Source organism: Triturus cristatus, chromosome 4_2, assembly GCF_964204655.1.
Source record: "Triturus cristatus chromosome 4_2, aTriCri1.1, whole genome shotgun sequence".
NCBI lineage: Eukaryota > Metazoa > Chordata > Amphibia > Caudata > Salamandridae > Triturus > Triturus cristatus.
Window position 1 is genome coordinate 505,584,551 of NC_140586.1, and position 144,179 is coordinate 505,728,729.

The following is a 144,179-nucleotide window of genomic DNA, read 5'->3' on the forward strand; positions in this document are numbered from 1 at the left end:
CAGGGAGGACCTGGCTTGGCAGTTCGGGCTGGACTGTTCCCATGAGGCACAGGGTCAAGACTGATTTGCATATGGCTGGGTTCAAACTGGAACGGCATGGTGAGCAAAAAAACAATGGATTTAGGCCCAGATCTCTGTACTGGGGTGAATGTATTAGGGGTGGGCGGAATTTGCGGAATTAACCTTCGCAAATTATCGCGAGAATGTTTAAAATTATCGCAAACAAGCAGGAATATCGCGAAGATGCGGAAGTTTTTTTCCGGCATGTTCGCGAGATTTTCTGCATGGTTGCGGGTCGCCAACTTACCCATGTGGTTGCTTGCGGGCGCGGCCATCTTGTTTTGAGTTGTTCTCGCGGTGCATGATCGCGAGAAGAAAGACGTGATCGCGCGACGCATGACGTCACTGCGGGCGCGAACTGTCGCGAGACAGCGCAAATGGCTAAAAACAACACAACATCTCATGGAGAACGCGACCGGATCAAGAAAACTTGTCGGCGAACGCAGGGATTCAGGTAAGGCGATCGCGCGCGCGCGAGAATGTATGATTTTACAGCGCGAGCAAGAAACAAATTATCGCCAAGCTGCGGAAACCGGAATTTTTGACATTTTCGCGCTCTCCGCGGAACGCAAAAATGTCAAATTATCGCAATTTCCGCGAACGGAACGACATTTTTGCCCAGGCCTAGAATGTATGACATTGTTCTGCATTCTGTCCATCAATTGTTGTTTTTGCATTTGTCACCCCGAGTGGGAAGGGTATGCCCAGACGTGGGTCCCTTGCTCTCCATGCCACTGGTAATCAAGCAAGCCTGGCTGAAGACGGCTGAAATGCCAGAAACCGGTCCTAGGATGCTTGTTTCCAGTCCAGGGAGGACCTGGCTTGGCAGTTCGGGCTGGACTGTTCCCATGAGGCACAGGGTCAAGACTGATTTGCATATGGCTGGGTTCAAACTGGAACGGCATGGTGAGCAAAAAAACGATGGATTTAGGCCCAGATCTCTGTACTGGGGTGAATGTATGACATTGTTCTGCATTCTGTCCATCAATTGTTGTTTTTGCATTTGTCACCCCGAGTGGGAAGGGTATGCCCAGACGTGGGTCCCTTCCTCTCCATGCCACTGGTAATCAAGCAAGCCTGGCTGAAGACGGCTGAAATGCCAGAAACCGGTCCTAGGATGCTTGTTTCCAGTCCAGGGAGGACCTGGCTTGGCAGTTCGGGCTGGACTGTTCCCATGAGGCACAGGGTCAAGACTGATTTGCATATGGCTGGGTTCAAACTGGAATGGCATGGTGAGCAAAAAAACGATGGATTTAGGCCCAGATCTCTGTACTAGGGTGAACGTATGACATTGTTCTGCATTCTGTCCATCAATTGTTGTTTTTGCATTTGTCACCCCGAGTGGGAAGGGTATGCCCAGACGTGGGTCCCTTGCTCTCCATGCCACTGGTAATCAAGCAAGCCTGGCTGAAGACGGCTGAAATGCCAGAAACCGGTCCTAGGATGCTTGTTTCCAGTCCAGGGAGGACCTGGCTTGGCAGTTCGGGCTGGACTGTTCCCATGAGGCACAGGGTCAAGACTGATTTGCATATGGCTGGGTTCAAACTGGAACGGCATGGTGAGCAAAAAAATGATGGATTTAGGCCCAGATCTCTGTACTGGGGTGAATGTATGACTTTGTTCTGCATTCTGTCCATCAATTGTTGTTTTTGCATTTGTCACCCCGAGTGGGAAGGGTATGCCCAGACGTGGGTCCCTTGCTCTCCATGCGACTGGTAATCAAGCAAGCCTGGCTGAAGACGGCTGAAATGCCAGAAACCAGTCCTAGGATGCTTGTTTCCAGTCCAGGGAGGACCTGGCTTGGCAGTTCGGGCTGGACTGTTCCCATGAGGCACAGGGTCAAGACTGATTTGCATATGGCTGGGTTCAAACTGGAACGGCATGGTGAGCAAAAAAACGATGGATTTAGGCCCAGATCTCTGTACTGGGGTGAATGTATGACATTGTTCTGCATTCTGTCCATCAATTGTTGTTTTTGCATTTGTCACCCCAAGTGGGAAGGGTATGCCCAGATGTGGGTCTCTTGCTCTCCATGCCACTGGTAATCAAGCAAGCCTGGCTGAAGACGGCTGAAATGCCAGAAACCGGTCCTAGGATGCTTGTTTCCAGTCCAGGGAGGACCTGGCTTGGCAGTTCGGGTTGGACTGTTCCCATGAGGCACAGGGTCAAGACTGATTTGCATACGGCTGGGTTCAAACTGGAACGGCATGGTGAGCAAAAAAACGATGGATTTAGGCCCAGATCTCTGTACTGGGGTGAATGTATGACATTGTTCTGCATTCTGTCCATCAATTGTTGTTTTTGCATTTGTCACCCCGAGTGGGAAGGGTATGCCCAGACGTGGGTCCCTTGCTCTCCATGCCACTGGTAATCAAGCAAGCCTGGCTGAAGACGGCTGAAATGCCAGAAACCGGTCCTAGGATGCTTGTTTCCAGTCCAGGGAGGACCTGGCTTGACAGTTCGGGCTGGACTTTTCCCATGAGGCACAGGGTCAAGACTGATTTGCATATGGCTGGGTTCAAACTGGAACGGCATGGTGAGCAAAAAAACGATGGATTTAGGCCCAGATCTCTGTACTGGGGTGAATGTATGACATTGTTCTGCATTCTGTCCATCAATTGTTGTTTTTGCATTTGTCACCCCGAGTGGGAAGGGTATGCCCAGACGTGGGTCCCTTGCTCTCCATGCCACTGGTAATCAACCAAGCCTGGCTGAAGACGGCTGAAATGCCAGAAACCGCTCCTAGGATGCTTGTTTCCAGTCCAGGGAGAACCTGGCTTGGCAGTTCGGGCTGGACTGTTCCCATGAGGCATAGGGTCAAGACTGATTTGCATATGGCTGGGTTCAAACTGGAACGGTATGTTGAGCAAAAAAACGATGGATTTAGGCCCAGATCTCTGTACTGGGGTGAATGTATGACATTGTTCTGCATTCTGTCCATCAATTGTTGTTTTTGCATTTGTCACCCCGAGTGGGAAGGGTATGCCCAGACGTGGGTCCCTTGCTCTCCATGCCACTGGTAATCAAGCAAGCCTGGCTGAAGACGGCTGAAATGCCAGAAAACGGTCCTAGGATGCTTGTTTTCAGTCCAGGGAGGACCTGGCTTGGCAGTTCGGGCTGGACTGTTCCCATGAGGCACAGGGTCAAGACTGATTTGCATATGGCTGGGTTCAAACTGGAACGGCATGGTGAGCAAAAAAATGATGGATTTAGGCCCAGATCTCTTTACTGGGGTGAATGTATGACATTGTTCTGCATTCTGTCCATCAATTGTTGTTTTTGCATTTGTCACCCCGAGTGGGAAGGGTATGCCCAGACGTGGGTCCCTTGCTCTCCATGCCACTGGTAATCAAGCAAGCCTGGCTGAAGACGGCTGAAATGCCAGAAACCGGTCCTAGGATGCTTGTTTCCAGTCCAGGGAGGACCTGGCTTGGCAGTTTGGGCTGGACTGTTCCCATGAGGCACAGGGTCAAGACTGATTTGCATATGGCTGGGTTCAAACTGGAACGGCATGGTGAGCAAAAAAACGATGGATTTAGGCCCAGATCTCTGTACTGGGGTGAATGTATGACATTGTTCTGCATTCTGTCCATCAATTGTTGTTTTTGCATTTGTCACCCCGAGTGGGAAGGGTATGCCCAGATGTGGGTCCCTTGCTCTCCATGCCACTGGTAATCAAGCAAGCCTGGCTGAAGACGGCTGAAATGCCAGAAACCGGTCCTAGGATGCTTGTTTCCAGTCCAGGGAGGACCTGGCTTGGCAGTTCGTGCTGGACTGTTCCCATGAGGCACAGGGTCAAGACTGATTTGCATATGGCTGGGTTCAAACTGGAACGGCATGGTGAGCAAAAAAACGATGGATTTAGGCCCAGATCTCTGTACTGGGGTGAATGTATGACATTGTTCTGCATTCTGTCCATCAATTGTTGTTTTTGCATTTGTCACCCCAAGTGGGAAGGGTATGCCCAGACGTGGGTCCCTTGCTCTCCATGCCACTGGAAATCAAGCAAGCCTGGCTGAAGACGGCTGAAATGCCAGAAACCGGTCCTAGGATGCTTGTTTCCAGTCCAGGGAGGACCTGGCTTGGCAGTTCGGGCTGGACTGTTCCCATGAGGCACAGGGTCAAGACTGATTTGCATATGGCTGGGTTCAAACTGGAACGGCATAGTGAGCAAAAAAACGATGGATTTAGGCCCAGATCTCTGTACTGGGGTGAATGTATGACATTGTTCTGCATTCTGTCCATCAATTGTTGTTTTTGCATTTGTCACCCCGAGTGGGAAGGGTATGCCCAGACGTGGGTCCCTCGCTCTCCATGCCACTGGTAATCAAGTAAGCCTGGCTGAAGACGGCTGAAATGCCAGAAACTGGTCCTAGGATGCTTGTTTCCAGTCCAGGGAGGACCTGGCTTGGCAGTTCGGGCTGGACTGTTCCCATGAGGCACAGGGTCAAGACTGATTTGCATATGGCTGGGTTCAAACTGGAACGGCATGGTGAGCAAAAAAACGATGGATTTAGGCCCAGATCTCTGTACTGGGGTGAATGTATGACATTGTTCTGTATTCTGTCCATCGATTGTTGTTTTTGCATTTGTCACCCCGAGTGGGAAGGGTATGCCCAGACGTGGGTCCCTTGCTCTCCATGCCACTGGTAATCAAGCAAGCCTGGCTGAAGACGGCTGAAATGCCAGAAACCGGTCCTAGGATGCTTGTTTCCAGTCCAGGGCGGACCTGGCTTGGCAGTTCGGGCTGGACTGTTCCCATGAGGCACAGGGTCAAGGCTGATTTGCATATGGCTGGGTTCAAACTGGAACGGCATGGTGAGCAAAAAAACGATGGATTTAGGCCCAGATCTCTGTACTGGGGTGAATGTATGACATTGTTCTGCATTCTGTCCATCAATTGTTGTTTTTGCATTTGTCACCCCGAGTGGGAAGGGTATGCCCAGACGTGGGTCCCTTGCTCTCCATGCCACTGGTAATCAAGCAAGCCTGGCTGAAGACGGCTGAAATGCCAGAAACCGGTCCTAGGATGCTTGTTTCCAGTCCATGGAGGACCTGGCTTGGCAGTTCGGGCTGGACTGTTCCCATGAGGCACAGGGTCAAGACTGATTTGCATATGGCTGGGTTCAAACTGGAACGGCATGGTGAGCAAAAAAACGATGGATTTAGGCCCAGATCTCTGTACTGGGGTGAATGTATGACATTGTTCTGCATTCTGTCCATCAATTGTTGTTTTTGCATTTGTCACCCCGAGTGGGAAGGGTATGCCCAGACGTGGGTCCCTTGCTCTCCATGCCACTGGTAATCAAGCAAGCCTGGCTGAAGACGGCTGAAATGCCAGAAACCGGTCCTAGGATGCTTGTTTCCAGTCCAGGGAGGACCTGGCTTGGCAGTTCGGGCTGGACTGTTCCCATGAGGCACAGGGTCAAGACTGATTTGCATATGGCTGGGTTCAAACTGGAACGGCATGGTGAGCAAAAAAACGATGGATTTAGGCCCAGATCTCTGTACTGGGGTGAATGTATGACATTGTTCTGCATTCTGTCCATCAATTGTTGTTTTTGCATTTGCCACCCCGAGTGGGAAGGGTATGCCCAGACGTGGGTCCCTTCCTCTCCATGCCACTGGTAATCAAGCAAGCCTGGCTGAAGACGGCTGAAATGCCAGAAACCGGTCCTAGGATGCTTGTTTCCAGTCCAGGGAGGACCTGGCTTGGCAGTTCGGGCTGGACTGTTCCCATGAGGCACAGGGTCAAGACTGATTTGCATATGGCTGGGTTCAAACTGGAACGGCATGGTGAGCAAAAAAACGATGGATTTAGGCCCAGATCTCTGTACTAGGGTGAACGTATGACATTGTTCTGCATTCTGTCCATCAATTGTTGTTTTTGCATTTGTCACCCCGAGTGGGAAGGGTATGCCCAGACGTGGGTCCCTTGCTCTCCATGCCACTGGTAATCAAGCAAGCCTGGCTGAAGACGGCTGAAATGCCAGAAACCGGTCATAGGATGCTTGTTTCCAGTCCAGGGAGGACCTGGCTTGGCAGTTCGAGCTGGACTGTTCCCATGAGGCACAGGGTCAAGACTGATTTGCATATGGCTGGGTTCAAACTGGAACGGCATGGTGAGCAAAAAAACGATGGATTTAGGCCCAGATCTCTGTACTGGGGTGAATGTATGACATTGTTCTGCATTCTGTCCATCAATTGTTGTTTTTGCATTTGTCACCCCGAGTGGGAAGGGTATGCCCAGACGTGGGTCCCTTGCTCTCCATGCGACTGGTAATCAAGCAAGCCTGGCTGAAGACGGCTGAAATGCCAGAAACCGGTCCTAGGATGCTTGTTTCCAGTCCAGGGAGGACCTGGCTTGGCAGTTCGGGCTGGACTGTTCCCATGAGGCACAGGGTCAAGACTGATTTGCATATGGCTGGGTTCAAACTGGAACGGTATGTTGAGCAAAAAAACGATGGATTTAGGCCCAGATCTCTGTACTGGGGTGAATGTATGACATTGTTCTGCATTCTGTCCATCAATTGTTGTTTTTGCATTTGTCACCCCGAGTGGGAAGGGTATGCCCAGACGTGGGTCCCTTGCTCTCCATGCCACTGGTAATCAAGCAAGCCTGGCTGAAGACGGCTGAAATGCCAGAAAACGGTCCTAGGATGCTTGTTTTCAGTCCAGGGAGGACCTGGCTTGGCAGTTCGGGCTGGACTGTTCCCATGAGGCACAGGGTCAAGACTGATTTGCATATGGCTGGGTTCAAACTGGAACGGCATGGTGAGCAAAAAAACGATGGATTTAGGCCCAGATCTCTTTACTGGGGTGAATGTATGACATTGTTCTGCATTCTGTCCATCAATTGTTGTTTTTGCATTTGTCACCCCGAGTGGGAAGGGTATGCCCAGACGTGGGTCCCTTGCTCTCCATGCCACTGGTAATCAAGCAAGCCTGGCTGAAGACGGCTGAAATGCCAGAAACCGGTCCTAGGATGCTTGTTTCCAGTCCAGGGAGGACCTGGCTTGGCAGTTTGGGCTGGACTGTTCCCATGAGGCACAGGGTCAAGACTGATTTGCATATGGCTGGGTTCAAACTGGAACGGCATGGTGAGCAAAAAAACGATGGATTTAGGCCCAGATCTCTGTACTGGGGTGAATGTATGACATTGTTCTGCATTCTGTCCATCAATTGTTGTTTTTGCATTTGTCACCCCGAGTGGGAAGGGTATGCCCAGATGTGGGTCCCTTGCTCTCCATGCCACTGGTAATCAAGCAAGCCTGGCTGAAGACGGCTGAAATGCCAGAAACCGGTCCTAGGATGCTTGTTTCCAGTCCAGGGAGGACCTGGCTTGGCAGTTCGTGCTGGACTGTTCCCATGAGGCACAGGGTCAAGACTGATTTGCATATGGCTGGGTTCAAACTGGAACGGCATGGTGAGCAAAAAAACGATGGATTTAGGCCCAGATCTCTGTACTGGGGTGAATGTATGACATTGTTCTGCATTCTGTCCATCAATTGTTGTTTTTGCATTTGTCACCCCAAGTGGGAAGGGTATGCCCAGACGTGGGTCCCTTGCTCTCCATGCCACTGGAAATCAAGCAAGCCTGGCTGAAGACGGCTGAAATGCCAGAAACCGGTCCTAGGATGCTTGTTTCCAGTCCAGGGAGGACCTGGCTTGGCAGTTCGGGCTGGACTGTTCCCATGAGGCACAGGGTCAAGACTGATTTGCATATGGCTGGGTTCAAACTGGAACGGCATAGTGAGCAAAAAAACGATGGATTTAGGCCCAGATCTCTGTACTGGGGTGAATGTATGACATTGTTCTGCATTCTGTCCATCAATTGTTGTTTTTGCATTTGTCACCCCGAGTGGGAAGGGTATGCCCAGACGTGGGTCCCTCGCTCTCCATGCCACTGGTAATCAAGTAAGCCTGGCTGAAGACGGCTGAAATGCCAGAAACTGGTCCTAGGATGCTTGTTTCCAGTCCAGGGAGGACCTGGCTTGGCAGTTCGGGCTGGACTGTTCCCATGAGGCACAGGGTCAAGACTGATTTGCATATGGCTGGGTTCAAACTGGAACGGCATGGTGAGCAAAAAAACGATGGATTTAGGCCCAGATCTCTGTACTGGGGTGAATGTATGACATTGTTCTGTATTCTGTCCATCGATTGTTGTTTTTGCATTTGTCACCCCGAGTGGGAAGGGTATGCCCAGACGTGGGTCCCTTGCTCTCCATGCCACTGGTAATCAAGCAAGCCTGGCTGAAGACGGCTGAAATGCCAGAAACCGGTCCTAGGATGCTTGTTTCCAGTCCAGGGCGGACCTGGCTTGGCAGTTCGGGCTGGACTGTTCCCATGAGGCACAGGGTCAAGGCTGATTTGCATATGGCTGGGTTCAAACTGGAACGGCATGGTGAGCAAAAAAACGATGGATTTAGGCCCAGATCTCTGTACTGGGGTGAATGTATGACATTGTTCTGCATTCTGTCCATCAATTGTTGTTTTTGCATTTGTCACCCCGAGTGGGAAGGGTATGCCCAGACGTGGGTCCCTTGCTCTCCATGCCACTGGTAATCAAGCAAGCCTGGCTGAAGACGGCTGAAATGCCAGAAACCGGTCCTAGGATGCTTGTTTCCAGTCCATGGAGGACCTGGCTTGGCAGTTCGGGCTGGACTGTTCCCATGAGGCACAGGGTCAAGACTGATTTGCATATGGCTGGGTTCAAACTGGAACGGCATGGTGAGCAAAAAAACGATGGATTTAGGCCCAGATCTCTGTACTGGGGTGAATGTATGACATTGTTCTGCATTCTGTCCATCAATTGTTGTTTTTGCATTTGTCACCCCGAGTGGGAAGGGTATGCCCAGACGTGGGTCCCTTGCTCTCCATGCCACTGGTAATCAAGCAAGCCTGGCTGAAGACGGCTGAAATGCCAGAAACCGGTCCTAGGATGCTTGTTTCCAGTCCAGGGAGGACCTGGCTTGGCAGTTCGGGCTGGACTGTTCCCATGAGGCACAGGGTCAAGACTGATTTGCATATGGCTGGGTTCAAACTGGAACGGCATGGTGAGCAAAAAAACGATGGATTTAGGCCCAGATCTCTGTACTGGGGTGAATGTATGACATTGTTCTGCATTCTGTCCATCAATTGTTGTTTTTGCATTTGCCACCCCGAGTGGGAAGGGTATGCCCAGACGTGGGTCCCTTCCTCTCCATGCCACTGGTAATCAAGCAAGCCTGGCTGAAGACGGCTGAAATGCCAGAAACCGGTCCTAGGATGCTTGTTTCCAGTCCAGGGAGGACCTGGCTTGGCAGTTCGGGCTGGACTGTTCCCATGAGGCACAGGGTCAAGACTGATTTGCATATGGCTGGGTTCAAACTGGAACGGCATGGTGAGCAAAAAAACGATGGATTTAGGCCCAGATCTCTGTACTAGGGTGAACGTATGACATTGTTCTGCATTCTGTCCATCAATTGTTGTTTTTGCATTTGTCACCCCGAGTGGGAAGGGTATGCCCAGACGTGGGTCCCTTGCTCTCCATGCCACTGGTAATCAAGCAAGCCTGGCTGAAGACGGCTGAAATGCCAGAAACCGGTCATAGGATGCTTGTTTCCAGTCCAGGGAGGACCTGGCTTGGCAGTTCGAGCTGGACTGTTCCCATGAGGCACAGGGTCAAGACTGATTTGCATATGGCTGGGTTCAAACTGGAACGGCATGGTGAGCAAAAAAACGATGGATTTAGGCCCAGATCTCTGTACTGGGGTGAATGTATGACATTGTTCTGCATTCTGTCCATCAATTGTTGTTTTTGCATTTGTCACCCCGAGTGGGAAGGGTATGCCCAGATGTGGGTCCCTTGCTCTCCATGCGACTGGTAATCAAGCAAGCCTGGCTGAAGACGGCTGAAATGCCAGAACCGGTCCTAGGATGCTTGTTTCCAGTCCAGGGAGGACCTGGCTTGGCAGTTCGGGCTGGACTGTTCCCATGAGGCACAGGGTCAAGACTGATTTGCATATGGCTGGGTTCAAACTGGAACGGCATGGTGAGCAAAAAAACGATGGATTTAGGCCCAGATCTCTGTACTGGGGTGAATGTATGACATTGTTCTGCATTCTGTCCATCAATTGTTGTTTTTGCATTTGTCACCCCGAGTGGGAAGGGTATGCCCAGACGTGGGTCCCTTGCTCTCCATGCCACTGGTAATCAAGCAAGCCTGGCTGAAGACGGCTGAAATGCCAGAAACCGGTCCTAGGATGCTTGTTTCCAGTCCAGGGAGGACCTGGCTTGGCAGTTCGGGCTGGACTGTTCCCATGAGGCACAGGGTCAAGACTGATTTGCATATGGCTGGGTTCAAACTGGAACGGCATGGTGAGCAAAAAAACGATGGCTTTAGGCCCAGATCTCTGTACTGGGGTGAATGTATGACATTGTTCTGCATTCTGTCCATCAATTGTTGTTTTTGCATTTGTCACCCCGACTGGTATGCTACTGGTAATCAAGCAAGCCTGGCTGAAGACGGCTGAAATGCCAGAAACAGGTCCTAGGATGCTTGTTTCCAGTCCAGGGAGGACCTGGCTTGGCAGTTCGGGCTGGACTGTTCCCATGAGGCACAGGGTCAAGACTGATTTGCATATGGCTGGGTTCAAACTGGAACGGCATGGTGAGCAAAAAAACGATGGATTTAGGCCCAGATCTCTTTACTGGGGTGAATGTATGACATTGTTCTGCATTCTGTCCATCAATTGTTGTTTTTGCATTTGTCACCCCGAGTGGGAAGGGTATGCCCAGACGTGGGTCCCTTGCTCTCCATGCCACTGGTAATCAAGCAAGCCTGGCTGAAGACGGCTGAAATGCCAGAAACCGGTCCTAGGATGCTTGTTTCCAGTCCAGGGAGGACCTGGCTTGGCAGTTTGGGCTGGACTGTTCCCATGAGGCACAGGGTCAAGACTGATTTGCATATGGCTGGGTTCAAACTGGAATGGCATGGTGAGCAAAAAAACAATGGATTTAGGCCCAGATCTCTGTACTGGGGTGAATGTATGACATTGTTCTGCATTCTGTCCATCAATTGTTGTTTTTGCATTTGTCACCCCGAGTGGGAAGGGTAAGCCCAGACGTGGGTCGCTTGCTCTCCATGCCACTGGTAATCAAGCAAGCCTGGCTGAAGACGGCTGAAATGCCAGAAACCGGTCCTAGGATGCTTGTTTCCAGTCCAGGGAGGACCTGGCTTGGCAGTTCGGGCTGGACTGTTCCCATGAGGCACACGGTCAAGACTGATTTGCATATGGCTGGGTTCAAACTGGAACGGCATGGTGAGCAAAAAAACGATGGATTTAGGCCCAGATCTCTGTACTGGGGTGAATGTATGACATTGTTCTGCATTCTGTCCATCAATTGTTGTTTTTGCATTTGTCACCCCGAGTGGGAAGGGTATGCCCAGACGTGGGTCCCTTGCTCTCCATGCCACTGGTAATCAAGCAAGCCTGGCTGAAGACGGCTGAAATGCCAGAAACCGGTCCTAGGATGCTTGTTTCCAGTCCAGGGAGGACCTGGCTTGGCAGTTCGGGCTGGACTGTTCCCATGAGGCACAGGGTCAAGACTGATTTGCATATGGCTGGGTTCAAACTGGAACAGCATATTGAGCAAAAAACTATGGATTTAGGCCCAGATCTCTGTACTGGGGTGAATGTATGACATTGTTCTGCATTCTGTCCATCAATTGTTGTTTTTGCATTTGTCACCCCGAGTGGGAAGGGTATGCCCAGACGTGGGTCCCTTGCTCTCCATGCCACTGGTAATCAAGCAAGCCTGGCTGAAGACGGCTGAAATGCCAGAAACCGGTCCTAGGATGCTTGTTTCCAGTCCAGGGAGGACCTGGCTTGGCAGTTCGGGCTGGACTGTTCCCATGAGGCACAGGGTCAAGACTGATTTGCATATGGCTGGGTTCAAACTGGAACGGCATGGTGAGCAAAACAACGATGGATTTAGGCCCAGATCTCTGTACTGGGGTGAATGTATGACATTGTTCTGCATTCTGTCCATCGATTGTTGTTTTTGCATTTGTCACCCCGAGTGGGAAGGGTATGCCCAGACGTGGGTCCCTTGCTCTCCATTCCACTGGTAATCAAGCAAGCCTGGCTGAAGACGGCTGAAATGCCAGAAACCGGTCCTAGGATGCTTGTTTCCAGTCCAGGGAGGACCTGGCTTGGCAGTTCGGGCTGGACTGTTCCCATGAGGCACAGGGTCAAGGCTGATTTGCATATGGCTGGGTTCAAACTGGAACGGCATGGTGAGCAAAAAAACGATGGATTTAGGCCCAGATCTCTGTACTGGGGTGAATGTATGACATTGTTCTGCATTCTGTCCATCAATTGTTGTTTTTGCATTTGTCACCCCGAGTGGGAAGGGTATGCCCAGACGTGGGTCCCTTGCTCTCCATGCCACTGGTAATCAAGCAAGCCTGGCTGAAGACGGCTGAAATGCCAGAAACCGGTCCTAGGATGCTTGTTTCCAGTCCATGGAGGACCTGGCTTGGCAGTTCGGGCTGGACTGTTCCCATGAGGCACAGGGTCAAGACTGATTTGCATATGGCTGGGTTCAAACTGGAACGGCATGGTGAGCAAAAAAACGATGGATTTAGGCCCAGATCTCTGTACTGGGGTGAATGTATGACATTGTTCTGCATTCTGTCCATCAATTGTTGTTTTTGCATTTGTCACCCCGAGTGGGAAGGGTATGCCCAGACGTGGGTCCCTTGCTCTCCATGCCACTGGTAATCAAGCAAGCCTGGCTGAAGACGGCTGAAATGCCAGAAACCGGTCCTAGGATGCTTGTTTCCAGTCCAGGGAGGACCTGGCTTGGCAGTTCGAGCTGGACTGTTCCCATGAGGCACAGGGTCAAGACTGATTTGCATATGGCTGGGTTCAAACTGGAACGGCATGGTGAGCAAAACAACGATGGATTTAGGCCCAGATCTCTTTACTGGGGTGAATGTATGACATTGTTCTGCATTCTGTCCATCAATTGTTGTTTTTGCATTTGTCACCCCGAGTGGGAAGGGTATGCCCAGACGTGGGTCCCTTGCTCTCCATGCCACTGGTAATCAAGCAAGCCTGGCTGAAGACGGCTGAAATGCCAGAAACCGGTCCTAGGATGCTTGTTTCCAGTCCAGGGAGGACCTGGCTTGGCAGTTCGGGCTGGACTGTTCCCATGAGGCACAGGGTCAAGGCTGATTTGCATATGGCTGGGTTCAAACTGGAACGGCATGGTGAGCAAAAAAACGATGGATTTAGGCCCAGATCTCTGTACTGGGGTGAATGTATGACATTGTTCTGCATTCTGTCCATCAATTGTTGTTTTTGCATTTGTCACCCCGAGTGGGAAGGGTATGCCCAGACGTGGGTCCCTTGCTCTCCATGCCACTGGTAATCAAGCAAGCCTGGCTGAAGACGGCTGAAATGCCAGAAACCGGTCCTAGGATGCTTGTTTCCAGTCCACGGAGGACCTGGCTTGGCAGTTCGGGCTGGACTGTTCCCATGAGGCACAGGGTGAAGACTGATTTGCATATGGCTGGGTTCAAACTGGAACGGCATGGTGAGCAAAAAAACGATGGATTTAGGCCCAGATCTCTGTACTGGGGTGAATGTATGACATTGTTCTGCATTCTGTCCATCAATTGTTGTTTTTGCATTTGTCACCCCGAGTGGGAAGGGTATGCCCAGACGTGGGTCCCTTGCTCTCCATGCCACTGGTAATCAAGCAAGCCTGGCTGAAGACGGCTGAAATGCCAGAAACCGGTCCTAGGATGCTTGTTTCCAGTCCGGGGAGGACCTGGCTTGGCAGTTCGGGCTGGACTGTTCCCATGAGGCACAGGGTCAAGACTGATTTGCATATGGCTGGGTTCAAACTGGAACGGCATGGTGAGAAAAAAACCGATGGATTTAGGCCCAGATCTCTGTACTGGGGTGAATGTATGACATTGTTCTGCATTCTGTCCATCAATTGTTGTTTTTGCATTTGTCACCCCGAGTGGGAAGGGTATGCCCAGACGTGGGTCCCTTGCTCTCCATGCCACTGGTAATCAAGCAAGCCTGGCTGAAGACGGCTGAAATGCCAGAAACCGGTCCTAGGATGCTTGTTTCCAGTCCAGGGAGGACCTGGCTTGGCAGTTCGGGCTGGACTGTTCCCAGGAGGCACAGGGTCAAGACTGATTTGCATATGGCTGGGTTCAAACTGGAACGGCATGGTGAGCAAAAAAACGAAGGATTTAGGCCCAGATCTCTGTACTGGGGTGAATGTATGACATTGTTCTGCATTCTGTCCATCAATTGTTGTTTTTGCATTTGTCACCCCGAATGGGAAGGGTATGCCCAGATGTGGGTCCCTTGCTCTCCATGCCACTGGTAATCAAGCAAGCCTGGCTGAAGACGGCTGAAATGCCAGAAACCGGTCCTAGGATGCTTGTTTCCAGTCCAGGGAGGACCTGGCTTGGGAGTTCGGGCTGGACTGTTCCCATGAGGCACAGGGTCAAGACTGATTTGCATATGGCTGGGTTCAAACTGGAACGGCATGGTGAGCAAAAAAATGATGGACTTAGGCCCAGATCTCTGTACTGGGGTGAATGTATGACATTGTTCTGCATTCTGTCCATCAATTGTTGTTTTTGCATTTGTCACCCCGAGTGGGAAGGGTATGCCCAGACGTGGGTCCCTTGCTCTCCATGCCACTGGTAATCAAGCAAGCCTGGCTGAAGACGGCTGAAATGCCAGAAACCGGTCCTAGGATGCTTGTTTCCAGTCCAGGGAGGACCTGGCTTGGCAGTTCGGGCTGGACTGTTCCCATGAGGCACAGGGTCAAGACTGATTTGCATATGGCTGGGTTCAAACTGGAACGGCATGGTGAGCAAAAAAACGATGGATTTAGGCCCAGATCTCTGTACTGGGGTGAATGTATGACATTGTTCTGCATTCTGTCCATCAATTGTTGTTTTTGCATTTGTCACCCCGAGTGGGAAGGGTATGCCCAGACGTGGGTCCCTTGCTCTCCATGCCACTGGTAATCAAGCAAGCCTGGCTGAAGACGGCTGAAATGCCAGAAACCGGTCCTAGGATGCTTGTTTCCAGTCCAGGGAGGACCTGGCTTGGCAGTTCGGGCTGGACTGTTCCCATGAGGCACAGGGTCAAGACTGATTTGCATGTGGCTGGGTTCAAACTGGAACGGCATGGTGAGCAAAAAAACGATGGATTTAGGCCCAGATCTCTGTACTAGGGTGAACGTATGACATTGTTCTGCATTCTGTCCATCAATTGTTGTTTTTGCATTTGTCACCCCGAGTGGGAAGGGTATGCCCAGACGTGGGTCCCTTGCTCTCCATGCCACTGGAAATCAAGCAAGCCTGGCTGAAGACGGCTGAAATGCCAGAAACCGGTCCTAGGATGCTTGTTTCCAGTCCAGGGAGGACCTGGCTTGGCAGTTCGAGCTGGACTGTTCCCATGAGGCACAGGGTCAAGACTGATTTGCATATGGCTGGGTTCAAACTGGAACGGCATGGTGAGCAAAAAAACGATGGATTTAGGCCCAGATCTCTGTACTGGGGTGAATGTATGACATTGTTCTGCATTCTGTCAATCAATTGTTGTTTTTGCATTTGTCACCCAGAGTGGGAAGGGTATGCCCAGACGTGGGTCCCTTGCTCTCCATGCGACTGGTAATCAAGCAAGCCTGGCTGAAGACGGCTGAAATGCCAGAAACCGGTCCTAGGATGCTTGTTTCCAGTCCAGGGAGGACCTGGCTTGGCAGTTCGGGCTGGACTGTTCCCATGAGGCACAGGGTCAAGACTGATTTGCATATGGCTGGGTTCAAACTGGAACGGCATGGTGAGCAAAAAAACTATGGATTTAGGCCCAGATCTCTGTACTGGGGTGAATGTATGACATTGTTCTGCATTCTGTCCATCAATTGTTGTTTTTGCATTTGTCACCCCGAGTGGGAAGGGTATGCCCAGACGTGGGTCCCTTGCTCTCCATGCCACTGGTAATCAAGCAAGCCTGGCTGAAGACGGCTGAAATGCCAGAAACCGGTCCTAGGATGCTTGTTTCCAGTCCAGGGAGGACCTGGCTTGGCAGTTCGGGCTGGACTGTTCCCATGAGGCACAGGGTCAAGACTGATTTGCATATGGCTGGGTTCAAACTGGAACAGCATAGTGAGCAAAAAACTATGGATTTAGGCCCAGATCTCTGTACTGGGGTGAATGTATGACATTGTTCTGCATTCTGTCCATCAATTGTTGTTTTTGCATTTGTCACCCCGAGTGGGAAGGGTATGCCCAGACGTGGGTCCCTTGCTCTCCATGCCACTGGTAATCAAGCAAGCCTGGCTGAAGACGGCTGAAATGCCAGAAACCGGTCCTAGGATGCTTGTTTCAAGTCCAGGGAGGACCTGGCTTGGCAGTTCGGGCTGGACTGTTCCCATGAGGCACAGGGTCAAGACTGATTTGCATATGGCTGGGTTCAAACTGGAACGGCATGGTGAGCAAAACAACGATGGATTTAGGCCCAGATCTCTGTACTGGGGTGAATGTATGACATTGTTCTGCATTCTGTCCATCGATTGTTGTTTTTGCATTTGTCACCCCGAGTGGGAAGGGTATGCCCAGACGTGGGTCCCTTGCTCTCCATGCCACTGGTAATCAAGCAAGCCTGGCTGAAGACGGCTGAAATGCCAGAAACCGGTCCTAGGATGCTTGTTTCCAGTCCAGGGAGGACCTGGCTTGGCAGTTCGGGCTGGACTGTTCCCATGAGGCACAGGGTCAAGGCTGATTTGCATATGGCTGGGTTCAAACTGGAACGGCATGGTGAGCAAAAAAACGATGGATTTAGGCCCAGATCTCTGTACTGGGGTGAATGTATGACATTGTTCTGCATTCTGTCCATCAATTGTTGTTTTTGCATTTGTCACCCCGAGTGGGAAGGGTATGCCCAGACGTGGGTCCCTTGCTCTCCATGCCACTGGTAATCAAGCAAGCCTGGCTGAAGACGGCTGAAATGCCAGAAACCGGTCCTAGGATGCTTGTTTCCAGTCCACGGAGGACCTGGCTTGGCAGTTCGGGCTGGACTGTTCCCATGAGGCACAGGGTGAAGACTGATTTGCATATGGCTGGGTTCAAACTGGAACGGCATGGTGAGCAAAAAAACGATGGATTTAGGCCCAGATCTCTGTACTGGGGTGAATGTATGACATTGTTCTGCATTCTGTCCATCAATTGTTGTTTGTGCATTTGTCACCCCGAGTGGGAAGGGTATGCCCAGACGTGGGTCCCTTGCTCTCCATGCCACTGGTAATCAAGCAAGCCTGGCTGAAGACGGCTGAAATGCCAGAAACCGGTCCTAGGATGCTTGTTTCCAGTCCAGGGAGGACCTGGCTTGGCAGTTCGGGCTGGACTGTTCCCATGAGGCACAGGGTCAAGACTGATTTGCATATGGCTGGGTTCAAACTGGAACGGCATGGTGAGAAAAAAACCGATGGATTTAGGCCCAGATCTCTGTACTGGGGTGAATGTATGACATTGTTCTGCATTCTGTCCATCAATTGTTGTTTTTGCATTTGTCACCCCGAGTGGGAAGGGTATGCCCAGACGTGGGTCCCTTGCTCTCCATGCCACTGGTAATCAAGCAAGCCTGGCTGAAGACGGCTGAAATGCCAGAAACCGGTCCTAGGATGCTTGTTTCCAGTCCAGGGAGGACCTGGCTTGGCAGTTCGGGCTGGACTGTTCCCAGGAGGCACAGGGTCAAGACTGATTTGCATATGGCTGGGTTCAAACTGGAACGGCATGGTGAGCAAAAAAACGATGGATTTAGGCCCAGATCTCTGTACTGGGGTGAATGTATGACATTGTTCTGCATTCTGTCCATCAATTGTTGTTTTTGCATTTGTCACCCCGAATGGGAAGGGTATGCCCAGATGTGGGTCCCTTGCTCTCCATGCCACTGGTAATCAAGCAAGCCTGGCTGAAGACGGCTGAAATGCCAGAAACCGGTCCTAGGATGCTTGTTTCCAATCCATGGAGGACCAGGCTTGGGAGTTCGGGCTGGACTGTTCCCATGAGGCACAGGGTCAAGACTGATTTGCATATGGCTGGGTTCAAACTGGAACGGCATGGTGAGCAAAAAAATGATGGACTTAGGCCCAGATCTCTGTACTGGGGTGAATGTATGACATTGTTCTGCATTCTGTCCATCAATTGTTGTTTTTGCATTTGTCACCCCGAATGGGAAGGGTATGCCCAGATGTGGGTCCCTTGCTCTCCATGCCACTGGTAATCAAGCAAGCCTGGCTGAAGACGGCTGAAATGCCAGAAACCGGTCCTAGGATGCTTGTTTCCAATCCATGGAGGACCAGGCTTGGGAGTTCGGGCTGGACTGTTCCCATGAGGCACAGGGTCAAGACTGATTTGCATATGGCTGGGTTCAAACTGGAACGGCAGGGTGAGCAAAAAAACGATGGATTTAGGCCCAGATCTCTGTACTAGGGTGAACGTATGACATTGTTCTGCATTCTGTCCATCAATTGTTGTTTTTGCATTTGTCACCCCGAGTGGGAAGGGTATGCCCAGACGTGGGTCCCTTGCTCTCCATGCCACTGGTAATCAAGCAAGCCTGGCTGAAGACGGCTGAAATGCCAGAAACCGGTCCTAGGATGCTTGTTTCCAGTCCAGGGAGAACCTGGCTTGGCAGTTCGAGCTGGACTGTTCCCATGAGGCACAGGGTCAAGACTGATTTGCATATGGCTGGGTTCAAACTGGAACGGCATGGTGAGCAAAAAAACGATGGATTTAGGCCCAGATCTCTGTACTGGGGTGAATGTATGACATTGTTCTGCATTCTGTCAATCAATTGTTGTTTTTGCATTTGTCACCCAGAGTGGGAAGGGTATGCCCAGACGTGGTTCCCTTGCTCTCCATGCGACTGGTAATCAAGCAAGCCTGGCTGAAGACGGCTGAAATGCCAGAAACCGGTCCTAGGATGCTTGTTTCCAGTCCAGGGAGGACCTGGCTTGGCAGTTCGGGCTGGACTGTTCCCATGAGGCACAGGGTCAAGACTGATTTGCATATGGCTGGGTTCAAACTGGAACGGCATGGTGAGCAAAAAAACTATGGATTTAGGCCCAGATCTCTGTACTGGGGTGAATGTATGACATTGTTCTGCATTCTGTCCATCAATTGTTGTTTTTGCATTTGTCACCCCGAGTGGGAAGGGTATGCCCAGACGTGGGTCCCTTGCTCTCCATGCGACTGGTAATCAAGCAAGCCTGGCTGAAGACGGCTGAAATGCCAGAAACCGGTCCTAGGATGCTTGTTTCCAGTCCAGGGAGGACCTGGCTTGGCAGTTCGGGCTGGACTGTTCCCATGAGGCACAGGGTCAAGACTGATTTGCATATGGCTGGGTTCAAACTGGAACGGCATGGTGAGCAAAAAAACGATGGATTTAGGCCCAGATCTCTGTACTAGGGTGAACGTATGACATTGTTCTGCATTCTGTCCATCAATTGTTGTTTTTGCATTTGTCACCCCGAGTGGGAAGGGTATGCCCAGACGTGGGTCCCTTGCTCTCCATGCCACTGGTAATCAAGCAAGCCTGGCTGAAGACGGCTGAAATGCCAGAAACCGGTCCTAGGATGCTTGTTTCCAGTCCAGGGAGAACCTGGCTTGGCAGTTCGAGCTGGACTGTTCCCATGAGGCACAGGGTCAAGACTGATTTGCATATGGCTGGGTTCAAACTGGAACGGCATGGTGAGCAAAAAAACGATGGATTTAGGCCCAGATCTCTGTACTGGGGTGAATGTATGACATTGTTCTGCATTCTGTCAATCAATTGTTGTTTTTGCATTTGTCACCCAGAGTGGGAAGGGTATGCCCAGACGTGGTTCCCTTGCTCTCCATGCGACTGGTAATCAAGCAAGCCTGGCTGAAGACGGCTGAAATGCCAGAAACCGGTCCTAGGATGCTTGTTTCCAGTCCAGGGAGGACCTGGCTTGGCAGTTCGGGCTGGACTGTTCCCATGAGGCACAGGGTCAAGACTGATTTGCATATGGCTGGGTTCAAACTGGAACGGCATGGTGAGCAAAAAAACTATGGATTTAGGCCCAGATCTCTGTACTGGGGTGAATGTATGACATTGTTCTGCATTCTGTCCATCAATTGTTGTTTTTGCATTTGTCACCCCGAGTGGGAAGGGTATGCCCAGACGTGGGTCCCTTGCTCTCCATGCGACTGGTAATCAAGCAAGCCTGGCTGAAGACGGCTGAAATGCCAGAAACCGGTCCTAGGATGCTTGTTTCCAGTCCAGGGAGGACCTGGCTTGGCAGTTCGGGCTGGACTGTTCCCATGAGGCACAGGGTCAAGACTGATTTGCATATGGCTGGGTTCAAACTGGAACGGCATGGTGAGCAAAAAAACTATGGATTTAGGCCCAGATCTCTGTACTGGGGTGAATGTATGACATTGTTCTGCATTCTGTCCATCAATTGTTGTTTTTGCATTTGTCACCCCGAGTGGGAAGGGTATGCCCAGACGTGGGTCCCTTGCTCTCCATGCCACTGGTAATCAAGCAAGCCTGGCTGAAGACGGCTGAAATGCCAGAAACCGGCCCTAGGATGCTTGTTTCCAGACCAGGGAGGACCTGGCTTGGCAGTTCGGGCTGGACTGTTCCCATGAGGCACAGGGTCAAGACTGATTTGCATATGGCTGGGTTCAAACTGGAACGGCATGGTGAGCAAAACAACGATGGATTTAGGCCCAGATCTCTGTACTGGGGTGAATGTATCACATTGTTCTGCATTCTGTCCATCGATTGTTGTTTGTGTATTTGTCACCCCGAGTGGGAAGGGTATGCCCAGACGTGGGTCCCTTGCTCTCCATGCCACTGGTAATCAAGCAAGTCTGGCTGAAGATGGCTGAAATGCCAGAAACCGGTCCTAGGATGCTTGTTTCCAGTCCAGGGAGGACCTGGCTTGGCAGTTCGGGCTGGACTGTTCCCATGAGGCACAGGGTCAAGACTGATTTGCATATGGCTTGGTTCAAACTGGAACGGCATGGTGAGAAAAAAACCGATGGATTTAGGCCCAGATCTCTGTACTGGGGTGAATGTATGACATTGTTCTGCATTCTGTCCATCAATTGTTGTTTTTGCATTTGTCACCCCGAGTGGGAAGGGTATGCCCAGACGTGGGTCCCTTGCTCTCCATGCCACTGGTAATCAAGCAAGCCTGGCTGAAGACGGCTGAAATGCCAGAAACCGGTCCTAGGATGCTTGTTTCCAGTCCAGGGAGGACCTGGCTTGGCAGTTCGGGCTGGACTGTTCCCATGAGGCACAGGGTCAAGACTGATTTGCATATGGCTGGGTTCAAACTGGAACGGCATGGTGAGCAAAAAAACGATGGATTTAGGCCCAGATCTCTGTACTGGTGTGAATGTATGACATTGTTCTGCATTCTGTCCATCAATTGTTGTTTTTGCATTTGTCACCCCGAGTGGGAAGGGTATGCCCAGACGTGGGTCCCTTGCTCTCCATGCTACTGGTAATCAAGCAAGCCTGGCTGAAGTCGGCTGAAATGCCAGAGACCGGTCCTAGGATGCTTGTTTCCAGTCCAGGGAGGACCTGGCTTGTCAGTTCGGGCTGGACTGTTCCCATGAGGCACAGGGTCAAGACTGATTTGCATATGGCTGGGTTCAAACTGGAACGGCATGGTGAGCAAAAAAACGATGGATTTAGGCCCAGATCTCTTTACTGGGGTGAATGTATGACATTGTTCTGCATTCTGTCCATCAATTGTTGTTTTTGCATTTGTCACCCCGAGTGGGAAGGGTATGCCCAGACGTGGGTCCCTTGCTCTCCATGCCACTGGTAATCAAGCAAGCCTGGCTGAAGACGGCTGAAATGCCAGAAACCGGTCCTAGGATGCTTGTTTCCAGTCCAGGGAGGACCTGGCTTGGCAGTTCGGGCTGGACTGTTCCCATGAGGCACAGGGTCAAGACTGATTTGCATATGGCTGGGTTCAAACTGGAACGGCATGGTGAGCAAAAAAACAATGGATTTAGGCCCAGATCTCTTTACTGGGGTGAATGTATGACATTGTTCTGCATTCTGTCCATCAATTGTTGTTTTTGCATTTGTCACCCCGAGTGGGAAGGGTATGCCCAGACGTGGGTCCCTTGCTCTCCATGCCACTGGTAATCAAGCAAGCCTGGCTGAAGACGGCTGAAATGCCAGAAACCGGTCCTAGGATGCTTGTTTCCAGTCCAGGGAGGACCTGGCTTGGCAGTTTGGGCTGGACTGTTCTGTGGTAAATAATTTAATTACCGGAACTTAATTTGATGCGGAAAATCTATAACAATAGCTCAGTAAAATAAGAGGCAGAATCCGTGGTATTAGAGGTTCGGAACGGGCTTTATTCCATAATCAATTTAAATCGATGAGCTCCATATTCCATCACCACGAAGGTTCAGGAAGTGAAGACCGTACTTTATTGATAAGTAATCATTTTTATACAATAGGCATTACAGTGAAGCAAATGCAGGAGGCGTAACAATTGATAGTAAAGATAAAACATACATGCGTAGCAAAAGTGGGTGTAACTGGGTGTAACTAAGGAACGTCATCAGGTATGATGTCATAATAGGGTGGTTCCATGAAAGAATTTCGCAATGTCAGCAGAAATACTTGGCAGAAATGCGCACACAGCAGCATGACGTGTGATTGACGTGCAACTAGGGGGTGAAGGGGACTTGACATTTAGCTCTACATGTGGCGACAGAAGTCTGGAGGGTCAGGTCAACCTAATCCCAAATCATATCTATCATCCTATGTTTAAAGAACTATGTTATCCAAAAGAGAGGCCTTCTTAGAGTAGAATCTTATTCTATACTGACTATACTGACTGTGAGTGCGTGTACAAGCGTCTAAGTGTCTACACTAGATGCGGGGGCAAAAATCTTCCATATTAACAGGGCTATGAATTACTTGCAAAATGACAGAGAAGCCGGGCCTTTTGCTCGGTAGCTGGAAGAATGTTTACTTAAACTACTAGACAGGAATGCATTGAGTAGGGAGCGGAGCAGATAATTTCGAAGGTGAAATACAGTTTTTGGCAGGCAACAGGCTGATGTCTGGCACCGTTAGCCGCGCAGAGAGTAGGACAAAGTTCATGGATACAGATGCGAGCTCAGACTGGAGCTTTCAGATGCAGAAAGCAGGAAAAGCTTGATGGCAGAATCAGGGCCTACTTGCCTGGACTGTAAAATGGCATAAGTGAACCATATAAAGCCGGTGGCCTTTCATACTTAGGAATGGAATATCCAGCCCATTTATGGCGGATCTGAAAGAGGACATGTTGGCGGTGGACGCACATGTGTTTGCGTCTTTATAACTGGAACTGGAGGGAACATACATGTACTTGTGATTTATACATGAAACCGTTGGGGTCCAAGATAGGGGACATAGCTGATCATAAAAATCCATATTTCCACATTCCCTCCTTGTCCCCTACTTGCCCGTCAAGAGATATCAATCTTCATCAATCCGTTGATCTGTTCATATAGCATCATTTGTTCTTCTTTTTTCTTCTGGGATGAATGAAATCTTGGTGGTGGAATACACGATGTGGCACACAGACCACAGATCGCTGGTCCACATTGTAGGCATAGACAGCAACTGAATAATATGAGTAAGCCAATACCTAGGAAGGATAGGACCTTCCATCCAAAGGTAGATAATACACTCCAAAACCAACCGGACCAAGTCCAGGTGCCTGGATTCTGGTGTATCTGGCTTACAATCTTATGAAGACGAGTTATGGCTTTATATACAGATGGCGAATTTTCTGGTATGAAAATACAACAACTTGATCCGATGACCCTACAAGCTCCGCCCCTATCGGCCAGGATGACGTCAAGGACAAGACGATTTTGAAGCACAACAATCCGCATAGCAGACTGCTCTTCTGTTAAATTGCCTAAGGCGGAAATAGTTTCGTTCACTACTGCTTCAAGGGTTCTAGTTAATCTACGTATCAGCTTACTATTGGTAACTGTACCTATATAGGGAAAGAGACCTTTATTGAAATCTGTGTATTTTTCCCATGCTGTTTCAGTGTAATCGACTATTGGGAGATCTCTCCTTTCTCTATTGTGTACTAAATGAGTGTTTCTGTGATAATCAGGAGGAGCTAGGAAAACAGGTGGCAAAAGGAATCCGATGTAGCAGGTACCATCCCAATCTAGTGGCAAACATATGTATGCCGTCTGACCACATATGAAGTAGGAATGGCGGGAAGCTCTAAATGTAGACTTGCCTTGATCACTAAATTCTATTACAGTGGTGCATCTACTATGGCCCATATGTATGGAACCATTCTTTCTTACACATAATTCACCTTTTACTGGAAATACTGACATGGCGGGCAAAATTGGAGTAGCTTCGGATTCGACATTCAGGATCATGAGATTAAGCGTAAAATTACCTAATCCATACACTTCATTTTCTAGATCAGTTCCTGTTCTTTTGGGAAGTCCCTCCTTGTTGGGGTGGCAGACTTTGAGTAAAACTAAGTTCAGATTTCCCCATACCCAGTTATGCTGGTAAACTGCAGAATTCGAATCTAGGGAATTAATTAAACTAAACCATGCTCCACAGGAGCCGTTGTGTGTGAACGGGTATGGAAAGAGAGGAAAAATTCCTTTATAGTTCTGATAGGGAGGGAGTCGACCACATATCCAACAATTTGTAGCATTGCTAACCTGATGGGAATGATGTAACATACTAATAAAAGTGTTATTGCGCAGCGCAAATCTATAGGACAACTCATGCGGAGGTAATTCACTAAAAGAATGTTCAGCAGTAACATTATAAACATGTCTAGAAATAGGATAATATGTGTGCAACAATATACTTGCAGTAATTATTAAAAGACTTAAGAAAAACAAAATTAATAACGTCACTGTGCAATGACTACGCAGTGATTTACAGTACGCATGTCGTTTCAACTTTATCCTTCTGTTTCTTTCTCTATACAGGTCTAAGGGATACATGTCAGAGACAAATTCGACCGATTCACCTTGGAGAGGACTTAAACAATCAAATTGCCTGACTTGTTAGACCTAAGTTTTAGTTTGTATTGTTCATGGTTATTCAGTTCAACCAAAGGAAGTTTTGAGTCACTCGGGGAAGACACGCAAGGTGTGTCGTTTACGTCTGACGGTAGTCCATGAAATTTCTTGATATGACTTGAATGTATCCAGCCTTTTCGTCCTTCGATCTTTACGGCTGTCCTCGTCGTTAGCAATACGAGTTGAGGCGACTTCCACCTAGGATCCAGCTGAGACTTCCGATCAAAGTTCCTCACTAGAACTAAATCCCCTGGAATTACGTCATGGGGTTTCACCTCGGTGTGGTCGGGAAAGGCTGCAGCTACCTGTGAACGACAAGATTGTAGTGCAGACATCAAGGAAGCCAAGTAATCTGTCAGCATATTACAGTCAATATCAGTTATTTTGCGTGGTATAGGCGTCCCCCACATATTTGGTGGTCTACCAAAGATCACCTCATACGGGGATAGCCCTGTTCGAGAGTGTGCTACCATTCTCATGTAAAAGAGTGCAACGGGTAAGGCTACTACCCAGTCGACACCTTTCTCTCTACAAATTTTGGACAATCTAATTTTCAGGGTCTGGTTATGTCGTTCCACGAGACCTGCTGCCTCGGGGTGTCGGACACAGTGAAATTTCCACTGATAGCCTAACAAAAGTGAAACATGTTTCATTAGTTCGGATGAGAACGGCTGGCCGTTATCTGAGTAGACAACACGTGGTAAACCGTACCGTGGGAAGAATTCTCGAACTAACTGTTTGGCAGTAGTCGGGGCAGTGTAATCTGAAACCGGGTATGCCTCTGTCCAACGGGAAAGAGCACAGACAACTACGAGAACATATTTGAATCCTCGACATCGTTCCATCTGGATATAATCCATCTGGAGGACTTCAAAAGGGTGATCAGGAGGCTGAAATCCACCCTGCTCTACGGGAATGCTTTTACCTGGGTTAAACTGACAACAGATCATACAGGTACGGACTTTTTGTTTAGCTGCTGCTCGTAAATGTTTGTTGAACCAAATGTGTTGGATGCTGTCTAGCATAGCTTTTTCTCCTAGATGTGCTGGACTATGTACAGTGTTAATAACGACTTGGACCATTGAATCAGGAAGGAACCACACAGATTTTTCCTTCGTCATCCATCCTTGAACCGTTTGGATCCCTCCTAATTCAGTCCATTTCTTTATTTCGTCTGGTGTAGCATGTGTCTGTATGTCAATTACGCCAAGAGCGGGATCCTTAACCATCAAGCAATGTGTTGGTGTCGGGACTATTGTCTTTGTCATGTCGGATGTTTGAGTTTGAGCAGTCTGTTTAGCTGTTCTGTCAGCTAGATCATTGCCTTGAGAAATGATATCAGTAACTTTCGTATGAGCTTTACATTTCATAATTGATATTGCAGTGGGTAGATGTATTGCATCTAATAGGGCATGAATGAGGGGTCCGTGCTGAATGTGGGCACCGTGAGAAGTTAAATAACCTCTCTCTCGCCACAGCACGCCGAAGTCATGTACAACTCCGAATGCATAACGTGAATCAGTGTATATGTTGACTTTTTTATTTGTGGCTTGAATACAGGCTTGTGTCAGAGCAATGAGCTCTGCTGCTTGAGCGGACAAGGTATTTATGCAATTTGTTTCAATGATTTCAGTGTCTGTTGTGACTGCGTAAGCGGCCACTAGCTCTCCTGTACCTGTTCTCATACATGAACCATCTACATACAACGTCAGGTCTGGGTCTAACAATGGGACATCTGTTAAATCTTGTCTGGGTTTCGTCGTGATAGTGATAACTTCAATACAATCATGTGCTAGTGGGTCTGTTCCATTTACAGGTAACAGTGTGGCAGGATTCAATGTACTACAACGTCTGATTTCTATATGTGGCTGAAACAATGTTAATTCGTAACCAGTGAGTCGTGCTATAGTCAAGTGTTGTGTTTGTGTGCGGTTCAAGAGAACCTCTACTGCATGTGGTACTTGTACTGTCAATGGATGTCCTAATACTATGGCATCGCTTTGTCTGATTGCTAAAGCTGTTGCTGCCACTGATTTCAGGCACGCAGGCAAAGCCTGAGCTACGGGATCTAATGTACTAGAAAAATAAGCACATGGTTTGTGTGATCCTGCTTGTTCCTGTGTGAGTACTGACAAGGCAGTACCTTCGCGTTCTGTAACGAAGAGTGTAAACTGTTTATTGTAACATGGTGTTGCTAAAACAGGTGCTTGGCATAAGGCTTTCTTTAGGCTTTCAAAAGCTTGTGTATGTTCCTGAGTCCAAGGGAGAACAGTCGATGTGGCTGCCTCCTGTGTTGTCAATTGAATGAGTGGTTTCGCTAGAAATGCATACTGAGGGATCCACTGCCTACAATATGAAGTGAGGCCTATGAAAGCCCGCACCTCCTTTTGTGTCTTGGGTATTGGCATATTAGCAATTAGCTGGATGCGATCTGGTGTAAGCTGCCTTCCCTCCTTGGACAGCGAGTGACCGAGGTAAACAACTCGCTGGACACAGAATTGCAGCTTAGAAGGGAACACCTTGTGCCCCTTTTCGGCCAAAAATTGTAATACCGTCAGTGAGGCTTTCTCACATTCAGGTTCGCTCCTAGCGGTGATCAGCAGATCATCGACATATTGAAGCAGGGCAGTGTTGACTGGCATGTGGATACTATCGAGTTCTCGTTTCAGTGCTTGGCTATAGATGCTGGGGCTTTCGGTAAATCCTTGAGGTGCGCGCGTGAATTTAAAGCTACGTCCATTTAAACTAAATCCGAACAAGTATTGGCTTTCCGGATCTATTGGGACGCTGAAAAAGGCATTCTTGAGATCAATTACAGTAGAGAATGTTGCTTCGGAATCAATGGCTGTCAGTAATGAAGAAATGTCTGGGACTACGGGGTATTGTGGTACTATGCATTTATTTAATTTGCGCAGATCAATAACCAATCGATATACTGGCGGGGCTGTTGGATCAGTTCGTTTAAGAATCGGAATTATCGGTGAATTACATACATTGGAGTCAGTTTCCACAACCACTCCTTGGGTAATAAGCTCGTCAATGATTTGTAGTAAAGCCACTACAGCATCTGGGGGTAACTTGTATTGTCGCATTCGTGGAAGTACCACTCCTGCCTTTAGTGTGACTCGATATGGTGTAATGTTCATGCAACCAACATCTGTAGGGCCTTGTGCCCATAAATGTGTCGGTAAAGTCTGTAGTCGGTGATCCATGTCTCGGGACACGTAGTGCCCTTTGAAATCACGTAAAAACAATCTTACTCCTTCCGGAGAACAACATATAATAGCTCCTAGAGCTTTCAAAGTTTTTATGCCTAACAAGTTTTCTGGACATGATTTAGTAAGTAATAAATCTGTAGTTCGTGTCAAGGGACCGATCGTAAGTGGAAGAGGCTGTGTTACTTCGTTAATGATAGGTTTTCCTGAAAAACCAAGGGAAATATTCTGTGAGCCTGAGAGGGGTGCCCCTGGAACTTCACTACGTTTTATTGTTGTTCGGCTTGCCCCTGTATCAAGTAAGAATTTTCTATCTTGACCTAACAGTTCACTGTGTACATAAGGTCCTTCTTGATCTACAGGGACCTCAATAAGGGGTAAGCCAACTTCCCTCTCTAGGCTGTTTCATGAGTATCGTTGATAATCAGGATAGTCATACTGTGCGGTCTGATACATCTGTCGGGTCGTTGTTTGTGTGGCAGCAATAGGCTGTGGTGGTGGAGCTGGCATAGACTGTTGCGGAGCTGGCATGGACTGTGCATGCTGCGGGGCTCCTTGTTGGATCTGATCCTGTCTAATTGGTCGTGGTCTTTCTTTTGCGTTACCTATGGCAATATTATGTTTTAAAACTGGACAATCGTGTACATAATGACCTGGCTGTTTACAATAGTTGCACGTCCCTTTTACAGGACCTGTTGAACCACTGGACTGTGTTATACCCTTCTTATGACCGTCAGCTGGCACTGTCTGGGAAACTAGCATTTTCATTTTCGTGTCTTTCATGCGTCTATGTTCATGTTCTTGTTCTTCTCTAATCCTATTGTGATGGTACTGTAGCATTTGTAACATTTGTGACGGAGTGTTACCTTGCCAGGTACTCTCGAACTTCAATATTCTATTCTTAACTTGGGGCAAGGCATTTTCAACCAATTTTGTCACAAACAGGTGTGGATACGACTCGCTACTTGCTTTTATTCCACTATTTATACCAAAACATTTCTCAAATCGGGAATAGAAATCACTAGTGTCTTCATCTGATTTTTGTTTACAGGCTGAGATTGCACCCCAGTCTTCCTTTTTCGTAGTTAATAAACGTGGCAGTACCTGTACTAGTAGACCTGGTAGTGCTTTGGTCTTGTCCCCGAGCCCTGAACCTGGACCTCGAGCTTTTTCTTCGTTTTCTAATGCTGTCCAATCTATCTTCTGGTCTCCCACCTCCCAATCCTTTTCCTTGAGTTTTTCGTAAATGCCCGCAGGCATTAATACCTTCAATATTGTCATAATGTCGGGGTAGGTATATTCTCCCATGAGTAACATATCTTTAATTTCACGGTGGAAACCCGCTGAGTCTTTGTCATGACTGGGTACCACTTTCTTCATTTCTAATAGTTCTATTTTGGATATGGGTATGTATACAAACACACGTTTAAACTCATTGTCATCACCCTTTATCGGGTGCACTTCTCGTAAGGGATTTTGTCTATCCATGTAATACGTCGTTCTTTCCTTGATGGGCAATGAGACATGTTCAGGACATACAAAAAGAATATACTGTCTTCTAGATTCTAGTATTTCTCTAATTAACTTAGTACCGGAACCTCTCCATTTATTCGTGAGTAATTCAGTCAATATATCAGGTAAGGGGCCAGGATCGGAGTGTTGGCTTTTATATAATATAAGGAGTTGTTGAATCATGTAGATACCAGCTAAACGCTGTTCATCTGGGGCGAGGTTCAAAAACGTATGTGCTAGTGTATCATCACCATATTTTCCAGGACTATCAACCCAGTGTACGGCTGACCTGGCTAATTCTTGTTCGTCCATGGAATCGAGTATATGATAACCCCTTCGTTCTCGGAGTAATTTGTCAGCGGCTTGGAATGAATGTTCGGGGGACCTTATATTTATTATAGGAGTTTGGAATTTTCTGTTATTATCTGAACGTATCGGACATATCGGATCAGTAAAGCATCTAGTATCATTGCAAGATCTTCCTCTACCTACATAGGCCATGGTTTCTAACTGTCCTGTGGGCAGTTCTAATTCTTCCTCGTCCTCGGTTTGTTCAGGTTCGTCTACTGCTAATCTTTCTTCGTGTATTCGTTCTATTTCTTTGCGGATCTTTCGGCTCATAGCTACTATACATGATCGTTTATCGTGTCTCCCCTCTGAAATATTCTTACCCCATGTGGTAAGAATTTGCATTTCTTCCGGACTTACCCCTGGTTGATCTTGATTTCTGATCACACAGTTTATGAGGAAACGTAACAGTTCCCCCTGTATTTCCACCTTTTGGTACTCCATGGCTCTGTTAATACTCTCAGGGTCTCGCCCTGACTGAACAAAATGATATATATTTTCTAAATGTGCAGTCATTCCTGGTAGCTTCCCTAAATATATTGCAGCTCGTCGGATACGTAATGATGCCAGCATCATTTCGTCCCCTTTTCCGGGCACAGGGTCATATCTACAGTCTATTAGAAGTTCCTTGAGCGTGTTGGGAGTTACTAGTTTGGGCGTACGTTGGTGGGCTAATTCTTGAAAGGAAAGTTTATTTGTTCTGGGTGGCGTAGAAAAAATGCTTGATGTACCTCCGGTAGCACCACCTGGGGTGCTGGATGTGAAAGGATTCGTTGAACGGGATATTGCAACCATAGGTGTGGATGCGGATGTAGAAGCAGATGTGCTTGCCGGAACTTGTGTCGGAGTTTGCTGTTGCAGAGGTACAGACGAAGGAGGGTCTTGGCGTTGAACCCCCTCGGCAGGCGGTCTATGTGGCGCAGCATTAGCATACTCGGGAGCTGCGTCGTCTAAATAAGAGGAAAGAAAAACATCTTCTGCGGTTCTGGGATGCCCTTTGGGATGTGCTTTTATCGGAAACAATGGGGGTGGCAAGTCTCTTGGTATCTCCGGAGTAGCCTTAGGTAGTCCTTCGGCCAGAAGAGGATACATACCATTCACAAGGGCATTTCTTTGTCTGTCTGTTTGTTCTGACTTTACTCGAGTACCTTCTTCAATTAATACACTTTCTCGAACTTTATTTGAATTCTCCTTACTTTTCTCTTCCTTTCTGAGCGCTTTTTCTGTACGTCTATATGATTCTTTACGCCATAATTCAATGGCATCTTTCTGTGACTGTCTAGCTTTCCTTTTCCATAATTCTTCTTCTACTTTCATAATGCAATCTGCATCCCAGGTCCCAGCTGCGGGCCACCTCTGACTTTCTGGTAATTCCTTGGTGTAATCTACCCATAGATCAAGAAATAATATGGCGTCTAGGCCATGTTTATGATACATGAAGTACCCTGGAGTGTCCCTAGGAGGAATGGGAACAGCTTCTTCGAGTACCCCTTTTCTGGTTTTGATCTGTCTTAATTTCGAAAAGAGCGGCATATTGAGAACTGATCTGATACCTAATTTTGAACACGTTTAATACCATAAAACACAATAATGAACTGTCATTCACACCACAATATACAGAACGTATTAAAACATTTTAACATTTAACATTTAATGAATAAACAATGATGGTCATTTAGGGAACTAGTCACTAAGCATAATACTCGATACTAACTAGATAAATTCTGAATTATATACTAGACATACTTGATATACTGCTAAACAGTACAGATACACTGCTGAAACAGTGCAGACCGGATTTGTGTACCCAAACCCGTCTTGACCGGCACAACCTATGTGCACGTCAGAACGCCTCCCCGATAATGGTACTCACCGGGTAGCTCGGAACGGAAGGCCTTGGAACTGAACTGAACTTGAACCGGACTGGACTCGACTCGGAACTTCGGAAACTTCGGAAACTGGTGGGCCTCTGTATACCTCGGATCTTGCTCTCTCAGCTAGGCTCTGGTCGGGATACTTCGCACTTCTCACCGCCTCGTCTGGGTGTTGATCGAAGCCTCAGTTACCCCCGCTCGGCAGGAGGGAGATACAGGAAATCCTGTGGGTACGCGTTGTTGTCCGTCCAGCTGTGACAGGAGACCGGGCCTGCAACGCACCGCCGGCGCGTGAGATGAGAAAGTGTCCCTGTTCGGGCGCCATTTATGTGGTAAATAATTTAATTACCGGAACTTAATTTGATGCGGAAAATCTATAACAATAGCTCAGTAAAATAAGAGGCAGAATCCGTGGTATTAGAGGTTCGGAACGGGCTTTATTCCATAATCAATTTAAATCGATGAGCTCCATATTCCATCACCACGAAGGTTCAGGAAGTGAAGACCGTACTTTATTGATAAGTAATCATTTTTATACAAAAGGCATTACAGTGAAGCAAATGCAGGAGGCGTAACAATTGATAGTAAAGATAAAACATACATGCGTAGCAAAAGTGGGTGTAACTGGGTGTAACTAAGGAACGTCATCAGGTATGATGTCATAATAGGGTGGTTCCATGAAAGAATTTCGCAATGTCAGCAGAAATACTTGGCAGAAATGCGCGCGCAGCAGCATGACGTGTGATTGACGTGCAACTAGGGGGTGAAGGGGACTTGACATTTAGCTCTACATGTGGCGACAGAAGTCTGGAGGGTCAGGTCAACCTAATCCCAAATCATATCTATCATCCTATGTTTAAAGAACTATGTTATCCAAAAGAGAGGCCTTCTTAGAGTAGAATCTTATTCTATACTGACTATACTGACTGTGAGTGCGTGTACAAGCGTCTAAGTGTCTACACTAGATGCGGGGGCAAAAATCTTCCATATTAACAGGGCTATGAATTACTTGCAAAATGACAGAGAAGCCGGGCCTTTTGCTCGGTAGCTGGAAGAATGTTTACTTAAACTACTAGACAGGAATGCATTGAGTAGGGAGCGGAGCAGATAATTTCGAAGGTGAAATACAGTTTTTGGCAGGCAACAGGCTGATGTCAGGCACCGTTAGCCGCGCAGAGAGTAGGACAAAGTTCATGGATACAGATGCGAGCTCAGACTGGAGCTTTCAGATGCAGAAAGCAGGAAAAGCTTGATGGCAGAATCAGGGCCTACTTGCCTGGACTGTAAAATGGCATAAGTGAACCATATAAAGCCGGTGGCCTTTCATACTTAGGAATGGAATATCCAGCCCATTCATGGCGGATCTGAAAGAGGACATGTTGGCGGTGGACGCACATGTGTTTGCGTCTTTATAACTGGAACTGGAGGGAACATACATGTACTTGTGATTTATACATGAAACCGTTGGGGTCCAAGATAGGGGACATAGCTGATCATAAAAATCCATATTTCCACAGTTCCCATGAGGCACAGGGTCAAGACTGATTTGCATATGGCTGGGTTCAAACTGGAACGGCATGGTGAGCAAAAAAACGATGGATTTAGGCCCAGATCTCTGTACTGGGGTGAATGTATGACATTGTTCTGCATTCTGTCCATCAATTGTTGTTTTTGCATTTATCACCCCGAGTGGGAAGGGTATGCCCAGACGTGGGTCCCTTGCTCTCCATGCCACTGGTAATCAAGCAAGCCTGGCTGAAGACGGCTGAAATGCCAGAAACCGGTCCTAGGATGCTTGTTTCCAGTCCAGGGACGACCTGGCTTGGCAGTTTGGGCTGGACTGTTCCCATGAGGCACAGGGTCAAGACTGATTTGCATATGGCTGGGTTCAAACTGGAACGGCATGGTGAGCAAAAAAACGATGGATTTAGGCCCAGATCTCTGTACTGGGGTGAATGTATGACATTGTTCTGCATTCTGTCCATCAATTGTTGTTTTTGCATTTGTCACCCCGAGTGGGAAGGGTATGCCCAGACGTGGGTCCCTTGCTCTCCATGCCACTGGTAATCAAGCAAGCCTGGCTGAAGACGGCTGAAATGCCAGAAACCGGTCCTAGGATGCTTGTTTCCAGTCCAGGGAGGACCTGGCTTGGCAGTTCGGGCTGGACTGTTCCCATGAGGCACAGGGTCAAGACTGATTTGCATATGGCTGGGTTCAAACTGGAACGGCATAGTGAGCAAAAAAACGATGGATTTAGGCCCAGATCTCTGTACTGGGGTGAATGTATGACATTGTTCTGCATTCTGTCCATCAATTGTTGTTTTTGCATTTGTCACCCCGAGTGGGAAGGGTATGCCCAGACGTGGGTCCCTTGCTCTCCATGCCACTGGTAATCAAGCAAGCCTGGCTGAAGACGGCTGAAATGCCAGAAACCGGTCCTAGGATGCTTGTTTCCAGTCCAGGGAGGACCTGGCTTGGCAGTTCGGGCTGGACTGTTCCCATGAGGCACAGGGTCAAGACTGATTTGCATATGGCTGGGTTCAAACTGGAACGGCATGGTGAGCAAAACAACGATGGATTTAGGCCCAGATCTCTGTACTGGGGTGAATGTATGACATTGTTCTGCATTCTGTCCATCGATTGTTGTTTTTGCATTTGTCACCCCGAGTGGGAAGGGTATGCCCAGACGTGGGTCCCTTGCTCTCCATGCCACTGGTAATCAAGCAAGCCTGGCTGAAGACGGCTGAAATGCCAGAAACCGGTCCTAGGATGCTTGTTTCCAGTCCAGGGAGGACCTGGCTTGGCAGTTCGGGCTGGACTGTTCCCATGAGGCACAGGGTCAAGGCTGATTTGCATATGGCTGGGTTCAAACTGGAACGGCATGGTGAGCAAAAAAACGATGGATTTAGGCCCAGATCTCTGTACTGGGGTGAATGTATGACATTGTTCTGCATTCTGTCCATCAATTGTTGTTTTTGCATTTGTCACCCCGAGTGGGAAGGGTATGCCCAGACGTGGGTCCCTTGCTCTGCATGCCACTGGTAATCAAGCAAGCCTGGCTGAAGACGGCTGAAATGCCAGAAACCGGTCCTAGGATGCTTGTTTCCAGTCCACGGAGGACCTGGTTGGCAGTTCGGGCTGGACTGTTCCCAGGAGGCACAGGGTCAAGACTGATTTGCATGTGGCTGGGTTCAAACTGGAACGGCATGGTGAGCAAAAAAACGATGGATTTAGGCCCAGATCTCTGTACTGGGGTGAATGTATGACATTGTTCTGCATTCTGTCCATCAATTGTTGTTTTTGCATTTGTCACCCCGAGTGGGAAGGGTATGCCCAGATGTGGGTCCCTTGCTCTCCATGCCACTGGTAATCAAGCAAGCCTGGCTGAAGACGGCTGAAATGCCAGAAACCGGTCCTAGGATGCTTGTTTCCAGTCCAGGGAGGACCTGGCTTGGGAGTTCGGGCTGGACTGTTCCCATGAGGCACAGGGTCAAGACTGATTTGCATATGGCTGGGTTCAAACTGGAACGGCATGGTGAGCAAAAAAACGATGGATTTAGGCCCAGATCTCTGTACTGGGGTGAATGTATGACATTGTTCTGCATTCTGTCCATCAATTGTTGTTTTTGCATTTGTCACCCCGAGTGGGAAGGGTATGCCCAGACGTGGGTCCCTTGCTCTCCATGCCACTGGTAATCAAGCAAGCCTGGCTGAAGACGGCTGAAATGCCAGAAACCGGTCCTAGGATGCTTGTTTCCAGTCCACGGAGGACCTGGCTTGGCAGTTCGGGCTGGACTGTTCCCATGAGGCACAGGGTCAAGACTGATTTGCATATGGCTGGGTTCAAACTGGAACGGCATGGTGAGCAAAAAAACGATGGATTTAGGCCCAGATCTCTGTACTGGGGTGAATGTATGACATTGTTCTGCATTCTGTCCATCAATTGTTGTTTGTGCATTTGTCACCCCGAGTGGGAAGGGTATGCCCAGACGTGGGTCCCTTGCTCTCCATGCCACTGGTAATCAAGCAAGCCTGGCTGAAGACAGCTGAAATGCCAGAAACCGGTCCTAGGATGCTTGTTTCCAGTCCAGGGAGGACCTGGCTTGGCAGTTCGGGCTGGACTGTTCCCATGAGGCACAGGGTCAAGACTGATTTGCATATGGCTGGGTTCAAACTGGAACGGCATGGTGAGAAAAAAACTGATGGATTTAGGCCCAGATCTCTGCACTGGGGTGAATGTATGACATTGTTCTGCATTCTGTCCATCAATTGTTGTTTTTGCATTTGTCACCCCGAGTGGGAAGGGTATGCCCAGACGTGGGTCCCTTGCTCTGCATGCCACTGGTAATCAAGCAAGCCTGGCTGAAGACGGCTGAAATGCGAGAAACCGGTCCTAGGATGCTTGTTTCCAGTCCAGGGAGGACCTGGCTTGGCAGTTCGGGCTGGACTGTTCCCAGGAGGCACAGGGTCAAGACTGATTTGCATATGGCTGGGTTCAAACTGGAACGGCATGGTGAGCAAAAAAACGATGGATTTAGGCCCAGATCTCTGTACTGGGGTGAATGTATGACATTGTTCTGCATTCTGTCCATCAATTGTTGTTTTTGCATTTGTCACCCCGAGTGGGAAGGGTATGCCCAGATGTGGGTCCCTTGCTCTCCATGCCACTGGTAATCAAGCAAGCCTGGCTGAAGACGTCTGAAATGCCAGAAACCGGTCCTAGGATGCTTGTTTCCAGTCCAGGGAGGACCTGGCTTGGGAGTTCGGGCTGGACTGTTCCCATGAGGCACAGGGTCAAGACTGATTTGCATATGGCTGGGTTCAAACTGGAACGGCATGGTGAGCAAAAAAACGATGGACTTAGGCCCAGATCTCTGTACTGGGGTGAATGTATGACATTGTTCTGCATTCTGTCCATCAATTGTTGTTTTTGCATTTGTCACCCCGAGTGGGAAGGGTATGCCCAGACATGGGTCCCTTGCTCTCCATGCCACTGGTAATCAAGCAAGCCTGGCTGAAGACGGCTGAAATGCCAGAAACCGGTCCTAGGATGCTTGTTTCCAGTCCACGGAGGACCTGGCTTGGCAGTTCGGGCTGGACTGTTCCCATGAGGCACAGGGTCAAGACTGATTTGCATATGGCTGGGTTCAAACTGGAACGGCATGGTGAGCAAAAAAACGATGGATTTAGGCCCAGATCTCTGTACTGGGGTGAATGTATGACATTGTTCTGCATTCTGTCCATCAATTGTTGTTTGTGCATTTGTCACCCCGAGTGGGAAGGGTATGCCCAGACGTGGGTCCCTTGCTCTCCATGCCACTGGTAATCAAGCAAGCCTGGCTGAAGACGGCTGAAATGCCAGAAACCGGTCCTAGGATGCTTGTTTCCAGTCCAGGGAGGACCTGGCTTGGCAGTTCGGGCTGGACTGTTCCCATGAGGCACAGGGTCAAGACTGATTTGCATATGGCTGGGTTCAAACTGGAACGGCATGGTGAGAAAAAAACTGATGGATTTAGGCCCAGATCTCTGTACTGGGGTGAATGTATGACATTGTTCTGCATTCTGTCCATCAATTGTTGTTTTTGCATTTGTCACCCCGAGTGGGAAGGGTATGCCCAGACGTGGGTCCCTTGCTCTCCATGCCACTGCTAATCAAGCAAGCCTGGCTGAAGACGGCTGAAATGCGAGAAACCGGTCCTAGGATGCTTGTTTCCAGTCCAGGGAGGACCTGGCTTGGCAGTTCGGGCTGGACTGTTCCCAGGAGGCACAGGGTCAAGACTGATTTGCATATGGCTGGGTTCAAACTGGAACGGCATGGTGAGCAAAAAAACGATGGATTTAGGCCCAGATCTCTGTACTGGGGTGAATGTATGACATTGTTCTGCATTCTGTCCATCAATTGTTGTTTTTGCATTTGTCACCCCGAGTGGGAAGGGTATGCCCAGATGTGGGTCCCTTGCTCTCCATGCCACTGGTAATCAAGCAAGCCTGGCTGAAGACGTCTGAAATGCCAGAAACCGGTCCTAGGATACTTGTTTCCAGTCCAGGGAGGACCTGGCTTGGGAGTTCGGGCTGGACTGTTCCCATGAGGCACAGGGTCAAGACTGATTTGCATATGGCTGGGTTCAAACTGGAACGGCATGGTGAGCAAAAAAACGATGGACTTAGGCCCAGATCTCTGTACTGGGGTGAATGTATGACATTGTTCTGCATTCTGTCCATCAATTGTTGTTTTTGCATTTGTCACCCCGAGTGGGAAGGGTATGCCCAGACATGGGTCCCTTGCTCTCCATGCCACTGGTAATCAAGCAAGCCTGGCTGAAGACGGCTGAAATGCCAGAAACCGGTCCTAGGATGCTTGTTTCCAGTCCAGGGAGGACCTGGCTTGGCAGTTCGGGCTGGACTGTTCCCATGAGGCACAGGGTCAAGACTGATTTGCATATGGCTGGGTTCAAACTGGAACGGCATGGTGAGCAAAAAAACGATGGATTTAGGCCCAGATCTCTGTACTGGGGTGAATGTATGACATTGTTCTGCATTCTGTCCATCAATTGTTGTTTTTGCATTTGTCACCCCGAGTGGGAAGGGTATGCCCAGACGTGGGTCCCTTGCTCTCCATGCCACTGGTAATCAAGCAAGCCTGGCTGAAGACGGCTGAAATGCCAGAAACCGGTCCTAGGATGCTTGTTTCCAGTCCAGGGAGGACCTGGCTTGGCAGTTCGGGCTGAACTGTTCCCATGAGGCACAGGGTCAAGACTGATTTGCATATGACTGGGTTCAAACTGGAACGGCATGGTGAGCAAAAAAACGATGGATTGAGGCCCAGATCTCTGTACTGGGGTGAATGTATGACATTGTTCTGCATTCTGTCCATCAATTGTTGTTTTTGCATTAATAAAATTCCGATGGCAGGACGTCAGGCCCGGGTGTTTTCCCGGAGGCTAGTGTGCTAATGACCTCACCTATCTCTTCCAGCGAGAGCTGTTCGTTTAGCGTCTCCTGGTATTCATCTGTTGGTGTGGGTAGTTGTATGGACTGAAGAAACTCCTCCAACCTTTGTCTATTTCCCCGCTCACAAGCTCGATAGTGCTGCGTGTAGTGCTGCGTCATTGCTTGGTGTGTTTCCTGTTGGGTGTAACACATGTGTCCTGTGCCTGCGCGTATGGCCCCGATGGGAGCACAAGTGTATTCTTGTTTGATCAGCCAGGCGAGGAGCCGGCCAGCCCGATCTGCCGAGGCATGCGTGCGGGCCGTATGCGCTGCATACTTGTGAGATTTCAGGCGCTCTAGCAATTCCGCATGTTCAGTTCGCAGCCGTTCTAAGTGTCGCGGGTCCTTACTACACCCCTCACCCTTTTGTTCCTGATGCAGCAATTGGGATTCTATTTTCTTAAGGGAGGTGGATAGGTGTTTGCAAATATTCTATGTAGCTCCCATACAGTGTCCCCTAATCGTGGTCTTAAAAGCTACCCATTCTATTGCTACACTGCTCGCTGTGCTCTCATTCAGCTCAAAATATGTGTGTGTTGCCATTTCTAGTGATGAGCGAAACTCTAGATCTTCTAGCGCGCTAGCCTGTAGGCGCCATGTCGGTATTGGGGGGTCGACCTGCCTCCCACCCAAGTTGCATCCCCAGTGGATTATGATCAGAGTGAGATCGACCTAGATAGTTTGTCTTCTTGATTAGCGGAAGCAATGAAGATGAGCCTACGATCCTATTGAGGCGTACATGCAACCCATGGACTGCTGAGTAATATGGGTAGGCTGTCGCAACCGGGTTTATAGTGCGCCATAGGTCTATGAGTGCCCAGTGCGTGAGCCAGTTCATGAGTGCCTTGGCATTGGATGTGGCTTGCGTTTTATGTAAAGGCGGAAATGACCTATCGAGGTCAACATTGAGTACCAAGTTAAAATTTCCTCCTATCTTCCAGGGGAGCCCTGCCCATGGAGCTAGGAAAGATGCTTGGTGTACGTTGAGTGCGTATATAGAACCCAATAGCAGTGACTGTCCATTGAGGCACCCTCTGATAAATGTGTATCGGCCTTCAGCATCTTTGAAGTGTTCTGGCCCGTAACACAAATCAGTCAGTAACCTTCCGGAAGGGAAGAGAATGGGCTAAGCTACTAAAAAAACAGAAAATCTCCGACATTTCCAGAACATAATCTATTTGTGTCCAGTAAATTAGTAAATGAAAATTACCAAACTTACTGTGACTACATAAAGCGTACTCTAGATCAGATCACCCCAGTAAAAAGGCTGAAGAATAGAAAAAAAACCTCAGCTCCTTGGTACAATGAAGAGCTAAAACTAATGAGGGAAAAACGTAAACGAGCCGAAAGGATATGGAGAAGGTCAGATGAGGAAGCGGATAAAGAAAAGCTGAAATCATTACAGGCCTCATATAAGGAAGCAATTTCAAGGGCCAAAGCAGAGTACTATGCTAAAACAATTCTGCAGGCACCTAATAGCACAGAAACGCTCTTCACCATCATAAAGGACCTTTCCAATCCAGCGTGTACGGGCAATAAAGTAACGGCAACAACACAATTTTGCGACAATATCGCTACCTACTTTGACGAAAAAATTAATAAGATTGTTAGCGGTCTGAACTCCAACAATAATAGCATCCCTGACGAGGAAAAGGAACCTCCCACGAGATTAGCAACAGAGCAACAGAAAGAGGCACTTAAGGACTATCTGCAAACCCACTTTAGAGTGCTTTCAAATCCCCACTGAGGATATATTTAACAACTTAGCCCAAAGCGTTTCCTCCGGGTCCCTCTTGGACCCCCTTCCGCAGGCGATCTGGAAAGAGTTCCAGCAGGAACTATTTCCCTGGCTGCGGCAAATGCGCTGTCAGTCATTAGAAAGGGGAACCGTCCCGGAGGTCTGGAAGCAGGCAGTAGTGACCCCGTTGCTCAAAAAGCCATCACTTCATCCTAACTGTCCTTCGAGATTTAGACCAATATCTCTTCTACCGTATCCAGCAAAAATTCTGAAGCGGGTAGTTAGTAAATCCCTGTCCCTCTATCTAGAACAAAATCAACTGCTAGATAAGGATCAATTCGGTTTCCGACCAGGGCATGGAACGGAAACGGCCCTAGCGACGGTCCTGGATAACATAAGAATCCGAGCCGACAATGGCAATCTGTCCGTACTGGTATTACTGGACATGTCGGCCACATTCGATACGGTAAATCACAGAATCCTGTTGAAAAGACTAGAGGACATTGGAGTGAAAGGACGGGCGCTAAAGTGGCTGCAATAATTTGTGACGGGCAGGCAACAGGTGGTAACTATTCCACGGTTTACCTCTCCCAAAACCTCTGTGTGACATGGGGTGCCACAGGACTCAACAATCAGCCCAATTCTATTCAATATTTATCTGCGCCCTTTAATCCCAATTATTACGTCCTTGGACATCGACCTAGTCAATTATGCAGACAATACGCAACTGGTGTTCTCTCTGGAAGGAAACCAGGCAGTATCTATTGAGAAATTTCAGGAGTGCATGCTCAAGACCTCCAGCTGGCTTAGGAAAAACTCCTTACAATTTAACGGAGAAAAAACTGAGATAGTATATTGCTCTGCGGCCAAAATCGCTCAGCCTTAACCCGCTGAATTTAGACTCACCCCTTCGGATAAACCACTGACCCCAGCCAGAACAGTGCGTAACCTGGGGGTTTTAATGGATGACAACCTCCAACTGGAATCACAAGTCAATAAAACATTCGGTACCTGCTTCTCCTTGCTAAGAGCACTGCGCCAGACCCCCCCACACCTGCCCACCACTTCCAGACCCCTGGTGGTGAGGAGTCTAATACTGAGCAGGTTGGACTATTGTAACTCCCTGTATTTGGGAGCACCACAATCAGCACTACGGAAACTACAGAGGATCCAGTCTATAGCAGCTAAACTGGCGTTAAACAGGCAGCGTAGGTCCTCAAAATCTTTAGCTCTAAAAGACCTTCACTGGCTGCCCATAAATGAGAGAATTCATTTTAAATCTCTCTGTATGGTGTTCAAAGCAGTACACAGCCTAGGTCCAATATCCAAGCAGGAGAAATTCACCTGATAAATTCACGGGAGAAACCTACGCTCATCAAACGCAAATCTGGTAACCACCACTAGATTTAAAAGAGGACCAGGACAGGTGATAGAGCCTTTGGGACAGCAGCCTCACGACTCTGGAATGACCTTTCCCTGAACATTAGGCAAATCAAATATTTGCTCCTAATTAGAAAGAGCTTAAAGACATGGCTCTTCCCTAAGAACTAGCATACTGAGCATACCGCATCGCTAAATAGGCTATCTTCATGCAAAATGTCATCTGGGCAAGTCACAACGCCAGGATACCTGTCAGGTGACAGTTTTGTGCTATATAAATCCAAGAAATACAAAAAAATACAAATTCTTCTTGCCCATACCCATATCAATGTGCCCCGTGCGTGTGCCGAGTGTGTAGTCCCAAAAATATGGCCTCTCCATCTTCTGCACAACTTGTCCAGTTCTGTGTGTGTCATGTGCATTTCTTGTAGTAGGGCTATGCCGACTGAGTGGCGCTATAGGTAAGCGAAAATTGAGTATCGGTGCGCGGGTGTGTGCATGCCTTGCATATTCTATGTGAGTATAATATTGTGCATCATGTCTGGAAATTATGTTTGTTGGGAGGGGAGCGAGACAGGCAGTATACATTGGGGTATGTGGTGCGTGTGGAGATCCATGGGGTTGCCGTACAAAACCAAACTTCAGGTTCAACATTAACTTACGTAACGATATGGGGCGAACTCTATGGAGATGTCCGTGCAAACGTTGTCCAACAGTGACAAAAACTAGTCCAGTGTAACGTCTGGTAGGGGTATGTGTGCCTTGTGCTAGACTATTTTACAGTTGTTCCCTTTATGTTCTCGTTTTGCCACCCACCATCCAAATTGATGCGCGTATCTTGTGGAGCCTCTGTCTGTATGTCATAAGTTCCTAATATGTCCATGGAGGGGTTGTGTTGCCAACCCTCGCATTATCTTATGTGAAAGGGGGCCACCCTTAATTTGCCCCATAACTGGGTGTTTGGCACGCGCTCAGTGCGTACGCGCCGGTGCATGTTGTGCGTCTGTCGAGCGTACTGTTTATTAGGAGATGTTAGCCCACCAAGGCGTGTGACGACAGCCTCCCGGTTTCTGGGACCGGTGGTGTATGTATCCCACTCTAGTGGCTTCGGATCCCTGTCGTGTTGGCAAGAGTCCGGCTATCGAGCTATTGCTCTAGGAAGCGTATCATTGTGGCTGCGTGCTAGGCCTGCGCGTTTGTGTTACATGTTTAATGTGCTTGCCTATATCTAGGGCAGCTATAGCGCTCTCAGCAACAATTGATGGGTATCGTCTCTGATAACAGTTTAAGTGAGTCTCTACTTGCGTGAAAAATCCTCTATTCAGTGCCTGGCGTCTGTAGCCTCTAAAATATTGTCAGCGGTCTGCGGGGTGACTGCCGGCATATGTGCGCCATCTAAGTCGTCTGGTCTGGGGGTCGAAGAGCCACTAATTGTCGCTGTTTTGGAGGATAGCTCCTCTTGGCTCTCCCAATGTATCGTGACGGCAAGCTCCACGACGACCTCGAGGGCTCCTTGTCTTTCCCTTCTCCTCTGTTCCGGGCTTGGTGCCGTTGTTGTTGATTTCATGTTTTCAATCTTCCCACGCCTCCCTCATCGTCTTGTCCGCCGGCCTGCAGCTCTGATGAGGGCCGAGGTCCAGTCCATCTACCCGACTCTTCCAGCCAGTCCCATACTTCTTCGGTGAATCAAAGAAGCGGACAACGCCATTTGCCACTATTCTCAGTTTGGCAGGGAACAGGAGGGGGTAGGTGATTTCCAGCTTGCTGAGTTTTTGTTTCACAGCTGCATAGGTACTCCTGCGTCTCTGTACTATGATGGAACTGCTGCCGACCTTAAGGTCTTTAATTTTCCGAGTTTCGCGCAGGATGGCATCTCTGTCCCGGTAATTTAGTAGCTTGAATAGGAATGGGCGTGGCCTGGCCCCTGGCGGTGATTTTTGAGCCGGCACCCGATGGGCCCATTTGACTGCAAAGTGTGCTGACAGTGTTCCCAGGGGCAGTATGTCTTGGAGCCATCGTTCAGTATATTGTTCAGGATAGAGTCCCCCTTCAGAAGCCCCACGACGCAAACATTGTTGCGGCGGGAACACCCTTCAGCGCCTTCGACTTTGTCCTCTAGAGCATGCATATGGTCTAGGATGTCCTGTAGCACAGCCATGTGGCTTTGAGTGATGGGTTTCAATTCCATTAGCGATTGATCTTGCTGATGAACCCGTTCGGATAGATTGTGGCGGTCGGCACATAACAGGGTGAAGTCCGATGTGACCTTGTTGACCCTTGATTCGAGGGACAACTTTGTCTGTTCTAGTGTGGTCCCTTATTTTTTCGACTGCTGCCAACACTGAATCCAGCTTGACCACAAGCGACGTATTTAATGGATCTCCGCTCACTTCCCCTCTTGTGCGCGGTGTCTCTGGGTTACTGGCACGCGTGGCGCTCTGCCGTGCATCTGCGCGCAGTCGGTCCATTATCAGTTGTTGCGCAGTAGGCTTTCACCTGCTCCGGGCGACTGCAATGTGGTGCTTCTTTTGATCTCGCGGCCCGGCTCCTGGGCCTATACTGCGTGCTGCACTTGTGGGAGGCTCATTGGGAGCGTTTGTCACTGGCACCACTGTGGGCATCTAGATTCACCCCACTGTGTGGTCTCGGTGCCTCCCAAATGATGTGTTTCAACTTCAAAGGTGTGAGTAGTCTGTGGCACATTTCTATGCCTGCGCGTTGTGTCTGCTAATCTCTAGTTAGTGTCTGCAGGTATCAGGGCAGGTCCACTCACATCCCATGTGCCCACACGGGTGACTCCGCGTGGCAGGCCGCCAGGGGCCAGCTCAAACCCCGGAATGTCACTGGTCATGCCACTGCGCCAAGGTGGGGCGTCAGTTCCGTTGTCTGCGATGCCTTTTGTAGTAGGCTTGTCTCAGTATTCTTAGTCCCGTTGCATAGCCTGCCAGCTGTCAGGACCTCCACGAGTCCCAGACATCTCCCAGAGGGATGTCACCCTGCGTAGTCTCTACCAGTCTCTGCACACACCACGGGAGGGGGGAGAGGGGGGTTTGGGTCCCTTCTGGTTGATATGATGCTTGATTCCCTGTTAGTGCTTCATGTGTGCTGTCCCAAGCAATTGCGTTGCCTGGTTGCTACTTCTCTGGCCTTCGTGACCTAGAGGTGTTTGTCTTGAATTTCCAGGGGCCCGGCTGATCTATTACTCTAGTTCATCATGCCAGCCACCCGCCAGGTAAACCCCCAGGTGTAGAGCCCTCTGTAAAGATCACTCCACCCTGCTCGTCACTGGAACTTCCCCAGCTCCCGCCGTGGCCCCAGTCACTGTGGGCGCGTACCTGCACAGGTCTAGTGTCTACATCTGTGCACTCCGCTTCCTTTTTCAAGGTTTGGCCATGAATTCCACCCCCGCTGTTCCTCCGGTGCAGTGCAGCTCCAGCCATTGTAGATCCTCGGAAGTGGCAGGCAGAGAGATCACGCAAAGTTCAATAAGGGTAGTCTTGGGTCGCCTGTTGGGTAGCGCCGTTGGTCGGGCGCAAGGTGTGTGATTACAGGAGCGTCCGTCAGGTTGTCCGGTGTGCCCGGTTGTTGCCTAGACATTCAGTTCAAGGTTCAAGCATCCACTGTTTCGAGGGGCCCTCTCGGGGACTCCCAGCATGGAGGGCAGCAGGGTGGACCAAAGGCCCAGAAGAGGCACTCGCACAGAGCAGGCAAGGAGGGCGCCAAGCAGCTTATCTGCTGTGGAAGTGCGGTCGTCGGCTTTATCGGCAGCGGGTTGCTCTGGGTAGTCCGCAGCACAAGGTCGCAGTTGGTAGTGTCCAGGACCAGTTTGCGCCTTGTCACGTTGCCAGACCCACCAGACTCGGTCACCACTCACCGCGATGTCGGTGTAATGTAAGTGGCACTCGATGTTGAATTTCGCAGTATTGTGCAGCTAGGGTTGTTTTGACAACACGGGCCTTGGTTTTCAGGGGCACGTCGCCTCAGTTTCGGCCGCTGTGACAGTTAGGCCTTCATGGTGTGGTCTTGCTCGCTGCCTTTCACGGTTCAGCTACCAGGGTGGAGATGAAGCAATCTTCCGGCGCTAGAATGCGTCTTGTCGCAGGGTCAGCGTTGAATCTCCCTCAACTCCGATTTTGCGTTGGTATAGCTGCCGTCCTGAGAGGCAGGCTGCAGACCACCACCCACAGATGGCGGGGGGGCAGGTTCACTGAAAGACTCGAGGCGTGTCCTGTGGAGTACCGCTCAGGTCTCCAGTGGGCTCAGAGGATGCAGCTGCTACCGTCCCGAGGTCTCCGGGTAGCACCCCAGGGATCGCGGCAGTGGTTCTCGCTGTGTTGCAGCTGGTTCGTGGGGCTACGGCAATCACAACGTGACTAGGCCTCAGTTCCCCTCCTGGCACCTCTCCGGATAGGCCGCAGGGCGTCTCTCACCCATTCTGTAACTCCCGTCCGGCTGCGATATGATTTGAGGGTATCAACGGGGACCGCAGGTCAATATCAATGCGTTCCCCGCATTTACTGAAACTGATGGGTCGGTGCAGGATTTCACTCAGTATAACAAAGGGATGCAATGCGGAGGGCTAGCAAGTTACGTCCGCCATAGTGACTCGCTAGCCACGCCCCCCATAATGTGGGAACACTACATAGTCAGCTCTTAAACACATTCCCTTTCAGTCTTGCTCAAAACTTTAATGACTGTTATATAGTTCCTTTCAAGGAGACTAACCAGCACTGAAGTAAAGGTTGCTCCTGTGGGTTGAAACAAGTCTCCAACCTCTCTGAGAGGTGAAAACCCACATACCAAGCAATATAGATGGGACAAGAGAGATAATACATGCTACCACCAATTTATTTGCCTGAGTCTTTTTACCCTGCAGAAAGAACTTGATTTGAAACTGCTGTAAAACTGACATATCTGTGTTGCCCAGAGAAAAACTCTCTTATGTTTATATGTTACTTTACGGGCTACTTTGCCCTCTTTTCATATTTAGCAATTTGCTGTATATCGCAGTATTTGTACACTACCCTAGGCGATGAGTGAAGTGTGTGCTGGAGGGCAGTGCATCACACATTCAGGGTCAGCACCACTGATTCCTTCAAATAATTCATCTTCCATAGTTGACAAGGCGTTTTCCAGGTTTATATTCTATTATAAATACATTGGGGCTTACCTCCAGATAGTCTGCAATATGCTCACAACCAAAACAACTGTGGTAATTCAGCAGCAAACCAATCAACCAATATTTTGAAATCGCCACCTGTGAACTTCGCTATTTCGCTTCTGATCTGCTACGCTGTATTGAGTGGTTTGGATGCATATATTGGTGTTTAATTTCATGTCACAAAACATGCAGACCTTAGAACTCATTTTACTGTGCAACACATAAGACTGACATTAGATTCAGAGGATGAAATGGCGTGGTACTTTGGCATGCAGAACTTTACAATACAGAATGTGTGAAGTATTTCCACATTAACAGAAGACTTTGGCCTTCACTGTTGCTGCTGTATAATGTTTAGTATTTCTATCACACATCTGTAGATATATCACATATGATTTGAAACATGTGTCATCACATTCTCTCACCATTTCCCAAACCACCTTGACAGAACATGTGATAATCAAGTGTTGAGTACGGCAACCTGATCCTTATATGGAGGGGGACTGGGTTGCTTTTAAGGGCAGAAACATGAATACCTCTATATGATTAATGCGATCTTCACCTCCATCAATGCTTTGGGATTGGTAACTGGATCGCAGTACCTCAGAGGAAGAAGGCTACTGGGCCTCTCTGCCAAGGTTTAAATCAAGAATTCAGTCCCTAACATTGTCTTCACTATGAAGTGAATAGTCACTCTCAATAAGGACCTCTGCCTTATGCACAAGAACAAGCTTCCATGGAAGGAAATGGTGAAATTCCTCTGCTCATTCTGGCAAACAGTCCAAAAGACTCTATTCTGAAAGTCTACACCTCACTGTTTAGAAATTCCCTGACGCATTCATTAAGAAATCAAGCAGGGCAGGCAGCAAGTCATCTAGCTGGACTGCGCTGCATGATAGGGAAAGGGCAGGAATATACAGCACATTCCTGTCATTTCTAAGCACCGGCTCACAGTGTGCTGCAAAGCGCAACACAGACACCCTTGCACCATGGTGCAATGGTGCCTGTGTTGTAAGCAGGAGAGTTTTTGTGCAGGAAAGGACAACAAAAACAGAATGCAGTACACATACAAAGAGGAAAAACAAGGAGAAATAAACACATCATTTTCCTTGTTGCTCCTCCCCTGCAGAGGCAAAGCATTTTGATGCATTCCTAGGTTGGTGGATGCGTGGGAACACCAGCACTCCACCCATGGAATGGCTCCCTGGGGAAGAGTAACACAACACAACAAATTGGGCTCTGGATGTATCAAGCCCTGCAGGCCCACACATGGTGGACTTGCATGGCTTGATAAATCTGACTTGGGTTTTGCCTCGCACTTGCACCCCCTTTGTGGTGCAAGGGTGATGCAAAACCTTCATAAATTTGCCCTTATGTTTAAACTTTCCTAAGACTGACAATGGTTTCCCAGGTTAACTCCATATCTATTACTTTAACCTGGTATTTATATCCACCATTTAATTTACAATTCAACTGAATTGCTTTCAGTGTTATATTACATTTCCATTGTTTTTAGTAACTTGTTTTCTCTTTTGACTTCTGAACAACAGTGTGAACTTTGGCCTCCCACATCTGAATGCAGGCAACGCTCTGCACAGTGAGCTACACAAAACTACACTGAAACACTTGAAAGGTATCCTCCATACTACTTCTCCACGTGCTTGAAGAAGTTTGACTATATCCCCTGAACCCTAAAGGAATACAATCACTTTCTACCCAGGCCAGCGACATTACTTACAATACATCAGAAATAATATTCCTGATTACCTGACTCAGAAACTATTCATCTTGGCAAAGAATGCCTGACTAGGATACAAGACATGGATGCACAGAAGATGAAGAAATACAACAATGAAACAAACAGAAGACTAGCCTTCTTCACGTATGGCCCTAGAATCTGGAAGAACATGCGCACTGACATTAAATACCCCTGCCTTCCAGGGCCGGACTGGGAATTGAAAGCAGCAGTGGCAAATTTTTCCAGACCAGCCCCTGTGTGGCGCATAGCGAGCAAGCGCAGCAAGCGGACCCGACCACTACTAGTGGGGTTTGGGGGGGGTTCTCCCCCCATGAAATTTTGGAAAAAGACAGACCAAAATGGTGCATTTTACAGCACATTTTTCATTACATATTTAACTATATTAACTTTCAAAGCATAGTAAATAGTAAATGATGACCTTCAAGAGCACCAGGTTACCCAGACATATGTACCCATAGACATTCTTACATAGAGTTCCAAAATAGACACAAATGTAGTGAATCAGAGAGCACAAAGTATAAGTGAGACCTTCCCCCATTCGGTGTGTCGTGAGCAAGTGCAGTGAGCGACCACTACCAGGGAAAGTTTTGGGGAGTTCTCCTCCCAAGAAAATTTTTGAGACAGAAAAACCAAAACAATGAATTTTTAAATACAAATTTAATTTTATTAACTTTTATTAACTTTTATTAACTTTAAAAGCATAGTAAATGATGAGCTTATGGTGCACCAGGATACCCAGTCAGACATTCCTAAAGTGAACACCAAAAAATGACATGTCGAGCACGAAACATGAATTTTAATATAACGGATTTATTCTTGATATATAATAGTATAAAGACATTTAAAAACGCACTTAACCTCAAACAATTGTGCAAAGGTTTGACACATATTTAAATAGGCTACTTAAGTGGGTGGCACAATAAGTGCTGCTGGCCCACCAGCAGCATTAGATGTACAAGCCCTGGCACCCCCAGTGCACTTTACTAGGGACTTACTTAGTAAATCAAATATGACAATCATGGAAACACCAGTTCATATCGTAATTTATACAAGAGCACTTGCACTTTAACATTGAACAGCAGTGGAAAAGTGCGCAGAGATACTAAACCATCAAAACCAGGAGGTCAGAAAGCAAAAAGACAGGGGAAACATGCCAAAAGATGTCAGGTCTAACACCCTTATATATATTTAAGACTTATATGCATTTTCCATATGTCATTTACATGCACTTCATCATGGATCATTCCTAGTTTATGGTTACTTGGCACAATGGTACTCATTTTTTCAATCTCAGAGGATAATAGACCACGTTCTGACTGTCAGGCAAAAACGTGTGACCTAAAAATGACACAAATATTTCAGTTAATACATTAAAAGCAATGGACAACATTCACACTGCCTAAACCTTAGCCACATTCATAACAATGAATTTCGTTAACTCTAAAATTTTCACTCAAGCCTATCAGTTTCAATTAACACAAAGTTCTCCTCAAACCCACTGATAATATGCGGGCGACATTAACAATGTCAATATCCATTACAAAGAAACAAAAGCTTTTTATGAAATTTTTAAGGAATAAGGAAGGGAAAAAGAAGGGGAAAGATAGAAAGGAAGGGAGAGGGAGGGAGACAATAATCTTGCAAAAAATAAAAACATTAAGGATGATTACAACTTATAATCAAACAGTATAAATGAGCACTAAGAATATTCAGCATATAGAATAAACTATAGACTGTAAAAGATAACAAGAGAAGATAACAAGAGGGAGAGAGTTGTACTGCTTCATGGAGGTTTAACATTTTCTGAATTGATATGTGTAGATTTCTTCAGAGCCAGTCGATCAAGATATGTAGTAAGGGGTAACCAAAAAAGATCAACATTTCGAATTGGTTTGCAGGAAGAAGCAAAGGCAACATCGAGCCTGTGAAAATGACATAAAGTGTTCCACCAACCTTGTATGGATATGTTTGTAAGAGATTTCCAATTGGAAGAAATCCGTTGGAATGCAAGAGCAAGCATGAGATCGAAAAGACCATCTGAATGTGCAGGAAGAGCTAAAGAATCCGAAAGACTACCCAGAAAGGGAAGAGTGAGTGAGTAAGGAGCAGAGAGTGCAAAAATGCGGGAAAGGTATAGCCAGATTTTTACCCAGAAAGCAGAGACAACAGGACAGCGAAAGAATAAGTGGAGAAGATCAGCGTTAGGAGCGCCACAAGTCCAGCAATTAGAGTCAGCAGAAGGTGTAAAACGAGACAAGGAAAGAGGCGAAAGATAAAGTCTATGATAGAAATAGAATATGGATTGAGTAAGAGAGGCAGAACGTGACATTTTTAGGGATCTGGACAAAAGTTTATCCAAGAGAGCAACAGACCAGGTACAGTCAAAATCAGCCTCCCAGGAAAGCTCCAATTTAGATTTAACACGATCCGGATTAGGGGAGGAGAAACATTTATAAATAAGAGACGCTTTAGGGATAATAATGAGAATTTTAAGAAGAGGAGGTGGAGGCACTAATGACGGTGAAGAGGGAAGAGAGTAATAACGATCAAGAATTATTGCCATGAGAATAGTAAATTTCTCCAAAAAAGATCGGGGGCAGTGAAATAAAAGCTGAAACTGGGGAAAGGAGCAAGGTAATAATCCATCGAAGAGTTGTTTAACCCACATAATACCCTTTATTCTCCAAGAATTCCAGAAGATAGGTCTATTATTGAAAAGAATAAGTGAGTTATACCAAATGGGTGTATTTAAAAAGGATTCACGAGTAATGGTAGTAGGGTGAACCAAGGGCCTTAAAAGAGAAGAGGTGTGTTTCAACAGAGGAAGTGAAGAGTAGGGGGTTTTGGCAGAGAAGCGCAGTACTTCACCAAAGGAAAAGGGTAATAACAAGGATTGTTCAATAAGAAGCCAAAGAGGGGTAAATGGGGAAGGATCTGAAGAAAGCCATCTCGAAGCCTGGCGAAGAGAAAATGATTTGTGATAGAGACGGAGATCCGGGAAGTTAACTCCACCATTAGGTTTGGACTTACGGAGAGGTGCGAGAGAAATTCTGGGTTTCTTCTTTTTCCAGAGCAATTTGGAAAGGGACGAATCAATACATTTAAAATAGAGTGTAGGAATATGAACTGGTAACATTGAAAAAATATAAATCAGAATAGGGGCTATCATCATTTTAATGGAGTCCAAACGACCCCACCAGGAAAGAAAAAGAGGATTCCATGCGGAGAACAGTTGTTCAATTCTGGATAAAACTGCGGACATATTTACTTTAATTGACGAAGAGATAGAATTAGAGAACCAAATACCTAGATATTTAATCTTTGAACTGTTCCAGGCAAAGCCAGTAGAGGAGAAAAGGTGAGGGAGACAGGTTTTGGTAAGAGGAAGGATTTCAGTCTTATCTGAGTTAATCTTGTATCCTGAAACCAGAGAGAATGATTCAAATTCAGATAGTAAGGGGGGAACAGAGACTTCTGGATCAGATATAAACAAAAAAATGTCATCTGCATTTACAGAAAGTTTCAATTGGTTGCCACCATAAGGAAAACCAGAAATGGATTTGTTATTACGGATAGAAGTCAGAAAGGGTTCAAGTGCTAGGACAAAGAGGAGTGGAGATAAAGGACAACCCTGGCGAACGCCCCGTTGAAGAATAAAAGACGCGGAGAGTTGACCATTCACAAGCACCGAAGCTTTGGGTGCAGAGTATAACAGAGAGATAAGGGATATGAATTTGGGGCCAAAACCGTGCCAACGTAAAGAAGCGAACAAGAAAGACCAATCCACCCTGTCAAAAGCCTTCCCTGCATCAACGGAGATAGCGGCCAAAGGGATCGAAAGAGATGGAACCTTATTCAAAACATTAAGGAAAAGACGGGAATTATCAGAGGTAAGCCTACCTTTAACAAAGCCACATTGCTCTTTACCAATAAGATGGGGCATGAGGGGGTCTAATCGCAACGAAAGCAATTTAGCAAATAACTTATAATCCACATTAACTAAAGAAATCGGTCGGTAATTTTTACAAAATTGGGGATCACGACCTTCCTTTGGAATCAGACAAATGGTAACGTCCTGAAAAGTACCCTCTGCCTTGCCCGTTGAATAAAATGACTTAAAAAGCGTTAAAAGTTTGGGTAGTAAAAGATCCGAAAAATGTAAATAAAATTCAACAGGGAAACCGCCAGGACCGGGTGTTTTGCCTTTAGTGAGGGATGTCAAAGCTGAGGATAATTCATGCAATGAAAGGTCTAGTTCAAGAACCGGAAAATTGAGGTGAGAGTTAGAAGGTTTAGGAAGCTTCTCCAAATAATCCTGAACAAGGGAAGGAGTGGGGGGAGATTCTGGGGTATAGAGCTGTTTATAAAACAATTGAAATTGATCAAGTATTTCTTTATCTTTATTTAAAAGAATATTGTCAGAAGAATAAACAGATTCTATAAGAGTACGTTCTTTACGAGATTTCAGATAGTTAGCTAAAATCTTACCTGACTTATTGCGACCTCCATAATAACGAGCACTACTACGAAGAAGAATTGAAGATGCATTATCAGTAGAAAGTTTATAAAATTGCAATTTTGCCCGCAAGAGGTCTGGTGACATAACTTTATCCGAAAAAGTATAGGATTTATGCTCCAAAGATTTTATATATGCTAGGGAGGTTTTCTGCTTCTGGAGATATTGTTTCTTTTTCTTAGAAACAAAATCAATAATGAATCCTCTGGCAGTAGCCTTAAAAGAGTCCCAGAGGATGTGAGGAGGGGAGTTAGGGTCAGAATTAAATAAAAAGAAATCCTTAACAAAGGAACGAAAAGAGGAGGAGAAATTTGGATCAGTGAGAAGTGCGCAATTGAAACGCCAACGGGAAGACTTGGGACGCCGCGGAAGTAAGTCCAGGTCTGTTACAACAGGGCCATGGTCCGAGATCACTATAGGTTCAATAGAAGAAGACAGTAAGTTTTGAGACAACGATTGGGAAAGAAAAATGTAATCTAGTCTGGAGAAAGAAGAGTGAGGAGGAGAGAAAAAGGAGTAATCCAAAGTGTCAGGATGCAAAAGTCGCCAAGAGTCAGTAAGACGGGATTGCAGGATGGTGTCAAGAAATTGTTTATGAGTTTTGTGAGGTATGAAACGAACTGTGGATTTACGATCAAGGAATGGGTCAACAATCTAGTTACAGTCTCCACCTAAAATAAAAAAGTCATCTTTATATGGAATACATTTCTTCGTGATTAAAGGCCAAAAGGAGCAATCAGGTTGTGTAGGACCATAGACATTAAAGACAATTAAAGGTATAGAGTTAATGAGCAACTTAGCTAGTATCCATCGACCCTCCGAGTCAATCTCTTGTGACAAAACATTACACTTTAATTTCTTATGACACAAAATGGCAACTCCATTCTTTTTGTTGGCGGAAGGCGAAAAAAGGACTGTGCCCACCCAATTCCGTTTTAATTTAAGGGATTCAATTTCAGTAAGGTGGGTCTCTTGCAAGAGAACTATGTCAGGATAATATGAAGCTAAATGGGAAAGAACTCTCTGCCGCTTAATGGGGTTGATAAAACCTTTTACATTCCAGGACATAACCTTGAATTTACATGTAGCATAAGATTAATAGAAACAGGAAGTACAAAAAAGCATATATAAATTCTAGACTCAAGAAATGAGAGAGAGAGAAAGAAAAAATGAATATAACAAGAGCAGAACAGAAAAAAAAAACAAGGATGAGGTAAAGAAACTGTAATAGAGAGAGAAGTGAAATTGTTTGCAAGTGGAGGAGAAAGAGAGTAACAGTAGAAAAGGAAAATAGAGAACAAGCTGAAAGGATACGGAAAGAGAGAGAAAAACACTGCATATAAAGAGAAAAAGAAGGTAGACATAAGCAAAGGAGAAGGGAGTATAACCATCCGAGAAAAGGGAGAACGAGGGAAAGAAAGGGAGGAAAACGAGAAAAGAAACGCGAGAAGAGACAGTACATATCCAAAAAGGACGACTGAAAATAACATACCTGAGGGGAATCCAAAAAGGATGAAGGGGTAATAGAGACACTCAACAAGACAAGCCTCCCAGGGCTGGGAGTCCGACCGCATCAGGACAAGGGATGTAGAAAGAGATTCATACGGTTCGAAGAAATAGAGACCAACCGATCTATATAAATGAAGAAAGGAAACGATTAGTATCAGAAGAAAGACATAGGAGAATAGATAAATAGATAACTAGATAACTAGATAACAGCCGTCCTAGAACATGGGGAATTAAGAACTTTGAAAAGCCAAAACATTTAAGAAAAACTTAATAGACCTAAGGAAAAACCTAAAAAGGCAAAACATGAGCATAACAACAACCACATATAGCAGGTATATGAGAAACGAAGACTGGAACCCTGTAAAGAAAAAGAGGTTAATGATCAGCCATTAGGAGAAATGGAAGTATCCATGTGACTATTAGTTTGAATATGAATACAATTCTTAAGCTCTGCCGGGTCTTGAAAAGTCCATGTTTGGTTTTGGTGCGTGACTTTGAAGGTACAAGGATGAAACAAACCAAATCTCGCGCCCAAGGTCCGCAAGGGGGCACGGAGGTTCAAGAACTCCTTTCTTCTGGATGCAGTAGCATTGGAGACATCTTGGGATAAGTAGACCTTCTGACCCAACCAGGAAACTTGGCGTTTAGATCTAGCTGCAGTAATAACTGAGAGAAGGTCCGTAAATTTCAAGAAAAGGATAATGACACCACGTGGCTTAGTTGAAGCAGATGAGCGAGGGCCAAGCCTATGAGCTCTTTGGATGCTGAGTGATGTAGTTGCTGGCATGTCCAAGAGTTTTGGAAGGAAGGAGGTAAAGAATGTTACAGGATCATCCCCTTCCAAAGATTCCCGCAATCCGTATATACTTAAATTATTCCTCCTGTTTCTGTTTTCTAAGTCCTCTGTATGTTGTTGGAGAGCGAGAAATTTCTTTTCCAAAGAGGAGATGCGTTGCGGATGGGCAGATAACTCTGAAATTTGTTGCTCCACTGACGTCACTCTGCTATCCATGGTAGACCACTTCTCTTCAAGGAATTGCATCTTGTTATTGGTTTCTTCTACAAATGGGCGCAAGGCGCGAATTTCCTCTAAAATCAACTCCATAGAGATAGGAGACGGTGGTTTATCAGGAGACGGAGGATCCTGCTTCAAGCGTTAAGAAAGCGTGGCAGGTGGCGATGATTTGTTTGAGACGGACTGTGCCGGGGACGGACTATTAGATGCAACACCTGCCATTTGAGTTGTATGGGGTGAAGAAACTGACACCAAAGTCGATAAGGACGTTGCTGGAGAGATACTCTTGGCAGGGACAAAGACAAATTGCGGGTTACGCAGCTTACTCAAAACTTCAAGGCATGAAATGCGCAAAGCAGTTATAAGAAAGATTAGCAGAGCAGCAGAATTCACTCATAAACAGTAGGTCCTTAGCTTAAAGCAGGAAAATGTTCAGTGAAACCCAGCAAGTATTGGACAAAGTCAATGAAAATGGTGCATCCAAAAACAGGCATGAAATGAGCCCCAGCACATCTTAAAAGCTACCATAGCTCAAGCAAAATGAGCGCAGTAATGAAAATGAGACAGCAAAGAGGCAAGCAGAAGTTATCCAAGAAGGGACATGAGGCAAATCATGGTCAAAATGACGGACATCCTGAGGAGAAAAAACAAAATGGCAGACATCTTGAGGAGAAAAAATAGTAGAGGGCATCCAAGAAACCTGGTAGCAGAAATAAAAGAAGGAACTGCTTAACTTGTGTGGCACATCAAGTCAAATAAATTTGCTGGTAGACTTAGCAGGAACAAGCAGCCAGAAGCCAGCATACACGGAGCATTCTCAAGGACGCCAAACATCAAAAGGCGGGCGCGCGTATTCAAAATGGCGGCCGTTACGAGGCGGACGTGGTAGCAAGTAAATAAGGCTTCAGCAAGGCAGATATGAAATGCCGAAGGTCTCACCAGATGCCCCCATGATTCCGGTGCACGGCGCAGCAGTCATTCCGCCGAAAGGATGAAGAAGAATGCACCGGCTGGGCAAAAATCGTCCCGATGCGGCGGAGCAGCCTCTCTAGGCGGCCATCCTGCGCGGCGCCTAAACCACGCCCCCAAGTTTTACAATTTATATTTATCATTTATACCGTAAATTTAACCAGCAAATTGCAGGCCCGGTAGCAATTTTAAAGAGGACTACATGTGACTAAAACAAAACTGTGGACCCACAAAACCTCTCTCTGCTCTACCCTGTGTTCTCTATGCCTGCAATACTAGGATATGCAAACCCGACGATTCTTCATTGATACCGACATTTGACAGCTGTTTTAATGAAACGGTCACACTCTCTGGGTCTCCTTGCAACTCTGGGCCTTCTTCTCAGATTTTGACAGTGACACTCATTTCTTTGTTATATTATCAATTTTTAAAAGAATATTTTGCTGCTACTTAGTTTTAAAACCCGTATTTGTATATAATATAATTGGTCATTATTTTACCTATTTTGTATTTGTGTAGTATGTATGTCCTGCTTTTACGATTATATTTTTAATCAAATAAAGTACATTCTTTAAAAAAAAAATATATTAATAATGGATGTGCCTATTACGCGAATGCAATGTATGCAAAGTCAATCATCTTTTCAATGGTACCAAAATGGGGGGACAGGGGACTTGTTTAAGGAGGTCCAGTGTAAATGCTCCAAGGAGACTATCAGCGAAAAAGGGTACAAAGTTCCTCATGTACAATAAGGAAGAGATAAGGAAGGAGGTGGATGTCGGGACTCAACCATCCGCTAGTTACCAGGAGGTAACCAAGGGAAGACCAGGTGAATTCCCTTGGTGGAACTAGAGCTCTCACACACCCAGCAAGCTAGGTGTCATGCTTCATCATATGAGCAATGCCCCTCATCAAGTCGGCGCTGCAATCCTTGACGGGCTCCCGAAATCGGGTCTCAGGTCACAGACCTAAGGACGTGGTATGTAGATTTCACTCCACCACGTAGTGTAGATAGTGTTTCTGATCCTGAAGAATTGCCCAGATCCTCCTGACTTACACGGCATGAAACATGTTGATCTCCTAGAGTAGAGCTATATGTCTAGACACATTACCTCTAGTACTTAGCCACTCTACATCATTTTAATAGGGTAGTTTACCTTCTGAATAAAGTACCAATTAGGACTAACTGACCCTTTTTACTTCACTCTCTGCTACATCTACACACACTAGGCCCCTCACCCCCATGCACCTATCGGCAGGAACAAAAGATCCCCGATAAAGAGCCCCGATTTCGGGAGCCCGTCAAGGATTGCAGCGCCGACTTGACGAGGGGCATTGCTCATATGATGAAGCATGACACCTAGCTTTCTGGGTATGTGAGAGCTCTAGTTCCACCAAGGGAATTCCCCTGGTCTTCCCTTGGTAACCTCCTGGTAACTAGCGGATGGTTGAGTCCCGACATCCACCTCCTTCCTTATCTCTTCCTTACTGTACATGAGGAACTTTGTACCCTTTTTCGCTGATAATCATCTTTTCAATCATCTTTTCAACCCTGGATGAACCATTAAGCAATCCTGCTGGGACAAAACCTGTGACCTACAGACTAGACATAGATCTCCACAGAAGGTGCATTAACCTAGAGAGCTAGCTTCAGCTGTTCAGCTTACCCCTTGTCATCCTGCACGCCCATCCCGCAGCAGTCCCGGAGTTGCTGTCACAAAGCAGCACAGGTTCTGAGCACAGACTGGACAGAGAGAAGACACACGCGGCTGTGTGTCAAAGACCAGGATGCCCAAAATAGGAGCCCTCCCTAAAGTGTCACTAACACTCATGTTTGACTGATAGTGAGGCTGTTTCACCACGGGTGCACCATTAAATGTGCATGTTACCCAGCCTGCATTTGACACCCTTATTTTGCTTTGTAGACATGCTTAATCATATACCCTGGCCCTGTGCACCCGTTCCAGACTTGTCTCCCAAAACACCATCTGGTGTGCTGGCGAACTAGTTCCCTGACAAAAATATTTGGTCTTTAAGCCTCATTTACAGTTGGTTGGAACTCTTGCTGTAGTACCAGAGCCAGGTAATTGAGTTAGAAACCCAGAAAATGGTGATGATACTGAAAATGCAGCTTCAAATTACAAATAACATTCAGAAACAATGTTTTATTGTATTGTTCTGCGTTTACATCTGTAATGTTAGCACACTCACCTTGCTTGTGAGAAAAGGAATATTTTCGTATAAACAAAAGCTATTTTAATAGCTCCAAAAAGTAGCAAAATCATTATAAAGCGGCAGTAAGCCTAATATCGCATATTTAACATGTATTTTTCCATTTTAACCTTTAAAAGGGCCATTGTGCAAATAGCAAACACACGTTCAATGCATGAAATTCTTTGGCTCTGACAGACCTTCTATTAAGGGGTCTTTTTTTACTTACCTTAAGTTGCCAGTTGTATATGAAGTGAACCAGCCGGAGGTCCGGGGAACTTACTTCTCTGCAGCGCAGGCATTGGTCAGATTTGCACGTCGCACTGCACGACGCATGATTCAGACCAGTGAATAATCTGCGCCCCCTCCTAAGTCACTGCCTACATTAAGGCAGATCAGGTGCCTAAGTGCCTGGTCACGAGTGGTGGTGGCGGCGTGGTGGCAAAAGTGTACGCAGGTGCGCCCTGTGCGCACCCTGTCCCTGTGCAGTGCACATGCACAGTGCAGTAACTGGGTATGGTAACTTGGGTTGAATTTAGTAGCGCATGTGTGACGCACACGCACTACTAAATTCAACCCAACAACTGCCCCTCTGTCTGTGCGGGTAAAAAGCACCACTGCCATTCGTGAGATGAGACAATCTCACCAATGGCAGTTGTGTTTTTGCTCCGAAGAGCAGAGGTCAGAGTGCCCTGTGCAGAGAAGAGACTGACTCTGTCATGGAGTCAGACGCAGGCCTGGCAGGACAGCCTTCTGATTTTGTTGCTGGGTGCCGACTTAAAAAAAATCGGCCCAAGTAACAAAAATGGTCCCCTGTGAAGAAACCGGCCCCCACCCCTTCCAGCCTACCCGGGGATTGCCCAGTGCCCTGAATCACCAGTCCGGCCCTGCTTTGAACACCTGGTCCTCTCAAAAATCTCATCTTCTTTGAAGCGTTCTCTGACAGTTTTTACTTCCCTTCTGCACAGCTGAGTTGCCTTTTTCTGCACATTATCTCGTTCTTTTTTTATGTACTCTTATGCTTTATTACTGATTATATCGTTTTGGTGTAAGCACTATATAAATAAAATGAACATGAAATCATTGCCAGCACGTGGCTTGTGCCGCTAGCATCCTACAAAGCCTCTTGTTTTTATTGACGTCACAAAGCTCCATGTAAGTGCTTGAGTTGAGAAAGTACCATCCTTGGTGGGTTTTTTTTGGGGTGGGGGGCTAGGGGAGGGGGTCAGTTATATAGCTTGAAATCGACCTTGAAGGTATCAGAGCGCTTTACATTAACACTAATTGCGTTACAGATGGACATATTCATTTTTTTAGGCACGAGGAGATTAAGGGGCATATGTACAAAGAAGTGGCGGAGTGAGGTGTTAGCCGTCATGGCTTAACGCCTCACTCTGCCACTTCAGAAACGCAAGCCTGCACTATATTTACAAAGATATGGTGCAGCCCTGCATTTCCCCTGCTCTGGCGCTACACTTAGTGTAACGCGAATGCAGGCACTCTGGCACCATAGTGCAAGGGTGTCTGCGTGCAGGGGAGGATTGTTTATGTTTAGGAATGTGTTCTTTCCTGCACATTAACAATCCTAAAATGCGATTTTGTTGCTTCTATGTGTGCTGCACTATGTGTGCTGCTTAGTGCAGCACTCATGGAAGTTACAAAATGTCATTTTTTTAATGGATTGTTTATGTGTAGGAAGGGTCGCCTCCCTACACATAAACAATCTAAGGCGTTTTGCTTTCCATGTGTGCTGCAAAAAGCAAAAATGAGGAGAAATAAAGCATTTCTCCTCGTTTCGCCAACTTAAGACCAGGTATTTCCGGGTAATAATTTTGGCGCTGTCTCGTGTTTACGCTGCCCTTGTAAATAGTGTCAGCGACAAAATCAATGGGTGTTGCGGTGGAACGCCCACCGTAACACCCACTGCCCACCCCTTTCATGCTAAGTATAGCGTGCCTTATTTACAAGGCAGTGCTAAGCCTTGTTAAGTGGCTTAACGCTGACTTATAACTGACTTATAAATGAGGCGAGGACCCTATCGCCACCACAACGTCACTGAAAGTGATGTTGTGATGGCATTGGGGCTTGTACATATGCCCTTAAGTGACTTGCCCAGAATCACAGGACGTTGAGCGTCCCTGCCGAGACTTGAACCTTGAGACAGGATAGTACAACCTTCCTCTGAAGTGTGAGGTGGGAGGCTTTGTTTAAAGGGTGTGTGTGGTAGCTGTGACCAGTTCTTTACCTGCAGTGCAACTTGAAAAAAAAAAAATAACAACAAACCCTTTAGGGAATCCTCCGGGATGAAAATCTTTTCCTGAGACTGGGCGCTGATACAGGGGGAGGGACGTGGATTGCTGTCCCACAGGGCACATGTTTGAATCAAGAACACTCTCTAATGTTTACGATCTCTGCCTTCTTGCAATTCAGAAACAAACTAACGAGGCATCACTTAAAAGAGGATAATTACGCTACATGATATGAACCTTCCTGTCTTAATGTGAGCAGTCTTCAAACATATTCCTGGCCTCTACTCGCTATTCAGCATTCTATTGATCCCCAGCCAGGGCATACATCTTTATGTACATACTTGCTTCGGTTGCTGATTGCTCTCTTAGCAGAATTTCTTTAATAGATCTGGTATTTCTGTATTGTATTTGAAGGCTTGGTAATGCAGTGCTTGCTGCTATTTGCTGGGAATTGTAGGGATAGTCTCAGGGACTCACATTAACAGGAACATATTTCTAAAAGAAACTTTTAGCTCAACAGCATTTTTCATCTGTTGCTCATATATAGTGGTTTAATATTACTTGTACTTTCTTGGTATTACCAAGCATGGGTATTTTTTCTAATTAGTGGTAATTTGTGGGAGTGAGACTATGCCTATTTCGGGTTGCAGAGGAATTATGTGACTTCATAGAGAAATTAAGTTAAAGAAATAATTCAATTGCAAGTCCAGGGAACTCTGATACGATTTGCACAGTTCTGCAAAGGTTTTTTTTAAATCTCTGGTAATACCTCTCATACATGCGGACACAGTCTCCCTCAATCTACTTTCCTTGCGAAGTTTAGGAACTTGCACTCTTATATGCAAGAGAATTTCTTTTTGCAGATATGTAGAATACATTTAGATGATGTATTGTGGAAAAGGCACAGTAAAATGCAGATTGCAATTTGTTGAAAACAGTTTATAGCAAGTGAATTTTGTTGTGTAAAATGTGTGCCAGCATGCTGATTGAATACTGCCCTCCTATTCTGAACTCAAACAGAGTATTACAGAAATGTACTGACATGGCTATCTCCTTAACATATAAAGGCTGTTAATGTTAATTGTTTAAATGACACTTGTTGATGTGGTAAGGCAGTGGCTTTCCTACTGTTGCAGCAGGTATTGTCGCACCACAATTGAACAATAATGCATTATTACGGTATCAATGTTACAGATTCAAGAGCATGCAGCAATAATCTACACATATCTATTTTTTAAAAACACAAAGACATTTCTCAAAAACGTCAATGCTTTCACAAAATTCTATAAAAGTGTCAAATAAAATATGTTTAGGGAATACTGTCTACTCCGATGCCGTCATGTCGTTTACACAATGCTTTAGATTCACTATCATTTAGATAACACTTGTCTGGCCGAGTCAGAACGACCAGAGCCAGGTTATCACAACCTTTTATAGGTGTACAGGAGGGCCTGTCAAAAACCTCAAGTGAATACCATCAGCATAACCACATATGCATTTCTTTCATCATTGTGTATCAACTACATTTTACAAATCTTTGCAAAAACAAATGTAATCTATTTTAGTTTGTCCCTTCTTGTGCAAACTAACAATTATTTCAATTATTTCGACATGCCGATTTTTGGCTAAACCTTGATGTCATAGTGAATGAAAGCAAATGTTTGCCAAGCTTGATAAAAAAATTGATCCGTCTGCCAAGATAAACTGGTAGGTAGCCACACACTGCCCTTTTTCTGCTATAAAAGCAGCTGCGCCCCTGGTCACCTCCATTCACCGCCACCATGAGGGGAATCATCCTAGCCTTCCTGCTCGGCCTTGTGGGTAAGATCGTCTTCTGCTCCTTTCATTGTGAAGATTTGGGGCAGGCTAGAAAATATTTCTGATTCTTAATTTTATTTTTGGATGTTTTCAGAGGGTATTAGTACAGTTAGATTTATTTTAGAACACTTATGGCAAAGGAGGTAGAGGGTCAAGGAAGTTAATCCTTATTCATATATTGTAAAGTGTTTTAAAATAGAGTTGATCTTTTATGAATATGGGTCTAAGCGGTTTCTTACCTTTCTGTTTGATATTCCTCCCCACAGGCAGTGAGCAGTACAACTATGGTATGTATGTTTTCTTTGGTTATAAGTGGTGTGTTCACTTGTTTCACCTCACTGCAGCTTATTATGTTGATTAATGCCAGGTGAAGTGGCCACCTAAGCTCTCATCTCTGTGTCTTCTTCCAGAACCCGTCTTCAGTGAAAGTAAGACCTATGTGTTCCAGTACGAGGCCATTATCCTGAATGGATTACCGGAGGCTGGCCTGGCCAGATCTGGAATAAAACTGAACTGCAAGGTGGAGATCAGTGGATTCGCACAGAAGGCCTATCTCCTCAAGGTAGGAATGAGCACAGTGTGAAGGGCACAGTGATGACGTGGCACAGGGGGTGCAGTGGGAGGAGACTCTCCTACAATCACAGTGTAAGCGATAAAAGTAAAACTAATGTGTAGATATAGTCAATGTTAACAGTTGAATCATTTCAGAGTTAATAGCAATTGGATATGCTAAAATTAGTTTTAATCTTGTATATTGTAAAATTGAATTGTTCCAACAGTATATCTTTACTAATGATAAAACGGCCTACTGGATCCATGGCCAAGTACAAGTATAAATACTAACATAAAAGTAACATATTGGTCACAAAGCAATAATAAAGATAACTCTCTGAGATCTTTTTAAGCAGAGCAAAAGTTGGTAATGACCTAGTTTTAAGTATGTGTTAAAGGGAACATACTATCAATCAATCACGATCATTGGCAAGTAAGGTGTTTAGCAAAGGAAAGAGATGTTTCCGATGGAAATAGTCTATTTATACAGTGGATATTCTATATACTAAATTCAAAATCCAGTTTCTGACTGCTATGATACGTTTTTGCTCTGCTATGTCACCAGTGATAGTGCTTGTTTTCCTGGTGTTCCTCCACCTCACCCAGGTCACCAGAGATATATTGAAGTAGCAGAAGGGCACATAATGCTCCTCTACCTCTCGAGCCTTATTCAACTTCTGTTGGATTTCCACAAACCTGAGGAAGATGGTGAACATGGGTCATGCTCTGTTGCTCCCCAGGGAACACATTTGCTCTCAGCCACAGGTCTGCAGCAACCCACAGCTGGCATGGGGTTATAAGCCATGCTAATGTGTCTATCACAGAACCACTGCTGGCAGTGTACCCACTCCAAAGCTCAGCTTTAAGTGACGGTGGGGAAGGCATAAATGGCTGTGGAACGGGGTTGCAGAACACCAGGTAGTATATTTCTTGTAGTTGGGTGAAGGTGAGAGGGACAACCAAAAGAGGGTTATGGTAATACATAGCAGGGCACTAGTGTTACATTTGTTTATATTTGGGAGCGGAAACGTGGCTGTGGGGAAAGATAGCAGAAGAGTTTAGGAATGAGTGGCAGGGGATCAGATTTAGGTATTTATTATGTACATATAAAATGGAGACAGGGGGATGAGGCAGGTAATGCCATGTTGTGCATACCTTTTCCATACCTCCTCACCCACTGATCTATGATCTAAACAGGGGATGAGATATTCGCAGCATGCATAACATAACATTGTAGCCAAGTAATTGACTATTAAGGGGACGCGTTTCACCTTTGATTCTGAATGATATAGTAAACTGCTCAGGTTTTGCTCTATTTTCTTGTTTGATTTCCTTCAGAAGCCCTTGGATAAAACCATCCTAGTTACTTACAGCCATCCAGCTATAATTCTATATTGTCTGCGTTGTTGCCTTGAATGACTTTAAAACCTAACTCTGCATGCTGATGGACAGGATATTGGCCTTTCTACTTCCATAGAACATTTGAATTGTAGCAGAAGTGCTGTACAAAAATTATAATGATAAAGTAGCGCTAATTGTTAGTTAGGTACATGAATTACACTTGTGATTTGAGACACAAGGCCTAGGATACAATACCCTGAAAGACATTGTTTACAAAAGGATAATCACAAGCTTGATTTGATCTTAAAAGTATAATCCTGAAGAAATTATGTTTCTGGATAATATTTTTTATAAAGTTATGATATACACATGTGTGCTAAGGATAAACCTATCAATGGCTCTAGTATCACAAATAGAAGATCACAGTGTTATACGTAGGCGAGTGCATGGTTATCATTTGTGGAACATCAAACTTCTGCAGGTTGCACAAGGCACCTAACTTTCCATTTATATTGTCTTCACAATACATAGTAATGCATTAGACATATCCTAAATATACCTATTTTATTTTCTAGATCACATCTCCTGAAATCAAAGAGTACAATGGTATCTGGCCCAAGGATCCTTTCACTCGCTCCTCAAAGCTGACCCAGGCTCTTGCTGCTCAACTCAGCAGACCAGTAAAGTTTGAGTACAGCAATGGACGTGTTGGAAACATGTTCGCCCCTGATGGTGTTTCTGAAACTATACTCAACATTTACAGAGGGATCGTGAACATGCTGCAGGTCACCATCAAGAAAACACAAAATGTCTATGACTTGCAAGAGGTTGGTTTCAAATAATTTGAAAACAATTGTAAACAAAACATTTCAATCCTTTAGTAACTGCATATGAAAAAACTTTCTTACATATATATTTAAATGACTTGCCCATAATAATGGAGCACTCTGCAAAATTCTGTAATAGTAACTTAAAGTTTTCCATAGGTTGCCTGCCTCTCAGATAAAAAAAATACCATCGGCTTAGGGAAGTGGGATCTGAGAGGTAGATCACCATTTGAAGTAGAGAGGGCCTTGTAAATTCAATTAGTTTCAATAAATCCTGTATCCTTCCAAAATCATAGACAGTAGCTTCGTACAATTTTACACGCCCCCATAACATTCAGTCTCTCCACCCAGACTATTGTCCATAGGCACCTGTTGAGCAATGTACTGGATTTCTTTCACATTGTTTCCATACAATTGAGTTCATACATTCAGTGGTGTGTGGTCATGGATTCATTGGTACATCGGCAAAGACCGTCCTAAAGTGTTGTTACCCTCTTATTCCACATTGGCAGAACATGCTTTGAATCCAGACTTCTTTTAGCTAACCTAGTGTGTTCCAGGTTTCGTAGTCTTTTTTTCTTTCTTTGATGGAACCAGTAGGATTAATGCACCCGAGAATATTAACTTCCAGCAGGAAACCAGCGGGAACATGGCATCCTGCAGACACAGAAAAAGGTGCAAAACTATTTTTGAGTTTTGGGCGTCATATTATTAGGTGTTTCTAATTTCCAAAATGCATGACTCGGGTTGACCTGGATATACATAGACTCCAGAGTTTGAGCAACAGTCATGCTGGCTTTGCTAACCTTTTTCAATGTAAAAATTAGAGGTTTTTTTAAAATAGCTCAAACGTACTTTTCATGAGAGCCAGACATTACACATTTTTGGATCAATTTGCCAAGAATCACATAATGTTGAGCTGACCCTGGGATTTGAACCTGGTTCTTCAGTTCCAAAGTCTAGCCTTTGGGCCATAGGTCACCTCTTGCCAGTTGATTTTTCATTTATACCTTGCATCCAGTGGTAACCAGTGCAGACTTCAGAGAATGGGTGTCATGTAATCACACATATTTGGAGCACTCACACGTCTGACAGAGACATGGTGTCCTCCCTTATATCTTAGTAATATGACTTACAGAGATCTATCTAAGAACATCCAGCTGGTGGTCAATCATAAGAACACTCTTTGTTGTGTCATGGCCTGAGGATCAATAGGTTTAATCACATGATGGACCACTTGTGGCAGAAAAATGTAATTATTGGCAGATCTCACTATCTCTGAGTATGTTGCTATAGGACAAACCAATAACCAGAATGTAGCCCATCAATTTTCACTTTCTCTGCTTATTTCCATAGTCTGGAGTCACCGGGGTCTGTCACACAAGGTACGTTATCCAAGAAGACAAGAGAACTGATAGAATCATTGTTGTGAAATCCATGGACCTGAACAACTGCCAGGAAAAAGTGGAGAAGAACATCGGCATGGCCTATGTGGAGAAATGCTCTTCTTGTCAGAAGGTTTGATTATGTCACATATACTGTACTTAAATCAATACTTACTCCTAAGGCTCTTACTCTTCATGATAACTGTGTGTGCTTTTTACCACAGGTTGTAAGGAATCTAAGAAGGGCTGCAACATTTACTTATAAGATGAAGCCCAGAGATGGTGGTGCTCTAATCACTGAAGTAACTGCGCGGCAGGTGTATCAGTTTTCCCCATTCTATGAACTGTATGGTGCAGCTGTAATGGAAGCCAGGTGTGTGTCTTTCATATAATCATCAGTCTCATTGTGTGCTGTACACGACCATCATGAAAGTAGATATCCTGTGCCCAAATGTTCATAGCAGTGTTAATGATGAATTTAGCAATTTCAACTTAATTTAGAGAATTTATTTTTCAGTTAAACAGCCGCTCTATATTTTAAAAATAACTTACATAATAATGTGACTCGCTACTTAACCAGCAAAGACATGTTCCTAGTAATAGAAAGACTGAAACATTTATACATTAAATACAAAGTATTCAATGAATAGTTTGCAGTTTAAGTCTTTCCCATTTGAGAGTCAGCTACTCACTGTCCTTCTCTTAGAAGCAGTTTTGTCTGCATAATAAAACAAATGTGGAAAAGGCTTCTTTTTCTGCTTATAAGTGAAAGGATAACTGACACTGCCATCTTTATTGCCTTCTGTTTTGAATATTGAAACAACATATATTTATAGATGCTTTCATATCTTAACTTGTACCTAAGACATGATCATAATAAGGCAGTAGCTTTTAGGAGCTGTGAGGACTTGCAATACTCTAATTATTGTGCAACGTCATTTGCGGCTTGCCAACACACACATCAAGAGCAATGGAATTAGCTTGGTTCCTAAATGCTACCACGTAGACTGGTTATACAATAGTGTATAATTCAGATAATCAGCAAACAATTCTAAAATGATCCAAGGCATAATGAGGTGAGAATGTGGTTTGACTATCTAACTTTCATAGTGAACCATCCAAAGCATTCAGCACTCGAAGGAAAATAGCATTTTGACTATTGAAGCATTTTCCTAAAGACTTGAAAATGGCCATGTCTTAGGTCATCTGCAATTTGGCAAACTAATAGGTGGCACTGTAGAACTTCTCCCTACGTGACCTCCTTATTCAAGCTCTAGGCCTTGACAACGCAAATTGGGAATACATACATTTTCTGTTTATCTTTCTTTCAGGCAAGTGCTCACTTTTGTGGAAACTAAAAGCAATCGAGTTAACTCTCCTCAGACTGAACTGCAGAACCGTGGGGGTCTTCAATACCAGTTTGCTTCTGAAGTTTTACAGATGCCAATTCAATTAGTAAAGACAAGGAGTCCCGAGACACATGTATGTACATCTATATGCATCAGTGTGCATGTAAACCTCACATCTTCACAAATAAACACTTACTCTGGATTTCAACACAGTACTCAGCCATAAAGAAACACACAAAAATAGATTTTATTGAACAAGTCAATTAAAGGATACATTCATTATTAATTTTTATTTTAAAGCACTGTAAATAACTGTCAATATTACTCGTACAGCCTTCAAATCATGAATGGAGTGTCAGGCACACTGGAATTGAAACCTTCGACACATACAAACCAATATATGTTCAGGAGCGAGATCTTATTTCAGTGAGCCGTTTTCCTTGCACATTCAGTCCATCTCCCCATACATGCACAGTGGAAAATACAAAAGAGTCATACATCTCTGATTTGTGCCTAGTTACCAAAGAGATCTGTTTTTTCACACTTGATACTAACATTTTAGAGGGGCCATTTGTGAATATACACATAGAATTATAGTGTATAACATCGAATACCTGGGAGGTTTTTAACCGGGGGGGTTCTGAGTGTCATCCTGCTATTCACGATATACCCATCTTATGTTATGTATGGCCCCCAAACTCATGTGCTCCTGCTTTCGACTAATTTGCAGAAGTACAGAAGTAATGGGGGAGCCATGCATATCATCTCCTCTCCCTCCTGTCCCAAATGGTCAAATGTAAAAAAAATCCCGGGCCACCTTGAGCCAAACCCTACTACCCTCCCACATCCTACCCTCCCAAAACTGTGCTAGAGCCAGTTCCTTAGGCTCTCAGGCTGACAGGCTCTCAGAGAGTCCTGTAACAGCAGTCTGGAATTCCTTTATGATGTAGCAAAAGTGGGGATCAACCCCTATATCTAATCCTCAGTCGGTCACTCCACACACAAAGATCTTAACCAATGATGTATTGAAAGCGATCGATCAATAGGACCCAACACAGGCTCCATTAGCAGTCAGTCAAGCAAAGAGTTGTTCCTTTTGTGGTCTAATTTGTGGTCTCACTATTTACAGAGGTTCTATGGCACAGGCTGTGCTTACATTTGGCAAACAATTCACGGATATACTTGGGAAAAAAATCTCTCATTTATTACTTTTTTTTAAAGATTTCGCTATCACCAACCAGCCCTCAAGATGTAACAAAGTGTAGTTAGTACTGGTATAAAAGTTATGCAATAGGAGCCATACAATGATTCTGTTATTACACTGAAGGTTTTATGCCTTCTGTTTTTGCCTCTGTTTTTTTTAATGATAAATGTCATCTGTTGTTTGTCACACTGATGCACGCTGCACCTCTAGAGCATCCCTCTCTGGACAATTCTAGGAACTTACCCATCAACTAATGCAACATGGACCAATGCCCCTACAGACAGTAACAACTACCTTTAGCAATTTGAATCTTGCTTTTTGGGAGATATTGTCCATTATGTTTCATTCTCTTTTTCCTGAATATTTTCTTTTTTTAAATTAATTCCATTGATTTTCCTTTTTGGTACAGGTTGCAGAAACGCTGCAGCATTTAGTGCAAAATAATCAACAACAGTTACATGCCGATGCTCCGGCCAAATTCTTACAGCTTGCCCAGATTCTTCGTGCTGCAAACTATGAAAATATCCAAGCCATATGGAAGCAGTTTGCAGAAAGACCTCAGTACAGGTGATTATTTATCATAATGTCACAGCAATGACTTATAATACTGGGATTGCTTCTGTTTAACTCTTGGGATTTGTATGTTATATGCAGACGCTGGCTGCTGAATGCCATCCCAGCAGTGGGAACCATTGATGCACTGAAGGTTATCAAGCAGAAGATCCACAATGAGGAGCTGAGCCCCAGGGAGGCAGCCCAGGCTGTAACCCTAGCTGTCCAGTTCACTAAAGCAGATCACCAGACCTTACAAGTCGCTCAAGTGAGTCAGCTCAGATGTTTGTAATTTCATTACAAGGACATATTCTGCATAAATCATATGAGGAGGACAATGTTGTATCACTTAAGGTAAATGGGTGATAAAACACCCAAACGCCCTCACTTAATGGCTCCCCGAACTGGGGCCTGGGTCAACATATATGCAATACCATCAAATCAGTGTTACAGTAAGGATACCTCTGCTGAAGTACAAAGCAAACTACAACATTATTGTAATCAGTACCATTGACTTGGATCCTATTTACTCCATAAACACTGGAACAATAGTCAGGACACATGATTATCTAGGGGTACTCACCCACAGTTGATTTCAAATTTACTTCCTGAGTCACCCACAACTAAAGCTATATTTTCTATCACAAGGGTAAGTTAATTTACCCACCCATCTGTGGTTCATGTGACTACCCTTCCCCAATGGACTGCTAAACTTTGATTGTCTGTGAGGAGAGCCTGGCTCTTTTGATTTCTTGGTCAAGAGGAGAATGATTTGTGGTTTGGGACAAGGCATACCAGCAGGATAAACTGTGGGGCCATTTGAAATGGAGTGTTAAAAATCTGATTTATCTTTGTAATCACTTAATCCCAGTCTGAAGATGAACTATTTTAGTGCCCAATTTGTAACACTGAAAAAAACCAAAGATAACGGTTGGAGTCCTTGGAAAAAGTTTCAGCAACTACCAATCACTCAGGCTGCAGTCCAGTTCAAGATTTTAATCCCACTATGACACTTCAGATGTACAAATCAGCCTTGGTCCTGTTCCAGTAGGAACAATAAATACCAACCTAATCTAATGCCTGGTCTAAATGGGAACACAATTGATTGCCCTTTTTACACCTTCTCAATAATGAATTGCTTCAATCCTGTGGCACAATGAGCACAGGAAACCATAAATGTGATGTGTGGAATGCTTGCAAAACGCCTTAGCCACTGATAAGCACTAGAGTTGTATTCCAGTCTCCATGTTTTACCTTCAATGTCACTTCAGACCGAGACCAGCCTTATGCAAGTCAGCTTTGGTCCTGCTTCAGAAGGAATCGTCCAGCTTGAATTTCCAGGCCACATCCCATCTGAATGAGAACACAAGCAACCCAAACCATTTTTCCGACACTATGCCACATCAGCTGGTGCGGGGTTGCTTCTCTCCTTGATGGCCTGCCTGGCAGTTTGGGCTGCACTGTTCCCACTGGAACAGGCTAATGATGGATTTTCATTTGACTGATCTCTGCTAGATGTTGGATAAACAACAATGACTGGAATGCAGACCCAAGTGATCTTCAGTGCTAAAATGAATTCTAGCATCCCATCCATCAGTTTGCTGCTAGAGGCAGTTTGTAAAAAATGTCTCACTTAGGATGCAAATTATAATTTTCATTTCCTAAACAGGACTTTTAAGAAGAATTCGGCATAGGTATTTTTTCCAAATTTTCTGCATTTCATACTATTGGCAACAATTGAAATTCTAATTTTAACTGTATTAGAACTGCTCTGTCCATAACTCCACGCCACCAATGGCTTTTAAAACCACCTTGTCGTTGCTATTACACACCTATAATTAATTGGGCTCACCAATTCACCAATATATTCTTAGCTGCCTAGCCTCTATTCTACCAGTGTATGAGGTTCCACGAGGAGTACAAAATCTCATGTTAACCAAGTCCCATCTTGGAAAATCAGTTGTTAAAAGGTTGTTCTCTAGAGTGCAGCCCTATATAATATAATTAGATGATGTTAGTTTTTGTACTGTGTTTGCCATCTCTTATTTTGAACTATATTTTACATAATTGCAAAAATATGAAAATATCCATAACATGAGTGGTGTATAAAATAAACATGATCTACATGCCAATGGTTTACCTCTGTCCCTAACCCTGCAGGATTTAATGAAAGTGGCGCAACATCAGAAATCCCCTGTTGTCTACAAGGCAGCGATCCTGGCATACGGGTCCATGGTGAACAAGTACTGTGGTGCACACTCTTCCTGTCCTGAGGAAGCTCTATCCGTGAGTAACTTTTCAGTATTGACCAGGAAAATGATTTTCCATGAAACATATTTATTTTATTTACAGCATTAGTGTCCCTCATTCAACCTATATGCTAATGTATATGCATTAACATACAAAAACAGCATCTGTGACCATTTTGTGTCCATTCGTACCACCTGGTAGGCACGTGTAGAAAGTGCTGAATCAAATCCAGAAATAAGCATGTTATGTCCTCATCTCCTAATAAGCACCAATACTAAAACAGTTCCTAACTCTATTTGCACACCCTCAAATAAATGTACCAGGTGGAAATAATTCTCCTGCCTGCATGCAGCATATCCAGTAGACCATGGCTCATGAGGAACATGGGTGTCTTTATGACAGATTACTTTTTTCCTTTTAATTTGTGGTAAAGATCAAAATCTTTAATGGATAAGTGTAGTTTATGTAGAGCAGTATTAACTTAGGTTCCCTACATGCAGGTGTAGGTGTTGTTGGTGGCTTTTGTGGAGAGCCCTTATATTGAACGCACAATTTGAAACCCAGTTATTCACTGCTATGGCACTAGTGGAGTGAAAACTACAGAAGTGGAAACCATCTTTCATTTGGATTCTGGGAAGGGGTAGAATGTAAGACTAGGAGGTCTTTAGAGAAGGTGGCAACATGCTGGGTATTTTAATCTATCACATAGTTTAAAGCACTGGTTCTTAGCTTAACCTGTGGTCTATGGACTCCTCTGGGGCGGGTTCTACAACTGCTTAGAAAATTAAATATTAAATACATTATTTAAGTGTATATAAATATTGAAACAAAGTGTAAACATGACAAAAAATGAAGGAAGTTGATATTGAAGGCTACAAATTAAGTTAGTATCTTCACATTGATTCATGAGAGCAGAGCAAGTGCATCAAATGTGTTTGATAAGGGCCTGTTTCTGTATGTTTTGTGTATTGTTTTGCGGTTCAAATCATCTCAACTGGTTAGGCTGGAGTCACTGGTTTCCAATAATGACTCATTGGGGGTCCCCGGATTCCAGTAATGATTAGGTGTTGGCCCACAGAAGTCAAAAGGTTGTTAACCACTAGTTTAAAGGATGCAGTTTGGCAACTCAGTGAGGTAAATGCTCACCTCTGACTTCTGTGAGCTATCTGGTGATCTTAGTACAAATCTTAAAAGGACCAAAAAGGCCAAATCAGCTTTCCATTTTTCAGAGGTTGGCAAATTGAGCACAATTTAATTAGCTAATAGTAACTCCTTCTGTTTAGTGCTCTTGAAGACTATTGTGAGAATGACTCTACTTCCTCTGCATTGCTCATTTATGGAATATATTGGGTGATTTTCATGGGGGAGCTTACATGATATAAAATGGTGGATGAATAAATACATGTCAGTAGAATGTTTTTTTCACATCGGATTGAGAAGTTACATCATTGATATCGCAAGCTTCACTTTCATTGTCTAAAACATCATGTCTGGGTGGAAAACAGCTATGTTATTGACATATATCCTTCTATCATTCTTTATGGAATTAATATATAAATGAATGTACAAATGAAGATTTGGCAAGAGAGCATGACATTGAAAGAGAGGCAAAATAATGAGCATTAGATGTGTTTCTTTTGCAGCCCCTCCATGACTTGGCAGCTGAGGCGTCCAACAATGCCCATGAAGAGGACATGGCGCTGGCTCTGAAGGCTCTTGGAAATGCAGGACAGCCAGCCAGTATCAAGCGGATCCAGAAGTTCCTGCCAGGATTCGCCTCCAGTGCTTATCAGCTCCCTGTTAGGATCCAGACTGATGCAGTGATGGCTTTGAGAAACATTGCAAAGGAGGATCCGAGAAGGGTAAGAGAGAAGGAGCAAGATTCATCAAAGCAACCATCATACAAAGATGCATACCAGCTTCAAAAGAATAATTGACAAATTTACCCTAAGCACAATGTTTGATTGAATATCCCTTTCACTGGGTTGGTTTGCCTACGTACTAGCACCATAAAAAACCTAGAACAGCTCAGAAGCTTCATCTTTACACAAAATACAATGATTAATGTAGTTATTTGTGGCTATGTGCACTGATTGTGGTCTGGTGGGTCATTAAAGGGCCAACTATACTTCATATCTTGGCTACACTTCATGCACAAGTGGCGCTGTCTTTCAAAGATGTGTTACCAAATGTTGTTCAAATAGAATCATACTAGATAGGGCATCTGAGAGTGTGTGCCTTCATACGTGCTTGTGTGCCCTAATTTCATCTCTGGACGTTTTCGTAAAATTTTCCTATATCACATTCTGGTGTCAGTAAATATCCCACTTACAGAGTGGCATGAATATATCTCAGATTTAACATAAACCATTGCTAATTAGCCAACGAAACATTCTCTGATCTACTGTATTCCCCAAGCAAGAACATTCAATTTACCTTTCCATGGAAGGTTTGTGTAGTTCCAATGTAGTGGCATTCTAGCATTCTATGTGCACACCATACATATCAGTATGAGTATAACGATTCTACTGAAAAATATGTTTATTGTTCAGGCACGTTGGTAGTAATTTTACATTAGGTATGCCTTCTTTTAAAGCAACACAACAAAAAGAAAATAGATCACATATGTTAAACATAGTATGAGTTGAAGTATACATTTATTTATTCTTGATGTCATTTAATATACTCAGATAGTCCACTGGATGGGTGTTTACAAATACTGTCATTCTCTCAGTCAGGGTTTCTGGAAGACTCCAAGAAGCGGGAAATTTTTACTTTAGTGATGTTTTCTGATATAAAATATCACAAACAAAACCTAAGGACTACAGACGTCTCTTGTCAGAATCAGATGGCTCCTACGTGTAATTCACTGGAGATCCAATATAATACAATAGAGTGTGATTCATCTCTGACAAAAATTGACAGACAGCAGCTTATTTTGTAATAGGCTTTTCACCAATGTAGAGACACACAAGAAGTAATTAATTCTAAATGACATTTTTGTGTTTCTTTCTTATACATTTTTACTCTTTTCTTCAGTAGTGATTAACACTCTTTCATTAAAAATCTGTAATTAAATAATTAAATAAGAACAGACGTCTAGTAAAGTAACACCAGAATTCCCAATGTTTCCCTTACTTCAATATTTCATCAATAATTGCAAACATAGTATAGGAAAAACGCCTCTGATGCATATGCAAATATCGATGGGGGCAGAAACATGATTATGTGTCAGGGAAAACATGGTAATTCCCAACTGAACTTTCTGATTTACATACATTTTCTCACAGGCTCTTGTTTTCCTAATCCTACATGTATGGAGTCTCTGAATGTAAGAAAATCCTCATCCTTATCTTGTATTAACTTACACTTTTGTATGTGAAAATAGTCTTTCAAATACCTGACAGTTTCACATATAGGCTTTATGACCTTTTTACACAAAGATCTCCTTTACTAAAAATAAGATTTGTAAGAAAGACCAAAATATGAAATTAGAGGGAACAAACTGTCTTTTACGGTAACATAAATTATTTCAAGGTAACACACTGCTTCTCATAGCTAGAGATTTACAAGTTCAGGCACATAAACAGATCTAGAAATAGAATTTCGAATCACAATTTTGTGCTTCTTATGGAGTACATTGAAAATGTCATCTAAATCTGTTGAATAGTAGTTGAGCATCTGGTGATTCTGTTGTTGTAGGTGCGCTAAAGATAGATGGTTTTTAAAGGTTGGACAATTTTTGATTGTTGCATGTCAGCCATCCTGATATCATCTTAGACAGAGGGAGAAATAACTAGGCAGGAATGTGCCTCTTTAGTAACTACATACCCCACAGTGTCTTTTGGGTATCAAGCTATATATCAATGCTAATACATCCATTTTTCACAAAGGTAAATGTGCATCAATCGATACTGGTGATGTGTTTTTACACTAGCTATTTAAATACATATATTATGTTTCTCTCTGTAGGTTCAGGAAATTCTTCTACAGATCTTCATGGACCACCGGGTTCGTACCGAAGTCCGGATGATGGCCTCCGTGGTTCTATTTGAAACCAAGCCTGGTCTCGCATTAGTAACAACCATAGCCAACATTGCATCAAAGGAGAGCAAAGTGAACCTGCAACTCGCAAGTTTTGTCTATTCACAGATGAAGGCTTTGTCCAGAAACAATGTCCCATCACTCCATCAAGTGTAAGCATCAAAGTAGAAGTTAAGTTATGGATAAAAGCATATAATAAAATGTGATCATATATGCCAGCTCATATTTAACAAGACCTCACTGATGAGAGTTAACATCATTTCTTTTAGGGCTGCTGCTTCCAGTGTTGCTGTAAAGATGTTGAACCCCATGCTCGACAGAATGAGCTATCGTTACAGCAAAGCTTTACACTTCGGTTCATTCCAATGTAAGTACATAACATGCACAGGAAATACTTGAGCACTTTTTGATTTCTTTTGAGGGTCTGTCTTCAACTTACCCAAACTATACCAGATTTGACATAGCTCATACAAATGCTTAATACAAAAATATATATAGCTGACCGGTGGAGTGCTACAGAGCTATGTCTACAGTCAAGTAATAGTGTTCAAGTGTTCATATAAGAACAATGTAATTAAATCCTGATTTTATAAGTATTCTTACTCCAAACGTCAAAAGACCTCCACATTTTTACAGACAGATGATATTTTGCATATTATAGAAAACTTCAAACCTTCATTCACTGTCATGATTGCCTTTAGTACAATTATCAATGCTCTGACACAAACACAGTTGAACAAAATACACATTTTCTGTTAAATACCTACCTTACACATGGACAGGCTGTAGACAGTTTCCTGTTGATGCCAGGAGTACTACAAGGATCTCTGACATGAGAATCTGGAGTAACCCAAATTGAAAGTATGTAAACTCCTTGCTTTAGAACAGACATTCAAAGTAGTGTTTGGGGACTCCTTGATATTTGATGGTGACAGAAAGGAGGCAAACCAAAGGGAATGATGGACGGAGTGTTGAACATTGCAAGCACTCACCCCCAGTCAATTGATCTGGGTTTAATCCATCACCATTCTTTAGCCCACTCTGCCACCCCAGTTCAGACATGGCCATATGCAAATCAGTCTGACCCTGTGCCTCATGGGAACAGTCGAGCCCGAACTGCCAAGCCATGTCTTCCCTGGACCGGAAACAAGCTTCCTAGGACCGGTTTCTGGCATTTCAGCCATCTTCAGCCAGGCTTGCTTGAATCCAGTGGCAAAGTGAGCAAGGGACTCACGTCTGAGCATACCCTGCCAACTTATGGCGAACAAAGCAAAACCAAAGGAAATGATGGACGGAGTGTTAAACATTGCAAGCACTCACCCCCAGTCAACTGATCTGGGTTTCATCCATCACCGTTCTTTAGCCCACTCTGCCACCCCAGTTCAGACATGGCCATATGCAAATCAGTCTGACCCTGTGCCTCATGGGAACAGTCCAGCCCGAACTGCCAAGCCATGTCTTCCCTGGACCGGAAACAAGTTTCCTAGGACCGGTTTCTTGCATTTCAGCCGTCTTCAGCCAGGCTTGTTTGAATCCAGTGGCAAAGTGAGCAAGGGACTCACGTCTGAGCATACCCTGCCAACTTATGGCGAACAAAGCAAAACCAAAGGAAATGATGGACGGAGTGTTGAACATTGCAAGCACTCACCCCCAGTCAACTGATCAGGGTTTAATCCATCACCGTTCTTTAGCCCACTCTGCCACCCCAGTTCAGACATGGCCATATGCAAATCAGTCTGACCCTGTGCCTCATGGGAACAGTCTAGCCCGAACTGCCAAGCCATGTCTTCCCTGGACCGGAAACAAGCTTCCTAGGACCGGTTTCTGGCATTTCAGCCGTCTTCAGCCAACAGGGGATCCATTCAAACAAAAATTGGTAGGATAAACAATTCCTAGACAGTGACAGTCAATCATTAACCCCTTCACTGCGGCGCGAATTCCGCCGCAGCGCTGGGGGGGGTGAGGGGTGAGCGCGGCGCCGCCATGCTCATGACGGAACCACGCCGTCATAAGTCACGGGTGAGCTGTGCTCATGACGGCGTGGTTCCGTCACGACTCCGCCCACTGTCTAATTCGCCCGCACAGGCGGGGAATTAGTGCCGCGTGGGAGGAGCGGCCGCCAACGGCCGCAGCATGACGGAACCACGCCGTCATGAGCACACGCCGCCCGTGGCTTATGACGGCGTGGTTCCGTCATGAGCGCACAAGGGGTTAAGGGGTTCACCTACTTGCACACAGTGCTAAGGTGGAAATCCTTGAATGCCACTGGATCAAATTGAGACACCACTCAGTGATGTGTGCCTCAGTTGGCCAATAACACATTCCTCTACATCAACATTGATGATCAGCATCTTTAGGTGGTATATAGAAGTGACATATGGTCTTTCTGATCATATATATTCTGACAGCATTTTATCTGAATTCTTTGTATAATGTAAGTTCAATGCATTGTACCCTGATGGCGTGAAGTGTTATTATTAAGTGCAAGTGTCCTGGAAACGTGGTATCTTGGACAGCATCTTGAGATGTCATGACCGTATCGGATTGTGACAATAAAGCAGCAGGAAGATGAACCATCTATGTCATTTTTTTAAAAGAACATGTATTTATTCTTTCACTATAGATGCACTTATGGCTGGAGCAACTGCAGATGTCTTGTTCATGAACAGCGCTAACACAATGTTCCCGGTGTTCCTGCTTGCCAAAACCCGAGGGTACATAACTGGTGCAGAGGCTGATATTCTAGAGGTAAAAACTTCTAGACCAGTAAATAAAGAATGGATGGATTATCGTTTTAACTGAAGCAAAGGCAGATATAGTTAAAAGTGTGTATCAGAGTATCAGGAGATAGGAGGAACCTTGTAAACTAAAGGCATTACTTTTTAAACTCAAAATTACAAGCGCATGCCTCCTCCTCTGTGCATGTCGCTTTAAGGGAATAATTATTGCATTCTTAATATACCAAATCAGGGCTCAACATGTTCCTAATTGATACATAACTCCCTTCATACAGAAACTAACAATTGATTATTTGTTACTAGATTGCTGTCCGAGCAGAAGGTCTGGAACAAACTCTCAGGAAACAGAATATTCCATTTGCTGAATATCCAATGCGCAAGAAAATCCAGCAGATTGTAAAAACGGTAAGGCATTCATTCACATTTGTTACATTTAATATTTAATGGCAAGATTTCCATAAATACCATGACACATCCATGTCTACTTGAGTCGGTAAATGCGTTTCAAACATAGAACAGACTCCCAGCAAATGCTTCTCACAAGTTCACACTATGTGCACTAATTATAACATTAACAATTTCAGGTAGTTATTGAATCTCACAAGAGTAATGCTTTCACAGTTTCTTTTGCTAAAATTGCCCAATTAATGTTGGTTCTGATTTAGAGGTGAGCGGCAATATAAAGCCCACTGATTTCAGTCAGATGGACATGTACCCCAGGCGGGTTATTGCTGGCTGCGGACGTGTTAATGCTGTCAGGATTTGCTGCATATGCCAGAAATCAGAAGATTTTACAAAAACGCGAACCTCTTTCGCCTTCTGTTAAAAAACACTACAATTTCATTTAACAATTTCCAATAAAACTAAAATTGATCCTAACAATGTATATTAAATCAATCTTTCATAGATATGCATCTCCTTTTTTATGTACCATTTACTCATTTTCTGACAAGTTACATTAGTGAGACCAACTCAAAGCACAAACCATATTTAAAATAATAGTGGATAAAAACAGAACAAGGATTCTGGAATGGGTTTGTCTAATGATAACAAGCCTTTTAGAAAAGGCAGTTCTTGCTCTGTGCCTGAAACGTCATTTGGCGTGACTAGCATGTGCTAGGCATTAAATGGACTGGGTCACTTCATTTTACAACGTTGCAATATGAACAAAATATGTAGGTGCAATTACTATGCCCCATCTGAGGTAAAGACAGTTACACATAATCTAGCTAATTTAGAGCTCACTTTGCACCTGAGGTCCTTGTTTGTACCTCCCTGGCAGAGCACCAACCATCAGAGTTAGAGATTTCTGTCTTGTTGGTGAACCGCATATTGATGAAAGTGCTTCTGCTAACATGATATGAGCTTAACTGCCAACCAACCACCATGCATCATTAACCAGTCAGCATAACTTGTTGAAACAAGCCCCTAAATTAGGGCAATAGCACATCAATGGCCTTGGAATGCAAGGTATATGTACTCTATGGTAGAGTCTTCAGCGCTTTGAGACCCTAACAGGTGAGTAGTGTTCTTTACAAAATCTTGATTGATTGATTGATTGATTGATTGATTGACCAGGTGGCTTGTACTTAGTCTATCCCTCTGTTATCACCATACAAAGGGTGTTGAATGTGGGTGTGGAAGAATGGGTGACTGGATCAGGAGTCTCCCTTGCCAGAGCCTGCTGAGGTTCTAGGGTCAGAAACTCTACCTAAATAAAATGGAGCAACTTCAGTTTTTGTGGCACAGGAGCACTGCTGGATTACAGTAGGACGATTGCTCTGCCAGACTCTAAATGGTTTCCATAGTTTCCATTACATAAACTTGTAGAAGGATTCTCAGGCAATAGTGGGAAGACAGTTCAAACATAGGTGATCTTGCAACCCAGTTATTTAATGTGTGACTTCTGCTGTGACAGATTCCACAACAAAAGATCACATTGCACATAGGAAAATTATATTAGATCATTTAAGGGACTGCAATAAGTAACCTAAAAACCCTTTCTAATGTAGCGGCATCCAGAGACCCAACTTCTCCCTGGGAAGACTATATCAATCAGCACATATTGGATAGCTGGTCTGAGAACCTATAGCACTCTCTCTCAGGGAGATAACAGGTCTCTCTTGTTGCAGCAAAGACAGAGGATCCTCAAGCAAATATCCTGAAAGAAGCAGCTGAGGGTGTCACTTCCTCATAGTTTTCAACATGTTGCCGGAATCTCAGGTGCACACTGATTCTGTGCACCTCTTCTACTGGCTAGTATTTAAGTTAAAATGGGGGGCCCAGTAGAGTCAATGCTGGAACCAATTACTGGCAGAGGCCTATGAAATGCCAACCCAAATGGGACCCACCTTCAAGAGCTTTACATCATACACAAATTACTTTGTGAACTTAGATTTACAAAGCAATTTGATTTTATAAAGCAGTTTCTATTTCTTACAACTTGTGTTCTCTGTTTCCACAGCTGCTGGGCTTTAAGGCACTGCCTGCAGATGCCCCATTAATCTCGACTTACATCAAACTGTTTGGACAGGAGATGGCCTTCCTTGACATTAACAAGGAATTTATTCAGACTGCCATTAAGGTAACCACAGCTCAATTATGCATTCTCATAGCGCTCTACAGCAGCAGTACCTCTCATTCAACGATTTTTTGGTTTATTTCATTTACCACAGGCTCTCAATGAACCAGCAGCAAGGCACAGTATGGTGAAGACCGTTATCAACAAACTTCTTAATGGTGTTGCTGGGCAATATGCCCAGCCGGTGTTGGCAGCTGAGGTTCGACAGATCGTTCCCACCTGTGTTGGTCTGCCCATGGAACTGAGCATATATTCTGCTGCTGTTGCGAATGCTGCTGTTAACAGTACGTTTCTAATAATAATTCATTGAATACCTATATCAAGAAAGAGTGTTGAGAACAACAATCTGTTATTGAACTAGTGATGCACAGCGATATGTGCCTGCTTTGAATGTTTTTTTATTTCTGTTTTAATACTAATCTTTCTTTTACAGCTGATGTTAAAGTGTCTCCCTCTCCATCCTCGGATTTCAGCCTTGCTCAGCTTCTTGAGTCTAACATCCAGGTTCACGCTGATGTAGCTCCAAGGTAAAATAACTATACCATCATTATCCAATGAAGACTGACAGAAATGTAAGAGGGAAAAGTGATCATTCTTCATCTCCAGGGTGACTGTTTTCTAAACTTCTCCAATTACATTTGCAAAAAGTGCCATAATCCTAGCAATTTGGTTTTAAATAATAAAAAGTCAGATATAACAGTTAGACTCCAAATACTAGCCAGGTGTGTCTAGGTCAGGGTTCTCCAACCTTTTCTGTAGTGAGAGCTTCTTCTGATCTGTGAAATTCATCATGAGCTACTGAAAGCTAAGCAACGCACGCATTGTTGCCAGACACCATCACGGCCAGCTCCATCGACTTTAAGCCTAATGTCCATAGAACCTGATACTTTGGTTTCAACAATATACTTTGACTAGGGGCACCATGACAAGACTACCATATGTGTCAGTGAGAGTGTGGTCTTTTGGCATGTATGGACATATGTACGTGTGAATGGGATAAATGTGCATGGGTGACAGTGAGAGCCTATATCGTTTGTACTTGAGGCACTGGAATGCCTTTCATCATATACGGCATTGTTACATTTATAAAACAAACATTTAACCATTTTTTTAAATGGGAGAAAATGCTCTGAAAAAATGTTCATGATATGTAACATTTTTCTGCGCTTTCAACTTCTCTCACTTAAAATAATGCCTGTATTTTACAGTTATAAATATGGCACAGTGTCTACCAGTCACTGGGAGTAAGATGCCAGCTGTGTGCAAATATGACACTTCAAAATGGGGGGAAATTGAACTAAATACTTAACGTTAGTTTATAGGGATCCCATAAAACTCATCATTTAAATGTAATCCCATTTACAAGTGTCATATTTACAAAAAACAGGCAACTTGTTCCCAGTTACCTTTAGTCAACGTAGCATATTTATAACAGAAAAATACAGCTATTTGTTTTAATGAGAGGAATTTAAAGTGAAGAAACATGATTCATAGAACATTAAGATGTAACTGGCATAATTGAAAGTGGAGAAAAACATTTATTGCTTAATTTTTGTACTCAGTAAAAAGTAGGAGAGGCAATAGTTGATAAAGGAAGCACTGGTTGATACTAGGGGCCTCATGTAGGAAGCCAAATACCGGTCGGTAACGGCCGATTTTCGGTAATTATACCGTTACCGACCGGTATTTTGGCTTTTGAGATGTAGGGGGAGAATTTCATGATTCGGTATTTACCGAATCATGAAATGAGATGTAGGGGGAGTGTGTGGTGGGTGTGGGGATTCGTTATTTACCACCAACTAAAGGTTGGTGGTAAATGACGAATAGGTGACAAAAAGCATTTTTGTGCACGTGTAAGTGTGCAATGTGGCAGACATACATGCCCTTAGGGCATGTATGTGCGCCACATGTGCACACATGGCCGAATCAGGGGTGCAACAGGGTGTCAATGTGACACCCTGCCACCCTTGCATGTGCTCCCCCATTACCGAATCAGTATTTACCGATTCGGTAATGAGGCATACCTTCCCATCAATGGGAAGGTATGCCTCATTACCGAATCGGTAAATACCGATTCGGTAATTACCGAATTTTTCCGATTCGGTAATATTTACCGACTCATTACCTACATTGCATTTACCACTTCATCAATACCGAATCGGTATGATTCGGTATTTATGAAGTGGTAAATGCAAGCCCACCTACATAAGGCCCTAGATGACTTAATAGAGTGTGTGTCCCTAGATGACTTAATAGAGTGTGTGTCACTTAGAAAGAGAGTGGTTCAACCCTACCCCTTTTCTACGTTCGACACAACACTTTATCAGCTGTGCATTACATTTATTACATAAGAGGGAATTTTAAGGAGAATTTTGAAAGGTATTTTTGGTATGAGAACCTACATAACTCATGAGCACAGAAGAAAACACAAGCCCCACCTGTTCAAGATTACAAGAAAGACAGGGATGTGTTCAAGGTAATGTTCCACAAGCTGTAAATATTATACATTTGGCATGTGTGCCAGTATATCCCATACACGCACAAAAGCTCTTTCAAAGTGCTTTCCAAACTGACAGGGTCTTTATAAAAAAGCATTTAATAGGCCTAGTAAAATGGCAAAAGACTTTTGAAACTAGAAACATACTATCTCTGTATCCCACTTTCCTCTGATTTGTATAAACTGTGCATATTTGAAGAGATTTACAACATCTGTCTTATAATATTAAAACCAATGGTACTGATGATAGCTAAGGTATATTAGGAATGATACTGATGATAGCTGAGGGATATTATCAATTTCTCATTGTGCTGAAATGGACAAGCAGAGAAAATGGTATAGAAAATTAAGTTGGTACTACCTTTATTTATCAACTACCTGAACAATAATCTCTGCAACTGTGGGTCTTGGGCAATGGAAATCTTTTAGGCAGTAAGCAGTGCTAATGTGCTAATTTGAGAGTGTTATATTAGCATAGTCCACCTAGCCAGTTGAGTGAAAGTGGGGCCACTAGGGCAGGCTGATGAGTGAGTGGCGACAGGCATTTGATGCATGCTATACCAAAGCTACCACAAACATAGGTTCAGTGGATGCCATTGATGCAAACGAAAAACCTCTTAAAAGTATCTTTCTTTTTCCCTTGGGATCTATGAGCCATGTTGAAAGCGTACTCTAAGGGAATAAGGAAGGTACAACAAAAGCGATTGAAAAAGGCAGGTAAATTAAAAGAATAATGGATAAATAGTTGCAGTCCATGCTATGAAAAAGTTATTTATAGTATACAGTTCTTACCAACAAGGTTATACTGGCTGTTGAAACTGAACCTCACATGCAGCCTACACCTCAGCCCTTTAGCCACCAACATGAAAACAGACCTAATATGCTGCGCTTCTTTTCACTCAATATACTAAAATCTATTGCCCTATTTAAAATATTGATCCTCTCTCATTTCCTCTACACACTTCAAAACTTCCCTTTAAAGATTCCCAACAGCTAATTCATGAACCTGGCCACATATATTTGTACCAACATATGGGCCTCCTGCATGTCCATGGCCAAATGTCGGCTCTCAACATTTGACCAATGAATTGGGATGTCCGACTTATTACAATAAAACCCAGTCACCCACCTACTAGTGATCAATGACTGGATGTGCAAGCGCTTGAACAACCCATCATACCACTCAGAACTCTCCATACTGGGTCTGGATAAGGTGATGGGACTGCTATATGGGTACACAATTCCCCAAACCCTCCTTGACATACCACAACTGGTGTTTCTTACCTGGAGAATGATATTACTCTCCACAGAATGGTTGAGTAGACCACCCTCCAGACTGCCCTGTGGCAGGAGCGCCTCATCCGGTAAAGCTCACACTTGGAGGGGTTCACCAAATGGGACAGTATCAGGATATTTACGCTTGGGTACATAACTAATCACCTTTCAGGAAGTACAGACACAATTCAAGCTGTCAAATACCCAGTTACATAAAGACCTCTAGCTCTGACACAGACAAAATGCAAAACTGAGTTAATGGGCCAACCTGAGCATGGCCAACTAGAGGCCAATCTCCTGATGGGGGCTCTTGGCAAGAAAGGGTTTTCCCATTATACACAGAACCTTATTACTCAATGCTCCTAACCTCCTGAGGTAACTGTCCTTTGATGCAGTTAGCATTGTTGGGTGGGCCTTCTTGAAGACATAGATTGGTACAATGTCTGCATGCCCCCCCATTAATTATGGATCTCCTCCCAGCTCCAGATGATCGAAATGAAATACATTCACAACACATACCTCATGCCGCAACGCTCATGCGGGGTAGTGGATCAGACACCAACCTCTGCCTGCCCCCCTTTAGCAAAACTGGCACAGATTTTGATCACATGACTTGGCTGTGTGGAGCCTTATTGCTCATTGTTGGAGAAGGGTGAGCAATACCATGTTCCGAATCCTAGAATATCATACTACCATTACATGAAAGAGTGCTTTACTAAGAGTCCTGGGAGATCTGAGTGACACCAGAGAAAATGAAAAGATGATGGGCATAGCCACTTTAGTGGCAAAAAGAGATTTAGCCCATTATGGAAGTACCCACATCCATCTGCACTGGACATGTGGCGCAAAGGGTTGGGCTGGTGCACCCAACAAGCGACTCCCATCTATGTAGCGAGGGGATGTACACAAAAACACACCAAGATCAGGCGTCAATTGTGGGAATACTCTGGATTGGACATCGAAATGCTGATCGTTTCCTGATGCCTAGCACTGATGTTTGTTTTTCATCTTATTGGTTGTGATTGTACTAAAAACACAATAAAATTGATTATCCAAAAAAGGTATGAGAGGTGATATGTCAAGTCAAAGAAATGGGTAAGAGGAGTAATTTAATGCTTGAAAATATTGGTGCAGGTAAAGAGCATGTAGATTGAGTGGTGGGCTTGGTAATGCAGTATCTGGGAATGTCCTGAGTTTGTCCTGAAATAGGAGTGTAATGCAGAGAGGGAGTGAATTTTACTGACAGCAAAATAGTAATGCAGTACCTGAAACACAATTTTACAATCCTCGCTTTTAACGTCTATTCTGTACTATTCTGTGTACTTGGTTTCCACTTGCTTAATTGTGAATTGTATTTATGTGACTATACTACACTGCTCTTCCATTGTGCATGAAATCCCCACTGTGAATTACAATATCTGTTCTTTATTGTAAAGTACTCTAAAAACATAATTCTGTGATGGTACTTTACTTGCTAGTTACAAATTAGTTTCAAAGTAACCAAATGCTATAAATAATTTTAGGTGATGGTTTAAGACTCATTTCTGACATAAGAAATGTTACACATTTGTCTCATCTAAATGGCAAGGCTGCACTTTTTATTGGTTAAACAAACAAGCAGAATGGACATTGTTGTGCAGTATCAAAGTATACAAAGTCATCTGTTTGTCACATATTTTGCAGACTTCGGAATGTCCCACTACACATTTTGGAGAAAGTTGCCCACATTCACTGTGTGAGGTGTGCTAAAGTTACTCTACAAAGGAAATTGTTCATTTATGACAATCAGAGGACAGATAGACAGATAGACTTTGATTTCAATCATCTAAAATCTTCAATCAGACCCTAAGTATGACTTAGGGTCTGATTTAGAGTTTGGCGGATGTTTTAATGTGTTACACATGTGACTGATATCCCATCCACCTTAATTCAAATGCGGTGGATATAACACACTTGTAAGAAGGTTGGTGGTGAAGGAGTAACCCATCCACCAAACTCTAAATTAGGCCCCTAGTATATGTTTATCCTTTTCTCCAAGTGCCTTTAACTTGAAGGATCTCAGAAGTAAAACGTTGTTCTTCTATTGCTACCCAGGCTAATTCTCCAAGAATATTTAGCCAGCATAATATTCCTAAATGTGGGTCTACCTTTCCCTTTTTCTCGATCTACTGTGGCAGAACACATTATCTTATTGTTTACTTTATATATTAATAATCTATACTTTGCTTTGTGTATAGCCTGTAAAGATTTCCCTTGAGTGGGAGAGCGGTTAATGCCAGCACTTTTATATGCAGATGATGCGGTTCTATTAGCGGGCTCAGCGATTGGGCTCCAGTTTCCTAAGTTCCTTTGCAGATTTTATGATCTCACTGGATTTAAGTGTTAATTTGACTAAACCTCACACCATGATTATGGGCTCCAGACCCCAAAAATTAAAAACGCATTATTGTAAAGGAAACAAAATATCTAGGTGACCACTTTTCCACACTTAGGGTTCTGGTTTGATTAAAAGGGCACATGGGCACCGCAAAAGAAAGCAAAAAGAAACGCTTTGGTAAGATCAACAGTAGTGGTTCTTGATTTAGCACGCAGGTTAGGGGCTAAGCCGGTTCAAGTCAAGTTAAATATATATAGAGCAAAATGTAAGGAGGCAGAGGACCTCCAAATAGTAGAGAATACCTTCTTATATTATCCATCAGGAATTGGATATTGGTTTTGTGTCAGATCTGATTGGTATGGCCTGTTACTCAAATGGATGATGATCGGGACTGTTTATCTCTGGATAGAGTACTCCTGGTTATGTTATATTAAGAAGTTAATATTGAAATTAGGGCCTCCAGAGCTGTTTGATTCACCAAATAAGCTATCAAAGAAGGATCTATCTTGTGTCAAGAAACACTTCTTATGCATGACACAAGCTGAAAGAGAGACCAGAGAGTTGATGAAACCTACGGTACGAGCCCATTCACTCCTGAAAAAAAAACCAGCAGTAGAACCTTATTTAAACTAAGTAACAAAGCCCTACCACCGCTTTCTTTTAATAAGGTTTAGATTTAATTATTTGCATTTTTTACTGGCAGAACCGCAGGAGTGGCGAAGAGCGGAAGATTTGGGTCGTTGCTCCTCTGATATGTTTCCTACCCAAGACACTTTGCACTTTATAATTAATTGCGACTACTATCTGCAAATCCATACCGATTTTTAAAGAGTAAGGGTTTTGTGCAGATAAGGACTGCCTTAGTATATTTACAGATGTTGCACAATGTATGGGAAACTTTTAACATTGTTAGTTTTTTAGTTGCAGCGGTTACAGAAAGGGAAAAACGGGGCCTCAAGATATGAAATATTTTGAACTTTTTTATAATTATCAGGGGATGAATGCTTAATTGGATGCTCTGGGTGTATAAGGTTAACTGTGAAAGGAATTGGCACAAGAATCTTTTTTCTATGTTATAAGGATGGGGGTGTTTTTATTCTCATATTTTATGGTGTGTTGGAATATTTGAAATTAATTCTGTCTTTGTGCTTTTGTTGTTTTTAAATGATGATTTTTGTAGTGTACTATAATAGTTATAGTTATAATTAACCAAATAAAGTGATAATGACTGACATTATCTTAGGCCAGGACCTACATGAATTTGTACACTACTTTAAAACTAGATTCATATTACCTCACTCTACTGGCTATCCTCTACAACCCCAGTGTCAAACATATTGTTTTAACAAATACTCAACACATAGGTGGTAGATGAGTGTTTCCTATTCTATGAATGCAGACCTACAATGGCCACCTTTTGCTGTGGGTCCACAATGTCATTTTGCCTTGATTGTGAGATCATGACCACATATTGTACTTTTGATTTCTCTTTCAGTGTGTACAAGCACACTGTGGCAACCATGGGTATCAACACTCACCTCATCCAGGCTGGAATTGAGTTTCATGCCAAGGTTCGTGCGAATGCTCCAATGAAATTCACAGCCAAGATTGACATGAAAGCCAAAAATATCAAGTTTGAGACAGCACCATGCCAGCAGGAGAATGAACTCTTAATAACCAGGTATTCCATCTGTTTATTATTTAAAATGTGTACTTATTATTAACATGGATTTGTTGAAAATGACCAGGTTTTGTTTCATTATCATTAAAAGCTCTATTTTAATTATAGTTCCTGAGAAATTGATCTGACTGCATTCTATAACTAATGGATTCATGGCCACATATACGACTGTCAGGGTTTGTGACTCGCACAGTGCGATTTTTAGAAACTTGAAATATGCGAGCCACAAAACCTGATGTACAACAGTGTCTCAGACACTGTTTGCGATTTCCAAATGGGTCACAAGGGATCTGCCTCATTAATATTCATGAGGCAGGTCACAATTTGCTATCCATTGAGAATGGCCGACACTCAGAGGGATGGTGGCCTGCTGGGGTCAGCAGACCATCATGTCTGTGACTGCTTTTTAAATAAAGCATTTTTTTTAATGCAGCCCGTTTTCCTTAAAGGAAAATGGGATGCATTTCAGAAATTAAACTTAAAAGATTTTTTTTAGAGTGGGCAGTAAGCTGTGGAACCACTGCCTGCTCTGAAAAAATATTGGCGCCCTAATTTATAAAGGGGAAGTGGTACCTTGGGGCCCCCTTCCCGTTTGTGAATAGCATTCCACCAATTTGAAATGGGCCATTTGCGACCGGTAAAATGCATCATATATCCGGCCCTTAATGTTTTCTTTGCTATTGTAATTTGTTAAAGTAAGGGTTATTTATATTCAAAGTTGTTGTAGCTTCACCTAGCAAGATTACAGAGGTTAGATACAACTTAAACAATTCTCTAACAAGAGGGCATTTAACCCCTTCGCCGCAGTAGGAATTCCGCCGCGGCGCTGGGGGTGTTTGGGCGCAGTTGCAGTGCCGCTGTGCTCGTGATGGAACCACTCATTCACGAGTCACGGGTGAGCTGTGCTCATGACGGAGTGGTTCCGTCACAACTCCGTCCACTGCGCTAATCGCCCACACAGGCGGGGAATTAGCGCCGCGTGGGCGGAGCGGCCGCCAACGGCCGCGGCATGACGGAACCACTCCGTCATGAGCACAGCGCACCCGTGGCTCATGACGGAGTGGTTCCGTCATGAGCACGGAAAGGGTTAAGTAGTGTTATTAAAGAACAGATTCCAGTCATTTAGTCCTCAATGTTATCTCTTTGGATACATAGGTCACAATCCTGTCCACTTCTCAACAAATCTCGGTTGATCAATAACCACAGCCAACATAAGGCTAACTTTAGAAACTGGAAGCCCCTTATAAAACATACTTTTAATAACATTCTGTTTCATTGCCCATTTGGTAAATTATCAAAGTTCTGAGCATCCCTTTTTAGTAAGACAAAGGACTAACATACAGTAAAAAACATCTTTGGGACTGAATGGTCTAACCGGTTGCTGTGCCTCATGAAATGCTCCCTTCGTTTTAAAGATAAATGAAAAAACACCACTCATCTAAAATTTGATTTTTTGAAGGCATGGGCATGAAGTCTTGGTTTCAATGAGAATGCATGAGAACAATTGTACTAGGTGTGAATGCTGTCAACTGAAAATGTGGAATCACTCCTAATAAGCATACAACCATTCTCTCTATGTTGGACCGATACAGAGAGGTGGTGTACCATTCAAAGATAGCCTTTCACTCTACTACCCTTGCCCTCCCACAACAAATACCCGAGCAAACACTCCACAGTCTCGGTTGTGTTTTTACCTACCAAAAATCCCCCTTACCATTATACTTATGCATATATATGTCAAGAATGAAGGTTTCTTTGCTACAGAAAACTTTGTATCTGAGTTTATTGAAATGGAGAAGGAAAATATACAGAGTTACAGTATAGTGCAGTGAAGTATTGGTTTTTGTAGGAAGGGTCATTCATTTTGTTTTCCCTCCACACCCACTCCTCAAAAAATGGACCTGATTAGCTTTTGCTTAGCAGCTGTACAACTAAAACTAAAATTACACTGTCAGTTTAGACCTTGATAACTAAACATTACCGTGAGCTATTAATCACATATACTGTCAGCTGAGTTTCAGAGCACTGCCCAGAATGGGCCATGGATAATAAACCCTAGCTATACCTCTCTTCTGTCTGGAACTTACATGTTAGACTCAACTTCACCCTAACTAATACTGTGCCTAATTGACGAGGTATTTATAAAATATATGCCACTTGTCGCTATCAAAATAAATGTAAAAAGCTACTATATATGCAAATACAAGGTAGTATCAAGTATACATAAAACAAACCATAGTGATGAGATGGTATGTGGCAATGTCCTTCACTATAAGTAAGTTGAAAGGCCATAAGTTACAGTATAGTGCAGTAAAGTATTGGTTTTTGTAGGTAGGGTCATTCATTTTGTTTTCCCTCTACACCCACTCCTCAAAAAATGGACCTGATTAGCTTTTGCTTAGCAGCTGTACAACTAAAACTAAAATGACACTGTCAGTTTAGACCTTGATAACTAAACATTACCGTGAGCCATTAATCACATATACTGTCAGCTGAGTTTCAGAGCACTGCCCAGAATGGGCCATGGATAATAAACCCTAGCTATACCTCCCTTCTGTCTGGAACTTACATGTTAGACTCAACTTCACCCTAACGAATACTGTGCCTAATTGATGAGGTATTTATAAAATATATGCCACTTGTCGCTATCAAAATAAATGTAAAAAGCTACTATATATGCAAATACAAGGTAGTATCAAGTATACTATAAAACAAACCATAGTGATGAGATGGTATGTGGCAATGTCCTTCACCATGAGTATGTTAAAAAGGCCATAAGAATGTTATCAGCAAACCATGAAACAGATGTTAGAGCTGTGAGATAAGCCCTAAAATATTTGCAGCCATCACCAATTCACAGACAGCTTAAATAGCTACCATTTAAGGCTCAGATAAAGTTAAATGCGGCAATCTTGAGGGATAAATTGCCACAAGAAATCCCAGTCAATTTTTCAATTGAAACTGCGATTTTTAGCCTGTCACTTCTTTACAGTAAGCTAAAACATTCCATCACATTATCCCACATCTCCAAAAATCATCTTTAGGGTGAAGTTGATTCATTTCACCAGTTTCTCCATTTTCTAACCTTCATCTCTTAAACCTTCATCGGTTTCATAAAGGTAAGTAGGAGTATAGCTCTAAGGCTGCACATGAGAATATATGGTCTAACATAAACATTGTGCCCTGCATTTTATTTACAAAAATGTCCATTTCTTGCAGGTTTTTAATTATTAACTCCAAGAGGCAATATTTTTCTAAGGAATTTATTAGGCAAAATGTTTCAATCTGATGATAATCTGACAATGATATTTTGGTACCACACTTCCTGGTGTAACCCCCAGTGTTGTTGTGCATGTTTTAAGCCACAATCAAATGTGTGGCTTTTAGATAGAATGAACATAAACAATGAAATCTTCAAAAAGAATCCTTCATTGATAATCAACTAGTTTAAGAGAACATAAACTATGTGTTAAGTGACTACCAGTACACTTGTTTATATAATTAATCTGACCAGTTTTGTGATAGAATCTGAAGCAAGAACTGCATCAGAACACTCATGAGGTGATGCCATATATGAGACGTAGAGTACCATTTGTTATCCTTGAGAAGGGTCAATTAATTAAATATCAACTTTGCGGCTTCACTACTGGGACAATCTTCAAGGGCATGCAGATGCACATGTTAGTATATTAATTTAATATTGCTACTGTACATGGGAATCTGAGGCATCTGTGGAAATGTCAACAAAACAAAATATATATCCATCAGTACATCTGCAATGTGAACTCCTTTGTGGGCACACTACTCCCTCTATTTCTGGAACTTACAAGTGTATCACATTGTGTAAAGACTAAGGGGTACATTTATCAAGCTTTCAAGCAGGGCAACGCAGCAAACCACCTCACTGCACTGCGTTGCATGAAAGGGCAGATATATGCCATATTTAACATTATACAGTGCATTCCTGTACTTTTCTTGCGCTAATGCACAATGTGCTGCATAGCGCCAATGCAGGCACCCTTACACCATGGTGCAAGGGTGCCTGCTGTGCAGACAGGATTGGGACACCTTCCTGCACTGAAACAATCCTTCTGTGGCAGAATGCAGCACACATTGAAAGAGGAAATAACGAGGAGAAATAAGTATATTTCCCCTCGTTAAGCTTCACCTGGCGAGGTGTAGCATTTTGACGCATTCCAATGGTAAATCTGGGAATGCGCCAAAATCAAAGGGTGGATGCATGGGAACACCCACTATCCACCCATGGAACGCCTTCCTGGGGTAGAATAACGCAACGCAGCGATCTGCTCTGCATTTCGTGCTACTCTAGATTTATCAAGCCAAGCAGAGCCACGCAAGGTGGCCTTAAGTGGCTTGATAAATCTGTCTTAGTAGTTGCATCGTCCTTGCGCCCTCTTGCGTGGTGCAAGGGTGACGCAAGTCAATGATAAATCTGCCCCTAAATACATAATGTAAAACTCACCTCTGAAACTTCTTCTACAGCCCCAGTCCCAGTCCATCCAACAGATTCACAGTATTTCAATTGTGTCCCCAGAGCTCAGGTGTTTGCTGTTACAAGGAATGTAGAAGACCTGGATACAGCCAAGAGAACCCCATTACTGACACAAGGAGCTGTGCCAAATATTCTTAAGAAACATTTTGAGGCAATAGGAAAGTCATCAGCGGAGGCTGCCAGCATGATGGTAATGTGACATTTTTTATTTCAAATTGAAAAGGGAATTAATATGCTCATTTCAGTAAAGATAATTTAATTCTGTTTATAGTTCAAATGTTGGTTGATGTAAAAGAATAATAAATAAGTAAGGTTTCAAACTTAGTGCTAACTTTGAATCAAATACTTAGATGTCAGATCAGGGCAAAGCAGAATAATGTGTGACCAGATGTGAAACTTACTTAAAAATGAATATGGCTAAAATGCTGAACTTCACCTAATTCAATAAATGGGTAGGATTTTAAAAGAAATCCAAGTCAAAGAATAACATGAAAATAGGTTGCAAAAGTGGTATTGTATTCCTTTTGACTTCATGTTCACAAAATAGGGTCTACTTCTAAAGAAATTCTATTTGCATGTGACATAGAGCAACAGATAAACAGACAAGCACAATAGACAGACTCAATGATCACTAGCTAGCTATACGTGCAGGAAGACAGACAAACAGAGAGATAAAGTAATTAACCATTGTTACCTACATAGTCACAAAATGCACAGAACTAGCAAGATAATCACAATACGTACTACATATACAAACACTAAAAACACATTTATTAATAATCATTTTTCTATGTTTAAATCAGGAAGTATCATCTGAACTTTTGTCCAAGAGGTACGCCTACTCCACAGAAGATAGAGATCACCACTCTGCTGCCAGAAGTACTAATTCATATCAGGCTTGTGCGAAGGCCAAAACCTTTGGCTTCCAAGTCTGCCTCGAGTACAAATCACAAAATGCTGCCTTCCTCAGAAATTCACCTCTGTACAAATTAATTGGAGAGAATGAAGCCAAGCTTATCATAAAACCAGGTACAGCTATCACAACATTTGAGAAATTTCTTTTTAGTGTTCGGGTGCAGACTGTTGAACATAATTGATATCTGAAGATATATTAAAGGTTGTATGAAATAATGTAATTACCCTGGTTGCTTACAGCTCATACAGATGCAGCTATCGAGAAACTGATGCTAGAGGTCCAGGCAGGATCTAAAGCGGCCTCAAAAATAATCACCATGGTAACTGTGGAGGAGAACAAAGGTGAAGAGCTTGAAGACTCTGTGGTTCAAATGAAGCTGAAGAAGATTCTGGGAATTGATGAAGAATATACGGTAGGTGGCATAATACTATACTAGCCCACTAAAGTAGTTGTTTTTAGACATGATAAATGATGTTACATGCTTTTCTAAAAATTCACTATAAATATTTTGAGGAAACTTTTGCCAACATCGACAAATATGTTTGCATACTTCTTTATTTTAAATTTGTATTAATTTATAGTGTGTATATCTGTTACACTACATATTTAATAATCACAAGAACATAATTTGAAATAACAGTGTATGGTGCATTGTGAAAAATTACCTTGGTCACACCAAATGCCTTTTGACATTATGTAACTGTGCAAGAGAGTGTTGTTAAACCAACAAAAACTGATGCTATTTTGCAAAGCAACTACAAGATCTTGTATTCCTATTCTTATTCTGTTTGCAGGTTAGAAATGGAAGCTTGCTTAAAAAAGACAAGAAAAATCAGAGTAAAAACAAACATTCTAAGGAGCATACTCCGAATGTTGCTGAGGTTGCAAAGGCTGGAAAGAAGAAAGGTTTATCAAGTTCATCTAGTTCCTCTTCTACTTCCTCCTCCTCCTCCTCCTCCTCATCATCATCATCATCATCATCATCATCATCATCGTCATCATCATCATCTAGCAGCCCCTCAAGAAGCAAGCAGCAAAAGGACAGCAGAAGGTCTAGAAAGAACAATGGTCAAAGTAGCAGCAGTAGCAGTAGCAGCAGCAGCAGAAACAGTGCCAGTAAGAGCAGAGACAAAAAGAGACAAAACAGCAGTAGCAGCAGCAGTAGCAGCAGCAGCAGTAGCAGCAGTAGCAGTAGCAGCAGCAGCATCAGAAGAAAAAGTCTTAGGCGCCATCAAACTTCTCACCATGGAAGCCAACAACAACATCAACATAATCGCAGGAATCAATGGAGCATTAGCAGTGCAAGCAGCAGCAGCAGCAGCAGCAGTAGCAACGAGTCCCGCAGGAAACGGGTAATGTACTGATTTGATTGTGATATGAAAGATGTCATTTTGAAAAGGTATATTAAAGTAGTAGTTTTCAAGGATGAGTCTATTTATCTGCACCTGAGCTGACTTCATGTGCAGTCCCTGTGGGGCTAACCTGAAACAAACATCCAACTCAAGTAGTCATACAGGAGTATAGTCAGAGAAAATCGAGTTCACCTAACAAGATGGAGCATAGCACAAAGTCTACACTGTATCATCATTCTTCATATAGTTAATTCATTTTGATTCCTAGACATTCAACACTTGTTAATTAGAGGTATGTACTTCAGCCCACTATGTTCCAAACAAACTCCAAAAATCAAATCATAACCCTTGGGCAGCGTATTTTGTCATACATTGCGTTCTCAGCCATTGTTCACCAGTTAATGCTAATGCTCCAGTAATGGGTGTGGGGTGACTACACTATGTCTGTACACTTGCTTTATTTACTACTGTATACATAGTGACATCATTCATTTCCCACATGCCCTAAAGTATAGTAGGCACTTTCAGTTCCAGAGGAAGTCTGAATGCTGCTTTCAGATTCACACACACCATTCTCCAATATATCTGTATGATTGGGCAGCTCAATAGCATGTGTATGAAGGCTCCTCTTGACCAGCATTCTCTCAAGCGATGAGCAGGGGTTGACCTGCAATTCCTTCTTTTTACCTGAAGCCTCATGTAGTATACTCAGTGAAGAATCTTCAATTCAATTATTCGAAAACTTGACCTCAGTAATACTTTGCTTGGGTACATCAATGGCTTCTCCCAAGAGCTCTCATTAGTGTTGCCTATGTACTTTTCCCTCCTCTTCTTCATGTTCTTTAGATCCGTCTGCGTGTTCACTTTCAGAGGGGCACGTTTGTGATTTTACCTCCTTGCCATCCTGCTTTTAAACAGTCTGTATGTGCTCAGCAGTGATTCCAGGTGATTACATTGCTGATAATGTATACTGACTTGAGGAAGGTTTTTAATTATAGAATATTAATGTCACATACAAACCACATTTCCCACAGCTATACCGTAGCAACACTACGCAAAAAACAATCACTGTATTGTGAGAACATGTTCAAAAGATATCATAATTTTTTAAGACAGGGACCCTCCGTTAGAGTATAAGTAAAATTTCCCAATACCTAAAAATTCTATAAGCTGTCATAAAAGGTTTGTAAATACAGTGCATATTTAAATCAAACTGGCCAAGCTAAAATATTCAGCAGAACAGGTATAGATAGCCCTTATTTTTTACCATGCATTTCTACTTTTCCATTTCATCCATCTTACCATAATTCTTAACCAATGCAACCTTTGAAATAAAATGAGAGCTCATTTTTCATGATATATTTTGCAAGCCAAATGGTATTTGTTCTGGATAATTGGATGTAACAACATATATGAAATTAGGATAAAGAATCCCCCTTTAAGCCTTTTAGATAAACTAGAAACTCATTCAACAGAGGCTGTCAAGTTGAAATGAATGAATACAGACTGTCACTCATTCAAGTTGACCCCTCCTTCACCTGTAATACAGAAGACCATGGCATCCTATCTGAAGAATGAAAGAATGGATGTGCACTATTTAAGTTTAAGCTAGTAGTAAAGTTGAGTTTTAAACATTATTTACGGGTATTTAATTTCATGTGAAATATGTTTTGGAATGTGAAATATTAGTGGTATTTCAAGTGATGATCAAGTACATTTTAATATGATTTATAAAGTGTAAATCTAACTACAATGCAACGAAACATTGTACAGGAGACAAGTTACAACATATATAGGTGAGAAGAAATAGGATTTGTTGAAATAAGGTGAAGATGGGTAACAAAGTAAATAGGTTTATGAAGCTAATAGTAGAATGAACGGTAATCACGAGAGATGGGGTACTGATGGAGTGGGGGCACCTTAGATTAAATGGCAGTGGTGAAAGTAAAGTGATGGAGCCCTTCTTGGAAAGATGATTCTGCAGCTCCTTCCAGAACTGGAGCAGTGACCTGCTGGGTTTAATTTGTGATATTGTTCCAACCTTTGGATCCAGAGTAGGTGTAGGCTTTTCATCCCTTCTCGTTCTTCTTGCAATTCCTCGTTTGCAGCTTGGAGACTTTTCTCCTGCATGTTGTTTATGTTTTGCTTGAGGTTCTGTTCTTGGTTGCAGATGTATGGAAGGATGTTGGCAATGACAGTCTTCTAAATGATGCAGCCAGTGTTGAACATGATGCATCAGGCTTGATAATCACTATTTTGAGCTACATCAATTGTATGTTTAGAGAAAGGACCAGCACTTCATTGTTCACACCAAACATGTCTGTTCTAATTTTTTTATCCTGCAGACGAACCCTGACATTTATGACCTACATTTCACCCCAGCATACAGAAGCTCTGTAAGTTATATTCAACATAATTTAGAGTTAATATTTATAATATATAATACTTGTTTGATTTTCTCGAATTATGTGTAATGAACAATGATATTTCTGTAATGTTAGCACCATGTTTGATATGTCATTAAAAAACTGAATGTGGGGTTTTTCAGTTTTTATGTGGGAATAAAATCCATTTCTCTCAGGTGAGCACTAAGGGACAGATGTATGTAGGTTTTTTGATGTTCCAAAGGGGTGATTGCCAGAACGAATCGGACCGTTTGCGACCACAAAAAATCCTTTTAACATGTACCAAACCCTATTTTGTGATTGGGTAAACCTAATAGCGAATCTCAAAATGGGTCCGCGATTTGGTATAAGGGGGTGTGTTAAAGGTGTCCCTTCCTAATAGCGTCACTCAGTGGTGTGAGTGAATATTTTGTGATGGAAATGCGGTTGCAAAACATTTGGGACCCCTTCCCCTTTGTGAATGTATGCAAAATGTTTTTTAAGAGCAGTCAGTGGTCCCAAGTTCCAATGCCTACTCTCATTTCTGTTTTTGAAACACATCCCATTTTTCTTTAAGAAAAATGGACTGCATTTAAAAAAACATATTACTTTATTTAAAAGCAAACACAGACACGGTGGTCTGCTGGCCCCATCAAGCCACCATCCCAGTGTTTTAGCGATTTCCAATGGGTTGCTCATTGGGACCTACCTCATGAATAATAATGAGGTAAGTCAATTTCTGACCCATTGGGAATTGTAAACAGTGTAAAACACACTGTTCTATATATCTGATTGCGATTTGCTAATAGCGAACCAAAACTATTTGCTATTAGGTAATCACAAACGGAAGTCTATGTACATCTGGCACCAGTCACTAAATCAGGACACACTCATTATTGCATAAATACATTAACATATAAAGTAGCTTTTACAGTTCACACTGTTTGGCTATAGTCTGGGAGTTCAGTATTAACTTTGTAGATAGAAATAAAAGTATGTTTAAATCTAGAAGGGCACTTGTCGTTCCTTTACTTTGCTTAGCTCAGTTCACACGATAGCAATAATCATGCTTTACCTGCTGTTTGTATGTGGAAGGAGGACCTTCTAACACATTTATTCCTGCCATACCTCAATCCAAGCCATCTTTAGCAGGAGGACAGAAAGATGAGTAAAATTGTGTATACCAGAAACACAGAAATACATGGCTATCAAACTCACTTGTGAGGGTTTAGTTAGTCCTAAGATCTCTAAGTAGCAGTCAGGCCTGCAAATATATTTTAAAGTTGTTTTTTGGAAGTTATTGACATAACTCTTATTTATTTAAACTGAATTTAAACTGTGCATTTTCATAAACTGCTTTGTAATAATCCAGAATCCTAAGAAGAGAGCTTCAGGACACAGAGCCTCTTCCCAGTCCAGCTCCAGCTCTTCAAGCAGCAGCAGTAGCAGTGCCTCCAATGCCAGAAGATCTCAGAGGGTAGGTGCGGCATGAAAATAGATCAGTAACTACATTATCTCCCCATGTCGGACATCTTGGGAGGTCTCCTATTTAGATTCTGTAAACTAACAAATTACGTTAGGCCAACACTGAGGAAGTGGAGATAGAACACTCACCTGCTTCTATAAGGGGTGGGACACAGTGTAAGGACTCTGGGTGCTATCCAAACTATTACAAAAACTCTGTATTTCTAGAGTGGCCACATTTCTAGACTCAAACAAGTTTTATGATTAAAAATACCTTTGATTGATTGTGGCAGTCCTTAGTTGTCTGAGAGAAGAGTTCATGGATTCTCAGTATTCTGCGGTACATCATGAGTTCATTCAGTTGCATGTGCATTGTAAAGTGTACACAAGGTGATGAAGCACATTGCAAGTCCCGACTATGGAAATCAAACATTTTTCATATGGCTTTTCCTCTGAGCAGATTGTCCCACATATAACGCAACAAAGGTGTTGCCTGAACAAAGATCCATGTTGGAAAGTGCCTGTCCATCAACCCTGACAAACAAACTAATGCAGAGTTTTCAGGTCCTCATTTTAATAGCAGTTTTCCACTTTTGTCACATGCCTCTAGCCTGCATTTATGGGAGACAACAAGCCCCCAGTGCTGGCAGTTACTGCTCAAGCTGTGAGAAATGACAACAAGAAACAAGGATACCAGGTGATCGTATACGCCGACTACCACACCTCCAAGCCACAGATCCAGGCCTATGCAGTGGAAATCGCTGGCTCCAGTAGATGGCGTGCTTGTGCAAATGCAGTCGTTGTCAACTCTCATGAAGCACAGGTGAGGCAGCCATATGTAGCCAGGTGGGGAACAGAAGACACAGGGTAGAGTAACATCTCCACTGTATTTAATACATCAAATTTAATATATGACGTTTGTTACATTATGATTAGGTCTATCTTAAATGGGGTCAGAATTGCCAAGACTACAAAATTGCTGCAAAGGCTCAAACTGGTCATTTTGGCAGCCAACCGGGCTTGAGGCTGAAGGTGGAGTGGCCAAGAATACCATCAAAACTGAAATCGGCTGGAAAATGGTAACATTTCTACATTATGTAGCAATTTACTAATTGTATTTATTCATAAAAAGCCAGAAATGCTATATTCTGAAATAGACACTGACAGGTGATTTCCCTTCTGACTTACACATTATCACTATAGAAGATCTCAATTCAACTTGTAGTTTAAATAGTGTTACGCAAGAGGGTAGATCTTAAGAACACAGAAAATAAAACTGGAAATTCAAAATGTTATCTGTTGTAGTACTGCAAAATAGACATCTTCTCAAACCAACAAATTGTACATGATATTCAGCCCCAAAATTCAAAATGTACCTAAAATACAACACAAATAGACCAGATGCCTAGCCATTTGATCCATGACGTTAGTCACCACTAACTGTACTAGCACTGCAGCTTTACCTGTAGGTCATCTTCAAGCTTATTTAGACATTTTGTCTGTCAAGCATTTTTTCAACAACTTTAATAAATTGAGGTGAACCTGTAGGAGAGCAGGGGGCATATTTACAAGGAATTAACGCCACAAGAAAGTCACTTTTTGCGACGTTCTGGTGGCGTTTATTCATTCGCCTTATTTACAGGGTGCAGTTAAGCCACTTAATGTGGCTTAACGCCACTGTGTAAATAATGACCCTATTCAAACAGCACTTAGTGTGAAAGGGCCGTGCAATGGGTGTTGCAGCGGACATTCCGCCGCAACACCCATTGCTTTTTGACATTGCCCAATATTAACATGGTATGGGGCAGTGCCAAAAATAAGACCATGAAATACCAGGTCTTAAGCAAGTGATATGAGTAGAAATATTTCATTTCTCCTCGTATTTTGCTCTTTCCACATGTGTTGCTTTCTGCAAAACGCATTGATAGAGTATTTCGCCTGTTAAGATTGTTTATGTGCAGGAACGTGTACCTCAGCTGGCTCTTCTGTGGGAAAGCACAAAATGGTGTTCTGGGAATCATGGGACCACAGGTCCATAGTGGGCAGTCGCCCCAAGCTATTTAGAGTGGTGCGACGTTACGCTTATGGAAAGTCGCATAGCGGTCCACACACTCAGTGAAAAATTGCACTACTTGTCAGAGGCATACTTCCACTTTGGGAGTTTGTTCTTGTAGAACAAAATACTTTGCCTAGCATATTAAGCATGGAGATAAGCCATCATATATTCAGAACCTTTAATGAAGCCTCTGCAGCAGCGCAACAATTCGTGCCTGACAGGTAGTGATTGCTGAATCTGCTGGGGTGTCCTCTGCTAGGAGTATGAAGGCCAGAGCCTCTGCTGACCTGGTGGGCTGGCAGGCCACTCTCTACACTCTAAAGGAATCTCCTGGAATGATCTAACTCAACAGTGATGGCACTGGAAATGTGAGCCGTGCCAAAGGGCTGATGAAGTGATTGCCAATGTCTATAAAAGTACAGAACATGTACTTAAAAGATTAAAGGAAAGACTCCAAGTTGAAATATACAGACTGCAAAATCTCAACTGATCATAAATAACTCCCTACAAATAGATCAACTATTTTTTGATTCCCAACTCAAGCCAAACACAGCCATTAAGGAGCATGATAAGTTTTTTAAATGCTCCTTCAACACATAGCATTATATTAATGAAAACATTACACCTCTATTTATGCTTCATAAATCAGCATAAATAATGAATATGCTATAATTTATGCAGGGTTGCACAGTTTGTCCCAGGAGCTGCACTTGTCGCTGGGTTCTCTGAAAAGATGCAGAAGAATCCCTCTAAGAAAGCAACAGTCGTCCTCTCTCTAAGCTCTCCAAGATCCATTGATGCAGTTATACAGGTTCCAAGGGTAAATATTACAGCTACTGACAGAAACACATTTCTATCAATATAAAGGGTGGATCCATCGATATTTAATGCCTTTTTATGATTCCTCTGCAGCTCACACTTTATTACAGATCCATTCAGCTTCCAGTTGCAATCCCTGCTGTTCACCCTACACAGGTCTCAGCCATCCAGTCCCCCAGCTGGAATATTTTTACTGAAGCCCCTGAGTACCTGCTGGACAACCTCAGAGGTAAACACTTGCCAATATTACATCTATATATTCCTTTGCACTCGAATGCACAAAAAATATTTTAAGGCCACACTTGCTGTTTGTCTGGAATTTATTTCATGTCAGAGCATATCACACATTTATGTAAAAAACCTTAAAATATAAAATTGCAAAATTTAGAATATATACATTTCTTCCTAATTTCAATAAATAGTTCATGGAATTTTACAAATGACTTAGCACAATTCCCAATAAAAAACGGTGCTACGACATACTTTAAATATGATTATTTAAACATATATGTTTCTAATCTTTTAAACGCTCAAATTTCAGGCACTCCAATAATATATACTTATACCACGGTCAAGGCATGAGCTTTGAAACTTGAAATACATACAAGATTTTAATGAGGCCTGTTCTAATCCATGCAACCATGACTTTACACTGGCAAAATAATTGTGTAGCATGACGAAGGAAATGTGCACTTATTTAGCTGACATGAGCATAAATAAAATCAGATTTGCGCAAACAGGCACTTGGTGTTGATGATAGGAGCAATTGTTTAAACATGATTGCCAGTTAGTAGTGGCAACAGTTAACCTTGGCTTTCCCTTTGGTAACCTTGATCTCAGGCATCATGAGGTCAGAGGCAGGGATATCACATAGGCTAAGTTATGACATGTCCATTCCTAGCATTTTCTCATCAGAAAATAGGATTCTGTTGAGGAGCTATGTCTCAGAAGGGGGTCTATTTAGCAACACCAAGCTTTAAAAAGTGTCCTTTCACTTCCAGTACCCAGTACATTATTGTTGAACAAGGCCCTGTTTCTAGAGTTTCTGTTTTTCTCATGATAAAGTATCTAAATATAATTTTTTTTTTTTTGCTTAATATTTGTTAGGTCGCTGCACGGTTTCCAAAGACACAATCACCACCTTCAATGATGTCGCTTTTAACTACTCGATGCCCAGAAGCTGCTACCATGTCCTGGCCCAAGACTGTAGTCCTGATCTGAACTTCCTGGTGATGGTGAAGAAAGTGGAAGAGTCTTCTGAACAAAAGGCCATCAATGTCAAACTTGGCAGCTAGTGAGTATTTCCATTCTTACAAGCTGAAATTTGAAAAGTGTGTATATGTGATGTTCAACTCTAAAAATCAGTAAAAATGATTGTCCCCAGCCCTACAGACACAGGACTTGAGGGCACCTATGTTTTCCCCTACATATCCCTACACCATGTGGCAGGCACCGCAAGGTACCTACCACGTAGTGCAGGGTTATGTGTGGGGTCTCTGTTTTGTATTGCAGCGGGTGATGCTGAGCCAGAACCCACCGCAATACAAAACATTGTCAATGTGACTGCCACAGTGGCAGTCACATTATGATTAGCCCGGCTTGTAGGAGGGCCGTACCAATCCACAATATGATGGCGGACGGACTGATGTCTTTCCGCCATCGTAATCAGCCCCTAAGGCACTTTTGTGAATACTCTGCTCTATTCAGAAATGCACCCTATTATGCAGTGCTAAATCTTTTTGTGCTGATGCACACAACAGAAATATTTTCTATACTGAAATATTAGGGAGATAGTAAGGGATTAAAATGTTATGGCCAGTTATTTTTTGCTGAGTTATGTTAATTTTATTTGTAGAGCACACATTCACCAAATGATTTCTTCGCAGTGATAAGTGAGAAGTTATGCTTGCAGAATGCTAAGTGAAAAATTCAATTTTACAATATCAGGTCTGCAATTCACATGACAAGATTAGGTTTGGCTCAAAGACGTAGGGACACAGGATTCAAAAGCCTTGAAGGGCATAAATAAATATGGTGCCCTCTGGTTCTGGTTTTAAACAGTTTAGGAATACTGGGCCTGTTATCTGAGGAGGAGCTTTGTTTGCAGTCAGGGCAAGATCTTGCCACTCGCTGAGCTACAAACGTATGAGAGTTTCTATAAAAGATTTAAAAGGGATGCAGAGTATCTCACAGTGGATCCTTTGGCTAGCAAGTAACCAGTGCAGCCTTTAAAGCAGTTGGTTGGTGGATGGAAATCCTCAAAATCAGACTTGAAGCTGCATTTTACACCACTTGCAGACTTTTCAATTTGTAAGTAGGTAGGTAAAGACGAAGCAAATTGACATAACAAAATCTGAAGTTAATAGTTGTTGCTATTGCATGAATTTCCCATCTTCTGTCAGATAAGGAAGTAATTTCCAAAAGATTCTTCAATAAAAAAACATGAAGAGACCATTGATGTAACATAAACTGAACAGAGTTAATGAGCTATCAGTTTTGACTCCCAGACTTTCCACTACTGGTAAAATAGTGAAGAGATCTCGCACTTCAAGCGGCCAGTAAGAGTCCAGCTACAGGTCAGATTTCCCATCAATGACTAAAACCTCAGTTATTTCATTATTCAGTTTATGCTTATGTGTTCCATCTAGTTCTAAATAAAAAGCATGTGGCATTGAAAGACCTTGTGGGAAGAGTAGCAATTACCTAATCTAGGAGGAAATTGTAAGTGGCCTGTAAACATACATATTTCTAAGCCCATTCTGGGTAAAGCCTTAGCAAGGAGAGTAAAGTCTATATTGAACAAGTGAGGGGACAAAGTTGATCCCTGTGGTACCCTGTGCCAACCTTACTGTTTGATATTGCCTAGTAAGAAAAAACTAGAACCAATTAATCTCACTCCCCTCTGAGCCTTTTCTGATGATATGGTTGAGTAGGAAAATATGATCAGCCATATAAAATGCCGCAAATAGGTTCAGGAAGATTGAGGCATTGAAGTGTCTTTGATCCAAGTCTATTTATAGGTCATCTAAAATAGATAACAGAACATATTCAGTAGTATGTGGTAGGTGAAAGTCAGCGTGTGAATCCTCTAAGAGTTGTGTCTCTTGTAAATGAGTACATAGAATACTTTCCACACATTGCTTGTGGTGTTGGCAATAATGGTTTAAAGGGAAGTGTCTGATGAGTCACTGACTGTCTTTTTTTACTTTACAACAACAATTCCTTTTTTAAGGGTGATAGAAACTAATCCTTGTTGAAGTGGAGTATTTAATTAAATAAGCAAAGGCTCAGGCTTATTGCTGGGTAATTGATCAACAAGGTTCAAATGCAGTGACTCGTTTTGCTTTGGCAGTCATAGAGAGTAGGTCTTCCCTAGTCATCTGGACTGAAGAAAGATACATTCTCAGAAAAAAATTCTAGGTTGGGAGGCAGGGAAAAAAACCTTTCTAAATATCGAGGCTAAAGCTGGCAACATTTTCCACAAATTCGAGGCAATTTGCTTGCAGAAGGCTTGTGAGGGAATCATGCAAAAGGATATTTTAGAAATGTCAAAGTGCTCCTCAACAATCAAAAAAAGGTTTCCTTCTGCTTATTTGAAGAGTCACTGATTACAAAAAAGAAAATGATTTTGCCTGACCAAAAAAAGATTTTTGTTGTATGCATCTAGGCCTTTTCTAAACTCTTCATTAGCATGAACGTAGAATAATCCCCTCCATTTCCGTTGTAGCCTGCGGGATTTGACTTTGTCCTGTGCTAAATCATAGGAGGACTATAGAGAAGAAGCTCATTTAGAAGTTAAAGGGGCATGGTTATTGAATGCCTTTATAAACCACGAAGCAGACAGTGAGACCCAGCTGAGTTCTGTGTAAAACTAGTCTTATTAAAGGACTCGGCAATAGCAGTTAATATTGCTCTATTCACAGCAAGGGATCCTAATAGTATAGGAAGTCTGTATTTCCTTACGGAACAATTCACAGATGTAATAACAGTGATGGTCATATGGGGAGAGTGAAGGACAGAAGGTTTACCTAATGACAATCAAAAGATTACACATGTTTTAAGGCATGCCCTATCACACATGTAGGTACCTTCATTGATTGTATTAGATTATCTGTGTACATTCATTCTAAAAATGCCCTTTGGCTCTCCTCTGAGCTTTTTGTAACCTGAGTGCTCTATATTGGGTTATTACTACAGTGGTAATGCAACACCAGACAAAATGTGATCAGCTTGACTCTATTGGGAACAGTTTCAGATTATTGTATTACGTTGTCCATTTGCCATTTTGAAACACAATTTTTATCGATCACTAAAGCTAGTTTGTACAATGTTCATATGCAGTAACATTTGTTTTAAGGAACATAGTGTGAAGGGGCTTGGTTCAGTGGGCACCAAAGGTCTATATTACTTTTTACCTGCAGGATGATTTTTGTCAGTCTATTTCCAACAAATTGTTTTCAGTTGTAGACTCCAAGAGTAGTTGTCCACTTCACTACTTGTTTGCCTGGGTTAGTGATAAATGTCTATTTTGCCAATAATGTTAACAGTGAGCTATGAACTGATTGGTATACCTCCTGAAGTTCACAATCTTGTAATAGAAGCATTCCTATATATTTTTTTTTTTAATAAATTCTTTTTATTTGCAACTTGTTGGTCATTACACATACATAATCACATTCTCGGGCCACATAGACTGTTTTCTCCTGCAGCATACACCAGTCCATATCTTTTTTCCACTCACTAAGCAATGGGGTTGTGCACGCTCCCCAGAAGCATCCCTATTTTAAATTTGGCCATTCAAACACTAAACTCAACTTACTCATTAACTGTGGGATCTATCATGTGTATCAAGCAGCATGGATTTCTGCAGTAATTAAAAGCATAGTAAAACAATGACACCTGCTTATTGACCAAGACCAGTCCTATCCCAAAATGCAACTGATGAAAAATTCAAATTCAAAGGAATGAGATAACAATACAAATACCGGCTATAAGAAAGAAGGTGGTCCGTCAAGCATACCCAGGCTGCCTGTTACTCCTAGCAAGAGAAGGGGCATGTGGTATGGTTGGTTGGTAAAGTCCACTTTCTGGGTGGAAGATGAAAAGTATGACTCTCGGATGTCAAATCAGAAGGTGCAATGTTCATTCTTGGGTATATGTCAAGGAAATCCTCGAGTGACATCACTTGAACATGTTAGTGTTTATGCAGTAACCATATGTATGGTTTTACAGAGAGGGTTTTCGTTAATTTCAAAGTGCAAGCCTATCAAACAAACAGGGCAAAGTGCTATAAGCATTGGCACGCACATTTACTATAACAAAGCATGTGATTTTGCTTTTGAATTAAAAGATATTAAAAACATACATATAATATGTTCTTCTTCTTCAGTGATATTGACATGTATCCATCTGCTGACTCCATTAAGCTGACGATAAATGGCATTGAAGTGAACAGGCTGCCATATGAATCACATTCTGGTAGGTGAAAGAGTATTATTGGATACATCAATAATGAAACAATCAATCCATCACAACTGAAATGAGGACCCATTTAAGGGTCAGGGGTCTACCCATAAAGTTAATTCTCGCATTTTAAAGATTTTCCACGCTGACTTTTTGTGGCTTGATCTACAGTAGAGAGTTTGATCATAAAATCTGTATCTGAGTTGGCTTGAGGATACATAGACACCATGTTCTGCCTTGATGACATGTGAATCATGTTTCCTTGCAATGTTGTAGGTTTGCTGAAATGTGATTCAGAATTATCACCAGAAGTGAAATCAAATACAAATGTGGTTATGGTACCAGAATATTGCATTTTGAAAACTGACATTAAAAAGTCGGGTGACCAGAATATTAAGTACCTAAATATATTGAAGATAAATAGGCATAGGTATGCACAAATTTACTTACCTCCACAGGTAATACCACAACAATATATATCCCAAAGATACAGAGACGTAAAGTTAAGAAAAGTAACTCTACACTTACCATTATATACCTCCTCACACACTATTCTAGTTGACAATATTTTATCCACAATATTTGAGGCAAGATGGCCGCGAGTGAGCTGTGCTAAGCGGTCGCACATAACCTCTCTCTCCCATCTGGAAATTAGTTATTGCTATTACTGTTGGAGCTGGAGCAATTTGACAATAACCGGTCCTACCGATGTTCATACCTACTTCGGGGATTAAGGAGTATATGATATCAGAATTGCATCGGCTGAGAGAAAGCTGGAGAAGATTTGCTCGGGCCGTGGAGTGTATAAAGCTGAAATATACACAGTTTGGCGCAATGCCGCCTCGGCCCGCAAAAAGCGATAAAACTAAAGAAAAGGTAAAGACAAAGGAGCAAATAGAAGAATGTAATGCTCTCCCAAAGGATCATGCCGAGATAACTACCCTCGATATTAGTACTAAGGAACCAGGAGCGATTCGAAAGGCGATACAGCAGCTGAATAAGAAGACCACGGAAACACGAAGAGGGGAGAAGGCTGATTTACTCGATTTACTCAGAGCTAATGCAACAGGGTCCCAATCGGGCGATGCCAAGAGCAAGCCGCCCTCCAAACATGCTCCGACAACGGTGGATAAATCTGACAGAGGGGATAGAAGCAAAATCAAGTCTAAACCTCGAGAGACCCTTCTTAGACAACCCACCTTGACGGAGGCATTTTCCGGCCATCACGGGCTAGCAGGGAATCAAACGCCAAACGGAATCGGCTGTCATAGAACTGGAGGCAGTGAACCGGGGAGCGTCCTCGAGGACGCGGCAGACGCTGGAGGCGCGTCAGCTGCAGACGCTCCCGTTGCTAAGCAACACCAACAGCAGCAGGCTCAGCAGTCTGTGGGAGAGCGCAAGCGTGAGGCATTGGAGCTTGGTGTGGCCTCTCCGGTAGGACCTCTTGGTACTCAGCGGGGTGAGTTTGGACATGCAAATTCTGGTGAGAGGGAAGGTGGGGACAAGGAGAACGATATGTTGAGTGCCATTTTGGTACTTGAAGCTGAGTTAAGCGCCCCCCAAAACTCCCCTAAAACCTCCAGAAACCCCCGAACCCCCCGAATAAAGCCCTGGCTACCTGGGGAAGCTCTACTAGTCTGGGGAGGGAGAGGGGGGGGGAAAGAGGGGAAAAAAAAGAGACAAATAAAGAGACAAATAAGCAGAAAGTACATGATCCTAGAGAGGGGAGAACTGAAAAGGCGGAGGTTGGCTCAGGTGAAGGAGAGAGATTCTTTTCACTCAACGAGGACTCTGATTCTGTACAATCAAGTGGTGAGCTTTCAGATGGGCAAGATGAAGAGGAAGATGAAGAAGATGAAGAAGTATTGCTCTCGGACACTAATTCATCTGGGGAGGATATAGCTACAGCAAGAGACTCGACTCTGAGAAAGAGACAGATAAAGCCTAAACCAAAAAATATACAGAATGGCGGAATGGGAGAAACCGAAAAAGGGCTGCTTTGGGATTACTCGGCTACTACCCAGGTGTATCAAGCTGAAGATACTAATGAGCCAGGGAAACAATCTGCTTCTCTTGATATTCTGTTTAGCACGCTGAAACAGATGCAGGCAGAGGCCAGAGCCGTGAGTCGGAAAGCAAGACAAGATGCTAAGAAAATACAAGCCTCATTAAGAAAGACAAATAAACTTTATGAGGACCTGGTGGGGAGAGTTACTGAGGTGGAGGAGCGTACAAGCAAGCTCGAAGACGACTACAGTAACTGGCAAAACTTTAAAGAGGCACAAGGGAAGATGGCTCAGGACTTTCAGTGGAAAATGGAGGACTTTGAAAACCGCCAAAGGCAGAATAACATCAGAATTCTGGGAGTGGAGGAGGGTTTGGAAGGGCAAGACGCAAGGAACTATGTGATTAACTTACTTAGAGGGGCATTTCCGGAGTCCCAGTGGCAGTGGGACAGGGAAGTCCAGAGAGCGCACAGATTTCCCTTCATACTCAGAAAAGAGCAGGGGACTAGTGGAGGTGGGAAAACCGCTTTTCCAAGAGCTATCCTAGTATATTTAGGAAATTTTCTATTAAGGCAGGAAATAATTGAGAAAGCTAGACCAGATTCTAAGAGGTCATTTGAGGGTATCATCTTCTTCGCCAGGCCAGATTTCTGCCATGTCACTGTTGAACGGAGGTGGAGGTTGAGGCAGTTGATTTCTAAATTTCAAGGGCTGGGTTCAGAGGCTTACCTATTGTTCCCTGCTAAATTAAAAGTGGTTACTAGAGGGAGAGTTAGGATATTCTTCTCAGAGATTAAAGCCCAGCAGTACATGGATGAGCTGAAGAACCAACGTTCGTAAGGAAAGAAGGGATGGGAGAGGGGGCGCGATTGTTACGGCTCACTCACTCCGACTACACATAGGTCCTGTGGACCTATTTGCCTGTACAAGGGGGGGGGTGGGGGCGGGTTAGGGTGGAGGGGTACACCACAAGGGTTAAAATTCGGGAATCAATTGGGTTTGATAATGCACATTGCTTTACTATTTTTTGGTTTATGGGAAACATCGCGCATACAATTTAGATCGTGTAGACAATGTCAAATGAGTGTAGATTGGTATACCTTTTGGTTAAATATGGTTAAGCTAGACTTGAGTAAGCATAATTTTTTGATACCCTTTAATGCCCTGTAGAATTGCCTCGATCAATGTATGTGGACTTAACGATCCTAGGAAAAGGGCAAAGGTAGCAGGGTTACTGAGATTTTTACAGCTAGATCTGGTATGTCTGCAGGAGACCCATATCGAAGTAGCGCAGATATACCTTTTGAAACAATTGGGATTCGATGTCTTAGTGGCAAGTAAACAAAATACCAGAACCAGGGGGGTAGCAATACTAGGAAGATTTAAGGATCTGGTGGTGTATAGGAAAAAAGAGGATCAGTGGGGAAGATGGGTTATGGTGGATTTATGTTGGAAGGGGACACGGTTTACTTTAGTAACCATATATGGTTCTACTGGAGACGACCCTGATACTTGGCAATTTATGGATATGGAATTGTCACAGTGGCCGGAACCTATTATATGCTGTGGCGACTTTAATATCCATGACCCAACAAGCTCTTTTATAGCACCTAGGGGGAGGTATTTAGAGAGAAAGAAAAAATCGTACAGAGCTCTGGCCGATATGGTTCAGCATAATTCTCTTGGAGACCCATGGATGAAATATCACCCCCTTTTAGATGGTAGCACCTTTTTTTCCCTACCACATAAAGTATTGGTCAGGCTAGATTATTTTTTAATTTCTAATTCTTTAATCCATCACACAAAAATAGAGAAACAACCTAGGATTATATCTGATCATAATCCCCTTGTTTTAACACTGAATATCACTCAGATAAGTACTATAAAAGCTCAATGGACCTTTGAACGTAGTTTATTAAAAGATGAGGCATACCAGAGACATATGGAAAGGTGGATAATGAAATACTGGGAGGATAATAGAGGCACGGCACCACCAGGTGTAGTTTGGGATTGTTTTAAGGCTGGGGTCCTAGGGGAAACTATGAGCTTTGTGATAGCGAGACAGAAAAGGGAGAGAGGACACCTAGAAGATCTAAGGCTCAAGTTATACATAGCGGAAGAAAATTTGGTTATAGCCACAACGCAGGGAATCCCGCTGGATGCCTATATTTTAAGATTGGTCACTCTTAAGGGAGATGCTATGGAAGGTATTATCTCAAAAGCTGCTGAAAAATATCTGGCACACAAACAGGATACTTATGAACTTAGCGAGAAAGTTGGACATATTCTAGCGGTTAGAACTAGACAGCGTACAACAAATGCTGATATTAAGGAGATTCAGGACCTACAGGGAAAGTTGGGCACTGATTCAGATTTTATCAGAAAGTCTTTCCATAAGTTTTACACTAATTTGTACTCGTCGGAGGGCCTAAGGGATTCAATTGATATAGAAAGATATTTGGGCGATGTTTGTTCGGATGTTTTACTGCCAGAAGATAGAGAGATATTAGATGCCCCTTTCCAGGTAGATGAGATTAGTAGGGCAATGGAAAGTCTCCCCTCTGGGAAAGCCGCTGGACCAGACCAGATTCCGGTGGAATTTTACAAATTGTTTCATAATAAGGTACTGGGCGAGATGTTTAATATAATGCTTCATACGCAGCAAGGAGGTTCCCCGCCTGAGACCTGGGGGGGGGGGCGGATATTGTAGTTATACCAAAAAAAGGGAAGCCTCCTGTATATCCGGCCTCATATAGACCGATTACCCTCATGAACGCTGATGTTAAAATCTACTCTAAAATTCTGGCGACAAGGCTTGCGGAGAATATAGAGCAGCTTGTAACCCCATCACAACATGGTTTTATTCCAGGTAAGGGAACCACCCAACATGTGAGGACAGTCATCACAATGCTTGATGCTGCAGGAACACTGTGCGACCCTATTGCTGCACTCTTTTTAGACGCTGAAAAAGCCTTCGATAGGGTCGCCTGGGAATATCTTTGGGCAGTTCTAAGATGGAGTGGTATAGGGGAAGGGTATATAACAGCTATCCAAGCTTTGTATAAAAGACCTACTGCCAGAATTAGAGTGAATAGAGGGTATACAGAGGTAGTTAAAATCTTTAGGGGGACAAGACAGGGCTGCCCCTCATCCCCCCTTCTTTTCGCATTATTTCTTGAACCTTTTTTAAGACATCTGGACAGAAATGATGGGATTCGCCCAATGGTTTTGAATGGCAGAACAGTAAAAATTCTCGCATATGCCGACGACGTGGCTATATTAACCCCTGACCCGGATATGGCTATAATGGAGGTAGAACGTGAAGCCACTAAGTTTGGACAACTGTCAGGTTATAGTCTGAATAAATCAAAGACCTTGATAGTTAAAAATAAGTATACCTTATGTGCCGATTCCAGGGTGGTGCCATCAGCTATGTATCTTGGTATAGTAATTACAGCTAACATCGATGTTATTGTTGAGGAAAATATTTCCCCTGTCTTGGCTAAAGTAAAAGTAGACCTAAATAGAGCAAATAATTTACATCTCTCCTTAGTTGGGGTCACTAATATGGTGAAAATGACGATCTTGCCTAAGTTGTTGTATTTATTTAGAACAATACCATTATATTTTGAATGTAAATGGTTTAACATACTGGAGGGTATTCTTAATAGGTTTATATGGGCGCACGGGAAAACGCGCAGAGCATATAGATTTATGTCACTACCCAGAGAAAGAGGAGGATGGGGAGCACCGGATTTTAGACTGTATTATATGGCAACTGCCCTTCAGTATATGCAGGGTTTGATTGGAGGAGGGGGGATCTTACAGAAAGTCACTTCCTCATCGACTGACGTTTATTCAATTCTACTGGGTCAAGAGACAGAAAATTGTTTGTTAAAATATACTGATTTCGGGAGTCTTAAAAGAAAACAGTTTAAAACTTTGGCGGCGGCTATTAAAGTATGGAACGCTTTTTTGAAAAAAATGGGGCTGGGTAGATACCATAGGTACATCAGATTATATAACAATAGATCCTTCCCCGCTGAAATTTTTTCAGATTCAGTCATGTCTGGCTGGGATCAAAAAGGTATAAAGCAAATTGGGGACTTAAAAGACTTAGAGGGAATACTACAGTTTAGTGTGTTGGCAAGGACATTCGATTTAAGGAACAGGGACTTCTTTAAATATCTGCAGATAAGGAGCTTTTTGGGCAACAAACAGGGTGGCGTAGCAGGGTTTCAAACCAACGACTTACTAGAGACTTTAACTACTGGTGGCCAGCATACGATTAGATCAGCGTATGCTTTATTAGTCCAAACTAAAGTGGATGATCTGGATAAATATAAACATTAGTGGACGGAGAAACTTCAATGTGAAATTAATGATTTCCAGGAGTCGTTGGAGTTGGGATGTACTATACTGTGCTCGGCTCCCCTGCAATCGCAACATTATAAAACATTGTTTTCACTGTACTATACACCAGACAGAATAGCTAAATGGGGTGGTACGAATGGGACTACCTGCCCTCGTTGCAGCTCAGTTAATGCAGATATAATACATATGTTCGCCACCTGTCCTCAATTATATACGCTAATTAGGGACATTGAGAATTTTTTTGGCTCAGGCACTAGGCTTACAGATGGTACTAAACCCTACGTTGATATTGTTGGGTATAGGGCGGATGGAGAACAATAGGAATACTGAGAAAGAATTTTTATTTATGATTATGGCTGTTTATAGATTAACTTTAGCTAGGGCCTGGCTTGATAAAACCCCCCCGCATATGCAAATATGGCTGGCGAATTTAATTTCTACATTTAATTTGGAAAAACCTATAGATGCCAGGAAGGGAAGAGTTGGGAGAGCTCTAGGTGTAAGAATTTGGAACCCATTAGCACATTGGAGGGAAGGGATAGGGTAGAGAGTGGAGGGCTTAGGGGGGCTCTTGGTTCTTGGTTTTCTGGGTTTTTTCTATTTCTTTTCTTGAATTCATTATGTATTAAGAGTAACCATGGTATAACGTGTTTTATGGTATGAGTAACTCCCAATGTTAAATATGATATTTTGGATTACAAAATATGTATTGATGAATATAATGTGCAATGTGGAAAATAAAATAAAAATATATTTATAAAAAAAAAGAAGTGAAATCAAATACAAACGTGGTTATGGTACCAGAATATTGCATTTTGAAAACTGACATAAAAAAGTCGGGTGACCAGAATATTAAGTACCTAAATATATTGAAGATAAATAGGCATAGGTATGCACAAATTTACTTACCTCCACAGGTAATGCCACAACAATATATATCCCAAAGATACAGAGACGTACAGTTAAAAAAAGTAACTCTACACTTACCATTATATACCTCCTCACACAATATTCTAGTTGACAATATTTTATCCACAATATTTGACCATGTCAATATTTCTGTAGTCAATATTCTGACAAACAAGTACAAATGTATTTCCCTTTATTATTGAGTTAGACCTAACGTGGAATTGATAAGCCTTTACTGTTAGTCTATAAAGTGCAATGATTAGGCATTGAACAGGCCTGTAATTATTTGGACAATGTTCTCTAGAGATTGCACATGCCTTGCAAATCAATTAAAGGAGCCCTGCTGCATAGTCAGCATGTTTATTAGCAGACTTGTTGCATTCTAAATAGATGTTTCAAATTAAAAATATATGTACATCTCTTATTCATTAACAGATAAATAAATCTCTCTTATCTCTAGCACTTTTTTGATCTCTGCTGCATGTGTTCCACAATATATTATGTAGTTCCTGGTTAATTTGAAATTGAACTACGCTACACTTCTTTTGATTGCAGAACCGCATTTGAAGATTGAAAAGGAGACTGATGGGCTGATCCTGCTCGCACCTGACTTTGGCATTGAGAAGCTTCACTACAATGGAGTCACATGCCAGGTATTCTGGTGCATTCCACTCACTGTGTTGTTGGCCATATTGACAAGATTACATAGATTTACATCAGAGGTCTCTTTCCTTTTTTATCATAAAGGTTAGACCAACTTTGTGGATGAAGGGCAAGACATGTGGAGTTTGTGGCCATCATGATGATGAGCGGGAACAGGAATATCAGATGCCAGATGGATTTGTTGCTAAAGATGAGGAGAGTTTTGTCAAATCTTGGATTACGGAAGAATCATGTTCTGTTCAACAGCGATAAAAGGATCAGAACTGGTGAGTTGACAAAATTGATTAATTGAAGGAGGTCAATAACTCCAGCAGTGTGGCCATCATTTTATTGGAACCAAGTCTACTATATAGAATGACAGAGGGACGCCTTTATCCACTAGCACATCTCCCATTTCAACTAGTTTTTCCACATTTAATTTCCTGGTATCTTTCAAGTCATTATTGAATATTATACTATGGTATGTTAGCAAATGTAATTGTGTCTCCAGTTACACACAGTATTGAAAATGTCAAATTACACACACATGCACAAATGTTACTACACCTACACACAGACACATAAATACCTACATCTTCTGTTTGCTAAAGTGATGAAATATGACACTAAAAGTGGTATCAAGAAATTTTCAGTTTCTAAACGATTGGATGGCATTGCCTGTGAAGTACAAAGCATTTAACAGTCATATCTCCTCACATTCAACATTTGCGGTATGAGATTCTGAATGGATAAAAGTTCAGTATATGGAACTAGTGTTCTGAGGGCGCCTCAGTTTGGTATCATATGTGTTGATACTTTGCAACCAAATTCAGATTGAAAGCATTGACTTTTTGCCAACCCCCAAATTGACATGGTAGCCATGCTAAAAAACAAAGTTTTCCTATTTGGACTGTCACCCGTTTGTGAATTTCAAAAATCAAGCAAATGAATTAAACTCATCTTTTTAAATGCATCGCCATTTTCTTCAGGGAAAACAGCTGCATTAAAAAAATTATTTTTTCAAAGCCAATAACTGAGACTCGCAGATCTCATCAGCCCACCATCCTTGTGATGGCCTCCAAGTGGAAGGAATCATAATTTCCGACTTACCTGATGAATATTAATGGGGTAGGTTGAATTGCGACACACTCTGAGTTTTCCAACTAGACTTAATGATACATAGATGAGTTCAGAAAAGTACATACTTGTCACAAAATTAGTGGATTTAAACTGAGACCCGTTTCACACCCAATGAGATAGAGAACCAATTATGCCACAACACAGTGAAGCTAGTGACCTTAGAAGGTTATCGACGTCTTGGGCTTTATCTCAGAGGTGTAACTTGAGTCCCCTCTTGATGACGTTATATTAGTTAGGCCCAGGTGATCCTAGGGAGCTGATAGGTTCCCCAAGGCAGAGAGTGTTAAGGTAGTTTGATTGAAATGAGGACCCATATATCGGTCAAGCAAAGGAGATTACCCAGATATGGTTTATGTGCTGCATGACGGATTAATGGAATTATGCCCTTTGGACAATGCCAATGGGCCTAGGCTCTTACATATTTGTCTGCTTGTGATTCACCTACCCTGCAATTGAGTGGACAGGAGGGTGGGGGTGCAAATGAATGTCTGGTCTTCTTTGGTTTACACTCTTAAAAATGTTGTACTATTGTAAAATATAATCTTGCAAATGTTGCCTTTATTGACTATAAAGTGGGCGTTGCTTATGATTTAGATTACAACAGTTTTTAAATCTAATTTATAGAAATAGAGGTCTACATCAAAAGAAGGATAACAGTCCCTCTTGTAATGCCATATTTACAAGATAACTTGTTTTGAAATACCACACTTTTGCCCCACACCAAAAACAGGTGTAAATTATGTGAGAAAAATCGCAACATCTTAGTTTCGCAGCTTGTAGTGGAGGAACGTAGCTTGGGAAGATAATATGGTATCCGGTAAAAATTGCATCCTGTGCGATTGGATATGTTATTAAGTTCCCAAATAATGAGATATGTGTAATGACACCTGTGGTGATGTCTAAGCACATTCTACCAATAATCTGGGAGCTTACTGCTAAAAATACAACCTATACTCATATTTGTTTCGCTACTAACAACAAATGTATCTGCATTTTTTTGTGCATTTATTGAGGCTTCCTATGGTAAACACTGTAAGGGCCTAAACATCAAACTGACTGTTCCATGTTGCTAACCTTCACTCTTTTTGTACAGATTCTACTCTGAACCCTGGTGATAGCCTAAGGTTGGCAAGGAGTGAAGATTTTAGTGACACAACATGATGCTGATCTGGAGAACTACAAAGCACTCCGCATAACAACCACTCAGAGGATGAAATTTCTGCATCGACCTTTCACCATTGTGTCATTTTAAATGATTCTAAATTTAAATAGTACCATGACTTGCCCTTTCAACTTTAGAATGTCAAATTGCATATAAACATAATATTTTCAAATAAACAATACTTTCATTCAAAAAGAAGTACAAGAGTCAATTTTTCATTTCAGTTATCAAGACATTAATGTTCAAAAACGTATTTGATATTTTCTCCAAAGAGTCAGGATTGGTTAAAATATTTTGCAGAGGCACTAGAAATAGGGGTGCAGCACCTGATGCAGCACCCAAAGAGCGGTCAATAGAATAATGGAATACAAAGAGGATGCTTCAAAATGTTTTATTTTACCTTCCAGAATTTCATCTGTGTTTAAATACATATGGTTAAATGTCAAGCACACTTTCCTTTTACTGCTAATTCATTTATCAAACAATACCTGTTTCTGTCTCTTTTTGGCTGTGTAGGACTGTCATTCTGTAATCTGAATCCAATTAATTGTATTGTATTTTATTGTAATTGCATTTATATAGCACTTACTACCCCTGACGAGGCGTCAAAGCGTTTTTTCGGCAAGTAGCACGCTACTCTGGAACCCATAAAGTATTAGTGTCGAGTTAGTAGACCGAAAAATGAAAGTAATTTGAGGTGGTGGATAGGTTAGTCAGTTATTTGGATTCAGAAAGATAGTGGAGGGATAAAAGAGGGGAAAAAGGTTTGCATTTATATAAGCGCTTGTTACCCTGTGGGGGTGTTAAAGCGCTTTTTTCGGCAAGTAGTATGCTACTCCGGAACCCATAAAGGATTAGTGGTGATTAATGCTTAGCTGAAAATCCGGAGTCTGGAAAAGAACGCTCTAAAATTGTTCTGAAAAAGACAGAAATGTTTGCCACCTAAAATATATCACCTTCATGAGACCTGCAAATGAGACATATCCTGCAATGGTTTAAGTGATAGGTACCCTTTAGAATCTTGAGCACAAACCGCATACAATAGTTGTGCATAGCGATATGTACATAAACATGCATTTGAAAAAGGTCCTTCTCAGTTAAGATTGACACTACTGAAGATTAACACGGATATGGTGTCCTCGAATATTATATTATTTTTCTCTCCTGTGGTGTCTTTTCCATGGATTTTAGGTCTTAAGAAGAGTCAGCGGCAGTAGTATAACTTAGCTTAGCTAGCACACAATTGTTATGTTATGTTATCCGGATTTATAGAGCGCACAGCTGCCCCAGCAAACGGGCGTCCCGGCGCTATAAAGGACAAAATACCGGACACAAGTAATACCAAAGACAAGAACATAGCAGCACTAAGAATCCAGAGGAAAAAGGAAGGTTTTAACAGCCTTCCTAAAGGCAAAAAGTTTGTTGATTGCGCGGACATGGACAGGAAGAGAGTTCCAGAGCCTGGCAGCAAGTACTCTAAAAGAGCGGCCGCCGGACCTAGCTCTCTTAAAGCGCGGGACTGTGACCAAGTGAAGACCCGAGGATCTTAGAGAGCGCGAGGGAACATAAGGCAGAATAAAATGCTCCAGGATCTGAGGAGAAGAGTGCTTCAGAATTTTAAACACAAGGCACAGAGATTTAAACTTAATCCTCTGAGCGACAGGGAGCCAATGAAGTTTGACAATGGTATTTTTGGCCGAGCAAAATCGCGGTAAACCCACCAGAGCCCTGGCGGCAGCGTTTTGAACGCGTTGAAGTCTAGAAAGTTCGGCCAAGTTAGCCCCCAACAAAAGAGAACTCGCATAGTCCAGCCTAGACAAAATCGTAGCTTGAACAATAAGCTGTCTGGTTGGAGCATCAAAAAATGTAAAGATAGGTCTGAGCCTACGCAGAATCCCAAAACACGTAGCGGCAGTTTTCTTAGTATGACAGGCAAAACTGAGTTTGCAATCCAGCCAGGCCCCAAGGTTCTTAACCTCGGTGACAGGAAGAGGAGTTGAACCAAGCTCGGTGGCCACCAATGATCACCCCAGAGATGACTCTGCTTGCCGACAATGAGCACTTCGTTTTTTTTAGCGTTCAATTGCAGGCAATTATCTGTCATCCAACGGGCCACTGAGCTCAGTCCCTCACGGAACTTAGCAGCCTCGAGGTCAAACGCCCCACTTAATGCAACCGCCAGCTGCTTGTCGTCAGCATAGGACACCATAGTCAGGTTCCAACGCTTGGCGACAGCAGCCAGCGGCTGCACATAGAGATTGAAAAGTGTGGGGCTCAGAGCTGACCCTTGCGGCACACCCTGAGTGATAGGATAAGGTTTAGACTGAAAAGGAGGAGTAACAACCCTAAACGTGCGACCAGATAAAAACGATTGAAACCACTCAAGTGCCACGTTATCGACACCAGCCTCCCCCAGACGCTGTATTAGAATGGCGTGGGAGACAGTGTCGAAGGCGGCACTGAGATCGAGAAGCACCAGTGCCGCCGTTTGACCAGAGTCGACCAGAGTACGCAGGTGCTCAACCATAAAGAGCAACGCAGTCTCAGTACTATGGCCGGGTCGAAAGCCATTCTGCGAGGGATCCAAAATGTGAGCACAATGAAGATGATTAGATAAAATAGCATTAACATGAACCTCAGTCAGTTTTGCAACCCATGGGAGAAGAGATATAGGGCAATAGTTCTCCAGCTTTAATGGATCCAAGGCAGGTTTTTTTAAAATAGGCATCACCTGAGCTTGTTTCCAGCTAGCAGGGACAGAACCAGACGTCAAAGATAGATTGACAAGATCACGCAGGGGAGGAAGACAAAGTAGCGCTGAATCTCTAAATTGGGCAGGCCGAAGAGGATCCCTAGAAGAGCCAGATTTGATTTTGCCACAATTTTATTAAACTCCTCCATCGAAAGCTCTGGGAAAGAGCACAAAGGCATAGTAGTCATTGGGCAGGGTTCCAACTTCTCCACAGAGACGAATGGAGCAGAAAAGGAACGATAGATGGCCTCCACCTTTTCCACAAAAAAGGCAGCCAGGTCCTCACAGTGCGAGGCAGAACAGATCTCAGCGACTGGAGCTCTACTGGCTGTAAGATCCTTAAGCACCTTAAATACTAATTTAGTAGGATTGGTGCTGGTGTTGAATTCGCGAGAATAGTAGGCAGCTCGAGCTTTATTAACCGCTCTATGATATTTCTTAGTCCTGGCACGGTAGATCGCTTTCATGTCTGGCAAATAAGACTTACGCCAGGCTCTTTCAGCTTGTTTGCATGCTTTCCTAAGAAGCTTAAGCGAATCATCATACCAAGGACTAGGGTCAGCACGACGGCGTTTACTCTCCGCAATTGGGATCAGGCAGTCCAAGGCTCCAGTCAGCCAATTGCAAAACAGGTCATATCCCAACTCAACATCCAAGAAAGGACCCAGAGGATATTGACCAAGAAGCCGATGAAAGTCAGCTAATTTCAGCTTTCTCCATGGACGCCTAAGAGGCATAGATGAAATTACTCTATGAGGACGGTCCTTAATCACAAGGTGCAGCTCTATAAGATGGTGATCAGTCCAGGCCATAGGCCTTGGAAGCAGCACTTTAGCCGCAGATAAATTGGTAAAAATAGGGTCCAAAATATGTCCACCAACATGAGTACAATGGTTCACCAGCTGAAATAGCTGAAGAGCTTCCAGATCGACAAGAACGCTACTAACGGCAGTGGAAAGGGGAGTATCAAAATGAAGATTTAGATCGCCAATGATACTAAAGTTAGCAGTCCTTCGAGCTAATGTACTGACAGCCTCGGGAAGGGCTGACCTGAAAGCGGCATCCGGGCCCGGAGGCCGATAGATAAGTAGGCCAGAGAAAGTGAAATGGGGATTAACCCAGATGCGAAAGTAAGCACTATCGCAGCCGGCTATATCCATAGCTTTCCATACGCATGGGTAGCAGGATTTGATAACGGCCGCAATGCCACCTCCTCTCGAGTTACGATTATGAGTAAAAATCACATACTCAGAGGGGAGAGCCAAGTTCACCGCAGCCGAGGCATCATCATGCAACCATGTTTCTGACATGAACAAAACATCAGGGGCTTCGTCTGTAAGTAGACTATATACATCCTGATGATGTCTAACCAAAGACCTCACATTAAGATGGTAGACCTTAAAAATAAGCGGGTCCTGAGATTTTTCCAGCGGAGGCGGAATAGCAGCTGGGCAGCCTAAGGGAGCTTTCCTATATGCAGAGATAGGAACAGGAGATGGAAGTCTAAATTCACACTTAGGACAAATAATAGGACCGGAGAGAGGGTGAAGCGGAATATGCGAGCAGGGCAATGTGTTACGAAAACTAAGCAGAGCAGATCTAGTATACATGATATAGAAATGTACAAAAACTACACCAACCGGAAAAATGGCTACGGAGCCCTGCCTAACCCTGACTTGGCGCGGACGAGCGCAGACAGGCAGGACTCTGGCACGACTCAGGCGCAGGGAGGGCGCCCCCGCTGCGCGTCACCGCTGCGCGCTTGAGGGACTGGCTTAAATAGGGTGTCCGCGAGTGAACAGCACCACTGGGACACTCAAGATGGCGCCCAAACTGTGTCACCCAGTCCACTCACAATATGGCGGCCGATTCCCTCCCAAACTTCCTGAAACCCCGGGACCGGACCCGCTAAGCAGCGGTGTTACAACAAATTACAGTGCAGGTAAGGGGGCATTCCCCAGGTTAAAAACAGGGAGAAATAACTTAAAATTAAACAAAATAGAAAAAACGGGTAGCAATTAAAATATAGAGATAAATGCACAGCGCGCCTACACCACAGCGCTTAGTACAATGGCGCACTAGTAATCATAGGTACCTTGTCCAGCTGACCCCCTTGATGCACCGCCTTAAATAGGGTGTCCGCGAGTGAACAGCACCACTGGGACACTCAAGATGGCGCCCAAACTGTGTCACCCAGTCCACTCACAATATGGCGGCCGATTCCCTCCTAAACTTCCTGAAACCCCGGGACCCATGACACTATCAGCTAGATAGTAGTACACTTCTAGGTTTCAAACCTTGAGTCAGAATTCTTCTTTAGAAATTGGTGCGTTATAAAAGTAGGGCCCAATTCACAGTAAAAGATATAAAATAAAAGATGTGTCGACTTATAATAATCATTGTAGACAGTAAGGTAATGAATTTTCCCCTTTTCTCCAAATTCCTGTGTGCATGTCACGACAATACATGATTTACTAGATGTCACTCAAGGGAGTAGACAGAAAATTCAAATATCCCCACTTTCAACCATAGTTCAAATGCGATTGAGTTAGAATTGCTCCCCCCAAGAGAATTCTGAAACTCTGAAATGTTCTCTTTACCTCTCTGTCATTATTTCAATGATTTTTATTTCTTTCTTGCCTCTGACCATCCTTTTCTCCTTTGTGCTTTTCTTCCTTGATTCTATTGTTTCTGCACCACATTCATTCATTCCTTCTTTATTCTTCTCTCTGCCTTTCCTCTTCTTCATCAAACCTTCTCTCCATTCCTCCATTCCTTCAACTGCAACAGTGGTATTTATGAGCTTTCCATCAAAGTCAAAGGAACCATAAACAGCAATTTAACTATTTCATTTCACACAGAAGGGACCAGTGGCAAACATTCATTTCACTCTACAAGCTGCTAAAGTGGGGGAGGGCAGTTTCATGTTGCCCGTGATGTTACTGCATATGGATGCATTGCCTTACATTATGCTTACAGACTACCCTAGATTAAAACAATCCACATATATAGGCTTAGTAAAATCCTGAAATGTTTTTGATTTCCCTTTTCCAACCTGAACAGCATTTTCCATGTGAGAAAAGTTTTTGCCTGATAACCTCTTTATAGGGGTGGTATCAGGGTAATGTCCTACACAAAATATGTAGAACTTTTACAACTACTTTATGTATGTGTAAGTTCAGAAATATGGAAAGGGCATTTGTGGGTGTTCACCAACTTGTATTGTACATAACAATTTAGCACCAGGAACTCAGCATTTCTACAATGGCTTTGCAAAGAATAGGCAATGTCCAGTGTAGCGACAGTCACACAATAGTTGTATTTGCTTTGGGATGTTTAGACCTGACATTCTTAGTATGGCCTTCCCCCAAATATTTTGCCTTCTACCCTCCTCTATGCTAAATTTTGTTTTTGTTGGCCTCAAGAATCTGTGCTGAACTGATTGTCACTGCTCGTAGGGAAATCTGTATTAATTGGATCTCTAGTAGCCCACCGTCCTACACAGCTTGGTTAAAGACTGGTAGAGAATTTGGTAGATTAGACTGCATAAATGGACTAATAGGTCTAGGCAAGGAGATGAGGATTCGTTGAGCCATGATTCGGTCAGGATTGCTATATCGGATTTTTGGCTCAGGATGAGATCGGCGACATTAAGGCATGCTTTACTGCTGAGCGGCAGATAATTAAGAGGTTGGAGAGAGGGGGGTCAGGGTGTGTGTCATGAGTTAGGGCGGAAATGAGTACTTGCCCTAGGTTGTTGCTAATAACTCCTCTGTTGCGGAGAGTTGTTGATCTATTAAAGTTGATTGCAACTCTATGGATTATGTGGTCATCAATCTTGTCCAGTGGACAGGGGGCTTCAGGAGCAGACTTGTACGTTAGGAGGAGGGCTAGAATGTCCTCCTTTGAGAGGAAGCTGGGCTGCTTGCTGGACGAAGGTGTCTCAGGGATAACGGTAAGGGGAAATCTCAGCTCAAGTCTGTGTCAGCACTGGGCACTCCCACACCATGTGAATGAAGCCTTCATCAAACAGTCCTCACAGAGGGCATGCTGATGTGGCAGCTGGGAACATGTGTATAATACGTCGCGGTGTGAGGTATGTCTGGTGTGCATAATTAGGCCGTGTGAAGTGAAAAGGCAGATTACGAGTTACCCCTCGAGCCCGCCATTGAGAGGTGTTCGCAAATCACGCACCCGACGCTCGCAAACATAAGTTTCCTGCCTGCAAAATTGGGTCAGTAAAACGTAATGAGAGCTGTTATGAGTCTGCGTGCACCCCCGTGGGAGAAGGCAGTGTGTAGCGGAGAGCCGTTGGTGGATCAGAGTGTTCCCACCACTATTGTGCAGCAACCACTAGGTATATCAAGTTATATATCAGAAAGTGACCTGCTGGAATGTGACAAGAGTCCCTAAGATCCTAAAAGGATCAAAAATGTCCACTCCCCAACGAGGTCCCCTGCATTTATTTCACCTACCTGATGCCAACTCTGCATGTCATCATTTTGGAGGACCCCTCGTAGTGCTGCCATTTGCCACGGAGGGAGCAATGAGGAATATGGTGGTAGGGCCACCTTGCTGATTATGTACCTCCGCCAGCAGGGATGTGCAACCTGCATATGACATGTCACATAAGGGTGTCAAGGTCCCAGTGAGGGGAGTCAGGTATACAAGGGTGTCCTGCCCAGCAAGCCTCACACCGTCGCCCACTCCGAGAGGGGGGCCATCCCCAGCCACCGCCCCAGCCACTGCTGGTGGGCTGCCAATTAATAGTGGTCATAGCAAGGCCCCCCTCCTGCATGGGGCTGTGGATCTGAGTGAGTGCTACTTGGGGCCTCCCCATATCAGCTCCACCAAGAGCTTATTAAGATCTGCAAAAGAAGCAAGTGAGAAGCCTAAGGGACAGTGCTGTGAAAATGTGTAGCAGTCGAGGGAGAATAAGCATCTTGGAAATTGCCATTTTACCCACAGGGAAGAAAGGCAGCGAAGTCCAGAATGGCGGGGACCCCAAGATAAAGTTCAGAGCCTCCCCTATGTTTCCCACGAGGAGGTCCAAGTCTAAGTGGAAAACTTGTGTGCCCAAGTACTTAAACTGCCATGTAAACCTAGAAGGGGATAGTCTTCCCCTGTCGTGTTCTGGGATCTAGAGAAGGGGGAACAAGCAAGACTTGGGTCAGTTCATTCAAAGGCCTGATCTTGCCCCATATTCCTCCAGTAAGACCATCAGGTCCGAGAGCAAGGCCTCAATGTTGTGCTGGTAGACAAGGGCAATGTCAGAATATAAGGAGACCACGTGGTGGGTACTGTGTGCCTCAATCACCCACTGCCATGCTTCCAAACATAGTTTATAGGCCAGTGGTTCAGCTAAGATCATCAGCGATAAATGGCAAACCTGTAGATTGCCCAGTTGGATGGCAAAATCATTGGATATCAGCTGGCCCATCTTGATCTGTGCCACCAATCGTTTGCATAACTCACATAGCCGCCTCAGATATCCGGGGCTAAAGAACACCATCTATAAAGTCGTAAATAGGTATCCCTACCCCGGGGTATCAAAGGCCATCTCAATATCAAGTAAGACTGCCACTGGAACCCCAGCACCAGCCAGGGGATCCTCCAGCAGCCCAAGAAGGTGGCGGATGTTAAGGAAAGTGTTGTGCTCCTGGATAAACCTGTTCTAATCCATATGCACCAACGCTCCAGCAATAGGCAGCAGGCGACTCACTAGAACCTTCTCTAGAATCTTAGAGTCAAGGTTCAAGAGTTATAATGGTCAATAGGAACGAACGCCCAGCAGGTCCTAGCCCGCTTTGGGGAGTACTACTATGAGGGCATCCCAGAGGGAGTCCGGGAATCATCCCCTCACCCATGCTACATTATACACTTTGAGCAGTCTGGGAGATATTGCAGCATCAAAGGCAGCATACAATTCTATAGGGAGACCTTCCGTACCCGGGGGCCTTAGCGCAAGCAGTCTGTGCTATAGCCAAATGGATCTCCTCAACATGGAGGGAAGCATCAATCTCTGCCCACTGCATTGGAACTAATTAGGTAAAGGAGATACCACAGAATAAATCCCTTAGTTTATCTACGAAAGGTTTGTCAACCTCTGCATACAAGACCTGGATGTAGGTGACAAAGGCATCATTAATATCTGCCTAAGTACTAACAATATGCCCCCCATCCAACTGTAAAGATTGGATTGAAGAATGTGAGTGATCCTCCTGTATCAGCTGTCATGTATTTTCTGCATGGCCCATTGTAGCTGTACACGTAGTAGGCCTCAATTTTCTTTGCACATGTTACTATAAACAAGCTTGCTTTTGTGCGACATTGTACTTTCATACATATGATTTTGCATTCTTATCTTTTCCTGGGATTTAGTCTGACGGTTGCAGTAGCTGACCGCGAACGCAAGTTGCCAATCAATATTGCAAATTTGTACACATCTCCAGGACATTATAGTGTGGGGACTAGACCTTCTGTACCACCACTTGGCCAGCCTAGTTCAGACAACAATGCCAGACCGGCCCATGTGTTTCCTAAAAACCCATGGAATAAAGGACTAGACAACGTAGATGTTCTCCGCCCCCTCTCCTCTGAGAGATGTTAAGATCTTTGTGATCACAGTAAAATTAGGACAACTGACAGGTATCAGTCATCTGATACAGGTTCTCCTTGTTCCTTTCAGGAATCATCTGATCAACAGTACCGCAGAGGAGGGCGATCTAATCACCGACAAGAAGAGTACGTGCAACTGAAAATGGGAAACACAATGCTCGTCTGACGTGAAGATAAAACAGTAGGATAGGCCTCCTCCATATAATCCCCCTTTTCAGAAAAAGGAAGTTGCTACTTTAACTCCAAAATATGCCACGAACAGTGAGAACTCTCCTCTTGAGCAGGAGTTGGGCAGTGTCTTCATGCCAGGACAGGGTGCATACTTGATTGGTTTATGTGTCATACCTGTGAGTGCCATGTAAAGAGGTACTACACTGGATAATAGTGGGACGCAGCACTGATCGTGCCCCCCACCAGAATACCCTGTCAAACATGTCCCATGCTCAGGTTGGCCTTTCTCACTCAGTAATCAACCCTGAGGGAGACTTTCACCAGAGTGGCCATAGGGTAAATCCTGAGGCATGAAGTTTGGGGTAGGTGAGTGGCTGGCTAGGTACACCTGCGTGTTCACTGCCCGAGTAGGGACAAATCCCCATGTGAGTTTTCCCTACCTAGGGGGTTAGCTCCCCCCATGGGACGCCTCCCAGGTGTGGCTGATTTTATGGTTGTGGCATTAGGGCCTGGGGCACTTTCCTCTGTGAATACAGTGTAAAAGTGTGCATGCCCTTCCTATACACGTTATTCTGCCATTGCAGGCATGTGAGTGTGCATTCACACCTATGGTGGTTGTAAACCCGTGTCCAGCCTGCCGTTGCATGCCAGTGTGAACACTTGCACGCACCTATGGGGTTTAAAACCTGTGTCTAGCCTGCCATTGCAGTTTGGTCTGCCCACTTGTACCAATGATGTTTCTAAAGATAGGTCAGGCCTGTGCACTTACACTTAATATGTTTTAAAATATGTGGCCAGCATGCTATTGAAGGTACTGGCACCTATAGTCTTCCTAAACATGTGTCCAGCCTGCTATTGCAGGTTGGTGTGGGGGCAATTGCGCTTCGGCTCAGGATGGCCTTTTTAAATCACTAGCCATACTGAGAGTACCTTTCATTACCACTAGAGCACCCTGAGGGTGCGTCTTAAGGGGTGAGCAAGTGGTAAGTGAAAGGCAGGGCAGGTACACACTCATGTTCTGTGCCCAGGTAGGAAAGAATACCCATGTGTGTTTTCACTACCTATGATGGTTACTCTTCCAATAGGCTAACATGGAGAAATTGTTGAAATTACTCCAGGCTGCAATAGTGGATTTGGGATGGAGCAGCCTCATAATGTTTCCTATCATTGGATTTGCAGTAACAAACCCTTTCCAGTGGTAAAGGTGGTTTTGTCATGATTAGCATAGAAATGGCACTAATAGAAAGTGGTCATTTCCCTGCTTTAAAGCTCTTTGTGTGCCTTCGTGCTTGGCCCCAGTCCACACCGGAGGCTGGGGGAGCACATCTGGGCATTCCCCAGTGAAAGCTATAAACCTTTGGGCATGCAAATGGAATGACAGACATCTGCCATTTGCGGGCCTATCTGGATAGTTTGGAGGAAGATGTTTCGACACTTGGCCTCTGGAGCAACATCATGGCCCCACTAAAGATTAAGATCCTCATTCCACTGCCTCATGACAGACAGGACTGAACTATAGGGGAAACATCTGTGGTTCAACTAGAGACCCTTTGAACCACCCCCAAGTTCAAAGGCACACTACAGTATATTCACTGGTGCCATACTTCAGCAGAGCAGAGATAAACTTGTGCGGACTTGGGACTGGAGAACATGGAACTGTGTGGTGCACACTGCCAGAGGAATCTGTTGTGCACATGGAGATCACTGCCATTGAAAGGGACCATGTGCCCTCCTGAATAGTAGCTGGCCTGGGCTGACTACCTGCTCCTGTGTGGTACCCTGAAGTATGGTATCCAAGGACTTGTTTGCTTCCGCCCTGTTCTTTCAAAGGTCTTGAGGACATCAAAGATCTCCTACAAGGGACCCACACCGTCTACTTGTGACACCTGGACAGTGGTGCACTCTTAAGTGTCCACATCATTTGCTGGATCACAACTGGTAGTGCGGCGTGAGTATGAAACTAGGAATTGTGTCTGGAGACTGGAATGCATGGTGTGGAGCCCGAGAAATCATACCTGCATCAAAGACGTGTGTCCCCTGCATCATGGGGACCTTGTCATGGATAAGGGTTTTGTTGGTGGTGAGACACTTGTGGTGAGATCCAGCCCGCCCGCTTCATCAATTGTGCCACATCTGTCACGTGCAACATCCTAACTGCATGCTCATTGCATGTGGTGTCCAATTCACAGGTTGTAGCCCTCGGAGGAGGGGGCGCAACCATACCAGTGCCCCATTCAACCTCATGAAGCATTGCTGAAATTGCATCTGTGTGTGGGATGCACAGACTTTGCAACTCTTTGTTGTGTGGGATGAATTGTCTGCTGTAAACCATATCAAAGCACACTGGATGTTGTGCCTCATTTTCAGGGATCTATGGAATTTGCAACTCTTCATTGTGTGTGACTGGAACAGTCTGGTGCGACCTATATCAACGCTCACCAGAAGTTGTGCCCAGCTTGCCTAGAAGTATGCCCTCTCAGGCTTGGGTGGTAAGAGTGATCGACGAGGCTGGAGGAACGCTTCTGAGAACGATTGGAAGCGGGCAAAAGACTGGATGACCCCACCTTTGCTTGGCAGAACTGCGCTGGATCCTTTTGGTGTGACCGACTATTCCCGTCAGCCAGCATCCACTCCACATCCTGTGGGTGAACTTCCCAAGTGGTGGCCAATCCCCATTTGACTGCTTCCTCCTAATTACTCCTGCTTCCTACCCCCACCAGCTTTCCTGGGACCCTAAGTCTGACTTCAGCCACGTCTGGCCTTGTGTCCGGGTAGGAGGATTGGTTATCTCCAATCTGTGGGTGTAGGATAGTCAGGGTGAGTTGGAGTGTGGAGGGAGGTTTGGGGCCAATAAGTCTGCATTATGTTCTCAATTGACCTGTTGGGTATCAGTGCACTGCATTAGGATGCTGAGTGCATATGTATGTGAGCTTGTTCAGTACAGACCTGCCTGATATCTGTTGCACTGTATATCAGTGCGGAGTGAGTGTGTGTGTAGGAGTGACAGTCTGTGGACTACCTGTGATTAACAACACTAGCCGTCAGTGTTGCCTTACACATTGATTTCTTGCCAGGATAGCATTACGTTTGACATTGGTTTTACCCGTGCGGCTTTGGGCTGCAGAGCTGCTGAAAAGTGTTATAATTTGTTCCATGTATATGTTTCTGATAACACTGTGATCCGAGGTGCACACTATAAATGCGTGGTATTGAATTAAAAGAATTGCTAGGGTGGGCCAGGGGGTGGACAAAGTGTTGCACTGCATCAACATGCTGGGAGGTGAAGAGTAGGATTTTTCTCAATTTTGCATATTACTGATGTCATTTTAACACGGTTGGGCCTAGTACTACTAGTAATAATTCCAAGCGTGGTTTATGCCCAGAAATATGCAATGTTTATGTTGTGTTGATTATTGTGTGCGCTGAATACAAACGTTATTTACATACATCTCATGGGAAGTCTATTTTGTGATGCTCAGTTTTTTTATCATGAGTGAGTGCTGTGCCAATGCTTTACACATTGCCTCTGTGATGAGCCTGACTGCTCAGTTCCAAGCTACCCAAGTATCAGTGCAGGTTATACAGTGTGTGTAATCACCTGCCCCTGATGGGAGTTGTAGGTTCTGCCTGGCTAGGGCACCCCCTCAGACAACCAGAAAGTGTAAGCACCATCATGGAGCCAGTGGAGGCCTGGGCCCTCTAAGACCACTTCTTAGAGAGGAAGAAGAAACCTATCTGTTGGACATCAAGACCCCCAGGAACTCCTTAAGGGTACTCCATGTTAACTGCCCTGCATCAAACAACACTGTGAGAGGTGAATAAGAGTTATGCTATGTTATGTTATTGTATGTTATGTTATGCCATGATGTTATGTTATGGATGTTATGTTATGTGAGCTTATAAAGTGCAAACAACTTACTTCCAAAGTAGTATATTGGTGCTTGAACAGTACCAGAAGAACCTAGATCGCAGGTAAGTTGGGCCATTCCCAAGAAGAAATGTGTGTGTAAGACACAGGAGGTTGAACAGATTATGGTTTCTGACTGCCAGCCACAGTAGTGATCTTAAGGTAGGTACAGAGGATAAGTAAGGTAAAACAGTTGGGCTGCCATCTATAATTCAGAGAGGAGAGTCTGATTGTCAGGAACGAAACGTACATTCCCATTGTCCAGACGACTCTTAATGAGGGTCTGAATCAACGCTATACTGGAACAAAGAAGTAGCCAAGGGAACACTTTTCTATGCAGTCACAAGGTGTTGAAACAGGTACCACAAATAGATGTTACCTGTTTCTTAACAGATAATTTATTATTTACCAAAAAGCGAAGATATTTTACCATGCCCTTGTGGCAGGGTGTTGTACCCAATTCTTTCGGCCACCATGCTTCTGACAAAAGTTCCTGTGCTTTCCCAAACAGGAGGATTTCTTTCTTTGTTCCACCCAAGCTGTCACCTTTCTCAAATAATCAATAAATATAGCTTTCGAGGTCTCAGGATTTTGCCCAAATGAGTGGAACAATTGGGTATCATCTGCATAGGATATTATTTCAAAACCGCAGCCCTTGACAATCTTTGCTAGTGGGTCCACATCATATATATTAAAAGAGGAATAACTCAGGGAAGAGCCCTGAAGAACCCCCTTATAAACTGTGAATGTTCTAGATTTGAAGGGATGAATTGAGACCACTTGGTTTCTGTCAGCCAGGAAATCTTTGAACCATGCTAAGGCCTTCTCATATATGCCTGTCTGATACAGTCTCTGTATGGAAATGGAATGAGGGACTTGTATCGAAGGTAGCTGACAAACAAATAATATCAGCATTGCCGGAGTGTCTTCATCCAGTAGTGTCCTGGTGGAATCAATAACTGCCAAAAAGGCAGTCTCCCTGCTGTGAGCTGTTCTGAAACTTGATTGTGTGGGGTTCATTATGCAATTGTTCATTAGGTATTTTGAGAGTGATTTATTTATCAAGCCCTCCAAAACGTTACCAAGAAAATGAAGAAGCAAAATGGGCTGAGAGTTCTCGTTAGGGTCAGTATTAGCTTTTTTCAGGATGGGAGCGGCAAGTGCTGACTTCCAAGCCTTGGCATTTTTGCTGAATCCAAGGATACATTAAATAGATCTCTAATGTAAGGAATTTACAAGGAGTGAATCTCTACTGACCTACTATCTTCCCAGGAGGTGAATGGGTCTGTGGAGGGAGTCAACCTCTCCCCTACCCTGACCCCAGAACAGTAGAGGGACTGTTGCCAGTTGCTGGAACAGTTAGATTCCTTGTTCTCCCTCACCCTTGGTCTTACACATATGTGTACCCATGATATTGATACAGAAGACAGTATGCTTGTGAACAATACAATTTACAGACCATCTGTCAAGGTTAGGGCTATCATTAAGGAAGAAGTGCCCAAGATGCTTAGGGGTGAATAAACTCTCCAATAGTCCCTGGTCTAGACCAGTAGTGCTGGTACACAAATCCACCCATCTGGCCAGCGCCCCAGAACTCAGGTTCTGTGTGAATTATAGGAGGGTCAGTTCAATTACTTAAAATGTTGCTCTTATGATCTCCTGAGCTGATGAGCTCATAAATAGGTTAGGGGATGCAAAGTTCCTCAGTACAGACTTCTGGGCATTGACAGATTACCCTAACTGGGAGGGCTAAGGAGAGGTCTGCATTCTCTGCCCCAGAGAGCCACTTCCCTTTTAGGGTGGTGCTCTTTGGGCTAAAGAATGCCCCAGCCACCTTTCAGAGGTTGATCAACTGGGCCTCTCTGGGGTGGAGGCATTCAGGGCAGCCTACCTCGATGACATAGCTGTCTTTAGTTCCAGCTGGGAGGATTAACTGTTCCACCTTCAGGCGATGCTTCTGGTGCTGCAACAGGCAGGGATGCCTTTCAAGGCCAGCAAGTGTCAAATAGGGCACGGTTCTATAGTGTATTTGGGACACTTGGGGGTGGGGGCAAGGTGCAGCCCCTCTAAGCCAGGATTGAGACAATCCTGACCTGGGAACCCCATGAAACTCAGACTGAACTGAGGACCTTCCTGGGCCTCACTGGTGACTATAGTACAAGGGTTCCCAACCTGTGGTGCCCACACACCTAGTGGTTGAGACTTGGTATTTCAGTGGGTATGACAAAGAGGGGAAGTGTGTACTGTATGCATAATAGGAATTTGGTGAGACTTTTGTATGGGGTGCGAACATTTCCTGGGTGTGCGGGTCACAGAAAAGGTTGAGAACCCTGTTATAGGAGGTTTGTTAATGGATCGGGCACCATTGTAGCTCCCTTGACTGAGCTGATTTCCAAGACGCAGCCCAAGATAGTAACTTGTACAGAGGCCTACCAGGAAGAATTTGATACCATGAAGTAGGACATGTGTACAGTACCAGTTCTCAATCCCCACTGACTTCTCCAATATGTTTATAGTGCTTCAAAGCATGGCAGAGGGGCTGTACTATCACAGCTAAATGAGAAGGGCCTAGACCAACCTGTATCCTTAACAAATAGGAGGTTACTCGGGGCGTGGCCAGCCGAGGCAAGATGGTGGACGGGTTTTAAGATTGCTTCATCAGGAGGCTCAAAATGCATACTTACCAACAGAGACTCGTGCAGCCCCACTGGGCTCTCTCAGTGGAGTCTTAGGAGAGACGCCTTTTGCCCTGGTCTATTTCCAGCATCTGCTGCCTGCCACACGGCCCCTGGGACCACGAGGGAGACTTCCGGCGTGCCAGGAGTGACACATAATCTGGTGACCAGCGAGGACTCCTGGCCATACTGGACTACAGCAGTGAGAACTGCAGTAAGCCCACCCCACAGCACTGCGGCTCTTGACGGGTGCGGTCAGCCAGGACTGGCGGCATGAGGTGGGCATACCCTGCGGACTACACCAAACACCATGGAGACCTGTGAAGTATGAGTGCTTTTGGGCAAAAGGGGGCCTTTGTGTGCACTGGGACTGTCTTCCCCCTCTCTGTCTCTCATCCTACCCTCATTCCATTGCCGGCCTACTGGCTCTGATAGTGACTACTGCGTGGAGACCGGAATCAGTCCCTATAAGTGTGGGAACAGATTGAAAACCGCCATGGGCACTTGCACATTAGGTGAAACTGACTGGAGCATTTCCTGGGGCTTGCAAGGGGTCTTAATGATCAAGAGGAGTGTGTGTCTACAATTATTTTCGTCTTTGCCCCTGCTCTCATTCTGCAAGCAGAGGAGAGTGGTGGCTGTATGATCATCAGCAATTGAGTTGTGGAAGTGCGGGCACATGTGATGAGGGTAGTAGAGGCGAGGTGTGTATCTGCCGGGGGCAGACTGGACCCCAATGAGACAGGGCAGCCCGTAACTGCCTGTGCACGGTAGCTAGACTAGGCCTATTTGGAGAGTGACAGGGCATAAGGGAGAGGGAGGGGACATTATCACCCCCCACTGAAGGGCCCACTTGAAGCAGCATAGTGGGAGTGGCATTGGGACTGCTTGTGCACCTCTATAAAAGAGAAATGGGGGTGAGCTGTGTCCTACAATGGACAGATTGAGCTCACAGCAACTCTGTAATGAGAGCTCCTTGAGGGTGGAGTCACACCGAGTGGTGTGAGTCCCCATGGAGTCTACCGTGGTGACATACCAGTGCGGAATACTGCTTTCGGTGGGAATACCACTGAGACCTTCTCCTCACTACCTTGTGGGACTGCTCGTGTAACTCCATAACTTGGATTGTATGTGTGGGGCCCTCGAGGGTCTGGCTTAGTTGAACACTCTCTCAACTCCTGGCATGGAAGAACTTGAGTATGGGTGTGCTGGTGGACGATGGATAGACCTTGACATAGAAAAGAAGCGGGCCTCAACAGCAGCGGAGCCAGAAGAATGCTATGATGGGCAGCTCTGACCAAAAGATCCCTCTGAATGCATCCTCGTCAGTGATACCCACAGATGTTCAGCTAAACAAAATACTCACAGCTATTGGAAATACTCGGCACGATCTGCGTACTAGGGTGGATGCGGTCACGATTAAACTACGACTATTCAGTGAAGACCAGCAAAACTGGCTGATTGCATCACACATACTGAGCAGGAGACCACAGAGCTTTGTTTGACCATAAAGGGACTGGGGGTCAGACCCGCTCCCTCACTATAAATGAACATGTACTGGAGGCCCGGACAGAAGATTCAGAGGGGTGCTCACACCAGAGTAATATCTGCATAATGGGCATCCCACAAGGAGCAGAAGTTGCAGATCCTGTGAATTTCTTTGAGGCTTGGTTGTCACATAAGGCAGCTCCAGGCCAGTTTTCCCTTCACTTCCTAATTGAATGTGCCCCCGGATCCCACTGCAACGACTGCCGGTTGGGCCCCCCCCAGGCCTGTAGTGGCTCGCATACTCAACTACAGAGAAAAAGACACTATATTAAAAGTGGCCAGGGATATTGCACAACTTCAATATGAAAATTCGCAGGTGTTCATCTTTGCAGACTATACCTTGATGGTGCAAAGCCTTAGACTCTCTTCCTAGGGGTAAAGTGATGGCTACGACAGGTCAGCCTTCGGTACTCGCTCCTTTTAACAGCCAAGCTTAAAGTCATGGTCGGGCACAAGAGCTACTTTTTCACAGAACCTGGAGATGCCAGGGACTGGGTGGAGCAGCAGCGGTAAAAGACTTCGGCTTCACTCTCACATGCACGCCGGCGTCATGCAGCCCAGACTCTGTGTCACAGGATCTGAGGGGCCCGTAATTCCAATGGTGCAGAAGTTCATGGTGCTCCTACCCCGGAGCAGGCCAGGAAGAATCAAGCTCAGGCCCTGACCTCAGCAGCTGCACTGTGGGTGGACCGCTGATCATCATCTGCTTATGCTTCCAAGGATGACATGTCTGATATCGAATCACCAGCACCACTGACAAGGCACCATTGCTGCTAAGCGGTGCACCGTCAAACCACCGGGAAGGACGAGCGAACGGGGAGCTCCTCACACACACGTCCGATCCACGGACGCCATCTTACCTCAAAAAGAGCCAGATTAACTTTTTTAAGGGGAAATATTTGAACATTTTTGATGGTGGGGGACCAGGGTTAAATATGCTTATTCTTCATGTTCTTGTGTGAGTTTTTTTTATTTTATATTGATGTGTTTACTATTTTATTGTAATGTTGTTTTCTGTTCTGCTCTAGGCCTTGGATGTATTTTTGATGTATCTTTTACATTCTCACTGCTGCTGTGCTATACACTTTTAAAATCATTTAAACTTCATTTAGGGGATGTTGGATGGCTTTGGAATAAATGCAAAAAGTAGTTTTTTTTGTCTGTATGTGCCTGGGGTTGCTACTCAAGTCCAGGACCATCTACCCAGATATATTCCTTTTTTCTCAGCTACCTTTTCCCTCTCACCATTTTTCGTGAGTGTCTGTACGTGTGATATGGTTAACTTTGTGGTTGGGGAATTTTTTTAATTAACTTACTTTTGCAATGCTACAGGCTGCTTTTGCTGAGGGGGTTAAGGAACTCAAGGCAAGAAAAGGCATACTGTCTTCTTTATTCTTCATTCCTATTTATTTACTGACCATGCAGCGTGACCATTTTGTGTTTGCCATAAGCTGCCATCTGTTCTTTGTTCTCCATGCCTCTTCTTTGCTGGCCATGTCGCAGTGGGCACTTTTTGTAGCCAGTGTTTGTGCATGTGTGTGTTGTCCGGGTGGCCATTTTGCCTTTGTTCTCTATGCCTCCTTCTTTGCTGGCAATGTGGTGGCCCCCATTTTGTGGACATTATAGAAATGGGGTTACCCTAATACGGTACTGGACCTGGGTATAATGCAATACTAAAAACAGTGGTCCTAGACCTACTTTGAAAAAGCATAAGTCAATACTCTTTTGGTTTCCAAAAGTTAACAATTTTCATGAGCGTTCTCAAGTGCAGCCGCACCCGCTCAAAGTAATGGATACATTATTCAGTTACTATATATAAACAGTAAGAATGCAATACCCAATATTTACTCAACCATGCATTTAATTCTTCATGCCAATGGTATACAGTACTAATGTAGTCGTTTTCAAAAATCAAAGTTGTTCAATCATTAATCATTCATTGTAGAGGGTTGCTCCAGATGGAACGTGCGTGAAGAAAAGTGCTCAAGTGAAGAAGAAATGTGAAAAGACTTCAAAGTAGTGGCATAAGAGAGATAAAAGTTGATATTTTCTGAACAAAAGGACCGGTTATAATTCACCGTCCCATCGGGACTGGCCACATGTATGGTAAATACACAATTTTCAATTTCAATTCACACAGAGATAATTTCTTGTGGTGCACGTTTTAAACAGCGTGTGTGGTCCAGACCAGGTATTAGGGGCGTCGACGTTTCGATCCGTCTTGTGGCCGCGAGGGTAATTTAGAGCCTCAGCCGTGCGGATCTTCCTCAGGACGAAAATGGGGCAACCAACTCCTATATGGATCTAAGTGGTGAATTAAAAGGGGGTGAGTCAGGTATTGCATTGGGGAGTATAAATAATTAAAAGAAGGCAACCGGGTTGAGGCTTACCCGTCAAGGTCAATAAGACACGGGTCCTAGTGTGTAAGGGTCCGTCACATATTGGGCCCGGCAATCGCTCGATAATTGTGCGTCAATGTAGAGGCCTATGGTTAAAGGCGATAGATTAATTAACCAATCCCTCAAGGATGCGGGATTCAAAAAACATAATGCCCACTAGGGTGGAAGGAGGTGAATATATAGTTACCTAGCTGAAGTTCGAAAGGTAAACAGTCTCTCGCTGTAGTCAAACCGTGTCAGGGGCATTCAAGGCCAAGTTCATATCTGCAAGGAGCAGAAGCGTAAGTTAATTAAATAAACCAGAGGCGGCTAATGGGGTCGAGGTCTCCTTCAATCCCAGTGAGTGTCATTACCTTATGTCGGGCCGCGAACGATTTCCAAGTGAATTGGCTCGAAGGGAGATAGCGGCCGCCACTCCGAAGTATAAACCGTGCGCGACGTCATTCGCACGGGGATGACGCCGCCGGTACGGAACAAACAGAGATGAAAGACTATCCCAACCGGGATATTATTTTGTCCTGGCGTGCGAAGGGGAGGAATTAATTCAGTTGACCCGAGGGGGATACATTAATGAACTGCGTGTGATGGTTCCTGTGGGATGTATAGAAAGGGAGTACGATCCCTGATTGTGAATACCGCTGGCATTCTGGAGTGGTAAAGACAAAGTATTCACACAGAGTCTACGTGAGTCAGAGAACCAATTTAAAAGGAATGAATATACAGCATATAATGTTATACATGTTTGCTTCAAGGGTGATAATGACAGAATATTTACACAGAATATGCATAAATCAGAAAAACAATTTAAAAAGGTGACGCATGGAATGAAGTTACAACATATAATGATAAACATGTTAACTTCAAGGGAAATTGATAACAGTGATTCATTGATACAGGGATCCATTAGGTCACGTTATAGGAATTTTAAAGAACAATATAAACAATACACAATAAGGATATAGTGTACAGTGTATCTGCATGTTAGGACCTAAGATGGAAGCTAGTGTGGTCCATAAAGTATGAATCCCTAAAGTTCAACAAAGAGGGGGGGGTTCACACAATACCCAGTATTGAGACCTGTCTCCCTATCTCCTCAAATTCATTCAGGCCACGTGTTATCGTATCAAGTGAATGTATCCATCTACATTCCCGTTTACTGAGAATGTTACCAAAATCTCCTCCTCTTGGATTGGGTTTCACCTTCTCAACGTCCCACCATTTCAGACTTTCTGGTGTATGTTCAAAACTCCTGAAGTGTTCTACTAGAGGTGCGCCTTGTACCATACAGCGTATGCGGCTACAATGTTGTAGGATGCGACATTTGACTTTCTGGGTGGTCTGTCCTATATACATAAAGCCACAAGGGCAAATGATCGCATAAATTACCCCAGAGGTGTTACAGTTACTATGTTCCTGTAGTGTATAGTTTTGACCGTTGTGTGTAAATTCAGTAATTTCCGCAGTCATGGCACAGGCTTTACAAAGGCCACATTTGCGGTGCCCTTTGATCGGTGGAATACCCCACAGTGTAGTTTGGCCCTGTGGACGTTGTGTCGGAAGTAATGATTTGACCACATGGTCCCTTACGTTTTTGCCCTTTCTGAAAGCATGTAAAGGCGGTGGCATATTACCCAACTCATCCGCCACCAAATGCCAGTGTTGGTTAATCGTCTTCTTGATGGCACTGCTTTTTGTATTAAAGGTGGTCACACAAACAATCCTGTCTTCACTTGTATTGGCTTTATGTTTTGGGACCAATAAAAACTCCCTGTGGTTGTGCCAAGCACGTTTACGTGCTTTCTTGAGGAGTCTGATTGGGTAGCCACGTTCAATTAGTCTGGTGAGAAGGCCTGCTGACTCTGCAAAGAAATCCTCTTTCTTAGAGCAATTCCTACGCAACCTCAGGAATTGGCCAAAGGGCAAATTGTCCCTGAGGTTGCGTGGGTGGTGGCTGGTGTATTTAAGAAGTGTGTTTCGCTCACTACTCTTTCTATAAAGGCTTGTGTGTAATTCGCCGGACACTGCTTTAATTAAAATGTCAAGAAAGTTGATTTGGTCTCTATTGGACTCAAGTGTAAATTGAATGTCCCTAGAGCATGTGTTCAGCCAGAGATGAAAGGATGTAAGTTGTTCTTCCTCACCCTCCCAAATCATTAGAACGTCGTCTATATAACGACGCCACAGGACTATGTGATTCCTGTAGAGGTTGTGTTCATTCATGATGAATTGTTGTTCGTATTCACTCATGTAAATAATGGCTAAATTTGGAGCAAAACTTGCTCCCATCGCCACACCTTTAGTTTGCACATAGTATTGACCCTGGAAGTTGAAATAGTTCTTAGTCATTGCCACACCAAGAAGTTCAATAATGAATTCCGTTGGGACCTTAGATGGGGCAGGTCTTTTATTGAGTACTGACTCAATGCAGGAAAGGGCAGCCGCTTGGGGGATGTTGGTGTATAGAGAAGTAATGTCCATGGTGGCTAGTATGTTAACACTGCGATCATATGGACGCTCATCCACCAATTGGATGGTCTGCATGGTATCCCTAAGGTAAGTAGGGGTGTTCTCTGCAATGGGTCGGAGAAACACATCGATATATTTGCAAAGCGGTTCTAAAATAGAACCACACCCAGATATTATCGGTCTCCCAGGAGGGTCCTGCATACGCTTGTGTATCTTGGGCAAAGTGTATATAGTGGGCATTCTAGGGTATTTATTATTGAGATACTCATGTTCTAATTTACTCAGATAGCCTACTGTTAGTGCCTTGCCAGTCATACGTGCTATGATGTTACCAATCTCTTTTGTGGGATCACGGTTCAATTTTTCATAATTTCCTTCAACAGACAACTGTGTTAGAATTTCCTTTCTGTAGTCCTCCACGTTCTGTACAACAATGGCCCCGCCTTTATCGGCGTGTTTGATGACTATGTTGGTATTTGTTTTTAAGGTTTCGAGAGCTAGCCGCTCCTGTTTGCTCACGTTGTACTTCACGTACTGCCGTTTGGCCAGAATATTGTCAATGTCCCTCATCACTACCTGCTCATACGCCAGAAGTTTGTGAGGCATTAGATGAGTAGGAGGATTGAATTTGGAGGGGGGGTCTCAGTCCACTACCAGAAAAGGTAGGGTTCAAGAGGATTTTTTGGAAGTAGTGTTTCAACCTGATTTTGCGGAAGAATTGATGTAATTCTACTTTAAGGTGGAAGTTGTTGGGCATCGAGGTGGGGACAAACGACAGACCTTTACTCAATATTGCTTGTTCATTAGGTTCCAGTATGTAGTCAGACAGATTGACTACAGGATTGACAGGCGTGTACGTTACCATCTGTAGTGTTGTCGGCGTGTTTGAATATCCCCATGGGTTTCCTGTTGGAAATGTGTCTGTCTCCTCATTCTGCCTCTGCCCTGATTCCATGTTGGTGTTCTCGGTCCCCTGGGTCTGCCCCAGGGGCGACCTCGCCCTCGTTGTGTCCACCATGGGTCCTCTACTAAAAAAGGCTGTTGGTCTGTGTAAGTGTTGTTAGAGCCAGGTGCGGTGGTGCTGGGGCCTGGGCGTTCAGTATCACTCTCTGTACTACTTCCTAGTGAGGATCCAGAGAATGTTGTGTATCTCCTAAAACCACCCCTGCCTCTGCTGGAGTAGGTGCCTTGTTGCTCCCTCACGTAGTACCCCTCCTGTAAATAAGGGTAAGTTGTTTTTTTATCGTAAAGTCTAATGTCTCTTGCTACCTTGTCCAATTTAGTAGCCTGGGTGTAAAGGTCAAAGTCACGGATCGTTCTTTCCAGTCTTTCTAAGGCCTCTTTCGCATTATAAAGGGCTCTGTCCTCAATAATCTCTTTTTTCAAGTCAGAGATCTCTTTAGTCAGGCGTTGTACTTCCTCGATTGCAGTTTCAATCCCAAGCACCATCCAGTGCCTGGAGCAATTATTAGATACAAAACTGAAATTTTCTTTGAACTTAGGGTTATCCAAAAAGATAGCTGGTTCGTTTCTAACCTGTAGGCCTACCGGGATAACATTAGATGATAAATATTTTGCTAATGTGTGCCCATGTAGACGTGTTCTAATCAATTTCTTTTCTAATCGTTCAAGTTTTGATATTTTCTCATTAAGTGTAAGATCTATATTGGTGGTAGTTCCACCTAAGAAAGTCCCAGCTCCTTGTTCCAATAAGAGTTTGTCTATATAGTCTTCGCTATATGCCAATGTCTCTCTTTCGGACATAGTTTTAGAATGATAGAGGATGTTATACGACTAACATGAAACACATATATTCATAAAAAACAAACATTAATTACTTGTCACTAACAGACATTTAACATAGAAACCCTCGCAGGCATAACCTGCACAAAGGTGGCCATTATAGAAATGGGGTTACCCTAATACGGTACTGGACCTGGGTATAATGCAATACAAAAAACAGTGGTCCTAGACCTACTTTGAAAAAGCATAAGTCAATACTCTTTTGGTTTCCAAAAGTTAACAATTTTCATGAGCGTTCTCAAGTGCAGCCGCACCCGCTCAAAGTAATGGATACATTATTCAGTTACTATATATAAACAGTAAGAATGCAATACCCAATATTTACTCAACCATGCATTTAATTCTTCATGCCAATGGTATACAGTACTAATGTAGTCGTTTTCAAAAATCAAAGTTGTTCAATCATTAATCATTCATTGTAGAGGGTTGCTCCAGATGGAACGTGCGTGAAGAAAAGTGCTCAAGTGAAGAAGAAATGTGAAAAGACTTCAAAGTAGTGGCATAAGAGAGATA

At 44.0% G+C, this 144,179-nt stretch overlaps 1 protein-coding gene across 1 annotated transcript; it reads left to right on the forward strand.

Annotated features, from left to right (window-relative positions):
• Positions 1 to 63,391: 63,391 nt before the first annotated feature.
• On the forward strand, positions 63,392 to 119,525 carry LOC146834624 (vitellogenin-A2-like). The gene is made up of 34 exons (XM_085602097.1): positions 63,392 to 63,477; positions 63,741 to 63,761; positions 63,885 to 64,036; positions 65,943 to 66,194; positions 67,551 to 67,712; positions 67,804 to 67,952; positions 68,911 to 69,061; positions 70,542 to 70,699; positions 70,787 to 70,952; positions 72,845 to 72,970; positions 74,578 to 74,796; positions 76,907 to 77,130; positions 77,248 to 77,345; positions 79,602 to 79,726; positions 80,020 to 80,121; positions 82,181 to 82,300; positions 82,392 to 82,581; positions 82,731 to 82,824; positions 89,942 to 90,127; positions 94,683 to 94,830; positions 95,444 to 95,669; positions 95,796 to 95,968; positions 96,351 to 96,908; positions 99,254 to 99,304; positions 100,665 to 100,769; positions 101,367 to 101,579; positions 101,693 to 101,835; positions 103,494 to 103,632; positions 103,725 to 103,860; positions 104,739 to 104,925; positions 109,021 to 109,109; positions 116,939 to 117,036; positions 117,131 to 117,312; positions 119,259 to 119,525. Exons 1-33 carry the CDS (start codon positions 63,438 to 63,440, stop codon positions 117,296 to 117,298), a joined length of 5,169 nt encoding a protein of 1,722 aa, XP_085458223.1. The 5' UTR covers positions 63,392 to 63,437; the 3' UTR covers positions 117,299 to 117,312; positions 119,259 to 119,525.
• Positions 119,526 to 144,179: the final 24,654 nt, after the last annotated feature.

Coding starts and splice junctions, on each gene's coding strand:
- LOC146834624 (XM_085602097.1), top strand. CDS start 63,438: ATGAGGGGAATCATCCTAGCCTTCCTGCTCGGCCTTGTGG. Junction 67,953..68,910: donor GCAGCTGTAATGGAAGCCAG/GTGTGTGTCTTT, acceptor TCTTTCTTTCAG/GCAAGTGCTCACTTTTGTGG. Junction 82,582..82,730: donor TGCGAATGCTGCTGTTAACA/GTACGTTTCTAA, acceptor TTTCTTTTACAG/CTGATGTTAAAGTGTCTCCC.